At 38.4% G+C, this 102,620-nt stretch overlaps 4 protein-coding genes and 1 long non-coding RNA gene across 6 annotated transcripts; 3 read left to right on the forward strand and 2 right to left on the reverse strand.

Moving 5' to 3' along the window:
* The first annotated feature begins 6,076 nt into the window (after positions 1 to 6,076).
* Positions 6,077 to 8,319, forward strand: LOC135713099 (uncharacterized). Its single transcript, XM_065236206.1, has 6 exons — positions 6,077 to 6,413; positions 6,599 to 6,759; positions 7,437 to 7,536; positions 7,598 to 7,942; positions 8,006 to 8,120; positions 8,189 to 8,319. Exons 1-6 carry the CDS (start codon positions 6,237 to 6,239, stop codon positions 8,317 to 8,319), a joined length of 1,029 nt encoding a protein of 342 aa, XP_065092278.1. The 5' UTR covers positions 6,077 to 6,236.
* Positions 8,320 to 18,779: 10,460 nt separating this feature from the next.
* Positions 18,780 to 21,022, forward strand: LOC135713095 (uncharacterized). The gene is made up of 6 exons (XM_065236201.1): positions 18,780 to 19,116; positions 19,302 to 19,462; positions 20,140 to 20,239; positions 20,301 to 20,645; positions 20,709 to 20,823; positions 20,892 to 21,022. The coding sequence occupies exons 1-6, from the start codon at positions 18,940 to 18,942 to the stop codon at positions 21,020 to 21,022; spliced, it is 1,029 nt and encodes a 342-aa protein (XP_065092273.1). The 5' UTR covers positions 18,780 to 18,939.
* A 1,957-nt stretch (positions 21,023 to 22,979) lies between these two features.
* CNPYb (protein canopy b) lies at positions 22,980 to 32,777 on the forward strand. Its single transcript, XM_065236214.1, has 2 exons — positions 22,980 to 23,204; positions 31,989 to 32,777. Exons 1-2 carry the CDS (start codon positions 23,035 to 23,037, stop codon positions 32,458 to 32,460), a joined length of 642 nt encoding a protein of 213 aa, XP_065092286.1. The 5' UTR covers positions 22,980 to 23,034; the 3' UTR covers positions 32,461 to 32,777.
* LOC135713104 (histone deacetylase 8-like) lies at positions 32,606 to 55,915 on the reverse strand. 2 transcript variants are annotated; one of them, XM_065236213.1, is made up of 7 exons: positions 55,775 to 55,915; positions 55,511 to 55,700; positions 55,307 to 55,445; positions 33,509 to 33,615; positions 33,048 to 33,413; positions 32,749 to 32,949; positions 32,606 to 32,681 (listed from the first exon to the last, which is right to left on the reverse strand). In XM_065236213.1, exons 1-7 carry the CDS (start codon positions 55,847 to 55,849, stop codon positions 32,647 to 32,649), a joined length of 1,113 nt encoding a protein of 370 aa, XP_065092285.1. In that variant the 5' UTR covers positions 55,850 to 55,915; the 3' UTR covers positions 32,606 to 32,646. The 2 variants fall into 2 exon arrangements, with proteins under 2 accessions (XP_065092285.1, XP_065092284.1); XM_065236212.1 differs by having other exon boundaries at positions 32,749 to 32,961.
* A 24,961-nt stretch (positions 55,916 to 80,876) lies between these two features.
* LOC135713100 (uncharacterized) lies at positions 80,877 to 82,279 on the reverse strand. The gene is made up of 3 exons (XR_010518702.1): positions 81,729 to 82,279; positions 81,427 to 81,478; positions 80,877 to 80,973 (listed from the first exon to the last, which is right to left on the reverse strand). It is a non-coding gene; the product is annotated as an uncharacterized LOC135713100 (long non-coding RNA).
* Positions 82,280 to 102,620: the final 20,341 nt, after the last annotated feature.

The raw sequence follows: 102,620 nt of genomic DNA on the forward strand, positions 1-102,620 counted from the left end.
CACATTGTAGTTTCATTTTTATACCTATGATCTTGACTTTTTTACCTAGGGGATGAGTACTTAAGGGGGTTAGATTTTGATAAGTTCTTTAGTGGGAATGACACTGATGAAGACTGCACATTGTAGTCGAAATACGTATCTGTCATGGATACCAAAATTAATTAAGTGGAATTAAATGGAAGATAAACCCTTTTGCTGTTTTATTTAGCATTCCGCTAACAACCCAATTTCATTACTTCATTATGATGGCTACCAAGCCTTTGGGAATTTTCCTTATTAGAGATTTGTATAGATTTTTCTCCTTTAGCTTACTTAAATCTTTGGTTTTTATTAGTTAGGTAGGTTCCGATTCAACACATTGTAGTTTCATTTTTATACCTATGATCTTGACTTTTTTACCTAGGGGATGAGTACTTAAGGGGGTTAGATTTTGATAAGTTCTTTAGTGGGAATGACACTGATGAAGACTGCACATTGTAGTCGAAATACGTATCTGTCATGGATACCAAAATTAATTAAGTGGAATTAAATGGAAGATAAACCCTTTTGCTGTTTTATTTAGCATTCCGCTAACAACCCAATTTCATTACTTCATTATGATGGCTACCAAGCCTTTGGGAATTTTCCTTATTAGAGATTTGTATAGATTTTTCTCCTTTAGCTTACTTAAATCTTTGGTTTTTATTAGTTAGGTAGGTTCCGATTCAACACATTGTAGTTTCATTTTTATACCTATGATCTTGACTTTTTTACCTAGGGGATGAGTACTTAAGGGGGTTAGATTTTGATAAGTTCTTTAGTGGGAATGACACTGATGAAGACTGCACATTGTAGTCGAAATACGTATCTGTCATGGATACCAAAATTAATTAAGTGGAATTAAATGGAAGATAAACCCTTTTGCTGTTTTATTTAGCATTCCGCTAACAACCCAATTTCATTACTTCATTATGATGGCTACCAAGCCTTTGGGAATTTTCCTTATTAGAGATTTGTATAGATTTTTCTCCTTTAGCTTACTTAAATCTTTGGTTTTTATTAGTTAGGTAGGTTCCGATTCAACACATTGTAGTTTCATTTTTATACCTATGATCTTGACTTTTTTACCTAGGGGATGAGTACTTAAGGGGGTTAGATTTTGATAAGTTCTTTAGTGGGAATGACACTGATGAAGACTGCACATTGTAGTCGAAATACGTATCTGTCATGGATACCAAAATTAATTAAGTGGAATTAAATGGAAGATAAACCCTTTTGCTGTTTTATTTAGCATTCCGCTAACAACCCAATTTCATTACTTCATTATGATGGCTACCAAGCCTTTGGGAATTTTCCTTATTAGAGATTTGTATAGATTTTTCTCCTTTAGCTTACTTAAATCTTTGGTTTTTATTAGTTAGGTAGGTTCCGATTCAACACATTGTAGTTTCATTTTTATACCTATGATCTTGACTTTTTTACCTAGGGGATGAGTACTTAAGGGGGTTAGATTTTGATAAGTTCTTTAGTGGGAATGACACTGATGAAGACTGCACATTGTAGTCGAAATACGTATCTGTCATGGATACCAAAATTAATTAAGTGGAATTAAATGGAAGATAAACCCTTTTGCTGTTTTATTTAGCATTCCGCTAACAACCCAATTTCATTACTTCATTATGATGGCTACCAAGCCTTTGGGAATTTTCCTTATTAGAGATTTGTATAGATTTTTCTCCTTTAGCTTACTTAAATCTTTGGTTTTTATTAGTTAGGTAGGTTCCGATTCAACACATTGTAGTTTCATTTTTATACCTATGTTCTTGACTTTTTTACCTAGGGGATGAGTACTTAAGGGGGTTAGATTTTGATAAGTTCTTTAGTGGGAATGACACTGATGAAGACTGCACATTGTAGTCGAAATACGTATCTGTCATGGATACCAAAATTAATTAAGTGGAATTAAATGGAAGATAAACCCTTTTGCTGTTTTATTTAGCATTCCGCTAACAACCCAATTTCATTACTTCATTATGATGGCTACCAAGCCTTTGGGAATTTTCCTTATTAGAGATTTGTATAGATTTTTCTCCTTTAGCTTACTTAAATCTTTGGTTTTTATTAGTTAGGTAGGTTCCGATTCAACACATTGTAGTTTCATTTTTATACCTATGATCTTGACTTTTTTACCTAGGGGATGAGTACTTAAGGGGGTTAGATTTTGATAAGTTCTTTAGTGGGAATGACACTGATGAAGACTGCACATTGTAGTCGAAATACGTATCTGTCATGGATACCAAAATTAATTAAGTGGAATTAAATGGAAGATAAACCCTTTTGCTGTTTTATTTAGCATTCCGCTAACAACCCAATTTCATTACTTCATTATGATGGCTACCAAGCCTTTGGGAATTTTCCTTATTAGAGATTTGTATAGATTTTTCTCCTTTAGCTTACTTAAATCTTTGGTTTTTATTAGTTAGGTAGGTTCCGATTCAACACATTGTAGTTTCATTTTTATACCTATGATCTTGACTTTTTTACCTAGGGGATGAGTACTTAAGGGGGTTAGATTTTGATAAGTTCTTTAGTGGGAATGACACTGATGAAGACTGCACATTGTAGTCGAAATACGTATCTGTCATGGATACCAAAATTAATTAAGTGGAATTAAATGGAAGATAAACCCTTTTGCTGTTTTATTTAGCATTCCGCTAACAACCCAATTTCATTACTTCATTATGATGGCTACCAAGCCTTTGGGAATTTTCCTTATTAGAGATTTGTATAGATTTTTCTCCTTTAGCTTACTTAAATCTTTGGTTTTTATTAGTTAGGTAGGTTCCGATTCAACACATTGTAGTTTCATTTTTATACCTATGATCTTGACTTTTTTACCTAGGGGATGAGTACTTAAGGGGGTTAGATTTTGATAAGTTCTTTAGTGGGAATGACACTGATGAAGACTGCACATTGTAGTCGAAATACGTATCTGTCATGGATACCAAAATTAATTAAGTGGAATTAAATGGAAGATAAACCCTTTTGCTGTTTTATTTAGCATTCCGCTAACAACCCAATTTCATTACTTCACATTGATTGTGTTTGTTTTTTATGGTTTTCATGGTTTGTAGACAGAGGGCGCCATATGTTTTTATATTTTTCCTTGAAAGTTTAGGCATGTTTACACAACATATCAAAAAATTAGCGATGTATCTTTTTTCGTTGTTGAGTTATGATTTTTTAAAGTTATCACTTTGTGGGGTTCCAATCAAAAACCCTAGACGGAGATGAAAAACTACCCAAAATTAAGTACATTTCCCTCAATTCCGGGGTTCAGCCCAATAACCCAAATTTGAGTAAATCGCATATAGTAGTTTCCATTTAACACCAGCAAAAAAACTACCTACTCTTAAGTATATTCTACCCAAAATTAAGTTTAATTCACGTAAGTTTGAGAATATGCAATTTACTCAAAAGTAACTTATTGGGCCGAACTATATCGTTGGGTCGAATCTCTCGTTTCTTTTTTGATAACAATAATGAGTGCAAGTGAGAGGCTGAAGTCAATATTAAGTAAAAAGAACTCAAATTTTGGGTAGTATTTTTTCTCCGTGTATGCGACTAGACTACCATGCGTCTCCATTGACACATAGTTAACATAGTAACTATGACCTAATGACCCTAATGACAAAATAAAAAATACGGGTCTAATCATTTGCGATAAAGAACAAAACTACCCATTTTTACGAAATTCTGAGAACCACTTTATCGTTTGTCATGGAATTGCTGTATATATATATATATATATATATATATCAATCGATTCTTAATCAGGTCCGGATAATTCTCCCAAAATTTGAACTCAGTTGATTGCGAACTCATACTTCACTGGGCCTTAAAGTTTCTATGGGAGTTACTATGGGAAAACAAAACTTTTTGTTCACCTCGTCCTAACATTGCGACGTAATGATTTACTGGTTAGGGAACGTCCATTAATTACGTCACGCTCTGAGGAGGGAGGGGTTTTTTTGGTGCGTGACGTAATTAATTACCCTTCCCTTAGCCATCTGTACTTATAGGAAATTTTCGCAGCTACAACTTTGCCGAAGACCACTTTTTGATTAAAGGTCAGGATAATTTGTTAGGTATTAATTTATTGCAAAAACGATGTTCTCGTTATATGCTCCCTCAACTGCTCAGCAGGCAACATTGGTGTGCTCAGCGTGAAGAATGGGGCAAAACAATCCAGGCTACTATGTCACACTGCAAGATGCAGTGTTGCACTGAATGCTGCCGAGTGATCATATCAGAAAGTTAACAGCTTCGAAATCAATTAATAAGGCTGATGCAAATATTGTTTTTTATTTATGTCACCCCCCCCCCTTCAAAAATTCCAAAATACTGAAGGGGCAAAAAAATCATTTGCCCAATTTGAATTTGAAATTCCCACTGCACTTCTTCTTTTTATCTCATCTTCTTACACAAAATATTATTTTTATTATAAATTTATTTTATTCATTTACCACTTAATTTTTATTTCGTCCCTTGTTATTTATTTTTTGCGAGGGGGGCGACACATCTAAATCTCAATCATAGATGCTCGAAAAATCTCACGTCAGCGAATAAATCTACGAAAAATCTTCTTGCCATTTTAAGCATCTAAATCCATCTACTCGCATCGACTTCCATCTTTTTGCAGGAAATCTTCAAAATCTTCATCAATCTTCTTGAAATCTACTCATCGTACGTGCAGCTAAGCACAGCAAAACAAAATCGTTTCTGCATCGAAGATAGAGTCGCCCCTTCGATTTTTTGGCGACACCCCCTTCGATTTGAGTGACGTCGGACATAAAATGAAATTAATATTTGCATCAGCCTAACTAATTAACCTGAAATTCAATTAAAAAATGGTTTTAAGCAAAGTTGTAGCTGAGAAAATTTTCATACCGGTAAATCATTATGTCGCAAGAATCATTATCATTATGACGAGGTGAAGAAAAAGTTTTGTTTTCCTATAGTAAATACCATATAAACTTTAGAGGGCTAGTGCAGTATGAGTTCGCAACCAAATGAAATTTTGGGAGAATATCTGGACCTGACTTAGAGCAAATCGGATCGGAGCAAAATCGATATTTTAAGCCACTCTTATATTTATATATATATATATACTCGATGGTCCTTTCAATATCGAGTTAGGGAGAGTTGACTGTAAACATAATACTTTAATGGTGGTAAGCTCCAACTGGAATTATCCTCGGATTTAATCCCAATCAAGAATATCCGGCTGCTTTGATGTCGACATCAGAGTTAGTCAATTCAACTCTAAGCTAACATTTTACAGGCCTTTCAAACAGGGATGGGATTAAAAGTAAGTTGGAGCTTACCGCCATAAATAATACACACTTCTTAAATAACCCTGGTTTAAGGACAAGGTTCATGGAAGCCTATAATTCTATTTGTTTCACCGTTTTGTAGTATCTCGAGTACACAACAGTCTACACGAATAGAAATCTCCTTATAACTTTTGGCAAATTTCTATTGCTCATAAAATGTATAAGTCTACTAATAAGCAGCCGCCTTGCAAAAAGTTAATGAAGATCATGTGTCAAATGAAATGTATAAGCGGTCACACATACCTTTTATGCATTCTTATAGGACCTATGTGGTTTGTCTTATGGAATGTATAAGGCTGATGTTTTGGCAAAAATGTATAAGTGAAACACATGGATACAATAATTGATTTTGTTTCATACATACATTAATGTATAAAGTTGAAAATCATGCTCAGAGTTGGCTCAATAGAAACTAGTAATCTGAGTCATTTTTTTAATTAACACAGCCGATGGATGATTGATTAGATTTGTGCCAAGTGGCTTTGATGAACTTTGTCCATAGATTCTTTTTTCTTCAAGATGCTCTGGGATGAACTGGATTAACAAATAATTAATAAGTAGTTTACGCATAGTTCATAATGTTACTTATTTTTAACGATAATATTTTTATCATTTTTATTACAATGCCTATCCGTTTTTTGCAACATGCTTTTTCGATATTTTTTTTATTCCAATACCACTGATCGCTAAAGAATGTTGTAGTAAATAAACCCACAAATCGATTTTTAAAAATGGAGAGAGAAAAAATATCACTTGTTGCCAAGAACGGGAAGGCAGAGTATTCATGTTTATAAACTTCCGTAATTTGCTCATGGATGTAACCTCTTCTTTATAGCTCACGGAATTACCTATGACGCTCTTATGCTTATGAATGACAATGATTTGATAGATATGGATATAACACAGAAAGGCCTTCGAGTCATAATTATGAACTTCGTGAAAAACAATCGACAACAATCGGCGCATACGACGGACACATCTACGGATCTCGTAAATAGTGATCGAGAGCCTCCATTACTTGTGCCATCCTATTTCTCGGTAAGTGTTCAAACTTTTTTCCAGGTTGTGTCTAAAGTGATTTCCTGAAGAGTTCACAAATGGCCTTCATAATGGCTGATTTACTGAAGTGGCTGAAGTGGTAACGAAAGCAAGGATCTCACAACGAGTCACCTTAAAAATACAATTCCATAAATTTAACATTGAATAACAAAGAAACTTATCAGATTTCAGAAATCAAAACAACGTTGGAAAATACGTCGAAATTTCGTAATATTTTGTATGGTCAACTAAACAATGACCAAGTTCCGGGACATAACGATTTATTAGAAATGGTCAGAATAATTTGCAACCATTTTTTTGAAGATCGTGTTCTGAATCACCAGAAGTAAGTATGCTTTAATATAAAAGTATTAACATAACACATCGTTTAGGTACACATACACAATGCTATAAAAATGCTAGAGTTCATTTAGGTTCAAACAGCTGTCATTGTTTTTTTTTCTCACAGCAGCAGTTTTTTCGTGTAAATTAAAAATTTGGGCAACGAAATTGTGTTCAGTGTGTTTTGATAGGCCAGTGGAATGCAATAAGCACATTTTATGGACGAGATTTTGGTTTGAACGAAAAAACTGGTTTTGAAGTTAAAAAAATCAATAATGGCTGTTTGAACCTTAAAAATAGCTTACCTATTTACGAGATTTAACACAATTACAATGTGCTTTGTAAATAACCTGTTGAAATTAAATCCTCGAATAGTTAAATTGAATTCATTGATTTAATTAAACCATTTCCACGAAAATCTTTTTGATCTTTTTGTGATGCAATTTTTTTGCTGCTATTACATTCATGTCTGTTTTAACACTGTTTTTTACGTGGATTTCAGAATCTAGGCGGTTTTGTTTACATCTCAGTATCTATCTCAGATAAATCTACATAAATATTCAAGAAAAAATGCGATATGTGTTAATTTCAAATTTGGAGGAGCTTAAATATCTACAATAATTTATATTATTGTTTGTTTTAATGTTAATTCATTGAAGCATTCCTTTATCTCCTTTTTAGCTACCCAACTCGAGGCGAAAAACAATTGCTCGCTAGGAATATTTGTGAAGCATTTCCGCAATTAAAAAAGACAAAAACAAATGTCAATGGTCCTGACGAGGTATGCAGTATCGAGCACAATTAGTTTAATTTTTCTAAGGTTTTGTTTTATTTATTTTTAGTCATTTTTCTTCTGGTCAAATGGCGGTGCATGTAAAGGGCCGCACACTGGCCTGATTGAACAGAGGACCAACAATATGCGCAAAAAGGTCCCTAAAGAAAATCGGAAATTTATGAGAAAAACTTCATGTTCCTTGAATTCAGATGAAGAAGATCGTCACGCTGAAGCTGCTAAGTTTTCCGCTGAAAAATGTGCCACCTTAACGCCAACGCCGGAAAACTGCCACATTATTTCTTATATGATGTATGAAGCCACCCCGCTCCATAAGTCGATGCTAAGCAGAAATCGTAGCGTTTCCGACATCATTCGTCAATTTCCGCATCTTCGATCTTACCATGGCTTGTTGGTATTTACTACAAACTTTGAATTGAAAAAGTAAACTGTAGCATAGATATTCTATTCTTTTTAGATACAACAAGCGTACAATAGGTTCACAGGAAACCGGACATCAGCACCAGATCTAAAGGGATTTTTATCAAAATCGTTGTTGTTACGACGTGACATTTTCAATTTCATCGATGATGGTATGTTTAAATGTATTTTTTAATTCCTAAGAATATACATTTACAAAAGATTTTTTTCTTTGCTCTAGAGTACATTCGGGCGTGTTTGATAATCATGAGGCAGTTGCCCGTTCGTGGCTGTAAACGTGGTAGAGAAATGGAATGTATGTCAGTCGATGAAGTATCAGCAGCTCCATTTATACGATGGGTTAAGGTATAGTATTTCACCGTTTTTTCATCAATTTTCTCTTCCTCGAATGCACTACACGGTTAGAAAAAAGTACCCAAAATTAAGTTCTTTTCACTCATCTCGGCACTATAGTGCAGGAACCCAAAAGTAGGTAAAGCGGGTCAAAGTAATTTTCATTTACTTGTGTGCAGTTCGTATGGAATTTTCCACTGGCTTTTTAACCAAAAGTAAGTTAGTTGTACCCAACAGTAGGTAAATATGATTATACTCAACGTTGGGTTCCCACACTTTACTACCCCTGTTGGGTGGTTTTGCCCCTCCGTTTTTGACAACATTAGAAGGAGAAAAGGAGGCAAACTAGTCAAAAGTAGGTAAAAGTGAACTGGCCGTTGGATACTTTTTTCTTACCGTGTAGATAAAAATTTCGTTTGATGTCGAGTTTAGCAATACACTAAATTTGGTATTTACCCTTTTTTCTCCGCGGTAGTCATTATTTGCTTAGATTTCTTCAGAAATGCGTTTTAAACGTAACTTCGTTTGGTTCTTCCTGTTTTTTTTTCGGGATTTTCGTGGTTTTGAAATATACACTTTTTTCCACATTTACGCGGTTTTTTTTACGTGGCACGTATCCCTCGGGTAAAAACCGAGTTGAGTATCCTAATCTATTATTGTCAGGAGGGTAAATATGAGGTCTACCCCTCTGACAATTATTAGTTCACCGCCAAAAATTAGCTCTCAAGGATTTAGTATATCCATATTATAATATAGGTCACAAAACTGATCAAAAATTTAAGCTTGGCAATGATCAACCACACTTTTTACGAAAATTATTAAAATTCAGCTATGTATATTAAGGGATCTTTTCAACGGTCGTGTTTGTATCGCATAGGTATTGGACACTTGAGGAATCTACAAGGAATCACCTTCAAAATGTCTACGATTCTAATCCTTAAAATGCTATTGTATATTTTCAGATTGAAGACCAATACAGTCACTTGCATGGTGGCCAATACCCTGCGCACCTGGCGTGTATCGCCGATGTCTTCAAGAAGGGTTCCTACTACGTGGTTCATGGAACAGAGCACGTCGACTGCGGGGATGACTCGGTGCAAGCCATTGATGTTTTTTATAAATCCTTTAAGGTCTTTAATTTACCTGTTCCGACCCTGCTGAGATCACTTCATGACTCATTCAGTATTATTCATTATAAGACACTCACACAGAGCAGAAGTGTTCAAGTGAACTTGTTAGTGCAGGCATTCAAGCAAGTAGAGCAGGCTCAGTAATCGCTTATTTTTGTAGGTCTTGTGTTTTTTTTGAATCGTTTGAAAACGATAATAAGTGTTTTTATTGTTATGCACATGCATTTGAGAATAAAAAAAAATACATAGCATTGTAAACTTACGGTAAACTTGTTTAATGAGGGTCTAGGATAAGAGAGGATCGAATTCGAAACAAACTGCCTCGGCAAGCTGCGTCTAGGTGGTTCATAGTAACCCTTTAAATGAAAACAAAATTAAGATGAGCACTGCTCGATTACCTTCGTTTGGCTCAAAATCAATTCTCCTCTCCTCTCCTCTTTATCCTAGACGCTCACTAAACTGTCCAATTTATTTTAAACGTTCATTCAAAAAAAGAAATTTTTCCAACTCAATTCAACGGGGTTTCCTCCAGGGTTTTCTCGCTTTTTTTCTTTTTTCCGCTGGGTAGAAAGTTACCCATTTTGAAAGTTCGGTTCTACGAACTCATTTTTTGAGTTCGAGGCCAGTTACCCAAAAATGAGGAGCGCTAACGAACTTCGATTTTGGGTAACTTTCTACCCATAAATGGGTAACCGGGCCTTAGCGTGTAGCATACTAGCATGCACTCACCGAACGAACTGTCAAAAATCAACCAATGACGTTACAGAACGTACTTTGTTTACAAAACTACCGGCACGGCACTCACGGTAGTTTGAAGTCTTATAAAAACAAAATCATTTGTGTGAAGTCACTTGCTTATTGAATTTCAACTCATTTTGAATAAACTGTTGTCTAACAAAAATGATGAAACTAGTGCTAATCCTATTGCTACCTGGCATAGTGTTATGTGGGCCGGAAGAAAACGAAGGAGTGAAATACGCCAGCAAATGTGAAGCGTGCAAAATTCTAGCCACCGAGTTACAGGCCCGTCTATCAGAAACTGGCAAATCACACGAAGTAATTGAACTGGGGTAAGCGTTAATTCGCTCTTATTTGTTAAAGCAGATAAGGGACACGTAATTCACATTGCAGTTCCCATGAATTTTGTTCGACGGTATTCTCAGTATTATGCTAATTTATGAAGTGATTTGTCATTAAAGAACATTTTCTTCTGACCATATAATTCTTCTATCTAGGTAGTGAATGGATCCGAGGGACACGTAATACAAAGAACCGGTTGAAGTTAAAATGCAATCAAAAGTACTTAAAGTAATTACTGCGTTTTGTAGTACTGACGGTAATTAGAATTATCTATCCGTAATAAATGTAATTAAAAGTATTTAAAATGTAATTAATGTACTTAAATTACGAAATTTCAACTGTAATTAATGGAGTTAACATGTAGTTATTGCTCTAAATTGTGTAATTAATGTTATTAAAGCAGTAGTTAATGAAATTAATTTAATTACAGCCGTTGCCTGCGTTGGAGTTAAAGGTTATTGCGTGCCCCTAGAATGGATCATTACCTAATGGATACTCCTTACCTTCTAAGGAATACTGTGTTTAAACATATTCATATTAGATTGATGGTAGCGCTTCCTTAATCACCTTATGCTTGGCCATTTTAACTCCCATTTAGGCCAGGCTTCAAATTTATTTTTTTTTATTTTTTTTTTGTAATTGGTATCGGTAGGATAAACAAAATGATAGTGTTTATAATCTGCTAGACTTTAGTTGTAATACCACTCCAATCGTTCAGTTCCAGGTCAAATGATACCCTGATGCTCCCTCCCAACTCAGTATTTATTTATATAAAGAAAATGTATGTAATGGATAAATGAAATATACCAGAACATTAAAATACAAATCTAGATAGAGCTGGAATTAGGGCCTAACAGCTTTTGTAAACAATGACTTCTATCGATGATTTCTAGAAATTCAAGGCTCGCTCACGCAAACCAACATCCTTATCGGGTAGGGAAAGACTTCCCCTTTCCGATGGTTGTATTCGTCTGCGTGGGCATGTCTTGAGTTCCTAGAAATCATCGATAGAAGTCAATGTTTACAAAAGCTGTTACGCCCTAATTCCAGCTCTATCTAGAAATAGTGAAAATACATTTATATGGATAAAAAAGCTGGTATTCTGCAATGAAAATAATAAATATTTACATACAATAAGAAGCAGCTCTATGTCTCCTCAGCTCCCAAAAGAGATTGCTGACGTTTATTGTACGCACACCACATCACGTATACGTATACGCAAAATGTTTTCTTCGGGAAAAAAAACTTCATAGCGGAAAATGTTCCCGATGAAAACAAATCACTGACACAAACATACTTTATCAATCTCCATATTAGATCGGTGTATAATGAGTCACGCCAAGAGTGAAGCCAAGTCTACCTATTGAACTGTCAAATCGGCTACCTATCGTGCAAAGTAAATAAACATTACGATGCTATGAAAGGTCTACGAAAGGTATTGCAATGAAATATAAAATAAAATTGAAGAAATCATCATAAACACGCAGCGAGCATTAAATGGTCATGGGATACGTTTGGTTTTGATCAGTAATGAGAATTTCTACTATTTTTTGATAAGATAATTTGACAAAATCACTGATAGTATGATTCACTACAGCCGTTATTTTTGGTTCTCGCTAGAAGTCATTTAAAGTTGATGTAGAAGTCCTCTGTTGCCAAGTGAAAAGAAAGGGAATCCTTCGGAAACCGTGATGCGAGTTCAACTGTTTTTCTCTTGGCGTGACTCATTATACACCGACTCTACTCCATATAATAAGGTGGCTATAACACTAAAATTTCAAGGTTATATTATGCAAATATGCCGGCTCTGGTGGTGTAGTGGTAAGCGTGATTGCTTTCTCACCCCAATGGCAATGGGTCGAGGTCGGTGGGATTTTTCTGAGGCATAAATATCTCTGGTCACGTCTTCCTTCGGAAGGGAAGTAAAGCCGTTGGTCCCGGCTCATGTGTTTTTTTTTATTTTATTTGTTTCCGTGACCACTAATGCTACCGACGCCAGGGAGGCAGCTCCCACACGTGGACTCTACCTATCGACTCATCAACTCATGAACCGGGGACCAACGGCTTTACTTCCCTTCCGAAGTGCTGACTGGGAATGAACCCAGGCCTATTGGAGTAAGAGGTTATCACGCTTACCACTACACCACCGGCGCCGCTATTATTATTTTTTTTATATTTTGTATTGAAAAACAATGATTGTAGGGGAAATGTTTGTAATGTTGGCATAAGTTACCCTAATTTGGGCCCATACATAAATTCAGCAATCGACTAAATTTTCAATGGCAAACAAAAATATCCATTAGTACCGTCCCAATAAAGCGTTCATCTAGATACAATTGCTAAATAGCAGATTTTTAGCGATGGGCCCAATCTTAGATCCATAGGCCAACATTAGAGCCATTTCCACTATTTGTTTTTTTTTTATGGTTTCATGGTTTGTAGATAGAGGCCGCAATATGTTTTTATATTCTTCCATGAAAATTTTGGCTTTTTACACATTATATCACAAAATCAGCGATGTGTAATATTTTGTTTTTAATTATCAAGTTTTGGGTTTTTGTTCAATACTCCTATGCGACTAGCGTACTATGTATTTACATCGATTTATATTGACTGTAACATGGTCACGAGCGAAAACCCAAAACTTGATAACTTGAAAAAAATAAAACTAACAAACGAAAAAAAAACACAGTGTTCCGCCAAGATTTCGAAAGTTATTTTCCATTCTTTAAAATCCCTGTGATTGACACGGTTGTCAAAATCTAACCACTTGCCTGTTAGAAATAAACACATAAATAGCAGTTGCAACGTGCTGTCAAATCATCCTACTAATCATTCTTGCATGAAATTGATTCCAAACGAAACAAACTATGTAGGTTTCTTATGGTTTGTTTACTTTTGGAACCAGTTATACGAGGTAGGCGACGATTACAACCACATCCCGCCTCTGAATAATCGATAACATTTCATCTGTTCCTTTTTAACCACTTGTTAAATTGAACCCGGTAATTGGGACACAGTACTAATAAACAAATACCATAAACAAACGTTAACCCAAATTGTCGAACTTTTCTGCAAATGGTTTGGATGATACCCCAAACACGTAGTTAAGCAACATATATGTATATACAAATTTTATTAGGGCTAGGCTGTTTCGATTGAGTTTTGTAAAATCCAAGCCATATACCGCCCCAAGGTTTCCTGCATAGATTCAACTTTATCCGAACTGAATCCAAACTTGCCAGAACGAATTAGACATTTTCCTAAGTGATCCCCAGATTTTTGTTAAATGCTTGGGCATTTTACAAGGACGCTATCTTGTTTAGGTCATCTAGCTTTCCTTTAAGTGTAGAAAGTTTTTCGAAGTGAACCGACATTTTTTTGAGCTTAAATTTTCCAAACGGAGTCCAATCTTTTCTAAAGTGGTTAAATACCTTCCTTAGGGAGTTCAAACTTTTCTGTTGTGTGATTGAATTATATTTAATGTTAGTCTGAGCGTTCCTGAAGTGATTCAACTAACTTTTTTTGACGTTGGAGAACGTCTTTCGGCAACATACGGGGGTACAAAATTGAAAACAGTCATTTTGGATGCGTTACGAAAAATTAAAAGATTTTGAACGATAATAACTCAACCGTCTATCGATAGATTTACAAGATAATGGCATCAATCGATTGGAAATATTTCTAGCAATTTGCTGAATGTTTTTTTTTTTTATATATTATTATAGTCACTTTAACACTCTTGGGTCATTCGTGACTTGTCCGGGGGTGAGATTTGAACTCGTGACTTTGGCGTGAGAGGTATGGATGTTAACCACTACGCCGGGGTCACCCCCATATTTGCTGAATGTTTCAAAACTATTGATTTCATTCTGTAAATTATTGAAAAATGGTTAAAAGTAAACCATTGTCTAAAGATGGTGAAAATCGATTGATTTTTTTATATTCTTATACTTTCTCCAACCGAGACATCAGATGCGAGTATCTGACACCTCTGATATTTTCTGTTCTACTATATAAGCGTCCAACAAGGTCGCCCGTTCCATCATTGTCTATCCGATCGTCGACCAGCAGCAGAGCAGCAGTACCAGAGCAGCGGAAGCAGAGCAACGGCAGCAGAGCAGCGGCAGCAGAGCCTGGGGGCGAAAGGGCAACTACGCCGAGTGCGTTGGTGCCAGTGCTCCGGTATACTGGGCCGCCTTCATGGAATGCCCAGCTGCTGCAGTTCTCAGTCGGTCGTATTCACCGTCTGCTCCGCAAGGGCAACTACGCCGAGCGCGTTGGAAAAATGGCCCTTTTCAGGGCCACAACATTATCAAGAAAGAGTTTAACGTACGTATGCGAGTATCTGACACCTCTGATATTTTCTGTTCTACTATATAAGCGTCCAACAAGGACGCCCGTTTCATCATTGTCAACAACATCAGCCCAACAAAACGGCCCTTTTCAGGGCCACCAAACTTTCGCAAAAGAGTCATTAAGGAATATTCCTAAAATATAATGTACACAATTAAGTACAACACATAACAGACGTTATCCAACGCCAACCCTGCGGTCGTATCTAGTATACAACCCTTCCAACTTTTTTTTTAACTCTTTATTTGTTCCAAATTCAAAATAAATTACATTTCATTTTTTAACCTAGGTGCTCCAGTTACTGCAGTAACGTACCAGCCTTAATTGTTATGATATATATCTAAGTGTTTTTACATTGTTCATGTCTTGGCAATTAAGTATTTTAAACAGGTTTTTTAACCTGCATGTCAGTATAACAATTGATATATTAAAACTGAAAACTAAAACTAAATCTTATCTAAGTATAAAGTGAGGATTGCAACGATTTTTGCCTGAAATTATTCATTATTTTGTTGGACATTTGTTCTAAAGTCTCAACATTCGAAATTCTATGTACCTCGGTAGTACTGTACCAGGGAGGCAACTTCAAAATCATTTTCAGAACTTTGTTCTGAATCCTTTGAAGTGCTTTTTTCCTGGTAGTGCAACAACTAGACCATATTGGCACAGCGTAAAGCATGGCCGGTCTAAAAACTTGTTTAAATATTAGAAGTTTATTAATTAAGTACTTAAGGGGGTTAGATTTTGATAAGTTCTTTAGTGGGAATGACACTGATGAAGACTGCACATTGTAGTCGAAATACGTATCTGTCATGGATACCAAAATTAATTAAGTGGAATTAAATGGAAGATAAACCCTTTTGCTGTTTTATTTAGCATTCCGCTAACAACCCAATTTCATTACTTCACATTGATTGTGTTTGTTTTTTATGGTTTTCATGGTTTGTAGACAGAGGGCGCCATATGTTTTTATATTTTTCCTTGAAAGTTTAGGCATGTTTACACAACATATCAAAAAATTAGCGATGTATCTTTTTTCGTTGTTGAGTTATGATTTTTTAAAGTTATCACTTTGTGGGGTTCCAATCAAAAACCCTAGACGGAGATGAAAAACTACCCAAAATTAAGTACATTTCCCTCAATTCCGGGGTTCAGCCCAATAACCCAAATTTGAGTAAATCGCATATAGTAGTTTCCATTTAACACCAGCAAAAAAACTACCTACTCTTAAGTATATTCTACCCAAAATTAAGTTTAATTCACGTAAGTTTGAGAATATGCAATTTACTCAAAAGTAACTTATTGGGCCGAACTATATCGTTGGGTCGAATCTCTCGTTTCTTTTTTGATAACAATAATGAGTGCAAGTGAGAGGCTGAAGTCAATATTAAGTAAAAAGAACTCAAATTTTGGGTAGTATTTTTTCTCCGTGTATGCGACTAGACTACCATGCGTCTCCATTGACACATAGTTAACATAGTAACTATGACCTAATGACCCTAATGACAAAATAAAAAATACGGGTCTAATCATTTGCGATAAAGAACAAAACTACCCATTTTTACGAAATTCTGAGAACCACTTTATCGTTTGTCATGGAATTGCTGTATATATATATATATATATATATATATCAATCGATTCTTAATCAGGTCCGGATAATTCTCCCAAAATTTGAACTCAGTTGATTGCGAACTCATACTTCACTGGGCCTTAAAGTTTCTATGGGAGTTACTATGGGAAAACAAAACTTTTTGTTCACCTCGTCCTAACATTGCGACGTAATGATTTACTGGTTAGGGAACGTCCATTAATTACGTCACGCTCTGAGGAGGGAGGGGTTTTTTTGGTGCGTGACGTAATTAATTACCCTTCCCTTAGCCATCTGTACTTATAGGAAATTTTCGCAGCTACAACTTTGCCGAAGACCACTTTTTGATTAAAGGTCAGGATAATTTGTTAGGTATTAATTTATTGCAAAAACGATGTTCTCGTTATATGCTCCCTCAACTGCTCAGCAGGCAACATTGGTGTGCTCAGCGTGAAGAATGGGGCAAAACAATCCAGGCTACTATGTCACACTGCAAGATGCAGTGTTGCACTGAATGCTGCCGAGTGATCATATCAGAAAGTTAACAGCTTCGAAATCAATTAATAAGGCTGATGCAAATATTGTTTTTTATTTATGTCACCCCCCCCCCTTCAAAAATTCCAAAATACTGAAGGGGCAAAAAAATCATTTGCCCAATTTGAATTTGAAATTCCCACTGCACTTCTTCTTTTTATCTCATCTTCTTACACAAAATATTATTTTTATTATAAATTTATTTTATTCATTTACCACTTAATTTTTATTTCGTCCCTTGTTATTTATTTTTTGCGAGGGGGGCGACACATCTAAATCTCAATCATAGATGCTCGAAAAATCTCACGTCAGCGAATAAATCTACGAAAAATCTTCTTGCCATTTTAAGCATCTAAATCCATCTACTCGCATCGACTTCCATCTTTTTGCAGGAAATCTTCAAAATCTTCATCAATCTTCTTGAAATCTACTCATCGTACGTGCAGCTAAGCACAGCAAAACAAAATCGTTTCTGCATCGAAGATAGAGTCGCCCCTTCGATTTTTTGGCGACACCCCCTTCGATTTGAGTGACGTCGGACATAAAATGAAATTAATATTTGCATCAGCCTAACTAATTAACCTGAAATTCAATTAAAAAATGGTTTTAAGCAAAGTTGTAGCTGAGAAAATTTTCATACCGGTAAATCATTATGTCGCAAGAATCATTATCATTATGACGAGGTGAAGAAAAAGTTTTGTTTTCCTATAGTAAATACCATATAAACTTTAGAGGGCTAGTGCAGTATGAGTTCGCAACCAAATGAAATTTTGGGAGAATATCTGGACCTGACTTAGAGCAAATCGGATCGGAGCAAAATCGATATTTTAAGCCACTCTTATATTTATATATATATATATACTCGATGGTCCTTTCAATATCGAGTTAGGGAGAGTTGACTGTAAACATAATACTTTAATGGTGGTAAGCTCCAACTGGAATTATCCTCGGATTTAATCCCAATCAAGAATATCCGGCTGCTTTGATGTCGACATCAGAGTTAGTCAATTCAACTCTAAGCTAACATTTTACAGGCCTTTCAAACAGGGATGGGATTAAAAGTAAGTTGGAGCTTACCGCCATAAATAATACACACTTCTTAAATAACCCTGGTTTAAGGACAAGGTTCATGGAAGCCTATAATTCTATTTGTTTCACCGTTTTGTAGTATCTCGAGTACACAACAGTCTACACGAATAGAAATCTCCTTATAACTTTTGGCAAATTTCTATTGCTCATAAAATGTATAAGTCTACTAATAAGCAGCCGCCTTGCAAAAAGTTAATGAAGATCATGTGTCAAATGAAATGTATAAGCGGTCACACATACCTTTTATGCATTCTTATAGGACCTATGTGGTTTGTCTTATGGAATGTATAAGGCTGATGTTTTGGCAAAAATGTATAAGTGAAACACATGGATACAATAATTGATTTTGTTTCATACATACATTAATGTATAAAGTTGAAAATCATGCTCAGAGTTGGCTCAATAGAAACTAGTAATCTGAGTCATTTTTTTAATTAACACAGCCGATGGATGATTGATTAGATTTGTGCCAAGTGGCTTTGATGAACTTTGTCCATAGATTCTTTTTTCTTCAAGATGCTCTGGGATGAACTGGATTAACAAATAATTAATAAGTAGTTTACGCATAGTTCATAATGTTACTTATTTTTAACGATAATATTTTTATCATTTTTATTACAATGCCTATCCGTTTTTTGCAACATGCTTTTTCGATATTTTTTTTATTCCAATACCACTGATCGCTAAAGAATGTTGTAGTAAATAAACCCACAAATCGATTTTTAAAAATGGAGAGAGAAAAAATATCACTTGTTGCCAAGAACGGGAAGGCAGAGTATTCATGTTTATAAACTTCCGTAATTTGCTCATGGATGTAACCTCTTCTTTATAGCTCACGGAATTACCTATGACGCTCTTATGCTTATGAATGACAATGATTTGATAGATATGGATATAACACAGAAAGGCCTTCGAGTCATAATTATGAACTTCGTGAAAAACAATCGACAACAATCGGCGCATACGACGGACACATCTACGGATCTCGTAAATAGTGATCGAGAGCCTCCATTACTTGTGCCATCCTATTTCTCGGTAAGTGTTCAAACTTTTTTCCAGGTTGTGTCTAAAGTGATTTCCTGAAGAGTTCACAAATGGCCTTCATAATGGCTGATTTACTGAAGTGGCTGAAGTGGTAACGAAAGCAAGGATCTCACAACGAGTCACCTTAAAAATACAATTCCATAAATTTAACATTGAATAACAAAGAAACTTATCAGATTTCAGAAATCAAAACAACGTTGGAAAATACGTCGAAATTTCGTAATATTTTGTATGGTCAACTAAACAATGACCAAGTTCCGGGACATAACGATTTATTAGAAATGGTCAGAATAATTTGCAACCATTTTTTTGAAGATCGTGTTCTGAATCACCAGAAGTAAGTATGCTTTAATATAAAAGTATTAACATAACACATCGTTTAGGTACACATACACAATGCTATAAAAATGCTAGAGTTCATTTAGGTTCAAACAGCTGTCATTGTTTTTTTTTCTCACAGCAGCAGTTTTTTCGTGTAAATTAAAAATTTGGGCAACGAAATTGTGTTCAGTGTGTTTTGATAGGCCAGTGGAATGCAATAAGCACATTTTATGGACGAGATTTTGGTTTGAACGAAAAAACTGGTTTTGAAGTTAAAAAAATCAATAATGGCTGTTTGAACCTTAAAAATAGCTTACCTATTTACGAGATTTAACACAATTACAATGTGCTTTGTAAATAACCTGTTGAAATTAAATCCTCGAATAGTTAAATTGAATTCATTGATTTAATTAAACCATTTCCACGAAAATCTTTTTGATCTTTTTGTGATGCAATTTTTTTGCTGCTATTACATTCATGTCTGTTTTAACACTGTTTTTTACGTGGATTTCAGAATCTAGGCGGTTTTGTTTACATCTCAGTATCTATCTCAGATAAATCTACATAAATATTCAAGAAAAAATGCGATATGTGTTAATTTCAAATTTGGAGGAGCTTAAATATCTACAATAATTTATATTATTGTTTGTTTTAATGTTAATTCATTGAAGCATTCCTTTATCTCCTTTTTAGCTACCCAACTCGAGGCGAAAAACAATTGCTCGCTAGGAATATTTGTGAAGCATTTCCGCAATTAAAAAAGACAAAAACAAATGTCAATGGTCCTGACGAGGTATGCAGTATCGAGCACAATTAGTTTAATTTTTCTAAGGTTTTGTTTTATTTATTTTTAGTCATTTTTCTTCTGGTCAAATGGCGGTGCATGTAAAGGGCCGCACACTGGCCTGATTGAACAGAGGACCAACAATATGCGCAAAAAGGTCCCTAAAGAAAATCGGAAATTTATGAGAAAAACTTCATGTTCCTTGAATTCAGATGAAGAAGATCGTCACGCTGAAGCTGCTAAGTTTTCCGCTGAAAAATGTGCCACCTTAACGCCAACGCCGGAAAACTGCCACATTATTTCTTATATGATGTATGAAGCCACCCCGCTCCATAAGTCGATGCTAAGCAGAAATCGTAGCGTTTCCGACATCATTCGTCAATTTCCGCATCTTCGATCTTACCATGGCTTGTTGGTATTTACTACAAACTTTGAATTGAAAAAGTAAACTGTAGCATAGATATTCTATTCTTTTTAGATACAACAAGCGTACAATAGGTTCACAGGAAACCGGACATCAGCACCAGATCTAAAGGGATTTTTATCAAAATCGTTGTTGTTACGACGTGACATTTTCAATTTCATCGATGATGGTATGTTTAAATGTATTTTTTAATTCCTAAGAATATACATTTACAAAAGATTTTTTTCTTTGCTCTAGAGTACATTCGGGCGTGTTTGATAATCATGAGGCAGTTGCCCGTTCGTGGCTGTAAACGTGGTAGAGAAATGGAATGTATGTCAGTCGATGAAGTATCAGCAGCTCCATTTATACGATGGGTTAAGGTATAGTATTTCACCGTTTTTTCATCAATTTTCTCTTCCTCGAATGCACTACACGGTTAGAAAAAAGTACCCAAAATTAAGTTCTTTTCACTCATCTCGGCACTATAGTGCAGGAACCCAAAAGTAGGTAAAGCGGGTCAAAGTAATTTTCATTTACTTGTGTGCAGTTCGTATGGAATTTTCCACTGGCTTTTTAACCAAAAGTAAGTTAGTTGTACCCAACAGTAGGTAAATATGATTATACTCAACGTTGGGTTCCCACACTTTACTACCCCTGTTGGGTGGTTTTGCCCCTCCGTTTTTGACAACATTAGAAGGAGAAAAGGAGGCAAACTAGTCAAAAGTAGGTAAAAGTGAACTGGCCGTTGGATACTTTTTTCTTACCGTGTAGATAAAAATTTCGTTTGATGTCGAGTTTAGCAATACACTAAATTTGGTATTTACCCTTTTTTCTCCGCGGTAGTCATTATTTGCTTAGATTTCTTCAGAAATGCGTTTTAAACGTAACTTCGTTTGGTTCTTCCTGTTTTTTTTTCGGGATTTTCGTGGTTTTGAAATATACACTTTTTTCCACATTTACGCGGTTTTTTTTACGTGGCACGTATCCCTCGGGTAAAAACCGAGTTGAGTATCCTAATCTATTATTGTCAGGAGGGTAAATATGAGGTCTACCCCTCTGACAATTATTAGTTCACCGCCAAAAATTAGCTCTCAAGGATTTAGTATATCCATATTATAATATAGGTCACAAAACTGATCAAAAATTTAAGCTTGGCAATGATCAACCACACTTTTTACGAAAATTATTAAAATTCAGCTATGTATATTAAGGGATCTTTTCAACGGTCGTGTTTGTATCGCATAGGTATTGGACACTTGAGGAATCTACAAGGAATCACCTTCAAAATGTCTACGATTCTAATCCTTAAAATGCTATTGTATATTTTCAGATTGAAGACCAATACAGTCACTTGCATGGTGGCCAATACCCTGCGCACCTGGCGTGTATCGCCGATGTCTTCAAGAAGGGTTCCTACTACGTGGTTCATGGAACAGAGCACGTCGACTGCGGGGATGACTCGGTGCAAGCCATTGATGTTTTTTATAAATCCTTTAAGGTCTTTAATTTACCTGTTCCGACCCTGCTGAGATCACTTCATGACTCATTCAGTATTATTCATTATAAGACACTCACACAGAGCAGAAGTGTTCAAGTGAACTTGTTAGTGCAGGCATTCAAGCAAGTAGAGCAGGCTCAGTAATCGCTTATTTTTGTAGGTCTTGTGTTTTTTTTGAATCGTTTGAAAACGATAATAAGTGTTTTTATTGTTATGCACATGCATTTGAGAATAAAAAAAAATACATAGCATTGTAAACTTACGGTAAACTTGTTTAATGAGGGTCTAGGATAAGAGAGGATCGAATTCGAAACAAACTGCCTCGGCAAGCTGCGTCTAGGTGGTTCATAGTAACCCTTTAAATGAAAACAAAATTAAGATGAGCACTGCTCGATTACCTTCGTTTGGCTCAAAATCAATTCTCCTCTCCTCTCCTCTTTATCCTAGACGCTCACTAAACTGTCCAATTTATTTTAAACGTTCATTCAAAAAAAGAAATTTTTCCAACTCAATTCAACGGGGTTTCCTCCAGGGTTTTCTCGCTTTTTTTCTTTTTTCCGCTGGGTAGAAAGTTACCCATTTTGAAAGTTCGGTTCTACGAACTCATTTTTTGAGTTCGAGGCCAGTTACCCAAAAATGAGGAGCGCTAACGAACTTCGATTTTGGGTAACTTTCTACCCATAAATGGGTAACCGGGCCTTAGCGTGTAGCATACTAGCATGCACTCACCGAACGAACTGTCAAAAATCAACCAATGACGTTACAGAACGTACTTTGTTTACAAAACTACCGGCACGGCACTCACGGTAGTTTGAAGTCTTATAAAAACAAAATCATTTGTGTGAAGTCACTTGCTTATTGAATTTCAACTCATTTTGAATAAACTGTTGTCTAACAAAAATGATGAAACTAGTGCTAATCCTATTGCTACCTGGCATAGTGTTATGTGGGCCGGAAGAAAACGAAGGAGTGAAATACGCCAGCAAATGTGAAGCGTGCAAAATTCTAGCCACCGAGTTACAGGCCCGTCTATCAGAAACTGGCAAATCACACGAAGTAATTGAACTGGGGTAAGCGTTAATTCGCTCTTATTTGTTAAAGCAGATAAGGGACACGTAATTCACATTGCAGTTCCCATGAATTTTGTTCGACGGTATTCTCAGTATTATGCTAATTTATGAAGTGATTTGTCATTAAAGAACATTTTCTTCTGACCATATAATTCTTCTATCTAGGTAGTGAATGGATCCGAGGGACACGTAATACAAAGAACCGGTTGAAGTTAAAATGCAATCAAAAGTACTTAAAGTAATTACTGCGTTTTGTAGTACTGACGGTAATTAGAATTATCTATCCGTAATAAATGTAATTAAAAGTATTTAAAATGTAATTAATGTACTTAAATTACGAAATTTCAACTGTAATTAATGGAGTTAACATGTAGTTATTGCTCTAAATTGTGTAATTAATGTTATTAAAGCAGTAGTTAATGAAATTAATTTAATTACAGCCGTTGCCTGCGTTGGAGTTAAAGGTTATTGCGTGCCCCTAGAATGGATCATTACCTAATGGATACTCCTTACCTTCTAAGGAATACTGTGTTTAAACATATTCATATTAGATTGATGGTAGCGCTTCCTTAATCACCTTATGCTTGGCCATTTTAACTCCCATTTAGGCCAGGCTTCAAATTTATTTTTTTTTATTTTTTTTTTGTAATTGGTATCGGTAGGATAAACAAAATGATAGTGTTTATAATCTGCTAGACTTTAGTTGTAATACCACTCCAATCGTTCAGTTCCAGGTCAAATGATACCCTGATGCTCCCTCCCAACTCAGTATTTATTTATATAAAGAAAATGTATGTAATGGATAAATGAAATATACCAGAACATTAAAATACAAATCTAGATAGAGCTGGAATTAGGGCCTAACAGCTTTTGTAAACAATGACTTCTATCGATGATTTCTAGAAATTCAAGGCTCGCTCACGCAAACCAACATCCTTATCGGGTAGGGAAAGACTTCCCCTTTCCGATGGTTGTATTCGTCTGCGTGGGCATGTCTTGAGTTCCTAGAAATCATCGATAGAAGTCAATGTTTACAAAAGCTGTTACGCCCTAATTCCAGCTCTATCTAGAAATAGTGAAAATACATTTATATGGATAAAAAAGCTGGTATTCTGCAATGAAAATAATAAATATTTACATACAATAAGAAGCAGCTCTATGTCTCCTCAGCTCCCAAAAGAGATTGCTGACGTTTATTGTACGCACACCACATCACGTATACGTATACGCAAAATGTTTTCTTCGGGAAAAAAAACTTCATAGCGGAAAATGTTCCCGATGAAAACAAATCACTGACACAAACATACTTTATCAATCTCCATATTAGATCGGTGTATAATGAGTCACGCCAAGAGTGAAGCCAAGTCTACCTATTGAACTGTCAAATCGGCTACCTATCGTGCAAAGTAAATAAACATTACGATGCTATGAAAGGTCTACGAAAGGTATTGCAATGAAATATAAAATAAAATTGAAGAAATCATCATAAACACGCAGCGAGCATTAAATGGTCATGGGATACGTTTGGTTTTGATCAGTAATGAGAATTTCTACTATTTTTTGATAAGATAATTTGACAAAATCACTGATAGTATGATTCACTACAGCCGTTATTTTTGGTTCTCGCTAGAAGTCATTTAAAGTTGATGTAGAAGTCCTCTGTTGCCAAGTGAAAAGAAAGGGAATCCTTCGGAAACCGTGATGCGAGTTCAACTGTTTTTCTCTTGGCGTGACTCATTATACACCGACTCTACTCCATATAATAAGGTGGCTATAACACTAAAATTTCAAGGTTATATTATGCAAATATGCCGGCTCTGGTGGTGTAGTGGTAAGCGTGATTGCTTTCTCACCCCAATGGCAATGGGTCGAGGTCGGTGGGATTTTTCTGAGGCATAAATATCTCTGGTCACGTCTTCCTTCGGAAGGGAAGTAAAGCCGTTGGTCCCGGCTCATGTGTTTTTTTTTATTTTATTTGTTTCCGTGACCACTAATGCTACCGACGCCAGGGAGGCAGCTCCCACACGTGGACTCTACCTATCGACTCATCAACTCATGAACCGGGGACCAACGGCTTTACTTCCCTTCCGAAGTGCTGACTGGGAATGAACCCAGGCCTATTGGAGTAAGAGGTTATCACGCTTACCACTACACCACCGGCGCCGCTATTATTATTTTTTTTATATTTTGTATTGAAAAACAATGATTGTAGGGGAAATGTTTGTAATGTTGGCATAAGTTACCCTAATTTGGGCCCATACATAAATTCAGCAATCGACTAAATTTTCAATGGCAAACAAAAATATCCATTAGTACCGTCCCAATAAAGCGTTCATCTAGATACAATTGCTAAATAGCAGATTTTTAGCGATGGGCCCAATCTTAGATCCATAGGCCAACATTAGAGCCATTTCCACTATTTGTTTTTTTTTTATGGTTTCATGGTTTGTAGATAGAGGCCGCAATATGTTTTTATATTCTTCCATGAAAATTTTGGCTTTTTACACATTATATCACAAAATCAGCGATGTGTAATATTTTGTTTTTAATTATCAAGTTTTGGGTTTTTGTTCAATACTCCTATGCGACTAGCGTACTATGTATTTACATCGATTTATATTGACTGTAACATGGTCACGAGCGAAAACCCAAAACTTGATAACTTGAAAAAAATAAAACTAACAAACGAAAAAAAAACACAGTGTTCCGCCAAGATTTCGAAAGTTATTTTCCATTCTTTAAAATCCCTGTGATTGACACGGTTGTCAAAATCTAACCACTTGCCTGTTAGAAATAAACACATAAATAGCAGTTGCAACGTGCTGTCAAATCATCCTACTAATCATTCTTGCATGAAATTGATTCCAAACGAAACAAACTATGTAGGTTTCTTATGGTTTGTTTACTTTTGGAACCAGTTATACGAGGTAGGCGACGATTACAACCACATCCCGCCTCTGAATAATCGATAACATTTCATCTGTTCCTTTTTAACCACTTGTTAAATTGAACCCGGTAATTGGGACACAGTACTAATAAACAAATACCATAAACAAACGTTAACCCAAATTGTCGAACTTTTCTGCAAATGGTTTGGATGATACCCCAAACACGTAGTTAAGCAACATATATGTATATACAAATTTTATTAGGGCTAGGCTGTTTCGATTGAGTTTTGTAAAATCCAAGCCATATACCGCCCCAAGGTTTCCTGCATAGATTCAACTTTATCCGAACTGAATCCAAACTTGCCAGAACGAATTAGACATTTTCCTAAGTGATCCCCAGATTTTTGTTAAATGCTTGGGCATTTTACAAGGACGCTATCTTGTTTAGGTCATCTAGCTTTCCTTTAAGTGTAGAAAGTTTTTCGAAGTGAACCGACATTTTTTTGAGCTTAAATTTTCCAAACGGAGTCCAATCTTTTCTAAAGTGGTTAAATACCTTCCTTAGGGAGTTCAAACTTTTCTGTTGTGTGATTGAATTATATTTAATGTTAGTCTGAGCGTTCCTGAAGTGATTCAACTAACTTTTTTTGACGTTGGAGAACGTCTTTCGGCAACATACGGGGGTACAAAATTGAAAACAGTCATTTTGGATGCGTTACGAAAAATTAAAAGATTTTGAACGATAATAACTCAACCGTCTATCGATAGATTTACAAGATAATGGCATCAATCGATTGGAAATATTTCTAGCAATTTGCTGAATGTTTTTTTTTTTTATATATTATTATAGTCACTTTAACACTCTTGGGTCATTCGTGACTTGTCCGGGGGTGAGATTTGAACTCGTGACTTTGGCGTGAGAGGTATGGATGTTAACCACTACGCCGGGGTCACCCCCATATTTGCTGAATGTTTCAAAACTATTGATTTCATTCTGTAAATTATTGAAAAATGGTTAAAAGTAAACCATTGTCTAAAGATGGTGAAAATCGATTGATTTTTTTATATTCTTATACTTTCTCCAACCGAGACATCAGATGCGAGTATCTGACACCTCTGATATTTTCTGTTCTACTATATAAGCGTCCAACAAGGTCGCCCGTTCCATCATTGTCTATCCGATCGTCGACCAGCAGCAGAGCAGCAGTACCAGAGCAGCGGAAGCAGAGCAACGGCAGCAGAGCAGCGGCAGCAGAGCCTGGGGGCGAAAGGGCAACTACGCCGAGTGCGTTGGTGCCAGTGCTCCGGTATACTGGGCCGCCTTCATGGAATGCCCAGCTGCTGCAGTTCTCAGTCGGTCGTATTCACCGTCTGCTCCGCAAGGGCAACTACGCCGAGCGCGTTGGAAAAATGGCCCTTTTCAGGGCCACAACATTATCAAGAAAGAGTTTAACGTACGTATGCGAGTATCTGACACCTCTGATATTTTCTGTTCTACTATATAAGCGTCCAACAAGGACGCCCGTTTCATCATTGTCAACAACATCAGCCCAACAAAACGGCCCTTTTCAGGGCCACCAAACTTTCGCAAAAGAGTCATTAAGGAATATTCCTAAAATATAATGTACACAATTAAGTACAACACATAACAGACGTTATCCAACGCCAACCCTGCGGTCGTATCTAGTATACAACCCTTCCAACTTTTTTTTTAACTCTTTATTTGTTCCAAATTCAAAATAAATTACATTTCATTTTTTAACCTAGGTGCTCCAGTTACTGCAGTAACGTACCAGCCTTAATTGTTATGATATATATCTAAGTGTTTTTACATTGTTCATGTCTTGGCAATTAAGTATTTTAAACAGGTTTTTTAACCTGCATGTCAGTATAACAATTGATATATTAAAACTGAAAACTAAAACTAAATCTTATCTAAGTATAAAGTGAGGATTGCAACGATTTTTGCCTGAAATTATTCATTATTTTGTTGGACATTTGTTCTAAAGTCTCAACATTCGAAATTCTATGTACCTCGGTAGTACTGTACCAGGGAGGCAACTTCAAAATCATTTTCAGAACTTTGTTCTGAATCCTTTGAAGTGCTTTTTTCCTGGTAGTGCAACAACTAGACCATATTGGCACAGCGTAAAGCATGGCCGGTCTAAAAACTTGTTTAAATATTAGAAGTTTATTCGTCAGGCAAAGTTTGGATTTCCTGTTTATAAGAGGATACAAACATTAAATATATTTGTTACATTTAGCTTGAATGCCCTCAATGTGATCTTTAAAAGTTAATTTTTGGTCAAGTATTAATCCAAGATATTTCACTTGGTTTGACCAGGAAATTGGAACTCCGTTCATAGTGACTATGTGACTACTACTAGGTTTCAAAAACGAAGCTCTAGGCTTATGTGGAAATATTATAAGTTGAGTTTTGGAAGCGTTGGGAGAAATCTTCCATTTTTGTAAATAAGAAGAGAAAATATCTAAACTTTTCTGCAGTCGGCTGCAAATAACACGAAGACTTCTTCCTTTAGCGGAAATGCCTGTGTCATCAGCGAACGAAGATTTGTGGCAACCCTGAGGCAAATCAGGGAGGTCCGAAGTGAAAATGTTATACAATATAGGCCCAAGAATGCTACCCTGAGGAACTCCTGCTCTAACAGGTAGTCGATTAGATTTGGAATTTTGATAATTTACCTGCAGAGTTCTGTCAGTTAAATAATTTTGAACTAATTTCATAATATAAAGTGGAAAATTAAACTTAGTTAGCAATCAAACCTTCATGCCAAACACTGTCGAATGCTTTTTCTATGTCTAGAAGAGCAACTCCAGTTGAGTGGCCTTCCGATTTGTTTGAACGAATTAAATTGGTAACTCTTAAGAGTTGATGAGTAGTTGAATGCCCATGGCGAAATCCAAACTGCTCATCTGCAAAAATTGAGTTCGTATTGATGTAAAGCATCATTCTATTCAAAATTATCTTTTCAAAAAGTTTGCTAGGGCGGTAGCTAGAAGCTTCAGCTGGATTTTTATCCGGCTTCAAAATTGGAACAACTTTTGCATTTTTCCATTTATCAGGAAAGTATGCCAAATGGAAACATCGGTTAAATAATTTTACCAAGAAAGACAAGGTACTCTCTGGGAGTTTTTTGATGAGGATATAGAAAATTCCATCATCACCTGGAGCTTTCATATTTTGAAACTTTTTAGTTATAGACCTTACTTCGTCCAAATCAGTCTCCCAGGAATCATCAAAAATATTTTCCCGAGAGAAAATATTCAGAAAATCCCTAGCAACCTGATTCTCAATAGGACTAAATAGTAAGACCCAAACTGAAATTATGGGAACTGTCGAATTGCTTAGCAAGTTTCTGAGCTTTTTCCAAATTTGTGATCAACATTTTACCACCATCTTTAAGCGCTGGAATAGGCTTTTGAGGTTTTTTCAAAATTTTTGTGAGTTTCCAAAAGGGTTTGGAACTCGGAACTAACTTTTAATGTAGATTTCCCATAGACCCCTTTCTCGTTCTTGTGAGATTCACATCCTTTGAAAATTAGGCTGAGATTTTCAAGAATGGAGCTTCGTGTGTTCATACCTGATGGTAGATTTTTTTTTATGCAAGCACAATTGTTGAGAAAACTGCGTCTACATCCACAAAAAGACATATTTTTTTTTATAGAAATTTGGGTTTCTTGATCAGCCAAGTTAGAAGTCCTTTGAAATAAAAAAGACTTGGATTTTATAGAATAGACTTTTATAAGTTCATACGTGATGGTAGATATTTTTTTTAAAATCAGGTTGGATTTCGGTTCTATCGTTTGAAATTTGTGCTTGGATTTTATAGGATGGAACTTGCTGAAACCATACGTGAAGGATGAACCTGGTTAATATTCACAAAAGTAGGTTTTTTTCATAGAAATTTGATTTTTTCTGTTTTGTCGAATTGAATTTTGACTATCTTTGAAAAATAGGCTTGTACTATATAAAATAGAACTTGCTGAATCCATACGTGAGGGTTGTTTTTTTTTTTGAAAAAAACCTAGTACCGCACAAAAGTACGTATTTCCATAGAAACTTTGATTTTCTGTTCTGCCAAGTTGAATTTCGGCTGCGTCCTTCGAAAAATAGGCTTAGATTTTATAGAATGGACCTTGCTGAATCCATAAGTGGTGGTAAATTTTTTGATGCATGCACAATTTTTTAGAAAACTGGTTTTAAATTCTCAAAAGAACGTATTTTCGTAGAAATTTGGATTTCCTGTTCCTCCATGTTGAATTTCGGCTCCTTCCTTTGAAAAATAGGCGTGGATTTTATAGAATTGCTAAATTTTAAAATTTAGTTTTTATGCTCAGACAGATGTCTTTGAATATTAAGCTTGGATTTCTTTGAATAGACCTTCCTGGATCCATACGTCTAGTTAGATTGTTTGAAGCACGCACAATTATTAAGAAAACTGGGTTTAAATTCACAAAGTAGGTATTTTCATATCAATTTTGGTTTCCTGTTCTGACATGTTAAAGTTGAATAAGGAAGAACTATCGAAAACAGTACTTTATGAGGAACTATTACGATTGTGGTATTCCGCTTGATGGTTTATACCCCTTTCACATTACAGCGTATATCACGTGATATACGCTGTCTTGCAATGAGCACTCTTCTTTTCTTTATTTAACGTCGGTCTCTGTTCCGCAATCTAGTGCCAATCACCGACGGACATCGATTGCCATCCATTGACGGCAATCGAATGTGCAGGAAGGCAGCTTCCACACCTGCGTAGGATATCGCACCCATTCAACACACATGGGCAGGGACCAACGGCTTTACTTCCCTTCCGAAGGAAGACGTGACCAGAGATTTTTATGCCTCAGAAAAATCCCACCGACCTCGGCTGGGATTGAACCCAGACCCATTGGGGTGAGAAAGCAGTCACGCTTACCACTACACCACCGGCGCCGGCTAAACAATGAGCACTCATACATCTAGTTTTCACTGGAAATCCTATGTATGAGTGCTCATTGCAAGACAGCATATATTACGTGATATAGGCTGTAATGTGAACGGGGTATTACCCGAAATTTATCAAAACCCAAAAATTAGTGGTTTTATCCTATTAATCTACATTATTACCAATGTTCTTCCTTGAAAGGATACAAAAACTTAGGCGCGAAATGTCTTGAAAATAACCCGAATGTTACACATAATAAAGTCAACTATTGTGACTCGTGTTATGCATTAGTGCCAACAATCACGGCTTCAAAGAAGTATAAGGCTAAAGTGATGGCTAAGAAGTAATGTAAACGTGTTTGAATGTTTTATTTTTTTGTTTTTTTTTATCCCCCCCCCCTTGATTGGTGCGAGCATCCGGCCTAATTGGAATAAACAACGAAATTACGATTAATTCTACCCAAAATTACGTGCAAATTTACGCCAAACCTAGCGACTATAACGAGTGCAGAAATTTGCATTATTTTGTCAAGGTGTATGTTTCATTATTTTAAAGAAGTTTTCGAATGCTAAGCTCAAAATGTTTAAATAAATTAATTTATTTGTTTTGAATACATTAACCAAAAATGATGACATACACGACCTGCATATATATTGCACTACATATTAAATAATAATTCAAGTATTAGTGCAGAACTTTGGGCTAGCGTGCAAGAAAATCGTGTACGATACGATCGTACCCAACATTCTGCAAGAATATTTGGGCATTTAGACAAACGTTAAAGAAGTCTATAGTTTATAGCCCATAGTTCATATATTTGTCGCGAGAGTTAACTTTTGATCACGAATAGGTACTCTAAATAATGAATATCTAATATGACCTTAGACGTAAGTGAACTTGCTCGACTGAGATGCGTATGGTAATGATTTAATTATTTATTCTAGGTACTCCGTAGACGATGTTAAACCGAAAAAACGGACCGAGTACCGTCGAAGCGAACTTCGATTGCTGGAATCGATGGAAAATGTCTGTGATCGAATCCTCGAATACAATATACACAAGGAACGCAAAGATAGTACACGTTTCGCTAAGGGCATGTCAGAAACGTTTCAGACACTGCATGGACTGGTGAACAAGGGGGTTAAAGTTGATCTCGGTATTCCATATGAACTGTGGGATAATCCGTCAGCCGAAATTACCCAAATGAAAACGCAATGCGAAACGATGATTGAAAACTTTGAAGATATCATTGAGAAGTGGTATTTCAACAAGCAAGATGAAGTTCCACTAATAAAATACTTGTGTGAAGATCGAGTACTGAGAGCTAATGATCACCAATGCTTATATGAAACTATACCCACTAAAACAGACAAAGAGGATTCTACTGAAAAGAAACACAAAAAGCAGGAGCTGTGAATTAATTAAAGAACGTAAAGCGCTGTACATACGATGAACCGTTTCTGAAATAATTTGTTGTGAGCAAATATTCAATACATGATCCTGCATACCTTTTCACGTAAAGAAAAATGCGTTCGAAAAATTATTTCATCGTATGAACAGCGAATCATTCAAAGCAAATGAGCTGAACTATTTTATTAAACATCACGCCATGTTCACAATGTAATTTTTCAAATTACCTGTAAAAATAGAAAAAAAAAAATAAGTTAGCCATCGAACACGTAGCATCTCCTTCATAGTCTTTACCTATAACAATAAATACATTTTTTGATAAATCCTCCCTAGTATTTCTTTCTTTAATATTTGTCCGATACATATCCAACGTAAAATCTGGGCCAAACTTAAGGAAAAAGTCATTTTCTGGAATATCACGGGAAATTTTCACATCAACTATGAGAGCTGTCAGCTGTGTCCAATACTTTGCTGTGTTGATAATATTGTATCCACCTGAAAGTGAGACTAATATCAGACAATAAACTCTTATATACCTTTGATACCACAAGCCCTGAGTGAAACCGTACCATAGTAAATTAAATATATCTTACCTCCTCCCAGGAAAACGGTTGGTAAATTCCATCCAAGTACTTTCTGTACACATTTCAATAAATCCTCAGGCAATAAATTTGTGCCTCCCAAGTGATCACCTACTATAACGTCTCCACCACATTGTACAATACACACGTCAGGTTTGAATGCACTGTAAGCTACCGTAGCAATTTGGTTGAAATATGGAACAAATATTTCTCCGGTAACATCCCGCAAGTATGGTGCATTGATCGTATAACCTTTCCCGGGACCAAAACCTATGTCAGTTACGGCTCCAGTTCCTGGAAAATATCCAGCCTCTCGCTGGTGAAACGAAACCGTCATAACGTATTTGCTGAAGCTGAAAGCATCTTCCACACCATCACCTGTAATACAAAAAATCTTAGTATGTACATACCTCGTTATGAGCTCCCTTTCTATCCAAATTCAGTTTAAGTAAAATGAAACTAGTCATTTATACCATGATGAACGTCGAGGTCCAAATAGAGCACTTTTTGAAATTTGGTTCGCAGTCTGTGTATTCCGATGACGATATCATTAACATAACAAAAACCAGCTGCCTTATTCCTGAAAAATTTAGAAGCAATTAATCATGTTGTCGAGCAGTTTTGGGACGACCTTCTACCAGCGATTTTAAGAAAATGTAGTAATATATATCAGAGTTTTAAAGCTTGCTATAAATAAGACCCTATTTCCTCAAAGTTCGAGTGGTAGGAAACGTAATTAAAAAATATATATACAAATCTAATAGAATACAGCAGTGTTTTCAGTTTTGGACTATGCAGATGTTTTTTACACATAGAAAAAAGCGGAGTAAGATGGCCATCCTAACGAAACTTAAAAAAACAACTTTTCTTTGTGAACATAGCATTTTTCGTTGTCAAAACATAAACGAATCGTATATATGCGAGTGATTGCCATGTATACCGGATATTCTAGGTTCTCCAAATCATCCTGGAGTTCAGTTGATTTGTTCTACTATATAAACCAAGACTCCAATAATGTCTGTATTATCGAAATATGTCCAAACAGATTCAAAGTGTCTACGTGGATTGTACCCGATTGTATTGCTACGTATACAAGATGTTATAGGTTCTGAAATCATTCTGGAGATCAGATTATTTTTCTACTAGATCACCCAAGACTAATTCAATATCTGTAGTATCGAAATATGCCCAAACAAATTTGCAGTGTCTATGTGGATCATGCCAACCTATTTCCGTGTATGCCAAATGTTTTAGGATTTCCAAATCGATATTTCGATACTACAGATCATCTGTACTGCAAGACGATCTTGATTACCTTGATCATCTGGTATACATTGAAATAATTAAACATTATCCATATAGGCACTATGGATCTGTTTGGACATATTTCGATACTACAGACTTTATCCCAGTCATGGTTCATCTAGTAGAATAAATCATCTGAACTCCAGGACGATTTGAAGAACCTTGAACATCTGGATTACTCGGAAATAGATCATGCATGATCCACATAGACTGTTTGAACCTGATTCGACATTTTCCGATACTACAGACATTATTGCAGTCTTGTTTGATCTAGTAGAAAAAATCAACTGATGTTCTGGACGATTTGGGAAACCTATAATTTCCGGTATACATAGTTTAAGTCGTGCATGATCCACAAAGTCACATATATACGATTCGGTTATGATTTGACAACGATAAGTGCTAGGTTCATATTAGAAAAAAAAAATGAAAATGTCTCACCATTGGAAAGAACCCAAGGAATATCCGTGAAAATACACAACCGCGACGTGACCAACAGGTGTGACTTATGAAACTCTGGTAATTTCTCGATTATGTGCAGGGTGTTTGGTTTGAATCGGTAAAAAAATGAGAAAACTAGAGCCAAATTAACTACAAAAAAGCAAAATACGTCAGAGACGCAAAGGTAATTTTCAAGAAAATTTGTATTTCAAATGAAAATGCATTATTTTTTTTTTAAATAATGTTTCATCAAATCTAGGCCGGTATTTTTCAATAGAATCTCATAATGTAAGGGTGTTTTATTATGTTCACTAATTTCTCATAATGTATACTGTACATAAATAACTGAAGATGATACAATGTTATTTAAAAAAAATCAAAGGTTACAAACGATACTCCTTTAGCTCAGTCGGTAAAGGCGCAGCTACAAAGCAAGCCCATAATGGAGGCGACTGAGTTCGATTCTCGTCCGCTCTATTAATTTTTCGGGTTGGAAAATTGCTCTATTTATTTGGGCATAGGATGGTACAAGCATAGAAAGCTCTAAATTAAAATGTGAAAGTACTTCAAAGAACACTAAGTTGAGAGCAGGCGAAAATCTAATATGCTATAATAGCAGTAAGCTTGAAATGCAATGTAATAGTATACAAACGATATGTTTAGGCAATGAAAACAGTTTTTTTTGTTTTCGCTGTTTAGTACTTGAAGTCGCGGATTTCTTTTGAGGAATCGCGGATTTAACGGATCAAATTTATAAAATCTTGTAACAGCCCTGCCTTGTTTGACTCTTCGATCCTTGTTTGGATCCTACCCGAGGTAATCCTTCTTGGATATCGATTTGGAAAATTCCTCTTTAATCCTTCAGATTCTCATAGTAATCTGCTTGGAAGTCGATTTGGATAAAAAATTTACTGCCGCCATGGCGCCTAAGCGCAAAAGAAAAGGGCAATCTCCATTGGCGTTATCTGGAGGGGGCCTAGATGATTCTGGAGGGGGCCTGTCCCCCCTGGCACCCCCATTAGCTACGGCAATGGCAATCTCTTGATCCCCCTTCTAATGCAATTAATTTGAGAAATCAATTTGATTTGCTCACGGATGATGAGAATGGTCCATCATCCAGGAAAAAAATCTAGTAAACTTTCCCGACTTAATGCCAAGAAGGAAAATATTCCCCCTATTGTGATAACTTCCGATTCCTATGCTCATCGCACGGAACTTTTGAACTTCGTGAAATTTTCAAAGTTTTCACTGCAAATTGGTGAATGCAAATATTGGCCTAAATCTTGGACGGATTCAAACGTCTTCACAAGTATGTTACTGAGAAGCAGCATCAATTTTTTACTTACGACACTAAAACTGAACGTGTGTTTAAGGTTGCGATGAAAGGATTGCCCAGTGGTGAATCCCTGGATCAGATCAAAATAAAAACCCATCCTGGCAATTCGCGCAACGGGATTTTTTTATGATTTTTTTCAAGTCTAGTGAACTAAACAACCTTAAGGGGGGAAGTACAATTAGAAGGCCTAAAAAGAGGCCTATCTTTGAGAGTGGATTGCGAGTAGGGAAATAAATGAATGTTAGCGATTCTTTATGTATGTTATTAAGGATTTAATGAAGATTAATTATCAGTGACATTTTTTTTTAAATTTTGCAATTTAGCCCAATTATTATAAATAATGTGAAGTCAATTTTTTAAAGCAGCACTTCGCGCCGTGCAGTCCCTACGTCCATGATCACGTCTGAAACAAAAAAAACAGGACATTAAATTTGAAGGTACAGCGCACAACATGAATTAATTCGTATGTAAAATTAATGTTTTTTTCACTAAAAAATTTGAAGTTGAAGAAAAAAAAATTAAAAAACCCTATTTTTTTCGACTTTGTTTATAAAAAAAAACATGTTTTAACAAACAAATCTAAAAAATCTTTCTATTCATGTTGTGGAGAATTTAATTATGAACATAAAACAGAAAACCGGAAAAGTTCAACTTTGTGCATTTCAGCCATTTGACATGCACTCACTGAATTGCGTAAAGGGTGTCCACGATGAAATTGCCACACTATGAAATTGCTCTAACTTTTTAACCGTTGGGTAGAATTTAATGAAAATTTGGGTGGATTTAGTTCATAGTGCATTATTTACATCCTGCAAGTTTTAAAGTCCTGTGATCAAAACTCGCGGAAATGGAGTCGTAAGAACAGCTCGTGCGTGATAAAATCTTGCGCATTCATCACGAGAACAAGGATCTCTCGCATCGTTCCATCGCTAAAACATTGGGAATCACGAATTCCACGGTGTCGCGAGTGATTAAGCGGTTCGAGGAACGGTTGACCACCGATCGGAAGCCCAGAAGTGAAGGAAAAAGTATTCCGTACAACACCAAAAATCACAACCGCGTAGTTGGGGCCTTCAACCGAAATCCGAACGCCTCCGTTAGGGATGTGGCTAAGAAGCTGCACCTAAGCCGAAGTTTTGTCCAGAAGGCCCAAACTAAGGCTGTGCTTCAAACGTTCAAGGTACAAAAAGCCCCTAATCGCGACGAGAAGCAGAACAAGTCCGCCAAAACCCGCTCCAGGAAGTTGTACCTCAACATGCTGACGAAAGTTGAATGCTGCATCATGGACGACGAAACATATGTGAAGGCCGACTTCAAACAGATCCCCGGCAACCTGTTTTTCACGGCCAAGGATAAGTTCAGCGTTCCGGAGCATGTCCGCACTCAGAAGATGTCCAAATTTGCGAAGAAATTCCTGGTTTGGCAAGCCATCTGCACGTGCGGGAAGCGGAGTGCACCTTTCGTGACTCAGGACACGATGAACGGACAGGTGTACATAAAAGAGTGCCTCCAGAAGCGGCTGCTTCCTCTCCTGAAGGCCCACAACGTCCCAACAATCTTCTGGCCGGATTTGGCCTCATGCCACTACTCCAAGGACGTGCTGAAGTGGTATGCGGACAATAAGGTTAATTTCGTGCCGAAAATGTTCAACCCTCCCAACACTCCGGAGCTCCGCTCCATCGAGAAGTACTGGGCGATTATGAAGCAGCACCTTCTTAAACGACCTAAGGTAGTGAAGACAGTCGAGGAACTGAAGAAAGTATGGGTTTACATGCAAAAAACGGTTGATTCACAGGTTGTGCAGAATCTTATGGCCGGGGTTAAGGCCAAGGTGCGGGCATTTGCGTATGAACTGTAAATAAAATACGAGTAAAATGGTAAAATGAAGTTTAATAGTTATTTCTCAATCCCTGAAAATTTGATGGCAATCGGATGAAAACTCGAATTTTGCGAATCAATTTTGTGTGTGGCAATTTCATCGTGGACACCCTTTATAACTTTTTAAATAAGTTCCGGACGGCTTTATGCTTTTAAAGGCTCATTCCCAGATACATATAGAGTAAATAAAGCCAAAAAAAAATTTGTCGAAAAAAAAAATTCTAATTGTACTTTCCCCCTTAAGGCTAGCCTTATGCTCCATGTCCGAGTAGACTGGCCTACATTTATATGAGAGATTTTTTTTTTCAACGAAATTTCTCATGAAAGTTTTATAGCGAAATTTGTTGCCTGTATCTCTTCTAATAAAAAAGATATATCCAAATTTAGTAGTCGTTAAGGGGGGAGGTTGTCGTGAAGGGGGGGGGAGGGGGTTTACAAACATTGAATTTTCTTATTCCTTATTGTGTCGCATTCCTCATTGTGGTTACGCCGTGATCCACCTGACTTGGTCCTGCTTGCTGCAGGACCAACTGGCACGCCATCCGAGGCGACAATGAGCTAAAGCACGACAGCAGCGCTGTTTTATATTTTTTCAGGTTCAAGCAGACCGATGTGCAACCAACCCTCATAGGATTTCCCGCCGTTTTTTATAAATGGGGCGGAGCAAAAAGTTTCTTTTGTGCAGAATATGTAAAAAAAAAGGATGGACTTTGGATGTTAATATAATTGCATATATAGAGGTACCAGATATGTTTTACCGTCAGTTGTGTGTAATTCACCAACTTAATAGTAGTTGGCTTAATTTAGTAGTTGTCGTGAAGGGGGGGAGGGGGTTTACAAACATTGAATTTTCTTATTCCTTATTGTGTCGCATTCCTCATTGTGGTTACGCCGTGATCCACCTGACTTGGTCCTGCTTGCTACAGGACCAAGTGCCACGCCGTCGGAGGCGACAATGAGCAAAAGCACGATAGCAGCGCTGTTTTATATATCAGTGCCAACATTTCAAAGGGGCGTAATTGCTTTTGTAAACAATGACTTTAGCCATCAATTTCTAGCGAATGAAATCTTACCTCTTCAAAATAACAATGCTAGCTGGTAGAGGAAACATTCCTCTACCTACTGGTGTCATTATTTTACATGAGTGAGCTTTTATTCGCGAGAAATCGATGGCTAAAGCCATTGTTTACAAATGCAATTACGCCCCTTTGAAATGTTGGCACTGATATTTTCAGGATGTGCAGCCGAACCTAATAGGATTCCCCGCCGTTTTTTATGAATGGGCGGGGCAGAAAGTTTCTTTTGTGCAGAATATGTAAAATAGGATGGACTTTGGATGTTAATATAATTGCATGTATAGAGGTACCAGATATGTTTTACAGTTAGTTGTTGGTAATCCATCCAGTGTATGTCCCTGTTAAGTAATTGTTTTTTGAAAATGTTGGGTCTGCATATCAAAAATTAATTGCTTATGCATAATTGTGGTTTGCTTAAAATCTATTTCCCGGAAAAAATGTTCGTCAAAGCCCATGTCTTTTTCAGGTTATTGTAAAGGGGGGAGGGGAAGAGGTTGTTAAGGGGGAGGGGGTCTTACATGCACGTTTTTTTCAAGTCTCATTCCTCATTGTGGTGGACACGCCGTGATCCACCTTTAGCCGCTCACTTAGTCCTGCTTTCTGCAGGACCTAGTGCCACGCCGTCCGAAGCGGTAATGAGCAGAGGCACTTTGACTTTAAATGATCTTTATTTCTTGTGTTGGTGTGGTTTACATGTATGAATTTTCAAGTGACACAGATGCGTCTTTTCAACTTTAGTACATTCGACATTTTAATTATTAATTACAGTTCCTAGTCCTATCAGGCCTGTTTTAGAGACTGACCACCTTGGTGGGATTGGTTTGTTTTAAATTGAAAAAGGAAACTACTTATAACTACTATTTACAACTACAACTACTATATACACCTAACCTACTATATACAAATTGCTTATCAAAGCATGTTCTGATAAATTACATTTTTGTGCAAATTGAGTCTTAATTTCGTTAATTTTGGAATCTATTTTGGCAATGCCAGCCTCTTCATGTAAATTTGTTATTCTAGTGTCGAAAGGACGATCAAGAACCATCCTCAGCACTCTATTTTGAGCGACCTGAATTTTGTTCCTGTGAGTCTGTGCACATGATTCTCACACCGGAGCTGCGTAGAGGATCGCAGGTGCTATGATTTGTTTGTAGACAGCCAGTTTGTTCACCTTTGAGAGGCGGGATCTGCGGCAAATCAGCGGATACAGACATCTAACCAAGGCAGAACACTTGATTACAGTTTTCTCTACATGCGAACGGAAGAGGAGCTTTTCATCGAACATCCCGAGATAGGTAACTTCGGAAGACCACTCAACCCTTGTGCCATCCATGATTACAGTACAAGATGGAGCCGGTTTTAGTTTGGGCGATTGCCGATGGAGGAACATGATCGCTTGTGTTTTGGAAGGATTGATTTTAATTTTCCACATGGTGGCATAATCAGCAAAGCCGTTAAGGCATCGTTGAAGTTTGTTAGTTATTTCGCGAGGCATCCTTCCTTTGACGGCTATTGCGGTATCATCTGCGAACAGGAAAAACACGCAACCGTCACCGGGGGGAGGAATGTCGGAAGTATAAATGCTGTAAAGAAAGGGGCCCAGCAAACTGCCTTGCGGGACTCCTGCTGGGATGGAAAACGTGTCTGAAAGACAACCATTCAACGATACCTTAAACGACCTTTGCTGGAGGTAGTTACGGGTGATTTTAAAAAGATGTAAAGGAAAGTTGAAGTTACAAAGCTTGTACACAAGTCCATCATGCCAAACATTGTGAAACGCCTTTTCAACGTCTAACAAGGCCATGGCTGTGGACTTGGATACAGCTTTGTTACTTCGGATGTTATTCATCACCCGTACTAGCTGGTGATTGGTGGAGTGCCCCTTTCTGAACCCAAACTGTTCCGGAAGGAGAATGTTATTTTCCTCGACAAACTTGAGCAAACGATTGAGAATGAGTTTCTCGAACAATTTGCTCAGCGCTGAAAGGAGGCTGATGGGTCTGTAGCTTGAAGGCAATGTTGGATCCTTACCGGGTTTGCGGATAGGTATGATTTTATCTACTTTCCAGATGCTTGGAAAGTAGTGCAGTTCCAAACATCTGTTGAAGATAGCGGTTAGAAGAGACTGCACTTTCATGCTGAGTCTCTTCAAGATCAAATTGAATATACCGTCAAACCCGGGAGCCTTCATGTTCTTGGTGCATTTCAGCGCTGAGCAAATTTGTTGTACTGTAATCATATCCGCCGGAGGCACGACACAAGGGGAGGCATCTAGGTTTTGAACGCATTGCGCAACCTGGTTTTCGAGCGGAGCAGGGGCCACGTTGTAGCCCATTTCAGCCACCACCGGTTGGTGGTCGGAGCTGAGTTCGTTTAAGGCTACCGGGTTGGACAAGCTGGTATTTGACAGGAACAGGTCTAGCGTCGATGGGTTGCCCGCCGGAGAGATGACTGTTGGCTCATTTGAAAACCAAACGGAGTACAGCCCATGCTGCGAGTGGTCGAACAGCAGACGACCGTTCTGGTTCTGCTGGTAGTTCCACCAGGCCTCATGGCGAGCATTTAGATCTCCTTCGATTACGAAGCGGGAACCGGTACGGGTGATGGTGGTCAGGCCCTTCTTGAGTTTAGCCGCTAGTCCACTGCTGGCGGCACACTGTCGAGGGCAGTAGACGGCAATGAACTGGACGTATCCAGTTGACGACTCCACCTCCACCCCAAGGGCCTCGATGATAGAGGTGCGGATATCGGACAGAGTGTGGTATTTTATTCCTTTCTTGACGACGGCCGCAACACCACCCCCCCTGGAGCTGGTGCGATTAAGCCGGATAATGTTGTGGTCAGGCAACCAGAAGCTGTCACCGGACTTTAGATGGGTCTCGGTTAGAAGACCCACGTCGATGCTGTGCTTGCGGAGGAAGTGTGCAAGCTCAATCTTTTTTGCTCTTACAGAGCAAGCATTCCAGGTGACGATAGTTAGCGGTTTAGACGCCATACTGGATGATGAACTTACCGAGCACTTGGATCTGTTCGGGCTTATTGCGGCACTTACGAAGAGCACCGGACATGTTGACGAAAATTTCCATCAGTTCATCCGCTGAGAACAGATCGGGGTTGTTGTTTTGCGCTGTTGGTTGTCTCCAGAATCCAGGGGGGGATGGAGAGCTTTGGCCAGCAGAATCACCGGAAGTTGCTTGAGTGGGATGCACCCGCGGATTCGCTTGCCTTTGCTGAGGAGCATGAAGAGGCGGGAAATCCTCCGTCCGAAATGCCGGGACTTTATCCTTCTTGCGTCCTGGTTGGTTATTAGTTGCCGCCTGTTTTCGGATGCGTTTGAAGTCCTCGCGTTTGGAGCACTGTCTGTCAGAACCTTGATGTGCACCACCACAGTTGGCGCATTTTAACGCCACGGCTTCATCCGCAGGGCAGTCAGAAGTGGCGTGTTCGTGAGCGTAGTTGCTGCAGCGTGGCTTGATGTTGCAGTTGCGAGTGCCGTGTTCAAAGTTCAGACATCGTTGGCACTGGGTCACATCACGATGGCCTCCACGGTACGGCTCCCATCGTACGATGATGGAGTACATTGAGCGAATAGCCTGCAGCGCATTCACGTTTTCGTCTCTCCTCGTCATCCGAAAGACAGCGGTTGGGGCCAGCCTGTACCGGTCCTTGAGTTCTTCTTCGATCGCCTTGGGGTCAAGATTCGGTAGACCCCTGATGACTACCTTGAAGGGTTTCTCACCGGGGATGTCGTGCGTGAAGAATTCCGCCTTGGAATCCTTCAGATATTTCACGGCTACCTCGTACTCCACTTTCGTACGGAGCATCACCTTGGTGCCGATCCTGCCGAGCTTAAACTCAGCTGCAACGCCCAGCGATGCGAAATCGCCAATGAGCGTCTTGAGAGGCACTACCTTCACCACCAGTGGAGGAAGCTTGACTTTCGCCGCACTCGGGCCGGCAGAATTCTCGGTTTCGACGGCGTCGCCGAAATCACCAATGTCGCTGGCGTTCGTCGCGGTAACATCGTCGCGTCCGCTCGTACCATCGGACTGTCCTTGATTCTTCTTCCTCTTTTTCGTCCGCTTCACCGGGACTGGGTTGGTATTCCCAACATCGGTGGGAAGAGTAGCGTACCTATTCGAAATAGGTACACTCAAGCTACTCTCATCACTGTTCTTCTTTTGCGCTTTCTCACGGAGCCTGCTCCGGGAGCGCTGTCTTCCCATCACACGAAGCGACCGACACTACGCGATTGAACTGCGAATGTTTGGAACAAACTAGGAACTTTCGAACAACTCGACTGAGCGAGCAAAGACCGAACTGTACTGCTTGACGTTTAAGCAGAGAATCATGAGCAGAGGCAAGAGAGCAGCGCTGATTTATATCTGTTCATGTTTAAGCAGAATGATGTGCAACCAAGTGGTATTCGTTTATGATGACTGGGTTTGGAAAAAAGGCTTATTTCATGAAAACAGTGATAAAATTATCATTTGTACATTTTCAATAGTTTAATTACAGAAAAACTGAAAAAAAAATATTTTAGCAGGTTTGTAATGTAATATCCTATTGATTGGCGTATTTGGATTTTAATTTCATCTATAAATGACAAAGTTACAAGCGTTCAAAACCTAACACTCCTTCACCACACATATTTTTTGATTTGCACCCCAGTATAGTCGACAAAGACGTACATAGTTCTACGTAAAAAAAAAAAGAAAATGAACCAATACAACCATTCAATCAAACGGCGCCGGTGGTGTAGTAGTAAGCGTGATTACCTCTCACCCCAGCAGGCCTGGGTTCAATCCCAGTCGGCGCCGCCGGGATGTTCTGAGGCATAACATCTCTGATCACGCCTTCCTTCGGATGGGAAGTAAAGCCGTAGGTCCCCGGTTCATGAGTTGATGGGTCGATAGGTAGGGTCCAGGTGTGGGAGCTGCCTTCCTGGCACGTCGGTAGCATTGGTGCTCAGCACGGAAAACAAGATCGACGGAAAAAACAAACCAAAGGAAAAAAAAAAAAACCATTCAATCAATTCTGTGAAAACGAATTCTCACATTACCATAATTTGAAGAGCCCCTTTCTCATTCGAAGCTCATCGTCACTGTCAATTGAGTCACTCACTATGATTTGATATACGACAGTGGAGTATGGAAGAAACCCAACAAAATGGTCCCGAACAGACAAGTAGATCCGATGTCGGATCAATGTAAGGCAAATTTAACCAATGTCGTGTTGTTGTCGGGTCAATTTTGGGTTTATGTCAGGTCAATGTCGGGTCAACATCAAGTTGGGGTTTGGTAGAAGTCAGGTTGGTGTCGGGTTGTCTTAGCTTTTTCGTCGGTATGTCGACTAGAGCTCCGTTTATGTGTAGGTTACACTCAATTTAATGATATCAAGCGTTTCTCAAATGAAAATGATCCATGCCTTCGTCAAATGACTAAGCAACAGATATCACCCATTCGAAGGAGGTCCCCTTTAGTGGCGCCAGTGCTGTAGTGGTAAGCGTGATTACCTCTCACCCCAGCAGGCCTGGGTTCAATCCCAGTCGGCGCACCGGGATGTTCTGAGGCATAACATCTCTGATCACGAGGGAAGTAAAGCCGTTGGTCCCCGGTCCATGCGTTGATGAGTCGATAGGTAGAATTCAGTTGTGGGAGCTGCTTCCCTGGCGTCGGTATCATTGGTGCTCAGCACGGAAAACAAATCAAAAGAAAAAAGGAGGTCCCCGTTGATATCGGTTGGTTGCTTTTTTTCATTTTCATCAAAAATGTTCAATTGATTTTGAGAATTTACAGCACTGACTGGTTCGTGTCTGGTGCTTCTGGTTTAATTAAATAAAACAGCAAAAAAGGGTTATTTCCATTTATTGCGCATTTCACACCAAACTGTACTAATAAGCGCGTTTTCACTTATTAAAAAGTGTGAATAGAGTGCGAGCTTCCGTCTAATCGTCTTGGTGTCTTCGGTGCACTTATTTCTTATGATGCAAGCAATAAGTGCTCCGAAGACACCAAAACGATTTGACGCAAAAGTGCACTTTTATCACAGTTTTTGCATTTTTGGGGCAGATCAATTTCAGATGCAATCAGCAATAATTCCACTTCAATAACTTTGGTATCCATGACAGATACGTATTTCGACAACAATGTGCAGTCTTCATCAGTGTCATTGCCACTAAAGATTTATCAAAAACCTAACCCACTGAAGTACTCATCCCCTAGGTAAAAATATCAAGATCACAGGTACAAAAATGAAACTACAATGTGTAGAATCGGAACCTACCTAACTAATAATAACCAAAGGTTTTAGTAAAGTTAAGTATTCAAATCTCTAATAAGGAAAAAATCGCAAAGGCTTGATAGCCATCATAATGAAGTAATGAAATTGGGTTGTTAGCGGAATGCTTAAATAAAACAGCAAAAAAGAGTTATTTCTTTTTTACTGTTTTTTTAAGCATTCCGCTAACAACCCAATTTAATTACTTCATTTTGGTTTAATGTTTGTATAGGGGATTTGGTTGAAATTTTTGTATACAAAATTCTCATATACATCAAAAAGCGAATATCTCAATGAAACAAACCGGATTCATAATGCAGTCTTCAGCAAATTTTTTTTGCTTGATTTGTTTCCCGTCGTTCTTGTTTTCCGTGCTGAGCACCAATGCTACCGACACCAGAGAGGCAGCTCCCACACCTGGACCCTACCTATCAACCCATCAACTCATGAACCGGGGACCAACGGCTTTACTTCCCTTCCGAAGGAAGGCGTGATCAGAGATGTTATGCCTCAGAACATCCCGGCGGCGCCGACTAATATTGAACGCAGGCTTGCTGGGGTGAGAGATAATCACGTTTACCACTACACCACCAGCGCTGCTCCTACAAAGGTTTGAGCTGGACGATTTATCTTTAAGATAATCAAATATGACATTTTAACCAGGTTTGCAAACAAAATCGAACTGGTTACAGTAACATATATAAATTCCCTCTAGAGATTACAGTTGCATCACAGCGATATAAATGTGGAAAAGCTTAGTTCGTCTTTTTGTCCACCTAAAATATTCATAAATATTACAAGCAATCAAGAATTAATGAACAATCAACAAAGCATCCTATTACACTAGCAACCTCGCAATCTGATGCTGTCATAATTTTCAGCAATGTCAGGAATACTAACGAACCCCCAACATATGCCAGAAAACTTACTACTAACTCAAGGTATCTTCCAAATAAACTTCAAAATTTCATTTTTTTTTATCAAATTTTAAATTTAGTCCTCTAAATCCGTAATACGCGCGCGAGGCTCAAACCTTTGTAGACTACTTTTTTTTAAATCTACTATTAAATCAAATATTAAAAATCCATCTTCACCATCGTGGCGAACAGAAATAGTTTTTGCAGTGCTAGAATAATTATTAAAAAGTCGTTATGACAGCTATTCATATAAAATAATCCGTTAGAAATAACTTGGTCAAGATACATAATTTATCAATTCATAATCAAACGCATCTCATCAAAATCAAACGCATTATTTTATTCTGCAAACGCTGTAATGTCGATATTTGTGTTGCATTGGCCAGAAATAAAATGGAACGGCAAAAGTCTAGATGAGGAAAGATGATTGATTTGTATAACTGTATTTTTCTGGCAATAGTTAAATCGTTTTTCAGTCGACATAGAATTCCATACTTCTTGGCAATTTTCTTGATGACATTGTCAATGTGAGAGTTGAACTTAAGATTGTCAATCTCTCGAACGCGATCAATAGTCTCATCATCAATTACAACAGAGACGTTCTCATTTACTCGATTCCGCGAAATTACCATAAATTTAGTTTTACTTGTATTCAATTTCAACTGCTTATACTTCAACCATCTACTAAGAGAACGCAAATCTTCATTCAAGTGTAAAACGGCATCATCTAAGTCCTTAGCTGCAACGAATAACACAGTATCATCTGCAAAAAGATCAATGTCGCAAAATCGTAAAACACGTCGCAATTCATTAATATACATAATAAATAACAGGGGCCCTAATACACTTCCCTGGGGCACTCCAAGTTTACTCCCCACGGGACTGGAAACAGAATCATTAAAAACAGTTCGTTGAGTTCAGTCAGACAAATAGCTTTCAAACCGTTTATATGCAGTACTTGTAATTCCAAAGCGCTTGATTGATCTTAACAATAAGGGCCTAGAAATTGTTTCAAAAGCGCGTTTTAGATCCAAAAAAACAGCACAATCGTATCTTTACACTCCAAGTTATTTTTCCACTTCGCTAATTCCAAATTCAATGCGGTTTCACATGAATGAACTTCCCGATATCCTGATTGTTCTGGTATCAACAAACTATTACTATTTAAATACCCCAACAGCTGGCCTATAACAACAAGTACTAAAATTTTCTCTAATGTGTGCAACATGTTGATGGGACGAAACTCTTCGGCTTTAATCGTTCCAGCAACTTTTTGAATAGGAACCACTAAGGATTCCTTCCAAATTGGTGGCACATGTCCAGTTTGCAATGATTCATTAATAAGGTCCAGCAAGATGTGGCCAATGGCATGAAAGCAATCTTGAATAACTCTAGCATTAACATTATCTACTCCAGCCGATTTTCCTAATGAAAAACAAATAACTCTAAGTGCATCTAATGTAATTGGGTGAAAAACTTCAAATCTACCACTACTATTAACTGGCTGTTTTATTTCGTCAGGTTCATCGATCAATTCAATTGATTGATTAATCAGTGAAACACTTTCGACAAAATAAGCATTAAACTTAGATGCAATTACTTGTGCTAACAATATTCAGCGAGTAAATGGAGCTACCTATGCTGCTATTGCAGCGGGTAGAAATCATAATACTAGCCAACATAATTATAACGACAATTTTGATAATTTTAACTTAGAAAGCATTACTGCTTCTAAAATGGAATTTTTACAGCAATCATTAATTGGAATGATTACTGATATGCTTAAATCTATTTCCATGTTTGATGTTATTCAAACTGGAGTAAAATTTGCAAACAATATATTCATGACTTTGAAATTCAGTATTTTTTTTTTTTTTCGAGAGTTGACCAACTGCAGTCTTAAGGTGAAAGTGGATGGGTTCAGAATGACTCACTTCATCGATTTTTTACAAAATACTGCAACGCTCAATCGAAAAAAATTCTTCCGTGGAAAATTAAAGAACTAAAATTGCTATCTCAAGCAATTTTTACTAGATTGATTTATTGTTTAAATTTTCTGTATACCATTTTCTAAGTTCAATTTTTGGACCTCAATCATAGTGGTCGCTAACTTTGCTCATCAATTATACAAGTATTTCCTATGAAAGGTCATATTTCACTCCCGTAGATTGTTTCAAAATATTGTTAGGAACATTTCCTCCAAAGACAATATACCTGTAAAATGCATTATTTCAATGCAAACCATTTTTTTGTAACGCAATTCCAAGCATTAGATTTCGTTTTCCTAAGCAAGTCTCCAAGGGGAGGAATGTCTGAAGTGTAGATGCTGTAAAGCAAAGGGCCCAACAGACTTCCTTGCGGAACTCCTGCTGGAATGGAAAACGTGTTTGAAAGGCAGCCATTCAACGATACCTTGAACGACCTTTGCTGAAGGTAGGTACGGGTGATTTTAACAAGGTGCAAAGGAAAGTTGAAGTTACAAAGCTTGTATACAAGCCCATTGTGCCAGACATTATCAAACGCTTTCTCAACGTCTAACAATGCCATGGCTGTGGACTTGGATACAGCCTTGTTACTTCGGATGTTATTCATCACTCGTACTAGCTGATGATTTGTGGAGTGCCCCTTCCTGAACCCGAACTGTTCCGGTAGGAGAATGTTTTGCTCCTCGACAAACTTGAGCAAACGATTGAGAATAAGTTTCTCGAACAATTTGCTCAGCTCTGAAAGGAGGCTGATTGGTCTGTAGCTTGAAGCTAGCGTTGGGTCCTTCCCGGGTTTGCGGATAGGTATGATTTTTGCTGTCTTCCAGATACTTCGAAAGTAGTGCAGTTCCAAGCATCTGTTGAAGACAGCAGCCAGCAGTGAGTGAATCTTCATGCTGAGATTTTTCAACACTAGGTTGAATATTCCGTCAAACCCGGGGGCCTTCATGTTTTTGGTGCATTTCAGCGCTGAGCAAATCTGTTCCACTGTGATTCTATCCTCCGGAGGGATGACACAAGGGGAGGAATCAAGGTTGAGTACGCATTGCTCAACCTGAACTTCGAGCGGACTTTGGATGTTGGAGCCAAGCAAGTGCGATTTGGCAATATGCTCACCAATCGCATTTGCTTTCTCCTGAGGGGTGATTATGAGCCGATCGTCATCATTTTCATCTTTTAGTGGTGGAATGGGCTTAGGGTGCGTCTTGACCTTGACCTTGGCAACGTTCCAGAATGGTCTGGAGCGGTCGTCCAGATTCTGGACAAGCCGCCCGAAACTTTCGTTCCGGAGTGAGACCATTCTGGAAGCAATCTCCTTGTTCAGATCGGCCATTTCACGTTTCCTCGCTTGATCTCCAGTCCTCTGAAACTGGCGTCTACGAACATTTCTCAGGCGAATTAAGAGTTGGGTGTGGGAATCAATAGCAATAAACTTACCCCTCACAGGAACTCGTCGGACGCACGCCTCGTCAGCCACGGTTATGGCTTGGTGGAGTCCTTCCAACGCTCGGTCGATGTCCTCCACGGAGTCAAGCGGCGGGTTGTCGATGATATGCCTGTCTACCACGCGTCCAAACTGGGCCCAGTTTACGCGATGATAGTCCTTACGCAGGCTTGGAGCAGGAGCCACGTTGCAGCCCACTTCAGTCACCACCGGTTGGTGGTCGGAGCTAAATTCGTTCAAGGCTACCGGCTTGGACAAGCCGATATTTGTCAGGAACAGGTCTAGCGGCGATGGGTTGCCCGCCGGTGAGATAAATGTTGGCTCATCCGAAAACCAAACGGAGTACAGCCCATGCTGTGAGTGGTCGAACAGCAGACGATCGTTCTGGTTCTGCCTGTAGTTAAGCCAGGCCTCATGGCGAGCGTTTAGATCTCCTCCTACTACGAAGCGGGAACCGTTACGGGTGATGGTGGAAAGTTCCTTCTTGAATTTAGCCGCTAGTCCACTGCTGGCGGCACACTGTCGAGGGCAGTAGACGGCGATGAACTGGACGTATCCAGTCGACGACTCCACCTCCACACCAAGGGCCTCGATGATAGTGGTGCGGATATGGGACAGAGTGTGATATTTTATTCCCTTCTTGACGACGACCGCAACACCACCCCCCTCCCCTGGAGCTGGTGCGATCAAGCCGGATAATGTTGTGGTCAGGCAACCAGAAGCTGTCGCCGGACTTGAGATGGGTCTCGGTTAGAAGGCCCACGAAATGCCGGGACTTTGTCCTTCTTGCGTCCTGGTTGATTGTTAGTTGCCACCTGTTTTCGGATGCGTTTGTGTCCTCGCGTTTGGAGCACTGTCTGTCGGAACCTTGATGAGCACCACCACAGTTGGCGCATTTTAACGCCACGGCTCCATCCGCAGGGCAGTTGGAAGTGGCGTGTTCTTGAGCGCAGTTGCTGCAGCGTGGCAATTGCGAGTGCCGTGTCCAAAGTTCAGACATCGTTGGTACTGGGTCACATCGCGATGGCCTCCACGGTATGGCTCCCTTCGTACGATTAAGGAGTAGATTGAGCGGATAGCCTGCAGCGCATTCAGCGTCACCGTTCCCTTCTGGAAGTGCACCAGGAAAAGACAATCCGGGTACGTCTTCACGTTTTCGTCTCGCCTCGTCATCCGAAAGACAGCGATTGGGGCCAGCTTGTACCGGTCCTTGAGTTCTTCTTCGATCGCCTTGGGATCAACATCCGGTAGACCCCTGATGACTACCTTGAAGGGCTTTTAACCGGGGATGTCGTGCGTGAAGTATTCCGCATTGGAATCCTTCAGGAATTTGACTGCGTTTTCGTATTCCGCTTTCATCCGGAGCATGACCTTAGTGCCGATCCTGCTGATCTTGTACTCAGCTGCGATGCCCAGCGATGTGAAATCACCAATGAGCGTCTTGAGTGGCACTACCTTCACCACCAGTGGAGGAAGCTTGACTTTCGCCGTACTCGGGCCGGCAGAATTCTCGGTTTCGACGGCGTCGCCGGAATCACCGATGTAGCTGGCGTTCGTCGCGGTAACATCGTCGCGTCCGCTCGTACCATCGGACTGTCCTTGGTTCTTCTTCCTCTTTTTCGTCCGCTTCACCGGGACTGGGTTGGTATTTCCAACATCGGTGGGCAGAGTAGCGTACCTATTTGAGGTAGGTACCGAGCTACCCTCACCACTGTTCTTCTTCTCCGCTTGGTCACGAAGTCGGCTCCGAGAGCGCTGTCTTCCCATCACGCGATGCGACCGACACTACTGACGACGCGACGTGCAGTATATCTGCGAACGTTTGTAACAAACTATAGATTTATCGAACAACTCGACAAAGCGAGCAAAGACCTAACTGTACTGCTTGACGTTCAAGCAGAGAATGATGAGCCTGATGAGCTAATGCCATACAGCAGCGCTCTTTTATATCTTTTCAGGTTAAAGCAGAATGATGTGCAACCAAGTGGTATAAAAGCTACAAAGAGTCCTCCCATTATGAGTAGTTTGCTATAAAGTAGCGACACTGGCTCTTTTCCTTTTGCGTACACGGCGAATGAGAATGACCCAAATTTGAGTTTAGTTCACTCATAATCGCCAAAAGTGCAGGAACTCAGCGATGAGTAAATTTGTCTCATGGTTTCCTGTGAACAACCTAAAAAATCTGCCAGAAAATGAGGAAATTGACAAAAAATTTATTCAGTCTCGGAGTAGTACCAATAGACTGAGTGAATCCAATCTTTACTTTTCTCAAATTCGGGAATTTTTACCTGGAAAATCCTGATAAAACCTGGGAAAACATGAAACAAATTTACTCATCGCTGAGTTCCTGCACTTTGTTTCTTGTTTCTGAGATAACTAAACTCAAATTTGGGTCGATCTCATTCGCCGTGATATCACCTTGAAAGATCCCAGCAGGCCTGGGTCCAATCTCAGTCGGCGCCACCGGCATGTTCTAAGGCATAACATCTTTGATCACGCCTTCCTCCGGGAAGTAAAGCCGTTGGTCCCTGGTTCAGTTGTGGGTCGATTGGTAGGGTCCAGGCTAGGGACATCCCACTCTAAACTTTAGTTCTAATATCAATTGAATATTTTTAAATCTATCATAAGTATTCTTAAGTATTTTTAAGTATTTTCAATCCTGGATAATTTTCATCGTAGTGACCGGTTGCTAGTATAATTGTTTGTTGTTTTAACTTGGACGATTTATGACTTTTCGTCTCGAATTTAGTGGAATTGATAGTAATGTATCCTGTTTTAATTTAAATTATATGTGTAATCGTGTTAATTAATTAGTAAGTATTTTAATTTCATCTATGAAATAGTGTAACAAAGTAAACAATTTTTCAACTAACCAGGCAGAATATTCAATGGACTGTACGTACCATTAGCGTACCATTTACAGTTGCTACAGCAGGAACTATTCGTTGGGATGGTGGACCTCCCCATAGTGCCACTATTTGAGGAGCATACATTACTGGATTACACCGTACTGGCGAAAAAGTTAAGATCCTTCTATGCTACTAGGAGTCAATGATTTTTTTTAACTCTACATAGATTTCGTGCTTTTAGGCTTCGGATGATGATGGAGGATTGCAAAACACTCGCTTCATTACCTTTATGTTCTATCTAGGCAACCAGATGACTCAATGAAGCAGAAGTCTGCCAAGTTTGTCGAGGGGGGGGGGGGGGATACGCACTTTAATATTGTGAAATAATAATTTATGCAATTCTCACAATAAAAAGAACACTTTATTAGCTTGTTTGTATTTTGCAAACATAAATCTATAGCTAAATTGTATAAATTTAATCCAAACAGTCCAAATTAATATTTTAACATTCCACAACCTTTTCTGAAAGTTTACAGCAGTATTTTCAGCCCGTGGAGCATGCTCACTGATCTCAAAAACACGTAATTAAACCATTCCAACATTATCAAAGAGGGGAACTGTCTACATCGCCTAATTCCTTCTTATGTGCTTTTCGTTCAGTGGGGGTTCGCGAACTCCAGGTTGAAAATCGATGGCTTATAATAAGAGCGTCGAAGGTTCCAAATAGTAGAAATTATTCTCCACTTTAAGATTAACCCATTCGGCGGGAAGCTATGAGATGTGATTCTCGGGAAAGCCTCCACAAATTCTAATTCAACTCCGATCAGCCTAAATTACTTCAGTTAGTGTCACACTGTCAATAGCCTTATTTTCACCGATTACACAATGATGGAATTCAGATCAATGAGGAACGGATGGAAGATTCCCACGACTATTAGCTAGACAGAGTTAGGCCATAACGTGAAATGTTTGAGTGCTTGTAGCGTGGCATAATTCAATTTGTTCTCTAAATAGAAGCCATATTCGGGATAACATTCCGTCACTTCATGTAATGCATTATAATGAATGAATTTCTTGCAAAGGATGGGTACTTTAAAAATATTCACTGAAAAATGCTAGACGATATTAGATAAACAAACAAATTAAATTTGTTTTGCAACGGTGGTAACCTAGGTGGTAATAAACTAACGCTAAATATTTCTTAAGTATTTTTAAGTATTTGTAGGTATCTTAGATATTAGCAAGAACTTTCTGTGTAGAACGGGAGAAATACAAAGTTTAGAGTGGGATGCCCCTAGGGTCCAGGTGTCTGAGCTGCCTCCCTGGCGTTGGTAGCATTGGAGCTTAGTACGGAAAACAAATCTCGCGTCACTTTTCAATAGGTCCTGTCTACATTGATCGATTCTCTTCATCGACACTCTATTTCGTAAATAACTCGGCTTCACAAATGTTTCCTGCCGTCTTCGTCGAATTGGATGCTAGATTGTTGCTTCTTTCATCGAAAATATCCGGCCGTGGCGATTCAAAGTTGATCAAGGTTGATCAAAATAATTTGTACCCTGCTTTCAATTTGATTACATGAGCATTTTGTGTGATTGGTTCTGAATATGGACAAACAGGCAGATGAATTCTATTCCTACTCTTTACTGTAATAAGCTTGGTGGCCCTGAAAAGAGCCGTTTTGTTGCCAAAGTTGGTGATGATTTAACCTCCGAAACCAAACAGAGTGCTTCTCTGTCACTTCAAAACGTAGATGGCATCCATGGCCGCTTACGCTTGGCGTATTTAGTGTAGGTGACAGCATCATGGATCTCATTTTTCAGGAACACCTTCAGCACACCTCGTAAATCAGACCGGAGATACGTCAGACACCGCCACGGCGAGCCAGACGACGGATGGTGGTTATCTCGAAGAATTTGCGTTTGGTTCTGAATATGGCAATGAGTTTGCAAAATATTACGCATTTCCATCCTCCCTATTCGCACACGCCCGAAGATCGGAGGCGAATGCCACTTCGACTTGTTTCGTCTACTTACTACTCTCTGACGACTGTGCTGGGGAAGAGCATATGCATGTAGGTAATTGGTGGATTTGTTAGTTAATTCGACGCTTTTGGACAATGCTGGACATTTACCAGTTTTTCAATAGTTTCTTGTTGAAAATCAACATTTGGAAGCATCGTTATCGCCATATTTCTGATCGATTGGTGATAAAATTATTGAAATTAGATCAGGGGCAGCTGAGTTATTAACGTTCAAAATCTTTCTTAATTTTTTACATGTTCCACTTTTGGTTTTCACAAAATGTACCCCCATATAGAAATCAAAGACGCAGTCCTACGTCAAAACCGATTTTTGGACAACTCTTAACTTGGAAATCCCTAATCGCAAAATATTAGACCCGCAAAATATATATATACCCGCATATTTTTGTTTTGTCATTAGGGTGGCCAGTTCCATATTACAAATAGTTTTTTTTTTCAAGGATGACTTTTTTCAAAAATTCATAACTTTTGAACCACTTGTGCATCACAATTTCTCATAATCAGCTTTCTATAACCGTCATTTCAAATGATATATTCAAGTAGCAATTAGCTTAATAAGACCACTGAAAAAGCGAATGGGTTTTGTAGAACATTAGAAAATATTAAAAAAAAATATTGATTTGCTTGCGTTAGAAGCAAAGGTATGCGATTTAGATGTGGCGAGGAGTATTTCTATTGTCATTCATTGATCCATTAAAAACACACTAATCATACCTTTGCGCATGATGCCAGCCACCGTTCCAGTTGATAGCAATTGAGGTACCTTCGAGAATGGCATCCACTGCCGCAAGTGTGCTTCCAGCGACAGATGTGGTGAAATTGTATATTTTCTCAATCATTGGACAATCATAAGCTGAAGAACAAACCCACAAAAACAGTTTTCTAGTAAAATATGTATTCCATAATGATTTAACTTACCTAGTCCATATTCAAGCAGATCATCCGTTACCTCCTCTATATCGTCCTCGTCATTATAGCGCTGCAAACAATCTACGTAATCTGAACTATGAAAAGACAATAAATCGTCCGAGGAGCATTTCTTTGAACTGACAATTTTGCAGTAATCTAACAAACCATATGACCTAACTAGTTCATCAACGACCTCTGACTGGAATAAAATGTTACTGAGCTTTACAATTGAAAACGACCAAGTTCGAACGGCCATCTAGGCAAAATACTTACACGATTTCCTATTACACCCAACTTTCGCATTTCTTCGTGTATGTTTTCGTCAGAAATGTAAACAACTTTACGCATTTTAAGATTCTATTATTCGCTGTAATTCTTAACTAATAAATATATTCTATTATGCTCCCTTTTTATGGAAAAGACCTGTTGGTATATATTTGATGTACTATTATTGTTAAATTTCAAATCTTATTGATTTGACATTTGTATTGGTTTGGAACATAGTTAACTTATAAAAAGCCATGTTGTCTTAGTTTACCAAAGCTAATTTTCATGACATTTTGTATTAGGTAATTTTTCTTCTTTAATGATTAGGTAGAATCTGAGGAAGAGTCACGAAGAGAGAGAGAGAAATGGAACGTTAAATGCAGCCATACGGCTGCTGCCACGAACTGTCATTGGGAGCCAAGCAATTTTATGATGCTTTTCTTACAGTTGAACAAGAATACACAATGCGGTATTGACATCTTGCGTAAATCAATTTATGACAAATTCAGGCATAACATTTGATAACGGCACAAAAGCATTTGTAAACAAACTTTCTAAGGCCCTTTAAACCAATACCACTTTCAGAAAGGTGATAGTTTCCCCTATCCGATGATGTTGTTGGTTTGCTTGGGTGTACTTTGGTTCACGTGTAAAGGACTTTAGAAAGTTTGTTTACAAATGCTTTTGTGTCGTTATCAAATGTTATGCCTGAATTGTTGTTTCCAGCTATTTTATTCCATGGGACACCGTTTCTTTTTAATTCATCCAAAATACACGCAAATCAATATTGAAAGATACCATTAACCAAGATTTTGTCATAACATCTAGTGGAATAATAAAATACCAAACAGAAAAGAACAGTTTCTCACTGCACACTGAACAATCTCAAACAATCACGCTACACGCTCAAAGCAAAACACGCTTTTTTTTTTCCTTTGATTTGTTTTCCGTCGATCTTGTTTTCCGTGCTGAGCACCAATGCTACCGACGCCAGGGAGGCGGCTCCCACACCTGCACACTTAGATTTTTTCGCCGAGATAGGCACCACCGAGCAGCTCGGCATTTTATTTTGCTGTATCTCAGTGAAAAACTTGCCGAGATTCAGCTAACAAACGGGAATTTTGCCGAGATCTCAGCTAACAAACATATTTTTTGCTGAATTTCCAGCAAAATAAAATGCCGAGCTGCTCGGTGGTGCCCATCTCGGCAAAAAAATCTAAGTGTGTGGACCCTACCTATTGACTCATCAACTCATGAACCGGGGACCAACGGCTTTACTTCCCCTCCGAAGGAAGGCGTGATCAGAGATGTTATGCCTCAGAACATCCCGACGGCGCCGACTGGGATTGAACCCAGGCCTGCTGGGGTGAGAGATAATCACGCTTACCACTACACCACCGGCGCTGCAAACACGCTTTTTTGCTACGCCTGTTTTGATTTGATTTCAATGGCACAAATTTTCATGACCATAAGAACAAGTCTAGATTGAGCTGGAATTAGGGCGTAACAGCTTTTGTAAACAATGACTTCATTAGTGAACAGTACGTTATCCAAAATTTACCCGTAGCCTCAACACTCAATCACAGAGAACAGACGTCCAACTTCCACCAGAAACTTGTGTAAAGATAACCCGAATAGAAATTTACATTAGCCCAACGTTTGATTTTGATGTCTACATCAGCATCGAAATCAAATGTATGCCTGATGTCAAACATTAGAAAACATTATGATTTAGTTGTATTTAAGCAACGTAACATGGTGTATACATCAGAAATTTTGGAACAAAATTTTGCCATTCTAATGTCGGTCTGACGTCAAAAATTTCAATCTCTTGACATTAGAACCAAACGTTTTAAGGATGTTTTCTGATGTACATTACGTTAGAACTAAACGTTGTTCGGATGTTTTTATATGTAAACGTTTTCTGATGTTTTCTAATGTAGATGTTTCCCGATGTTAGAACCAAACGTTTTCGGATGTTCTCGGATGTAAAAAACGTTAGAACTAAACGTTGTTTAAATGTTTTTATATGTAAATGTTTTCTGATGTTTTTTAATGTAGAAGTTTCCTGATGTTAGAACCAAACGTTTTTGGATGTTTTCGGATGTAAAAAACGTTAGAACTAAACGTTGTTCGGATGTTTTTATATGTAAATGTATTCTAATGTTTTCTTATGTAGATGTTTCCCGATGCTAGAACCAAACGTTTTTTGGATGTTTTCGGATGTACACAACGTTAGAACTAAACGTTGTTCGGATGTTTTCAATTGTACTTCCTGTTTGTTGTTCTCTGATGTTTTCAGATGTACAAAACGTTTAAAGTAAACGTTGTTTGAATGTTTTAAAATGTAGATGTTTACTTATGTTTTAAGTAGTATAACCACTAGAATCTTACTTTTCAAATGCTTTCAATTATATTTACAACACATTAGAGTTAGTAACATAATCGTGTAAACACTACACACCATTGTTGTTAGATAACATCATAAAAATGCGTACATAACTGTCAATGCTGAAGCTCCCGTTTCCCACCAGTCAGTTAACTGACCTTAGCTAACCTAATGTCATTGCGGCAACTCTCTATGCGGCAGGGGAACTATGCCATTAGCGCGCTAAGAGTTATTAGACCACTGACATAGGCGCCAATTTGTAGGTGACGAGGCACTTGGTGACATTACAGCGAGCTTGACGATTGTTGCAGCATTTTTTAATCAAACTAACAGTTAAGGTGTGTAGTGTTTACAAGATCATGTTTCTAGCACTAATGCTTTGTACAATTGAAAGCATTGGAAAAGTTAATTCTCATGTTTTGCACAATCAGAAAACATAAAATTGTACAAAAAAAATCATCCATTCTGGTAGACTATCTCTTAAATGCATACAGAATAGCCATTGCGTAAGCTCCCGTTTCCCACCAGTCAGTTAACTGACCTTAGCTAACCTAATGTCATTGTGGTAACTCTCTATGCGGCAGGGGAACTATGCCATTAGCGCGCTAAGAGTTATTAGACCACTGACATAGGCGCCAATTTGTAGGTGACGAGGCACTAGGTGACGTTACAGCGAGCTTGACGATTGTTGTATCATTTTTGAACGAACTACCAGACAAAGATGCCTAGTGTTTACATAATCAAGTTTCCAAATCTACAGGGCCACCCACATTAGATCCGGATCTGGAGCGATGCAGCAAAGTGACAGCTAAATATATTGTCTAACTATAAAATTTACGACAACGCAACGCAAGCAGATCTAATGTGGGTTACCCTTAAGGCCTGTGGAAGAGTGAAAACTGGTGGCCGCGTGAAACTTTAGGGAAATTCCCCAATAATTTGCAAAATTTAGCAAAACACAAATGCTCCGTCCATGTGTCGAACCACAAACGAAACTCGTCAGTTGGTGGGGATTGATGACTTCCTTGGTTGCTTTGGTGGTGTCATGCCTTCCTTCGAAAAGAAGCACAGCCGTGGATCCTGGCCCTTGAGTTGATGAGTCCAGGTCTAGGTGTTCAATTGCCTCCCTAGCGTAAGTGGTTGCCACTCGGTTGCAGAACATAGAACGATAGAAAATAAACAAGAAAACAAAGCCAAATTGAAGATTAATCCAGGGATTTTGCAATAAATATTTAGATGAGCTAAGACTAGAGAATGCTAGAGAAACTGAAAGACTATCAAAGCAAACTATGCACCTAGATCCAAATCTTTTCAGAAAACTTATCAATACGCATAGTTTGAACCGATGTATAAACATCATGCAGACATTGTTGTCTTTGAAATGTCTACGAGCCAGGTAAATGGCCGAACCCAATGACACCAGGACAGCGGCATAGCGGTATAGGGGTAAATGTACATTTTAAGGTTAGTTAGAAGAACTACTAGAACTTCAGGGTAGTTCCATAGAGGTAACTCTAAGACCACTGGGTCCCGAAGAAAATCATTATTATTTTTGGCTCACTCAGTACCAGAACAACGGTCCCAAGCAGTCCCAAGCTATTTCACTCACCCCTGCATGTTCTGCATGAATCCATACACCCCTGATGTTATCTGTCAAACTTTCATAGCGAATCAAAACAAACATAGTGTAGTAATAGAATTTCAACTAGAATAGGGTACGTTAATCGTTTGCTTGGGACCAATAGGCTACTAAAGTGGTGAGCCAATTTAAAATCGTTAGTTTCGTATTGATTGTTGGTAGTTCTATAAACATCAGAAAAATACCAGATTTAATTTAATTTAAGTTAATAATTATTCTGAAGACCTACAACTGAACAGAAATTCAAACGATGTCCTTTTGATATTCTTTGAAAAGTTTAAATTGATCAGGTATTATTCTGAGAACCTACAACTGATCAATAAATCAATCGAAACTTTTCGGATATTACTACAAGAGATCAAAATAAGCAGGAATTGTTTTGAAGACCTACAACTGATCAGAAATTCAAATAAAGTAATTTAGAAAATATTCGAAGTGGTCAGGTTGATAAGGATTAGAAATTAAAATCTTGAGATATTTTTCGAAGAGGTCAAGTTGATCAGGAATTATTCTGAGGACCAACATCTGATAAAAAATCGAATTGAAGTCGTTTGAAAATTTCTTCAGAACGTAGAATAATCGGAAATTGTTATGAAGATCTTACTACACCGAAGGTCGTAGATCTTCAGAGAAACTAGCAGAACTTTAGGGAAATTAAAAAAAAAAACTTCAGAGAAGTTTTAAAAAACTGAAATCTTTAGAGAAATCAAAAGAAAATCAGGGAAGTTCGTAGATCTTCTGAGTAATTTACAGCACTACAGTAATGTTTGTCGTCGTTTCGAGAAATAACCCCTTCTTTATGGATGTTCACAGATCTTCAGGGAAGTTTGAAGATCTTCAGAGAAATTAACAGAACTACAGTGATGTTCGTAAATTTAAAGATAATTTTTTAGTTCCTAAGGGAAATTTATAGAACAGAATTTCAGAGAAGTTCGCAGAACTTTAGATAAACTCACAGAACTTCAGGGAAGATCACATAAATTTAAAGATCCTCGTACATCTAAGAGTTATTTTCAGTACTTCAGGGCAGTTCACAGAGCTTTAGGCAAATTGGCAGAACGTCAGGGAAAAATACTGAATTTCAGGGAAGATTGTTGATCCTCAGAGAAATTTGCAGAACTTAAAGGAGGTCTTCAGATAAATTTTTATTGCTTCAGAAAAAAATTGCAGAAATTCAGGAAAGTTTTGTAGACTTTTAGAGAAATTTTTAATATTTTAATGCTTCAGGGTAGTTCGAAGATCTTCAGAGAAATTCACAGACCTTCAGGGAGTACACAGAACTTCAGGGAAGTTCGAAGATCGTCTAAGTAATTTGCAGATTTTTAGGAAAATTTAACATAACTTTTACTTAACTTTAACTAAACTTTAACATAACCTTAACTTAATTTTAACTGAAATTTATTATAATTTAAATTTTAACATAACTTTAACCTAACATCAACTAACCATATCTTTAACTTCACTTTAGCTTTAACATAAATTTAACTAAACTTTAACATAACCTTAACGTAATTTTAACTTAAATTTAACATAACTTTAATCTAACATTAACTGAACTTTAACTTAACTTAAGCATTAACATAACTCTAAATTAATTTTAACATAACTTTAACTTAATTTTAACTTAGCTTTCACATAACTTTACCTTGAACATTACTTCAACTTTAACTTCCCGAAAAAAAAATTACAGTGAAATTTTCAGTGGAAACAATGCTCTAACATTCATATTTATTGTCGACAATAAAAATGATTGTTATAATGTTGTACTCTTCCGAAAACGGCAAAACTGCTACCTAGCTGTACAATGAATGTACATAATAAAATGTTGTTACAATGATTTTTATCGTATTTTTCATTTATTTTATTGTTAACATGATTCGATCATGAACAATAATGAACAACTCTATTACAATAAAAATTGTTGTTACATTAAATATTGGTGTATTTTCATTGTGGGTTACTTCACGAACAATAAAAATAAATCTGATTGAAGCATGCAGACTATGAGAGGGTCAGCAACACTGCCAATGTAACTAAGATAGGCGCTGCTCGTATGGCTCTGGCTTTGACAGTTCGTTTGGCTCAAAATCAGGCAGTCCGCGTCCGCTCATATCTTATCACCTTTTCCGTGCAGTCAACCCTAATAAAAATTGTATGGTTAATTTGCTTAACGACGTGTTCTGGGTATCATCCAAACCATTTGTGAAATAGTTCAATGATTTGGGTTATCGTTCGTTTATGGTTATTTTTTATTAGGGAATAATCATACAATAATAATAAAAAACTCCACCACTTGAAGATGTCAGAAAGGAACTCTCAGGTGGAACGAGGGGGACGACTCTATCTACGATGCAGAAAAGATTGTGTTTTACTGTGGCTAGCTGCACGCACGCTGAGTAGATAGAAGGAAGATTTATGTCGATTTTGAAGATTTCCTGCAAAAAGATGAAGCACGATGCAAGTAGATGGGAAAAATGAAAGATGATTTTTCGAAGATTGATTCGCTAGTATAAGATTTTTTGATCATCTAGAATTGAGATTTAGATGTGTCGCCCCCCTCGAGGTGGAAGCATATTTCATGGGCGATTCTCTCCAGTCGAATGCATTAACTTATCAACGGCGCTCAACCCCCAAGGAGACGTGACCTAGGGATATCGAGCGCAGGGGAGTTGGCATGTATTTCTCACAAGTTCCGGATCGAATCTCGATCCATAACCAGTAAAAAAAAAGGACCACCCATAACAGACATGCCACCCCCTTCCCTTCCCGGGGCAATGTTTTATTTTGTCGATTTATTTTTAAAATCGATAAAGTAGATCTGTCAAGCCAACACATACACTCTAAAGTACACTGTTATTTTTTTAATCAATAAATTCGCCAACCAACAGTAAAATAACAATAATATATTATGTTATTGAAAAAAAAATTATATGGGAAAATCACGAAAATTTCATTGTTAAGATACTTAACAACCCCCCTTTTTTATTGTAAATTTTCCATTTACCATGAAATTTACTGTTTTGTACAACATAAATCAAGGTAAATTTATTGTAGACGTAACAATATAAATCATTGTTAAAACAATAATTTTCGTCTTATTGTTACATTGTTTTTTAATGTATTTTTGTTGTTATTTTTTTTCGGGTTAACTTGAGCATAACATAACATAACTTTAACTTATCTGTAACATAACTTTAAGATAACGTTAACGTTAACTTAACTTAACTTAGCATTAACTTTAACTTAGCGTTAACTTAACTTTAACTTATCTTTAACTTAATCTTAACTTAACTTTAATTTAACTTTATCATAACTTAACCTTAACTTTAACTCATCTTTAACTTAACTTTAACTTCTCTTTAACTAAACTTAACCTTTTTTTACTTAACTTTAACATAACATTAATTTAATTTTAACTTAACTTTAACATAACTTTAACATAACTTTAACATAACTTTAACCTAACATTAACTTAACTTTAAATTAACTTTAGCATTAATATAACTCTCACATAATTTTGACATAACTTTAACTTAATTTTAACTTAGCTTTCGCATAGCTTAACCTTGAACATTACTTTAATTTTAAAATCATTTTAATTTTAACTTCACTCTAACGTAATTTTAACTTATCTGTAACATAACTTTAAGATAACGTTAACGTTAACTTAACTTAACTTAGCATTAACTTTAACTTAACTTTAACTTAGCGTTAACTTAACTTTAACTTATCTTTAATTTAACCTTAACTTAACTTTAATTTAACTTTATCATAACTTAACCTTAACTTTAACTCATCTTTAACTTAACTTTAACTTCTCTTTAACTAAACTTAACCTTTTTTTACTTAACTTTAACATAACATTAATTTAATTTTAACTTATCTTTAACATAACTTTAACATAACTTTAACCTAACATTAACTTAACTTTAAATTAACTTTAGCATTAATATAACTCTCACATAATTTTGACATAACTTTAACTTAATTTTAACTTAGCTTTCGCATAGCTTAACCTTGAACATTACTTTAATTTTAAAATCATTTTAATTTTAACTTCACTCTAACGTAATTTTAACTTTACTTTAACTTAACTTTAACAAACTTTAACTTATTTTTAACTTTAACATAACTTTAACCAAATTTTAACTTAACTTAAACGTTGTTGTTAACTAAATTTTAACTTAAATTTAACATAACTTTAATTTAACTTTAATGTAATATTAACTTAACACATCTTTAACTTGACTTTAACTTTATAATAACTTTAACTTAACTTTAACATAACTTTAACTGAACTTGAACTAAACTTTAACATAACCTTAAATTAATTTTAACTTAAATTTAACAGAACTTTAACCTAACATTAACTTAACTTTAATTAACTTTAAATTTTATCTTAAATTTAAAATAAGTTTACCATTAACATAACTTGAACTTAACTATAACCTAACATGAACTAAACAGATCTTTAACTTAACTTAAACTTTATAATAACTTTAACTTATCATTAACATAACTTTAACTTAACTTGAACTAAAGTTTAACAAAACCTTAAATTAATTTTGACTTAAATTTAACATAACTTTAACCTAACATTAACTGAACTATAACTTAACTTTAAATTTAATCTTAAATTTAAAATAACTTTAACATTAACATAACTTGAACTTAACCTAACATAAACTTAACATATCTCTAACTTAACTTTAATTAAACTTTAACATAACCTTTACGTAATTTTAACCGAGGGGGGCGACACATCTAAATCTCAATTCTAGATGCTCAAAAAATCTCACACTAGCGAATCAATCTTCGAAAAATCATCTTTCATTTCTCGCATCTATTTGCATCGTGCTTCATCTTTTTGCAGGAAATCTTCAAAATCGACATAAATCTTCCTTCTATCTACTCAGCGTGCGTACAGCTAGCCACAGCAAAACACAATCTTTTCTGCATCGTAGATAGAGTCGCCCCCCTCGATTTTAACTTAAATTCAACATATCTTTATCCTAACATTAACTGAACTTTAACTTAACTGAAGCATAAACATAACTCTAATTTAATTTTGACATAACTTTAACTTAATTTTAACTTAGCTTTCACCTAACTTTACCTTGAACATTACGTTAACTTCAAAATTATTTTAACTTTAACTTTAACTTAAACTTAACTTTAAGTTAACTTCTACTTAACATAACATAACATAACGTTAACTTAACTTTAACGTAACTTTAACTTAACGTTAATTTAACTTCAACTTAACTTTAACTTACCTATCACAGAACTTTAACTTTAGTTTAACATAACTTTAACTTTAAAATAACTTAAACTTAACTTTAACAAAAAATTAACTTTAAAATAACTTAAACTTAACTTTAACTTTAAAATAACTTTAACTTAACAATCTTTGTACAATTTCACTGGTTTAGATCAATCACGGAGTGCAACTATCGATACGTGCAGTCAGACTAAGCTAAGCTAAGCTAAGCTAAAATAACTTTAACTTAACAATAACTTAAACTTAACTTTAACTTTACTTTAACATAATATTAGCAAAACTTTAACTTAAATTTAATCAAATATAACATAAATTTAATTTATTTTTTGCTTAACTTTACCTTACCTATAACATAACTTTAAATAAAGATTACCATAACATTAACTAAGCTCTAACATAACTTTAACTTTAAAATTACTTTAACTTAACTTTGACACAAGTTTAACGTAACTTTAACTTATCTTTAACATTAATTTAACTTAACTTTACTATAAAATAACTTGAACTTAACTTTAAATTTAAAATAACTAAAACTTAACTTTAACTTTAAAATAACTTTAACTTAACCTAAACTTTACTTGAACCTAACTTTAACAAAACTTTAACCTAAATTTTACCAAATCTAACATAAATTTAATTTCTTTTTAGCATAACTTTAATTTTAAGATAGCTTTAACTTACCTATAACACAACTTTATCTTAATTTTAACATAACTTTAACTTTAAAATTACTTTAACATACCTTTAACATAACTTCAACTTAACTTTAACTTACCTTCAGCATAACTTTAACTTAACTTAAACTTTAAAATAACTTAAACTTAACTTTAACTCTAAAATAATCTAGACTTAACTTTAACTTAAAAATAACTTAAACTTTACTTTAACTTGTAGCGCGCAAAATGCGGCTAACGGTTTTCCGTCTTCTGGATCGTTCCCTGGCTCGATAAACGGACGGCTTAAGCGCCACCTCCAGGGAGGACCGTCCGTCGAGTCTTGTTTGCCCGGCTAGAAACCCGACCTCAGGGCGGGTTTGTTCAATCAGAACCAAAATTTAAGTTGAAACGATACAGAAGACTCAAACGGTACGATGGATCGAGATTCTCCACACAAAGAGGTCGCCACAATCGCAACGAGAGAATAGTTGATGCTACCGGTCGTTCTACCTACTCACGAAAACAACACTCACCAGTATCATCACCGGAGGAACTCACTTATTCAAAGATCCCCGCCGATCGAGACACGTGAGTGGAGAGACTGATTTCCCAGGCAGTCTAACCTGGCGTACAAGAACATTAACACAAAAAAGTAGAACGACGCGAAATGTGAGAATACTCGAAACCAAAAATAAGTTACATGGAAAACTTTAACATTTAACGGAAAAACATTTATTGGGGTAAACTACTATAAAACATTTAAGTAACTTTATTTAATTGTATAACCTAGGTTTTCATTTTTCGTGTTTCTTCCTCTCTTGTTCCCTACTGTGTGCGGATTTTGATCTAGTGATCGCTAGCTAGCTTTTCTCATCGAGTTCTTCGTGGTATGTGTGTGGTGTCGTTAACGCATGCGCATGGTTAAATAAATTGTTGGGTTTACTCACGGTACCGAAATAGCTGCCTGATGAATTGGTCGGCAAAGCAGATACCGGCTGGTTTGCCGCGGTATTGTGGCTATCGCCCGAAATGCGGCGATTGGCGATGATGCTGCGGAAATTCCCAGTCGATGAATGGTCTCGAAGCTGGTACTGAAATCGCGCCGAAATATGAATTGGCGCTGTAGACGACGTTGGGACGTCGATGTACGTGGCGGAAATGGCAAAATGGCCGCTCTGTCGAAACGGTTTGTTTCCTTCCGGCTTTCCCCTCAAGCCGGGACTTTTGACGCAGAATCGTGGGGTCGAGAGTCGCGCTTTATCTCGAGATGCGGTGTGCCGAGCTTCGGCCGTATATCGCTAGAAGCGAATCCTACATAAAAAGCCGTCGAACGGCTGTTCGACGCGTTAACAATAAAATTTCCACACAAAACAATTATCCACGAATTTACCTTTTCTCTACGTACGCACACACAAAAATTGACCGCACGTCAACTTTGACCTAACTGATGAACTTTAGGCTACACGAAGGAAACAAAAAGTAACATTAAATTCGATCACTAGACTTCTCACATTTTTATAGGTACCAATTAAAACACACCGCGACACAAGAAAACTATTTCACGCACTCTCGCCTCTTCCACGGTCCAGGTCAAAATGGACGAGTGGACGTTCCGAAAACCCTCAGATCAAATCGTGATCATAGTCTTCGTGGCCGGAAGTACGTCAATTACCGAAGTAATTAACGACCTTTTCAAACGACAAATCTCATCAACTACGATCTCGAGCCGATTGAACACTCTATCTCTTTCTCGCTCGTACCGTTTGATTAAACTGTCTCGCTTCAATCTATTTCTGGTTTGATTGATTTTTTTACGAGAGAGAATGTTCGGATTCGAACCTCGGACTTTACGACGAGTCTCGCAAACCAGTGAACGTTTCCAGTGGCGGATCAAATGAATTTTGGAAGGCAGCTTGTATGCAAGCGTTTCGTTTTTATGCGGATTTACAATTCGTTTCATTTGTAATGGTGATTTCAATTTAATTCAAGTGAACATGTAGTTATTATGTAATGAATATAAATAATAAATAAATAACGTGAACGATAATTATTAATGGAATTCAAAAATAGATGGAAAAACAGAATATAAATTCAAATAAATAAGTGGCAATCCTTAAATTAGTTAAATTATATTTACATAAAAGTGACCATGCTACATCATCCTCTACTAAATTTACGAAAATTTGATTGAAATTTTTAGAAAATTTCAACCAAATTTTCGTAGGGCTAAACCCTAACAAAAATAATTCCAGCTGAAAGGACTATTGAAATATGGTTGGGCTATTGTAATTTTGTTGGCAGGCAATCCTCACATACGCATATAAAAAAATGACGTACACATAAAATTCACTTGCATCTGGAGTAATACTCAAACTCCAGAGAAGTAAAACATAACTAGGACACTGACTACTCCAGCAATAATTTAGCCGAAAACCCTGACAGTTGACCGTAAATTTTCTCTCAAGAAAAAACCTGTGAATCCTGAACAACAATTTACTCCAGAACTATATTCCGGAAACACGATTGTGTTCGTTTTCCACAATAAATGACCTGTGAATCCTGAAAACTATCTCCCCAGACATTAAATCCGAGATCAGTGATAGAATCCGCTTTTCACAATTAATGTGTTGCGAAAAACACTCCAGATTTAAATCCGAATTAGGGTTTTTCACACCACAACATAAACACTAAAATTCATCAATAAAATTTCTTACGAAATATTATGAGATTGTACAATACTACAAAACTTCTTAATCACCCCTCGTATCGGTCACCCTGGAAGAGAGTCGTCACTCACTTCCTTGGAACTCACCCACTCAAAGCACTGCCAACATAACGAAATGAACGGAGCAACAAATGTCAAAACCGGTGAAAGTAAAAAGTGAAAAAAAAAGTTACGGCTGATTGCTGCTGCTGAATTGTGAAATCGAGGACTAAATTGCGGAAACCAAGGATGAAAAACTGCCTAAAACTACAAAAATGTTCAAGGAAAGTGCATAATTACTGTATTGGTTGATGTTGTTTATAAAAGAACTGTTCTGGGGATTGTGGGGGTCTGTTTTCTCTTCTCGTTTTAGGTTGATTGACGTAAACGACATCGACGGATTCCAATTACCATTTCAGTTCTAGTGATTGATGAAACGATCTCCAGGCCTCCACACAGATAGACTATGGAAACATTCGAACACAAGAGCCGATGAAAATGACGAATACGGATGGATGAAAGTTATATTTAGAAGAACATGGAGGCTATCTGTGGGACTATATCGATAAAACAGGACGTATATAACGAACAACCAAAATATTTACTAAAGAAATTGTGAAATTGAAACAGTGAGTGATTTGATTTTCTAATTAACTATAATTTTAAGTAACTAATCCTAGAAATACCGTAGGCGTTAGGCGCGTACATACTAATTAACCTAATATTTACAGTATTTACATATTTTCACCCCATATTTACATTATTTACAAGTGTCCATCCAATTTTCCTTGTGGGATGATGTCGTTAAAAACGATCTATCACCATGTTGAATGGCAAAGAGTCACCTGATTGGTCGATTGAGGCCAGAGGTCTATGCTGGGCTCTTTCCTATAGGCTTCATTAGAGCACTACTAACTCAGTACTGAGTACTGAGGATCAGAAATCATCGCTTAGGCTCTCTGTTGCATTCATGTTGCCACTACTTTGGATCAGATCATCACCCAGCTCCTTCTATGCTTCATGGCTCTAACTACTTCGGTGAGAAGTCATCGCCCCGCAGGCGCTCTTCAATCGACTGTTTGTGGTGTCCCTGTTACCACCCCCACAAGTGTTTTCTGAATATTGTTCCTCACTGTACCTAGGTAAAACATCATGTATCACCTTAGTGACTAGGTTGTTCTACGCCTGCGTGTTTATCTGAAACAATACGTGGTCACTCCGAAGAGGTTCATAGCTGAAAAACAATGTTTTCTTACGAAGGTGGGTGCATCTTTTTCAGGTGGTTCCCGTAAAAGACGCCAAGCCATTTTCCTGTTAAATCCTCAAGCTCATAGCAGTGTTTTCCGAGTAATTTCCTGACTACGGCGAGTTCGTATTTAGGCGCTAGCTTTGCACAAAAATTCTTAGCTTTGCTAGACAGTTCGAATGTGCGCTTCAATACCGTTTCCCCAGGGACGTATGTAGGGCATTCTGCATTCGATCGAAGGTTGTAGGTTCGTTTATGGCGTTCATAAGCCTTTGCGAGGTGCTGTTTAATTTCTGCATACAACTTTCCTCGCTTTTCACGTACGTCATTGCTCTGTACCGGACTTGCTGCAGAGCCTTGTCGCAGTCTTTGGTACTCTTGACCATCCGACACCATCTCACGGCCAAACACAACAAAGTACGGAGTGTATTTGGTTGACTCGTGAACTGCATTCCGGATTGCACTCGCAATCGCTTGCAGGTTGTCTGACCAATCTTTGTGCTGTTTAATCGTTGCCCGTATCGCTGTCGTGACTACTCGATTGACCCTCTCGGTATTGTTCACCTGTGGGTGATACGATGGGGTTAGCCAATGATTGACCCCATATTCAGCAAGTAGATCGCGGAAGGCCTTGGAAGTGAACTGGGATCCATTGTCCGTGAGTATCACTTCCGGAACACCGAAAAGTAAGAAGATCATGTTTTTCACGAATTCGATTAGTGAGACTGCCTTTGCTTCACGGAACGGCTGGATCAAAACGAATTTACTGAAGACGTCTGTAGCAACGAGAAGGCAAGTGTGTCTTCCTTTCCCTGATGCCGGTAGAGGGCCAACATAATCCAGCGTTATGAATTGCCATGGATACTCGACGAATTCCTTTTGAGCTCCCATCGGTGGCGTTACGTTGATGTTTCCAGCTTTGGAAGTCTGGCATTTGAGACACCCTTGGCAGAATTTCCTTACATCTTTGGCCATTCCTGGCCAGTGGTAGCGGCGTTTTAGACCTTGTAGCGTTTTCTCGAACCCAAAGTGTGCTACTTCATGCTCCTGTTTCATAATTTCGGCCCGTTCAATCTGTCGCGGTAGAAGTTTCCATCGAAAACGGTTGTCCTCGAGGCGGTTCGACTTTTTCACGTAGCGGAAAATGTTCCCATCCATCACGCGGTAGTCAGTGAATTTCTCAGGGTTCGCTTGAATGTTCTCTGCTAGCTCTTCGTGCTCGTCGTCTTGGGATGACAAATCGAGAAGGTTCACGGAACGGGAAAGGCAATCAGCAGTTATGTTACTTGCCCCTTTTCTGTATTCTAATTGAATATCGTAGGACTGGATCTTTAATGCCCATCGAAGTAGTTTTGAGTTCCCGGACTCAACTCCTATGGTGAATAACCACAATAAACTACGTGCGTCCGTGACCACTCTGAAACGTGAACCCTCTACATAGTGGCGGAAGTTCTCAATCGCCAACAACACCCCTAAACACTCTTTCTCCACGCTCGAGTATGCTTTCTGAGTTCTGCTGAGTTTTTTGCTGAAATACGCGACCACGCGATTTTCTCCGTTTAATTCCTGAACCAGAGCTGCACCTAACGCTGTATCTGATGCATCACTTTCGATAGTGAACGTTTTCGAAAAATCCGGGTTTGCAAGGATCGGGGCCGAAGTTAACACTGACTTCAACTCGATAAACGCATCCTCTGCCTTCTCTGTCCACTCGAACTTTTTCTTGGATTTTTTCAACAGGTCTGTTATTGGTACGGTTATTCGACTGTAGTTTGGTATGAACCGTTGGTAGAAACCTGCTAGTCCCAATAATCTACGTACGTCCTTAACGGTTTTGGGTCTTGCGTAGTCCAATATCGGGGATATTCTGGATCCATCGATCGCTACGCCTCGTTCTGTCAGTAGGTAGCCCAGGTATTTGACTTGTTTCCGACAAAATCGTGATTTTTCAAGGGAGATTGTTAAGTTGGCATTCCTCAACCTATCAGCCACGATTCCAAGCAGTCGAAAATGTTCTTTAAGTGTTCTCGATGCAATAACGATGTCGTCTAAGTAGACGAACACCGAGGGCATTAGGTCAAACCCAATGACTTTATCCATCAACCTGCACATCGTAAAAGGTGCATTTGTTACTCCAAATGGCAAAACTTTAAACCTAAAAAGTCCTTTGGTCGTCCGGAAGGCCGTGTAATTCCTGCTTTCCTCCTTCAACGGAATCTGGAAGTACGCGTCCTTCAAATCAATGATGGAGAAGTACTTTGCGTTTTCCAGCTGTTGAAATATCTCCAGCATATTCCTGATCGGGTAGCTGTCCTTGACTGTCATGCTATTGAGCCGGCGTGAATCCAAACATACTCTTATTTTGCCGTTAGATTTTCTAACAGGCACCAAAGGGTTTGTCCACTCACTGTAGCATTCCTCAATGACATCCATGTCTTTGAATCTCTGGATTTCCGCGTCGATCTCTTTCTGAATCCCAGGTGCACATCGATACATCACTTGGTTTTTCGGTTTCGCCCCTTCTTTGAGCACGATTTCATGCTCCATTAAATGCGTCCGTCCAAGCTTCTTGCTGCTGGTTAACTCAAAATTTTTCATCACCTGTACTAAGTTCTGTCGTTCTTCGTCCGTCAAATCGTGTTCGACTTCAACCGTATCCACCGAAGGCTCCTGTGCTTCCTCCGGAATGTCGAAGGTTGGAACGTCCAGCGTCGTATCGTTTCCTGATGACGGAATTTTGGGAAGTTCTCCTATCGGTTCTAGGGTGAAAGCTATGAGCTCATCCGTGTCATTAAATTGACCTATCTGCTCTGGTCCGTTACCCAGGTCTGCCATCGGTGTAATACCAAAACTTCGCCAGAAATTACATCCTAGAATAGGTTTCGAGATCTCTGGAACCACTACTGTTGGTACCACCCTTGTGATGCTTTTGTAGGTGTATGGAATGTTGAGGTACCCTAAGCATTTATATTCAGTGTTGTCGGCTGTGCATACTCTCAATCTAGTCGGTTGAAGTCTCAAACCATACTTCTCCGATAACTCAAGAGAATTCACAACACTTATCCCGGCACCTGAGTCTAATAGAGCTGTTAGTTCTGTGTCGAAAACGTTCACACGTAGATAGGGACATCGTCTTGTCTGAATGTTGATGGTATGAATGCGATCGATAGGGTCAAAATGTGGTGTTGCTTCGGGAACTTTGTTGTCTTCTGGAATGTGACCGGTACAAGGGGTGATTCATAAGTTTTGTGGTATTGTACAATCTCATAATATTTCGTAAGAAAATTTATTGATGAATTTTAATGTTTATGTTGGGTTGTGTGGAAAACTTAATTCGGATTTAAATCTGGAGTGTTTTTCGTAACACATGTATTGTGAAAATCGGATTCTATCACAGATCTCGGATTTTATATCTGGGGAGATAGTTTTCAGGATTCACAGGTCATTTATTGTGGAAAGCGAACACAATCGTGTTTTCGGAATATAGTTCTGGAGTAGATTGTTGTTCAGGATTCACAGGTTTTTTCTTGAGAGAAAATTTACGGTCAACTGTCATGGTTTTCGGCTAAATTATTGCTGGAGTAGTCAGTGTCCTAGTTTATGTTTTACTTCTCTGGAGTTTGAGTATTACTCCAGATGCAAGTGAATTTTATGTGTACGTCATTTTTTTATATGCGTATGTGAGGATTGCCTGCCAACCAAATTACAATAGCCCAACCATATTTCAATAGTCATTTCAGCTGGAATTATTTTTTTTGTGAGGGTTTAGCCCTACGAAAATTTGATTGTAATTTTCTGAAAATTTCAATCAAATTTTCGTAAATTTAGTAGAGGATGATGTAGCATGGTCACTTTTATGTAAATATAATTTAACTTATTTAAGGATTTCCATGTATTTATTTGAATTTATATTTTGTTCTGCCATCTATTTTTGAATTCCATTAATAATTATCGTTCACGTTATGTATTTATTATTTATATTCATTACATAATAACTACATGCTCACTTAAATTAAATTGAAATCACCATTACAAATGAAACTTATTGTAAATCCGCAGAAAAACGTAACGCTTGCATACAAGCTGCCTTCCAAATTCATTTTATCGGCCACTGGAAACGTTCTCTGGTTTGTGAGACTCGTCGTTGTGGTGTTCCTCCTCATCATCGGTTGGTTTCGTTGGCTTGTTCTCTGACCTCCCACGTTCGGTCTGGTTTCGATCAAGTCTATATCCTCTGGTTCTTCGCTTTCATCTACGGAAGATGTACATTCTACCTGATGGATATTCCGTTGATTTCGAGGCTCCGTATTCCTTATCTCCGGGTGTGGCTGGAAGCTGGTATCCGCCGCATCAATCCGGTGATTGAGTTTGATTAAATGTTCCAAGTCTCGTATTCGAATAATGGAGGTTTTTGAGCGATAATGTGTGCGCATATTGTCGCAGACAACTTCGAACTTCCGTCGTTTCGAAAGCGGTTTCGAGAGCATTTTGTTAAGCCTTTCTATCTCCGATACGAATGCGCTAAAAGATTCACCCCTGTGTTGTTTCCGCTCGTGGATCCGTTGTCGAATTCCTTGATCCTGATTTGGATTCCCGAACCGAAACCTGATTTTCTCCTCGAAGTCATCCCAATCCTCAAATTCGTCCACGTATGTAAAAAACCAGTCCGATGCCTGACCCTCCAAGATCAAGTGTATGTCTCGAAGTAAACTCCGCTGAGAAACTCCTTCTCGTTCTGCTATCTTCTTCAACTTGTAGAGGAAATTTTCTATGGATGCTGTTCTGTTGTCCCCTGAAAAGGAGAGCTTCCAATGCTCAATCCTTCGAGATTGCTGAAAATTCCTACCCCTATGTCCATCAGATGTAAAGGAGCTTCTTGTACTACATCGGTCACCGCTAGGACTTCTTCGCCTGTACCGTTCGTCATCTTGTTGATGCCGGTTCCGTTGGCTGCCAGTTCCTTGATGCCTGCCATGCCACCGATCTTCATCACCCTGAAGTCCTCGGTTGGATCGCTGCGGTTTTCCGTATTCGCTACTGGATTCATCTGTCGTATATTCCTGGTCGAGTTTCGACCTGGGACTCTTGCCTCCTCGAGTATCCTTCCGTCTACTACTCCGTGTACTATATCTATTACAATTTTGATCCACCGTTTCAAACTCACTGCCGTTGTTCTCCGTGTCTACGTCTCTCGCTGGCATCTTCCTATTTCTCTTAACCTGTTCCGTGCGTTTCCGATCTTGCGATTCCTTTGGATGGTCGTGGCTACGCTGGGGTTTCAGTTGTTGCAGAATGGTCTCAAGCTTATGTACCAACTCTTCGTATGGTACTCTCTGCTGGGCATCTTTCTTACCGTTTGAGGTTATGTCCTGTTTATGTTGTGATGCCGGATTTTTCGGAATTGCACCCATTTCCTGCTTCGCTCCATCTTTCTGATTTGACGTATTTCCATCTCCAGTTGCACCTACCTCGTCACCTGAGGGTTTGTCGGTTAAACTCCATAAAGTCTCCTTAATCGATTTAAGGAGTTCTTTGCGATGAAGCTCCATTTCTTTGTCATCCGTCTCCCCCCTTTTAACCCGAAGGTAATAATGCCTTAAGCGGGACACTAACGACGGATCTTCTTTTTCCTCGAGTGCCTGTTGGATTTGTTGAACACGATTCACGATCCTGTCAACCTCCTGTTCAAATTTGTACGGAGGTCTGTATTCCCTTCTCTCTTTCTGATCTGTTTGAAACAGCCTACGCAACAACCGAAGTTTTGTTTGATCATCCTTTCCAATCTCTTCTACATGATTTCGCAACTTAAGCTCATAATTAATTTCTTCAGTCGTCAAATAATCAGCGTGTGGAAAATGCATTTTGTAAATTTACGTTTGAGGACAATGAGGTCACAAATAAATTAACAAATACCTAGACAGTCGTTCACTTAAGTTAATATTTTATTCTATGATATGTATACGAGATTGATGTATGAAACTTTACCGCATATAAGAAAAAAATAATAATAATAATAATATATTGCCTTATTTTATGTATGTACAGTGTGTATTTAATTTACCAAATGAAAGAAAGAAATTAAAAAATGCACAATTCCCCAATAAGCGCCAAGAAAATTCTGAAAATATATAGGCCTTCTAAACGTTGGGCGCCAAAATGTAGCGCGCAAAATGCGGCTAACGGTTTTCCGTCTTCTGGATCGTTCCCTGGCTCGATAAACGGACGGCTTAAGCGCCACCTCCAGGGAGGACCGTCCGTCGAGTCTTGTTTGCCCGGCTAGAAACCCGACCTCAGGGCGGGTTTGTTCAATCAGAACCAAAATTTAAGTTGAAACGATACAGAAGACTCAAACGGTACGATGGATCGAGATTCTCCACACAAAGAGGTCGCCACAATCGCAACGAGAGAATAGTTGATGCTACCGGTCGTTCTACCTACTCACGAAAACAACACTCACCAGTATCATCACCGGAGGAACTCACTTATTCAAAGATCCCCGCCGATCGAGACACGTGAGTGGAGAGACTGATTTCCCAGGCAGTCTAACCTGGCGTACAAGAACATTAACACAAAAAAGTAGAACGACGCGAAATGTGAGAATACTCGAAACCAAAAATAAGTTACATGGAAAACTTTAACATTTAACGGAAAAACATTTATTGGGGTAAACTACTATAAAACATTTAAGTAACTTTATTTAATTGTATAACCTAGGTTTTCATTTTTCGTGTTTCTTCCTCTCTTGTTCCCTACTGTGTGCGGATTTTGATCTAGTGATCGCTAGCTAGCTTTTCTCATCGAGTTCTTCGTGGTATGTGTGTGGTGTCGTTAACGCATGCGCATGGTTAAATAAATTGTTGGGTTTACTCACGGTACCGAAATAGCTGCCTGATGAATTGGTCGGCAAAGCAGATACCGGCTGGTTTGCCGCGGTATTGTGGCTATCGCCCGAAATGCGGCGATTGGCGATGATGCTGCGGAAATTCCCAGTCGATGAATGGTCTCGAAGCTGGTACTGAAATCGCGCCGAAATATGAATTGGCGCTGTAGACGACGTTGGGACGTCGATGTACGTGGCGGAAATGGCAAAATGGCCGCTCTGTCGAAACGGTTTGTTTCCTTCCGGCTTTCCCCTCAAGCCGGGACTTTTGACGCAGAATCGTGGGGTCGAGAGTCGCGCTTTATCTCGAGATGCGGTGTGCCGAGCTTCGGCCGTATATCGCTAGAAGCGAATCCTACATAAAAAGCCGTCGAACGGCTGTTCGACGCGTTAACAATAAAATTTCCACACAAAACAATTATCCACGAATTTACCTTTTCTCTACGTACGCACACACAAAAATTGACCGCACGTCAACTTTGACCTAACTGATGAACTTTAGGCTACACGAAGGAAACAAAAAGTAACATTAAATTCGATCACTAGACTTCTCACATTTTTATAGGTACCAATTAAAACACACCGCGACACAAGAAAACTATTTCACGCACTCTCGCCTCTTCCACGGTCCAGGTCAAAATGGACGAGTGGACGTTCCGAAAACCCTCAGATCAAATCGTGATCATAGTCTTCGTGGCCGGAAGTACGTCAATTACCGAAGTAATTAACGACCTTTTCAAACGACAAATCTCATCAACTACGATCTCGAGCCGATTGAACACTCTATCTCTTTCTCGCTCGTACCGTTTGATTAAACTGTCTCGCTTCAATCTATTTCTGGTTTGATTGATTTTTTTACGAGAGAGAATGTTCGGATTCGAACCTCGGACTTTACGACGAGTCTCGCAAACCAGTGAACGTTTCCAGTGGCGGATCAAATGAATTTTGGAAGGCAGCTTGTATGCAAGCGTTTCGTTTTTATGCGGATTTACAATTCGTTTCATTTGTAATGGTGATTTCAATTTAATTCAAGTGAACATGTAGTTATTATGTAATGAATATAAATAATAAATAAATAACGTGAACGATAATTATTAATGGAATTCAAAAATAGATGGAAAAACAGAATATAAATTCAAATAAATAAGTGGCAATCCTTAAATTAGTTAAATTATATTTACATAAAAGTGACCATGCTACAAACTTTAAATTAACTTAAACTTAACGTTAACTTTACTTGAACATAATTTTAGCAAAACCTAAATTTTACCAAATTTAACATAAATTTAATTTATTTTTAGCATAACTTTAACTTAGCATTAACTTACGTATAACACAAATTTAACTTAAGTTTAACATAACTTTAACTTAGCTTTAACTTACCTTTAACATAACTTTAACTTACCTCTAACAAAACTTTCACTTACCTTTAATTGTAATTGTAATTGTTCAGTGCATAGGCTGTGCCTTCCGCTAAGAAGGCTTATCTAGGGACCAACCCCCTAGTCTATACACCTACTGTCCTTCCCGTTGCACTCGTCAGCTCGTGCGATACTCTAGACACACATGGGTGGTCGTATCCGGGTCCTCCCCTGGGTAGGCTCGTGTCCGTCCAGGTTCTGGTACATTAACTTATCTATATGCATGGTAATTATACTTTTAAAACTCACCTTTTGATTATAATGTCGAAAATGCTGAAACTAAATAAAGGTTAGCGATCCATATAAGGTGTGTGCTGCGACGGAGTAGTAATTGAAGGAAATGAGGTTCTGATGTGAAGTATAGGTAATTCTAAAATAGGTAAATCAATTAATCATTAGGTGCAAAAAGTTACTAATAAATGGGTACGATAAATCACTCATCAATGACTATTGCCACTCCCACTGACAAATGGGCAAAACCTTAATCATAAATGGATATTCGATTCCTACCGTGTATTTAAAGTAAAGTTAGGATCTTATCAAGCAAGCACACACCTTTTACGATTCTTATCCTACTTACGGTTTCCTGCACATACAACTTTTCCTGGATACAAGCTTCGTCCAGTATACATTGGCTGTCTCCAACCGGCATGATCCTTTCTGTCTGCTTCCTCTTGCCGGTGCAAGTTTAATTCTTCTTTTCTTGTTCGTTTCTGGTTTCTGGTCGTGTTCCCATTTGTCCTCAGGCAGTTAATATTAGTACATGATAGGAAGAAAGAAAGAAATAGAACAAGTTAAGTGTGAGCCGCATGCATTGGTTACTTATTTGGGTCATGGTGTTGTCTTCCCTATTTATTTGCCCTAGTCGCTCTCATATCGAACGTTTAACTCTGGATCAACAATAGAAAAGGGCCCATCAGCATTTGTAAACAAACCGCTCCAAAGCCCCCCACTCACAAAGCGAAGGCCACCCACGCAAACCAACACCATCATCGGATAGGGAAAACTTCCACCTACACGAAGATGGTGTTGGTCTGCGTGAGCAGCCCCCGATCTGTGAGGAATGGGCTTTGGACGGTTTGCCCACAAAAACCGATGGGCCCCCTTCCATTGTTGATCCAGAACTCACCCCCTTCCCTCACACTATTATGGTCGGAAAAGAGAACCCATATTTAGGAATCTATCGCGAACTGCGATGCAGAAGATATTAATAGCAAACTAATCTGGAACTGGTCTAAGACATATGACCCAGTGAGCATTGACACCTCACACTGTTGTGAATGAGCACGGACGCGAGATTTACTAGAGTATTAAATGCAAAACGCAAATTCAAAATAAAACTTGACAAGACATCGTCAATCCCCTTATTCTTGGGCAGGGTCTGACGATGTGAATCTGATTTTGATCAGTGAACGGGCCCCATATGGTACATTTTCTCACTATGAACCTGTCATTTCCAGCCTATCTGAACTATTTAATAAATGGAAACCATAACATGGGTTACGCTTCCCCTAAGCGGGCCCTCCGCATCCTATCTCTGTCTTATCTCAAATGCCAATGGTTTGAATGTATCAATATATACATTGGAAATGACGTTCAATCAAATAAACCCATACCCCACTCACTTCGCCAGGCTTCAGAATCGTCCAGTGGGCAGTGCGCTCTACACTCCAAGTTCCCTTTATTTCAAATTCACCCTAAATTTGATATTTTACCCCTTTGAGTGTTGATTAATCACAATGAAACATTGTGACAGAGCACGGACTTGAGGTTACTAGAGTATTAAATAATCTAGGTCCTATTTAGGATTATATCTGAAAAATCCAAATTTGGCCAACGCCCACCAACAAAACTTTCACTTACCTTTAAATTACCTTTAAATTAACTTTAACATCCCGCATAAACAATAACCATAAGAAGCGCCTAACCACCAATTCGGGATATCATCCCAACTTTATGCGGTATGGTCGTACCATCTATGACATCGTTAGTGTATGGTATCCGTTTATTAGGGATAACTTTAACTTAAGTTTAACAAAACTTTATCTTTCCTTTAAAATAACTATAACATAACTTTTTCTCTTACATAACTTTAACTTAACTTTAAACTTACTTTAACATAAATTTCACAAAACTTTAAATTAACTTTAACTCTACCTTAACATAAGTTAAACTTAATTATAACTTAACTTTAACTTTAACATAACTTGAACTTAACTTTATCTTACACATAACTTTAACTTTACTTTATCTTAACTTAAACATAACTTTAACTTAACTTAAACGTAACCTTAACTTAACTCTAACTTACCTTTAACGTAACTTTAAATAAATTTTAACTTTTACTTTAACATAAGTTTATCTTACCATCAACATAACTTTTACTTTAACATAATTTTAACTTAAATTTAGTTGTTACATACTTAATTTAACTTAACTTTAAATTTTACTTAACTATAATAAAACTTTAACTTAAACATAAACATCGGGATCCGGTATCGGAATGCGTTACATCAGTAAGGATGCTTAACTCAGCCGGATTCCTCCTGCGGATCAATTTTGGAAAATAGTTACATCAAAATTGATCCGTTGGAGGAATCCGGATGAGTTAATCATCCTTGTTGATGCTTTGCATCAGTCAATTAAATCCGCCGGATTCCTCCAGCGGATCAATTTTTGGAAAATAGTTACATCAAAATTGATCCGTTGGAGGAATCCGGATGAGTTAATCATCCTTGTTGATGCTTTGCATCAGTCAATTAAATCCGCCGGATTCCTCCAGCGGATCAATTTTTGGAAAAAAAAAATACATCAAAATTGATCCGCTGGAGGAATCCGGATGAGTTAAACATCCTTACAATAAGGATGCTTAACTCAGCCAGATTCCTCCAGCGGATCAATTTAAAAAAAAAATAATTACACTTAATAACAAATTGTTCAATACTTACCTCTATTCCCGAACACCTCCGGAATTATTGGAAGCAGGCGGCTGAAAAAAAAAACAATTACAAAATAATCAAAATTTTGGATCTGTTTGTTAGAATTTGTAATTATTTTTCAAAATTGATCCGCTGGAGGAATCCGGATGAGTTAAACATCCTTGTTGATGCGTTGCATCAGCAAGGATGCTTAACTCAGCCGGATTCCTCCAGCGGATCAATTTTGGAAAATAGTAACATCAAAATTGATCCGTTGGAGGAATCCGGATGAGTTAATCATCCTTGTTGACGCTTTGCATCAGTCAATGAAATCCGTCGGATTCCTCCAGCGGATCAATTTTTGGAAAAAAGTTACATCAAAATTGATCCGCTGGAGGAATCCGGATGAGTTAAACATCCTTTTTAATGCGTTGCATCAGTAAGGATGCTTAACTCAGTCAGATTCCTCCAGCGGATCAATTTTTAAAAATAATTACACTTAATAAAAACTGTTTAACACCTACCTCTATTCAATTTCCGTACACGTCCCAATCCGGAATTATTGGAAGCAGCCGGCTGAAAAAAAAAATACAAATTAATCAAAATTTTGGATGTTTGTTAGAATTTGTCATTATTTTTCAAAATTGATCCGCTGGAGGAATCCTGATGAGTTAAACATCCTTGTTGATGCGTTGCATCAGCAAGGATGCTTATCTCAACCGGATCAATTTTTGAAAATAATTACATCAAAATTGACCCGCTTGAGAAATCCGGATGAGAAATTACAAATAATAACACTAAATATAACAAATATTTGAATACTTACTGTTAAAGTTGCTACTTTCCTTCGCGGCTCGGGTGAAGGAATTTGCGGTGCGCTCCGTGCACTCAGCCATCTTGTCTAGTTTGTTTATAAACAAACCAGACAAGATGGCTGAGCGCACGACAAAAAAAAAACACACCAATTTAAAAACGTCAGTCTTTAAGTCGCCCAATGTCAAATGACGTCACTTTGTCGCCGGCAATTCGTGTGTAAAGCCCTACAGTAAAAGTATGGACGTCTGTCAAAAGTTGTTCCAATCGAACCGTCAAAATGCACCGCTTTGCTCGATTGGAACAGCTTTTTTTCAGTTTTGTGGTGTCAGTCGTCCATACTTTTACTGTAGGGCTTTATTCGTGTGGGGTGCTGTATTCGTACACGGTAAGAAAAAAGTACCCAACGGCCAGTTCACTTTTACCTACTTTTGACTAGTTTGTCTCCTTTTCTCCTTCTAATGTTGTCAAAAACGGAGGAGCAAAACCACCCAACAGGGGTAGTAAGTGTATTCGTATACACGGATGCGGTATACACGCTAACTTGAAAGTACTCATTAATGAGTAAAAAAAGACCCATTTTGAAGAAAAGTGGTTTAACTCATTGATGATTAAACAATTTTACCCATTAATGAGTATCTGTTACCCATTAATGATTAACAATTACTCATAATGGGTAACAGATACTCATTAATGGGTAAAAATTTACTCATTTAATGAGTTAAGCCACTTTTCTTCAAAATGGGTCTTTTTCAACCATTAATAGGTACTTTCAAGTTAGCGTGTACAGCACACTATAGCCGACGTTATGTTTAACGTACAGAACAAGAGTAAAATCGGTTTTCAATTGAAACGATAATAATCAATTAAAACACTAATTAACTCTTGCACTGTAACGTCACCAGGGCATTGTTTTACATACAAATAAACATTGCCCACAGGGCATGCCAAAACTTCTTTCCCACTGCGAAAAAAAAAACTGTACACGGCCAATGAGATCAACGCAAATTTGAGTACAGTGTACTCAATATCGAAAAAAGTGCAGGATGAGTAAATTTGCCGCATGTTTTCCTGTGGAAAACCTCAAAAATCTGCCCTAAAATAAGGAAAATTTACGAGAATCCAGAGAATCCAATCTTTGCTTTTCTCATATTCGGAACATGAGGGAAATTAATTCAAAACTGAGTTCCTGCACTTTTTGCGATTTATGAGTGAACTAACCTTAAATTTGGGTCGTTCTCATTCGCCGTGTAGTGCTGACTCAGGAAAAACAAACTTTGCATGCGGCGAGAGACCGAGGGACAACAATTTACATCGTTATGAACTTTGATTCTAATGTAACGTTTGGTTCTGTTGTCATTTTCACGGAACCAAATTTTCTTCATTTAAGTTAAAAATATATATGTTTATTAAATAAAAATATGAATAGTTCAAAGTAAATTAAAAACATGTTTTCAACAAAAATATGTATGTTTAAATTAAATTCAAAAGCATGTTTATTTCAACAATACATAATCTGGGTAATCAATTTTTAGCGTGTCCTTTTTTCCTTCTTGTTTACATTCGGCAAACTTAACCGAAAACGGCCTGCAAGCGGCGAAACCAAAGTAGAGGGTCCGGAAACCAACGCAAGCAAGTGCTCCAAGCTCGACAAAACCGGTGGAACATCACAATATTAACGTCAATCCGTCGTTTCTGATGCTGATCCCCATATCATCCTCACCCCCCACCCGACGTCGAAAGAAAAGCAGATCATCCCCGAACACTAAACTTAGAAAGAGGCCGGTATGAGGACCAGCGTCAGAAACGAAAAATGACGCTAATATCACAAAGTTTCACCGGTTTTACTGAACTGGATCTGATCGGACACCCACCCCGACGGCCCCCCGGATCCAAACATCCACAGACTTTCCATAATAGCAGAAATTTCTATTTATTTGCTATCAATTTTATTTTGATTTATTCAGCATTCAAATGCCAAATAATTTCAAAATATGTTTGTTTATTTTAAACATGAAAAGCATGTTTAAAATAAACATATTAATTTTTGATCGCATATAGTTTTCAAATAAATCAAAAATATTCACGTTTATTTTCAACACGAATATTTTTAAAATAAACTTAACATTATTTTTGTTTTAAACATTATTATCAATGAATTCAAACATAGAATACGTTTGAAATCAACCTAGTTTATGTTTGTGGCCAGAACAAACTGAGTTTACGTTTAAATTTACCTCAAATATTTTTGTTTCGACGGTAAATTTTTCTGCGTGTTGGATGTATTCTGATGTTTTATGCGTGCAACAAATTACATCGTGATGATGTTTGATTCTAATGTAACGTTAGCTTCGGTTGTCATTGGATGTATTCTGATGTTTTATGCGTGCAACAAATTACATCGTGATGAAGTTTGATTCTAATGTAACGTTAGGTTCTGTTGTCATTGGATGTATTCTGATGTTTTATGCGTGCAACAAATTACATCGTGATGATGTTTGATTCTAATGTAACGTTAGGTTCTGTTGTCATTGGATGTATTCTGATGTTTTATGCGTGCAACAAATTACATCGTGATGAAGTTTGATTCTAATGTAACGTTAGGTTCTGTTGTCATTGGATGTATTCTGATGTTTTATGCGTGCAACAAATTACATCGTGATGATGTTTGATTCTAATGTAACGTTAGGTTCTGTTGTCATTGGATGTATTCTGATGTTTTATGCGTGCAACAAATTACATCGTGATGAAGTTTGATTCTAATGTAACGTTAGGTTCTGTTGTCATTGGATGTATTCTGATGTTTTATGCGTGCAACAAATTACATCGTGATGATGTTTGATTCTAATGTAACGTTAGGTTCTGTTGTCATTGGATGTATTCTGATGTCAAATTTTACATCGTCAAGACGTTTGATTCTGATGTAACGTTTGAGGCTAATGTATTTTTATGTACTTGGACGTCACACTGACGTCTGAATACATTAAGATTACAGCAATACACGTTAAAATTTAATGTATTGAAGATGTCTGCTGATGTTTCCTACATTACAATTTCTATTCGGGAAGTGGGTATTTTGGTGAATAAATCCCGCATAAACGCGAACCATAAATTGATCTTACCTAAAATGGTTAAAAATTGTTTATAATCCCTGCTAATGGTTTTGTATTATCGCTCAACTTTACGTGGAATATAACGTGCATTGGTAATCAGTAAATTACAGGCAACCAATTCACGATATATTCCACATAAAGTTGATCGATGTTACAAAACCATTCGTGGACCTTACTGACTACCATAACCATTACCATTAAAGTTCTCAAACCATAAGTTAAAAGGTTCTAATATAGTTCTCTTTCCGAAAATGAATGGAGAAAACAAGAATTTGGAATGGTAATGGTTCTTAACAACCCATTATTTGTAAGGTCTAGTTCCAAAAAAACCATAATACATAAGGTTGAAACTTTATCATTAAACGTTCATGTAAAGTTCCATAACCATTTCAGTTAAAGTTTAGCAGGGATTATAAACAATTTTTAACCATTTTAGGTAAGGTCAATTTATGGTTCGCGTTTATGCGGGATATTAATGAGTAATAAATAAAATATTTCGGATATTTGACGATTTTTACTAGAGGACTTAGGTTAATTTGTTTGAACTTATTCTGAGCTATAGGCCAGCTTGAGCACTCAACGCTTTCTCGTGGTTCAGCCAGCTAGTTGCTTTCTTGGAAATCCTAATGAAAATAAAAGTCCCACCAAGAGTGAAGTCAAAAGTAACAATCGAAATGTCAAGCGGGGTACCAAACAAGCAAAGTAAATAAACATTATTTTTTGCACAGCCAGTGAACTAAAAGTATTGCATTCATTACTGACAATACTTTAATAATTTTAGTTCTTCATTCCTTTATTAACGTCGGTCTCTGTTCCGCAATCTAGTGCCAATCACCGACGGACATCGATTGCAATCCATTGACGGCAATCGAATGTGCAGGAAGGCAGCTTCCACACCTGCGTAGGATATCGCACCCATTCAACACACATGGGCCGGAACCAACGGCTTTACTTCCCTTCCGAAGGAAGACGTGACCAGAGATTTTTATGCCTCAGAAAAATCCCACCGACCTCGGCTGGGATTGAACTCAGACCCATTGGGGTGTTAGAAAGCAGTCACGCTTACCACTACACCACCGGCGCCGGCAATAATTTTAGTTGAAAAACATTTCTTCGCTTTATTTAGTACATAGTGGTATTTATACCAAGCACTTGTTTGAACATTTTTCAGGTTCTATAATTGTTTTTGTCTCCCAGAAGCTCCGTGATCGACTTGAAACTTTTCACTTCCGAATGAAAGTCATCCGATGCTAACGCAAGAAATATGGTTGCCGTTTACGAGGCCGTTTACTCTGACGAAAAATAAATCACAAACAGTGCTGATTGTTTCTTTTGGTGGGACTCTTATTAAAACATCGACTCTGGTAAATATGATTATTCCCTTTATTTAACGTCGGTCTCTGTTCCGCAATCTAGTGCCAATCACCGACTAAATTATAAGATAAATAAAAAAAATAAAAATTAACCGGAATGAATTTAGTACAGAGTGCTTTCACGGCTTTGGAAAATAATGTTAAAGATTGTTTTGATCCTTTGTTAGGGCTCCCTATAATGAAAAAAAAAAAAGAAAAATAGCGCTCATATTTACTATCATACTTCAGAAAAATAAATTGGCCGCAGGGTGATCGACGTGCATTTTTTTGTGAAATCAACGTTTACTAATAGCGATCAGTTTTTATAGTCTATAGCGAAAAAGGTGGATACCATGAAACTGGGTGATAAAATGGTCAATTGAATTCAAGTCAAGTTTTTATTCTTCTTCCCAGGTTCTTCATTATCCATGCTAAATCAAAATAAAAAGTTCTGTTCGTAATTTTAAGGCAAAAAAAACAATATTAATCTTGAAAATCAACCAATTAGCGACTTGAGAAAAAATATAATCTAAATCTATACCCCTAGTCTAATGTCGTTTTCGTTTTTGCGGTGTAGCTACACCGGTGCTACACTGCCGAACACCGAAAAAAATTAGGGTGTAGCTATCGGTTGCACCTTTGTTTACAAACAAATGATGATGAACTGTCAATGACTCGCACTTATTGCTGCTTACACTACACCGGTGTAGTGTAGTAAAAACGAAAACGACATAAAACCACTCCATTCAGAAACAATCTAGTACTCTGTTTATTGGAAATTTCAAAACAAAATTATATTTTTCGTCCCACTGCTGTTTGAGACACTATTCAAATCTTCAATTATCTTTACTAAATTATCAACTATAGTGATCAAGTAACTGCCAATCATCCGAACATTTCTAGATGCGATACTTAAGCGAATTGCCATCGCAAAAGGAAGCTGGTGTTGCTATACTGAGACGACAAGCTTGCAGGTATTTATAAGAAACAGTCAAGTTTCCATATATGCCCACCGTAAAGGAGAAGAACTTCTTGTTTCACCTCTGTTCTCTCCTTAGAATGAAATAAAATTGCGTGGTTTGGGATTATTCCAGTTGCGTGTGTTAAAATTTAAACGATCAGAGACAAAAATAATGCATTGGAACAGTCAACAGTGTATCAAACAACTGTCAATTTTAAAAGGTAAACTATTTGAAATTAACTTGTTTTTTGCATCATGCAAACCTGTTCATATTTTGGGAAATAGGGGAAATGTAGGTAATGTCGGCCTACATGTCCCTAATTTGGGCCCATCGCTAAAAGTCTGCTATTTATCAATTTTATCTAGATGAACGCGTTATTAGGACGGTACTAATGGATATTTTTGGTCGTAATTTAAAATTTAGTCGATTACTGAATTTATGTATGGGCCCAAATTAGGGACATGTAGGCCAACATTACCTACATTTCACCTATTTAAAAAAAGTTTTTTTTTAACATATTTCTCATCAAAGATTAAGCTTCAGATTGAAAGCATTCAGGGACCTCGATATCCTGCAGAACTTGATATCGGTACTCTAAGTTACAATCCTTGTCCTACGTCCTTGAGTTTTTGATTGTTTGGTTTCACTGATTGACTATTTGACTGATCAAGTAACAGAATGTATCGCGATTTGAGATTAATACACTTATTGGGGACATGCGCCTTATCGATATTTGTTTCATGACCATTTTTGATCAAAATCCCTAAGCCCATAACATGTCCGGGTGTACACCCAACCAGGGGATGTATGATTTGCTTACAATAATGAGGAATTCATTATTGCAGGATGTTAGTCAAAACCACAAGAATGGAGGATGAGATATACCGAGCTATGGTCCAATGCAAGAAAAATTTAGTGAGACATGAATCATATCGAAAATATAGAAAAAGCTAGCTGGACTTGAACCGCGAACGTTTCTATTTTCAGACCTGTGGTTTCTTCATGCTTCGGAACATAGATAGGATAAAATCGAATTAGAATCGCTTATTTCCTCTCATACTCGATTTTGTATGCTTTTTCTACTGAACGGAAATTTGAGAAATTTGTGGCAAGTGTGTGCATCATTCTACAATGTTATAATTAAGATGCTTGCTTGTTTAGTCGCAAGCGTAAACAGAACACGTAATAATGCCGCAGATACACTTGTATAACAAACTATGAACATGAACATTATTTGTGTAATAAATTATGAACATATCCAAAAACTATACAAATGTGACCATGGATTTGATCATAATTTAAAATACTAATAGTGCTCATGCTCATAGTTAGTCAGTACTATGCCACGGATACACTTGGATGACAAACTATGAGTATGAGCATTATTTGTATAATACAAATACAAATAATGCAAATACAACTATACAAGTGTGACCATGGATGTGCCCATAAATTATTATACAAATCAAGAACAACATGTGAAAAGGGCATACAAGCTTTTTGTAAACAAACCTTCTTATGCCCTTTTCTCGCTCCCCATATTACACCAACGCAAACCATTAACATTAGCGGGTAGGGTAAGCATTCCCCTTACCGATTATGTTGTTGGTTTGCGTGGGCGACCCTCGGTTGGCGAGAAAAGGGCCTACAAAGGTTTGTTTACAAAAAGCTTGTATGCCCTTTTCACATGTGGCTCTTGAAATAATGGTCATGTTCATGGTTTGTGATACAAGTGCATCCGCGGCATTAGTAGTACTAATATTTAGCCAAATAAGCATACTTAATTTATGTTTAAAAAACAACAACAGATAGTTTATTTTGAAAGTTTACGCGTGCTAATGCCACTGCAGATCAGTATTACAATTGCTCATTACAGATTAAATGCTACTTTTTGAAATTATGGAACTATGAGATAATATAATAATAATGTTTATAAGTAAGAATGCAATCAGAGGAGGTAAAGTTTGTGTGTGTGACACATAAAACTTGTCAATGTTGCATTCAAAGGGTTACAATTAGCGATTTAAGCTGTAATGAGCAATCGCGATGAGTGAGCGCTTCGTTATAGTCAATCGCTAATAGTCTTCTTTTTTTTCTTTTATTTAACGTCGGTCTCTGTTCCGCAATCTAGTGCCAATCACCGACGGACATCGATTTCCATCCATTGACGGCAATCGAATGTGCAGGAAGGCAAATTCCACACCTGCGTAGGATATCGCACCCATTCAAACACACATGGGCCGGGACCAACGGCTTTACTTTCTTTCCGGAGGAAGACGTGACCAGAGATGTTTATGCCTCAGAAAAATCCCACCGACCTCGGCTGGGATTGAACCCAGACCCATTGGGGTCAGAAAGCAGTCACGCTTACCACTACACAACCAGCGCTGGCAATCGCTAATAGTGACACTATGGAAGTGAAATTGAAAGGATTTATATGTCATACACAATCTTACGTGGTCTTCCAAGCAAATTAAAAATATTGAAATATCATCTCATAGTGTCATACTTCTGAATAATAACATTTTAGCTACTATATGCAATTGCAAGCCTGCAGCATATTAAAATTTAAAGTACATTTAACAGTATTTATGTCAAGAAAGCTATTCAATTTAAAATGTTGGTACAAGCATGTAAGCATTTTTGCATATTCGTAAAAAAAAAGACTTTTGCTATGTTGTTCGTACACCAAACCCTCAGAATTGAAAACAAGCGTTCACATACTGTGGATTGATAAGCACTGGCAATCACAGCTTAACTGTTACTTAACTTACTGGGTACTTAACTTACTTTTTCCCTTATGATGAACGAATTGCTCCATCATAACGTGCTTAGTTTATTAATTGGAGGTAGGAAAGCAAAACCCTTTAAAAAAAATATAGCCACCAATAGCTCTGAAAATTCCTGTGTTTTTCATTTGAATGGTATGCAAACACTAGGATTTATCGCAAAATTTTTCAGAGAAATATAAATTTATATTACATATGAATTTACAACAATTGATCAATTTTTTAAGTTGTTTAAGTCTCTACTTAACAAGGAGTTCATCGTCGATTCAACGTACTGTAGCAGCTTTTTGTCTAATTTCATAACTATAGTATATGCATAAATCATTGATTTTTAAAAACCTCGATAATCGTTTTGGAAATGGATCATTAGATTTTCTTGGCATTTATATCATATTTCGCTTGGATAATTAACTTTAAAAGGGTTTGTATTGTTACCAACAACTTGGGAACAATAGTTTGGTTCAAGGAAAGGCACACGAGGAGATTAGTTAAGGTTAGGTCCTTTTTTTTCATTAGTTTAGATTTGTAGGTATATATATATAGAAATAATTATTTGAATTCAATATTTTCCCTTGGAACATTCATTTGTAAATAAATTATACCTAACATAAATATAAACCATTCAATTAGTTACCCAGCCCACTATACAAAAATTTGTAAATCTTTGCATGCAGATCACTGTAAATAAATAAATAAATAAATAAATAAATAAATAAAAACAATAAAAATGTAAATAAAAAACAAAAAAACGGCAAAGTCCGCATTAATATTACCTAGTTTAAAATCTACTAACCCCTCGACAACGGCTCACATCTTATCCGTTCGATTACATGTCATTTGTGCATCTCCAATGTTGGCATCACGGATCACCGGAAAATTAGAAGATGAGAGTAAGAAAGAGAGAGAGAAAGGAAGAAAAGGGAGAGAGAGAGGGGAGATGATGAAGGAGTTTTGCTAAAGCCGGCAGAAAGTAGTAGACCGTCCAAGAGTTTGGATCGATAATAGAGAAAGATAAACGAAGAACGAAATAGAAAAGTGGTTCGTGGAGAATGCTTGCCGACCTGAAGCCAAAAGGACATTATTTGAAGACCGAAGCTTGGGTTCAATTCCTCCCGCAGAGACCTCCGACGAGTGTTGGCCTTGGAGAAGCCGTGTGGAAAGTGGTACCAAGGAGACCCCCACATATAAATACCCGCAAACGGAGACGGTGACCATAGTTCCCACGTGCGCTCTAACCACGATCCAGCAAGAAGTGAGTTGGGGATCGGCGAGTCCCGCTCTTGTGTCTAGCGAGTATCCGCCATTGCTACGACACACGCAACGGGCGAGCAGTAGCCAAAGCTGTGGCGGTGAGGGTCTGGTAAGGTCTGGCGGGTCCGCCCCCGCTTGCCAGTGCCCAAAATCCAATGTGCTACTGCCCCGTCTGCGAGCGCGTGGAACGTCGGTTATTCAAACCCTACTCTGTCAAAGCACCGAGAAGGTACGCCGAGCTACGGATCTACGCAACGACTTCGGTAACATATCGGTGGAGTTCCCCCCCCCCCCTCCCCCCATGGAGACCAGGATCATGGGTGCCGATTGGAGTAGCTGACCACCCTATCATCAGAGGTAACCAAACTACAAAATCCCTTTCTCTCTCTCCCTCTACGCATGGGCCCCACCGTTTCCTGATCAGCCGCAACGCCCCCCCCCCCCCCTTATGATGTATCTTTTAAATTGAAAATGATGTTATGAATAAGCTTATTTTCTGTGTTTGTGCCTTTTTTTCTAGAGAGACTGTCTTGGTGTCCTGTATTGTTCTGCCTATTATTCTCATGTTGATTGGTTGTATGTGTGATGTCCTCCCGAAGCAAGTGAATGTAGCCGACCCTGAAAAGAAACCCATTATACTGAGCTAGCCGTGAATAACAGTATGTGTGTTAAAATTATCTTGCACACTTATTCTAGATGCACAGTCTCAGTTATTAATTGAGAGCTTACTATACCAAGCAATGCGTGACTCCCCAATGCCTTGAGGAAATATAAACTTGACATTTTATACAATATGTCAGTAGACTTTTATACTTTTTCATATGTACAGAATATGGATCAATTTGCGATATTAGAGATGGACTATTTTTCTGTCAACCCTTTGTATGACAAATATCTATGATTTTTTTTAACGTGCTTTTTCGAGTTGCTGCTAAAAGCTATGAAAAAGCACTTAGACCTTCATTAAGTTCCACCTTCACGCGACGTTCAATGTTTCGATTTGCTCTTTACTCATTGTTCAGACTATCACAACAAGCTATGATCGACGCCACGATTGTTTAAGCCCTGGTTAAAAAAGCTATGCAAATGAAATTACTTTCTCGAAAGCAGTCAATTATGTATTCTAAACTGGTTCAATCGTGCGCCCTATTTTTCTGTACATTCCGAAGCATTCCGCCCAAGTTACGTTTTTCTACAACTATAGCCTGGGATAAATCTTAATGTCTTTTCCCTCACAAGGCTCAACTATGTTTTTGTAATTTGGGTGCACCTTACCGGCAGTATCGCTTTTCTTATGATCTAACTAAAACCGCAAAATAGATCACGCGCGATCGAGGTTATCGTGCCAGGAAACAAAAAGATTGCTTTTAATTGTAACAAGCTCATCAAATACAATGATCATGGCAGCACCAACACAACCTTAATCAAATTATGGAAAAATTAAGCGGCGCCGGTGGTGTAGTGGTAAGCGTGATTACCTCTCAACCCAGCAGTCAATCCCAGTTGGCGCCGCCGGGATGTTCTGAGGTATAACATCTCTGATCACGTCTTCCTTCGGAAGGGAAGTAAAGCCGTTGGTCCCCGGTTCATGAGTTGATGGGTCGATAGGTAGGGTCCAGGTGTGGGAGCTACCTCCCTGGCGTCGGTAGCATTGGTGCTCAGCACGGAAAATAAGATCGATGGAAAACAAATCAAGGAAAAAAATTATGGAAAATTCCGAAAAGAAATGGAAAAAACATACACAGCCACATAAAAACATATAAACAGGGAACATGGCACTTTTCCTAATGCAAAAGCAACCACCATAACAGAGTGCAGTTTCGAACCCCTTTGGATACGGTTGTGTTTGTTCTCACCCCTCACCATCCCTCTCCAAAGGGGCAGTTTGATAAAGAGAGATGAAATAACCGATTTGTACCTTCCTTAAAAAAGTTGTCCTAGCTCGCTATTCTGCTATATATATGCAATTTTCACACTGCCGTACGCTAACGGAACTATAAACTCTATGCTTTCATCTTTATTTATTTATTTATTTCGTCAACCAACGTAGACTAGTACAACTAATACAGTTTTGTTTTCTTAAATATATATTTATATAAAAAAAAGTAGTGTCAGCTTTCTTGTCTTTTCTTTTATGAGTTGTGATTTCTTATGGAATAAAAATATTGCTTTAGTTTATGCCGAGACATTGTAAAGTCAATGGTTTCGCAGTGTTTATTGTAAGAGGCCATCATGCGGTTTAATGGCCCATATTTTGCATAATTTGTGCGATGATGTTTTATGGCAAATAAATTTCGATTTCGGAGTTGCCGAGTGGGTGCATGGAAATTTAATTTTGATAAAAGTTCTGTTGAGTCAATTCGCTGCGAAACGATATCATTTACAAATGAAACCATTGCATATTCACGACGCTCTTTTAATGTTTGTATGTTTATAAGCATGCAGCGTGCTTCATATGATGGAAGAGGAAATGAAGTCCAACCTAATTTACGAAGAGCGTATAATAGAAATTGTTTTTGTACTGATTCTAATCTTTCTTCGTGCGTGATTGAAAATGGAGACCATACAATGCTGCAATATTCCAGTATTGACCTCACATAGGCAATATATAGTGTTTTAATTGTGTAAGGGTCCTGAAAGTTATAGCAAAAGCGCTTGATAAAGCCTAGCATGTTATTTGCCCTGTGAATAATTGTATTGTAATGGTCTATGAAAGTTAGCTTAGAGTCTAAGATAATTCCTAAATCCCTAACTCTTTCACATTTGTCTACAGTTTGATTTCCTAATGCAATTGAAATGTTTGAAGTTGTTCTTTTTTTACTAAATGATATTAAGTTACATTTTTTTACATTCAATTCTAGTAGACTTTTTTTGCACCATATGTAGAATATGTGTATTTCATTCCGGAATATATTAATGTCTTCTTCATTTCTTATTTCCAAAAAGAGCTTCATGTCGTCGGCATAAATAAGCAATTTAAGTTTTTTGAGAATGTAAGATATGTCGTTTACGTATAGAATAAAAAGGAGAGGTCCCAAATGAGAGCCTTGGGGGACGCCTGAAGTGACTTGAATTGGGCTCGATTTCTTTCCGTTGAATTTAATTATTTGTTGGCGGTTAGTTAAATATGATTCAATCCATTTCAGGAGCCCTGACTTAATTCCAATTTTTTGCAGTTTAAAGAGTAACATTGGTATGTCAATGCGGTCAAATGCCTTGCTAAAGTCTGTATAGAGAGCTTCTACGTGGTTTCCATTATCCATTGCATTCAATGAATAGTCTATAAATTCAAGTAAGTTGGTCGAGGTCGAACGACCCTTGAAAAAGCCGTGTTGCATGTCAGTAATTCTATTTTTGATTTGGAGAAATAATTGACTCGAAAAGCTTAGGAATGCAAGAGATAATGGCTATACCACGATAATTACGTACGTCAGATTTTCGACCAGATTTAAAGATAGGTACTAGAAATGAGCTTTTCCAAATTTTAGGGAAGGTTCCGGATTCCAGGGACATATTAAAAAGCCAAAACAATGGAGCAGTGAGTTCCATTGCTAGACATTTAATAAATACTGGAGGAATTCCGTCAGGTCCAGGACCTTTTGAGGCATCTAAATTTTTTAAAGCCTGCAAAATGTCCTGCACTTGAAGTTGATTGAGGCCAATGTCCCTTGAAAATTCTGGATAAAATGCAAAATAATCGCGGTCACGATCTTCTTCAGAAAATGTCGTATAAATTTCTTGAAAAAATTTTGCGAATAGATTACAGTTTTTTTCCGAACTATCACCGACATTTTCGTCTAGATGCATTATTGAAGGAAAATTGTCAGATTTTAATTTCGTTTTTACGTAATTAAAGAAGTTCTTCGGACAGGACTTTATTTCACGTTCAGTTTTTGCATTATATTCTTCAAATGCAGTACTGATAGCTAAATTCAGTTGATCGCATAGATCCAAATAAATTAATAAATTATTACTACTATTGTATTTTTTATAAATTTTATGTGCTTTTTGCTTCCGATTTTTCAAGTTTTTTTATTTGTCTGTTAAACCAGACTGGATTTATCTGCATCTATCGTATAAAAATTACCACTACAGTCTGTTATTTGAAATTAGCACCTTCAACTATGTAAATCGTTGACTTCACGCAGAAGTAATACTAAAACATATAGTCAAAGTTAATTAGCTTGTTTAACCAGGGCTTAAACAATCGCCATGTCGGACATTGCTTGCTATGATTACCTGATCCATGCGTAAAGAACAAATCGAAACATTGAACGTCGCGTGAAAGTGGAACTTAATGAAGGCCTAAGTGCTCTTTCGTAGCTTTTAGTTTTAGGATTTGAAAGATCTTCAGTTGCAGTGGCTTGCTTACTGAGCAGAAAAATGCGGTCCCAGGTCCTTTCATATTAAAAATATATGGTAAGATCGCGTTAATCGTGTCTTTTGTATAACTTTTCGTTGTCGTCGGTGCCGGGTTTTAATAGTTATAACAACTTGAGTAACGGTATAATGTGATATGAGGGACTCGGTGGCCTTTAAGCAACCATTTTTGCTTACTGAGCAAAAAATCATAAGTCTAATCTCAAGCCCATCCACATGCAAGATTCGTCAATCGTTTTATTTGTTAACATGACTACATGGTAATAACAGCAACCTTGATGATTAAAAAGGAGCTCGTCTGCCTTTTTGCATAGGCGTAGTCAGAAGGGCAGGGGAAACTACCCCCCCCCCCCCTCCAAGACTCATCAAAACAAAGGCTTTCGGTGAAATGGCGTTATATGATCGTTAGGGCATCAATTCAGCTTATCGTTTACCAAAACGAACCCTGCTGCAAACCCAACCCTATTACCCAATATCCCAGTAATTCCTCGTGGAAGTGCAGAGGTGTTCTCGGCTTCTATCAAAGCGAGTGTCACGTCAACACATTCCTAACCCTTCCTTTCTTGACCTGTGTTCGGGCGCGGCCCGCGCTTGTATTGCCTAGTTTGAGATCACCAGTTTTTACACATTGAGGTTGATTGCTGGTCCCAAGCATCGTCTATTGGTTTTCTGCATAATAACAGCTGGTCTTGTAAAAACAGAGCAGCAACCGTGGGTGGTCAATCATGCTCATGCTCAAAAGCCACCAACATAACACATTATAAACAGCAAAATTATCCGCAAGCTTCAAATTTATGAAACATTTTTTCTTTTCCTTCCCGGATGCGCACATAACATTTTATAAAAAAAAAAAACGATTAGGCACAAGCCAATTTGATACGTAACATGCCGCCGAGTTCATTAAAATACACACTTAATCTTTAATTTTGCTGGTATCTCTGCAAAATATCTGTATGTTAGCTGCTATCTCAGCAAAATGATATTGGTTAGTTGAGTCTCGGCAATTGTTTTACTGAATCTCGGCTGTTGGAATCTCGGCGAAAAAATTTAAGTGTGTATATCAGCAACAACTACATTTACCTTGCAGTATAGTAGAAAGCGCTGAGCAAGGTTATCCAAAAGTAACACTTCTGTCAAGAAATTTTAATTTTAAGTCTTGTCACTGTAAGTAACAAGGACTAAAATGTGTTCCTTTGATTACTAGGGTTCGGAGGTAGATCTTATACCAGTGAATCACCACGTGAAGGTGAGTGAGGTGAGTTCTCCCTTGGCGCCTTCGAAGTTCTTTCCATTGTCCGAATCAATGTGGCTTGGCCGTCCACGTCGGGCAACAAACCGTCGCAAGGCGGCGATGAAGGCTTGGGTTGATAAATCGCAAACCAATTCCAAATAGACTGCTTTTGTTACGAAGCATACGAAGAGGCATAGGTAAATTTTTACAGGTGCGGCTCGCTTGTGGATTGGTCGTAAGTATAGAGGCCATGCGTAATCTACGCCAGTGACGGAGAACAGGTGACCTGACGTGATTCTCGAGGTAGGTGGCTGTCCAATTTGCTGCTGTGCTGGAACGGGATTAAGACACACGCAGCAAAAGAAATTGCGGACTGTAGAGCGTATTAATTGGCTGTAACGTATTGGCCAAAATTCCTCACGTATGGCTGTTAGCAGAAGGCGCCCGCCGCCGTGAAAAAGGTTGGAAAGTTGGTGGTTTACTGGGAGGAGGGCAGGGAGTTTTGCCTGATAGGGCAATTGCGAAAGGTTTAATCGGCCTCCAACTCTAAATATCTCTTCAGGATCGATGAAAGGATTCGTTCAGCGAATTCATGATCCTTTGGGTAAAACATTCCTGTCTTTAACAGCTTTGTACTCGGCTATATGACGACACTCTCAATGCGTGGGAGGTGCACACATCGAACGTGGAGAATCCGGTATGTCTCCATATTCCGCGTCCAAATCGATGATTGAGAGCATGCGATCTAATGAAATTAACGACTTTAATGAGATCCTTCATGATATTTTTCAACCATACATTTTTAGCACACAATTTTTATGGTATTGTGGTAGATCGCAGTAGGCCGCGCTTGAAAGCTGACGTGTTTTTCTTTTGCTGCGTATTTTTCGTAAGCGAATTAAACACATTTTGGCTTTGAATTTGTTAATTTGTGTGCTGAAATTTAGTTGTTCATAAAGTTATCATTTAGTGATATATCGTGTTTTGCCTGTGTTTGCCTTGAGTGGCTCGGTTGAACTTGAATCTAACCTCCAAAATATACACCGCTGATTCAGTTCCATTGCTCGTTGTCGGGAGCCCGGTTGTCCGAGTTCGGATGCTACACTTTCGGCGTGTAGTTCTATCGAGAGATCGGTCCGGTTGTTGAATTAGCCCGGAAACGTGTTGATAATGTGTCCGTCGCGAGTTTTGGTGGTGATTCGGTGGCTGACGTTGCCGTGAATCAACAAGTTTTCCACCTGCAAAAGTGCTCGGCTGCTGGTCTCTCGCCGGTGTCGGAGATTGCGAGCAATATGAAATATGTGTCGCTGGATACGCCCAATACTGGACGGATGGCAGTTGGTGGCCGCGAACTGTTCCTGGGGAAAGCACTACACGCAAACCTTCTCCTAGATGACCATGACAATGCAAGAAAATTTGTGTTCGTTAACGGAACGACAAAGGTACGAAATGAGATGCAAAGCTTAGAGAAAATCAAAATTACGGAACCCATGGATTGGACGATCAACATGGTGAGACCAGTCCAAATACATATTACAATTAAAAAAAAAAAAAAAAAAACTAAATACGTGCAAGGTTTGAAAAGAATATATTCGAACCTAGAAGCGTGTATGTTAGACCAATATCCATTTGATAACGGTGATGCATACATGCGGGGCTTATTGTAAGTGAAAGTAACCTCGGAATGGGCGTGACTCTCCAAACATTCTGAAATGGGTTGCTGGATCTGCAATAGAGCTATCACCTTTTAACGGACTAACGCTGTCTACAATGACCATAAATGCGACATTGTAGAGAGAGTTGTAAGTAACGGCTAGCTCAGGGTTACTCTTAATCCTGGGTCGGCTTCCCACGTACTTCAGACAGACTCTTGGGGAACAAAGCGGACAACCAACCAAACCAATCACGACTAGAAGAGGACTCGCATGCAAACCTAAGGCTCTAGTATTAAAGAATAAACGTCACAAATTTATTTTAACATTTTATTTAGGACATATGGGAGGCGAGGGAAGGAGGGAATTTTAGGGAGAGGGTATCGGTGCGGCCGTTCAGCTGCTGGTGGGGCCCTTCACATGCTTGAAGTGCGAGAGAGAGAGAGTGTTTCTGCTGACATACCTGATCCGGATTGCTTGTTGGAGGGGTGCTCACTGAATGGGGGGGGGGAACACATCGGTTCCAACCACTTGAAAGCGGGGGTGGACCCGTCGGTCCTCACCAGGCTGGTAACATCCTTGGCGTCCGTTCCTCCGCTCCACGACCGTATGAAGTCACCGAAATGGCGAAGGGGACTCAGCTGACTACCTGCATATGGGGTTGAATCCGAAAGGATGACCAGGAGGGCGTCTATTCCCGGAAAAGAGGGCTTGCTTTACCTTAACCAAGGTCCTGTAGCCCGTCCGCCGATGGTGAGGCTCTTGAAGTTGGAGCTCCCATGTGGTCCACTCAAAGGAACGTCAACGGTCCGACCAAGGGCAACCTTGATATTGACTTCTCCGATCGATCTGCTTTCCGTCTGGTAGATACGGTTCCGCCACGGTCCAGATAGTCCCACGTGGTCTTTTCGGCCAGACAAAGTTCCGGGCTTCACAGGCTCCTCCCACAGGTTGCTTCGGCCGACAGAGGCTTACGGCTACACTGGCACTTCCCGCGTGGCAAAACTTCAGCCCAATCTGGGCTTGGCACTACTCTTCCGGCCTTTCGGCTCCACGAACCTGGCTCGGCCCGTTGGCCTTTTTCCGGACACTTCCACGTCAATCGACTCCGATCACACCACCCGGACGTTTTGTTTTTTTTTTTTCAATAATCAAACTTCTCAAAAAGCGTCTACTTCGTTTGATCGTCGACGTACTTTCTGCCGACCTCCGCTTTTCCTAGGCCATATCTCCTTCTTTCTCTCGTTTCACTCTCTCCATTTTTCTCTCTCACTTTCTTGTTAACAGGGGGAAATAGACAAACGTTCCGATTTCGCCCGTTGGAGAGGTCAACTGTGCTTTGCGTTTGCGCACGGTGGGTTGATTAGTAGTGTTTTTTTTTTGGTTTAAAATTTAGTGCGGACTTTGCCGTCTTTTATTTTTATTTACAGGGAGCACAAAGGACAAATGACGCAAGCGCGGTTTACGCATGTCCAATGGCTCTATTTTTGTACTTAATGCTTATGACTACATGCAAAGCCTTACAAATAATTATATACATTTGCTGGTCAACTAATTAACTGGGGTTAAACTAGCTACCTACAGTAAAATATCATATTCGCAAAAACTGCACATAGCCAATCGACTTCAAAGCCATTGTTGGCGGTGATTGACCGGTAACAGAGTTCTTCCACAATAACACTGCCGGACAGTGGAGGTTAGGGGGAATACACACACTCACACACACACACACACACACACACACACACACACACACACACACACACACACACACACACACACACGCACACACACACACACACACACACACACACACACACACAAACACAACACACACACACACACACACACACACACACACACACACACACACACACACACACACACACACACACACAACACACACACACACACACACACACACACACACACACACACACACACACACACACACACACACACACACACACACACACACACACACACACACACACACACACACTGACGGCACTGAGGCACTTAGCACTCTCCGCGCTAGTTGTCTCAGAGCCAGAAGACGTGTTCAGAGAGCAAGGACGGAAGCAGACAGAGAGGAACGAAGAGAAGTGTTTCGAGCGGCCAGGGCCGCTTTTAAACGAGTGATAAAGCAGAACAAGTCGAACTGTTTAAAGAACCTGTGTCGAGACGCTGATGCCAACCCCTGGGGCGACGCATACCGAGTTGTGATGGCGAAGATCAGAGGTCCAACGATGCCCGCTGAAATGTGCCCAGAGAAGCTGAAAGTCATCGTGGAAGGACTTTTTCCCGAAGCACGACCCAACAACCTGGCCACCTACACCGTACGAAGAAGGAGAGGGAAATAACGTCGAAGTCACCAACGAGGAGCTCGTAGCAGTGGCGAAAGGATTGAAGGTGAAGAAAGCTCCCGGTCCGGATGGAATCCCCAACGTAGCGTTGAAAGCGGCGATCCAGTCATCCCCGGACATGTTCAGGATGGTGCTGCAAAAATGCCTGAACGAGGGTCACTTCCCTGACAGGTGGAAGATACAGAAGCTAGTGTTGCTGCCGAAACCAGGAAAACCGCCGGGGGATCCAGCATCATACAGGCCTATATGCCTGCTGGATACACTCGGAAAACTCTTGGAGAGGATCATCCTAAACAGGCTGACGAAATACACGGAGAGTGAGCACGGATTGTCGGAGAGGCAGTTCGGATTCCGGAAAGGGAGATCGACGGTGGATGCAATTCGGACAGTGGTCGAGAGAGCTGAAAAGGCGTCCAAACAGAAGCGGAGAGGAGATCGATATTGCGCCGTGATAACGATCGACGTCAAGAATGCGTTCAACAGCGCCAGCTGGGAGGCCATCGCCGAAGCACTGCATAGAATGAGGGTTCCAGACTACTTGTGCAGGATTCTGAGGAGTTATTTCCAGAACCGGGTTTTGGTCTACGAGACAGACATGGGACAGAGATCGATTAGGATTACAGCGGGAGTTCCACAAGGCTCCATCCTTGGTCCAACGCTCTGGAACGGGATGTCCAACGGCGTGCTAACGCTGAAGCTGCCCAAAGGAGTTGAGATCGTTGGCTTTGCGACGTCGTCTTGACGGTAACAGGCGAGACGCTGGAAGAGGTGGAAGTGTTGTCAACCGAGGCAATCGACATGATTGGTAACTGGATGAAAGGAGCGAAGCTGCAAATAGCCCACCACAAAACGGAAGTGTTATTGGTCAGTAACTGTAAAGCGGTACAGCGGGCAGAAATCACCTTCGGGGAGCACACCATAGCCTCGAAGCGTGTGTTAAAATACCTGGGAGTGATGATCGATGACCGGCTAAACTTCAACAACCACGTCGAATATGCCTGTGAGAAGGCATCAACGCGATAGCTAGAATCATGCTGAACAACGCTGGTCCCAGCAGTAGCAAGAGGCATCTTCTGGCCAGCGTGTCATCATCGATACTTAGATATGGAGGTCCAGCCTGGGTTCCAGCGCTGGAAACGAAGCAGAACCAAAGGAAACTGAGCAGTACGTTCTGGCTCATGGCCATGCGAGTCGTGAGTGCGTACAGAACCATCTCGTCGAAAGCAGTATGCGTTATCGCCGGTATGATCCCTATCGGCATCACCCTGGCGGAGGACAGCGAGTGCTACAGGTGGAGAGAAGCCGGAAGAGTACGGAAAGTTGTGAGAGTGGCGTCATTGGCTAAGTGGCAACAGGAGTGGAACACGACGGAGAACGGTAGATGGACACATAGACTAATACCGATTTTTTCGACCTGGGTGAACAGAAAACACGGAGAAGTCGATTTCCACCTAACACGCAGTTCCTGTCTGGCCACGTCTGCTTCAGGAAATACCTGCATCGGTTCGGACACGCAGCGTCACTCCTCTGTCCGGAGTGTGGCAACGTCGATGAAACGCCGGAGTATGTGGTCTTCGACTGTCCAAGGTTCGAGGCAGTGCGAACGGAGATGCCCATCCTTACCGTGGAGAATGTCGTCGATGAAATGTGTCGAGAGGAGGACTCTTGGAATTCCGTCAGCAGGGCAGTCACGCAGATTATGTCAGAGCTGCAGCGAAAATGGAGAGAAGAGCAGCGATCTAGCAACGCCAGCTAGCGCTGAGAGTACGACAAGTGCATGAGCACAGCCACCCCCCGAAGTAGTCACTT

This window comes from Ochlerotatus camptorhynchus, unplaced genomic scaffold (genome assembly GCF_037179485.1).
Source record: "Ochlerotatus camptorhynchus isolate MF236.1 unplaced genomic scaffold, CSIRO-AGI_Acam_v1.1 ptg000535l, whole genome shotgun sequence".
NCBI classification, from domain to species: domain Eukaryota; kingdom Metazoa; phylum Arthropoda; class Insecta; order Diptera; family Culicidae; genus Ochlerotatus; species Ochlerotatus camptorhynchus.

What these genes read in the sequence shown, in the direction of transcription:
- LOC135713099 (XM_065236206.1), top strand. Translation starts at nt 6,237, where the DNA reads ATGCTTATGAATGACAATGATTTGATAGATATGGATATAACACAGAAA. An exon ending in TTGTGCCATCCTATTTCTCG is followed by an intron (nt 6,414 to 6,598) that starts GTAAGTGTTCAA and finishes GAAACTTATCAG; the next exon opens with ATTTCAGAAATCAAAACAAC. An exon ending in GATCTTACCATGGCTTGTTG is followed by an intron (nt 7,943 to 8,005) that starts GTATTTACTACA and finishes TATTCTTTTTAG; the next exon opens with ATACAACAAGCGTACAATAG.
- LOC135713095 (XM_065236201.1), top strand. Translation starts at nt 18,940, where the DNA reads ATGCTTATGAATGACAATGATTTGATAGATATGGATATAACACAGAAA. An exon ending in TTGTGCCATCCTATTTCTCG is followed by an intron (nt 19,117 to 19,301) that starts GTAAGTGTTCAA and finishes GAAACTTATCAG; the next exon opens with ATTTCAGAAATCAAAACAAC. An exon ending in CGTGTTCTGAATCACCAGAA is followed by an intron (nt 19,463 to 20,139) that starts GTAAGTATGCTT and finishes TCTCCTTTTTAG; the next exon opens with CTACCCAACTCGAGGCGAAA.
- CNPYb (XM_065236214.1), top strand. Translation starts at nt 23,035, where the DNA reads ATGATGAAACTAGTGCTAATCCTATTGCTACCTGGCATAGTGTTATGT. An exon ending in CACGAAGTAATTGAACTGGG is followed by an intron (nt 23,205 to 31,988) that starts GTAAGCGTTAAT and finishes TATTTATTCTAG; the next exon opens with GTACTCCGTAGACGATGTTA.
- LOC135713104 (XM_065236212.1), bottom strand. Translation starts at nt 55,849, where the DNA reads ATGCGTAAAGTTGTTTACATTTCTGACGAAAACATACACGAAGAAATG. An exon ending in AACCGTTTTCCTGGGAGGAG is followed by an intron (nt 32,962 to 33,047) that starts GTAAGATATATT and finishes GTCTGATATTAG; the next exon opens with TCTCACTTTCAGGTGGATAC. An exon ending in AAATGTATTTATTGTTATAG is followed by an intron (nt 32,682 to 32,748) that starts GTAAAGACTATG and finishes CTATTTTTACAG; the next exon opens with GTAATTTGAAAAATTACATT.